The sequence below is a fragment of the Mixophyes fleayi genome, chromosome 8 (genome assembly GCF_038048845.1).
Source record: "Mixophyes fleayi isolate aMixFle1 chromosome 8, aMixFle1.hap1, whole genome shotgun sequence".
In the NCBI taxonomy this organism is placed as follows: domain Eukaryota; kingdom Metazoa; phylum Chordata; class Amphibia; order Anura; family Limnodynastidae; genus Mixophyes; species Mixophyes fleayi.
Genome location: NC_134409.1, coordinates 109,128,319 through 109,245,780, shown reverse-complemented (window position 1 = coordinate 109,245,780; position 117,462 = coordinate 109,128,319). Strand labels below are relative to the sequence as shown.

General features: G+C 41.4%; 1 protein-coding gene and 1 long non-coding RNA gene across 8 annotated transcripts; both read right to left on the bottom strand.

Moving 5' to 3' along the window:
* Window positions 1-13,940: 13,940 nt before the first annotated feature.
* Window positions 13,941-76,321, bottom strand: RAF1 (Raf-1 proto-oncogene, serine/threonine kinase). 7 transcript variants are annotated; one of them, XM_075183150.1, is made up of 18 exons: window positions 76,077-76,321; window positions 46,739-46,962; window positions 41,517-41,629; window positions 37,692-37,791; window positions 35,247-35,404; window positions 33,247-33,345; window positions 32,612-32,765; window positions 31,266-31,325; window positions 30,136-30,163; window positions 29,478-29,584; window positions 29,150-29,267; window positions 23,421-23,505; window positions 22,525-22,701; window positions 21,464-21,510; window positions 20,279-20,397; window positions 18,330-18,461; window positions 17,443-17,577; window positions 13,941-14,891 (listed from the first exon to the last, which is right to left on the bottom strand). In XM_075183150.1, exons 2-18 carry the CDS (start codon window positions 46,946-46,948, stop codon window positions 14,751-14,753), a joined length of 1,983 nt encoding a protein of 660 aa, XP_075039251.1. In that variant the 5' UTR covers window positions 46,949-46,962; window positions 76,077-76,321; the 3' UTR covers window positions 13,941-14,750. The 7 variants fall into 7 exon arrangements, with proteins under 7 accessions (XP_075039251.1, XP_075039248.1, XP_075039250.1 ...); XM_075183147.1 differs by having other exon boundaries at window positions 37,692-37,794; window positions 76,077-76,320; XM_075183149.1 differs by having other exon boundaries at window positions 33,247-33,342; window positions 37,692-37,794; window positions 76,077-76,320.
* A 37,561-nt stretch (window positions 76,322-113,882) lies between these two features.
* On the bottom strand, window positions 113,883-115,487 carry LOC142100160 (uncharacterized). Its single transcript, XR_012678745.1, has 3 exons — window positions 115,405-115,487; window positions 115,057-115,119; window positions 113,883-114,220 (listed from the first exon to the last, which is right to left on the bottom strand). It is a non-coding gene; the product is annotated as an uncharacterized LOC142100160 (long non-coding RNA).
* Window positions 115,488-117,462: the final 1,975 nt, after the last annotated feature.

The following is a 117,462-nucleotide window of genomic DNA, read 5'->3' as shown; positions in this document are numbered from 1 at the left end:
TTGTGGTATATGTCAAGCCACAGTCAGTCGAGGGAGGGACCTTAACCATCTTGGAACCTCATCCATGTTACGCCATTTGACGCAAGTTCATGGCAAGGTGTTGGGAAAAGCTGAAAGTTATGGTAAAAAAAAATAACAAAGCAGTCTATCATCAGCTAGGACCCTTCTCTCACCTACATCCAGACACCTGCAATCTACACCCACAACACCGTCCTCATCAATATCCTCAGTAGCTATCGGAGTTAGCCCTGCATCCAATTTGGTAAGGCTCGATGACTCCTGCACTATCCTTGATTCCTCTGAAGAATTCTTGAGCGTTAGTCAGGCTGCTGCTGCTGGGGGTGAATCTTCCTCCCATAAGCAGCCCAAGAAGACAACCACTAGTACTTTACAACAATTAACTGAAACAATCTTTTGCTAGAGGAAGCAAGCATGATAGCAGTCATCCAGTCGCAAAACGGATCACAGATGCCATGGCGACTATGCTAGTGTTATATCTCCGTCCAATAGCCACTATAAACGCAGCTGGTTTTTCACAGTTAATTGATGTTGTGTGTCCCTGTTACAAAATTCCATCGCAACACCATTTTTCAAGAAAAGCTATTCCTCAACTGTACCAAAAAGTTCATAAAAATGTACTAATTGGGCTCAAAAATGCCATTCTACCCACTTAACAACAGATATGTGGACAAGTGGAAGTGGCCAAACCAAAAATTATAACTGACAGCCCACTGGGTTGGTCATTCGCCTTCACAAGCAGGAACAGCAGCAGCATGTACACCACTACGTAACATTTCTCACAAGCAGGCTACTCTTTGTATCACCGGCTTCACTAACAGGCATACAGCTGATAATTTGTTACGAAAACTAAGGGATGTGATTGATACATGGCTTATACCACTTGGACTCTCCCCAGGATATGCTATTTCTGATAACACCAACAATATTGTGCAAGCATTACAACTGGGTGAATTCTATCACATTCCCTGTTTTGCTCACACAAACTTGGTAGTGCAGAGCTTCTTGAAAAATAACCGTGAGGTGCAGGAGATGCTTTCGGTGGCCCGTAAAATTTTGGGACATTTCTAACATTCTGCCACAGCATGTAGGAGATTGCCGCAGCTCTAAGAACAATTTAATTTGCCCTGCCACCAACTTAAGCAAGAAGTGTTAACAAGGTGCAATTCTACCCTGTACATGCTTCAGAGGATGGAGGAACAGCGCAAAGCCATACAAGCGTATTGCAGAAGCCATGACATTGGGAAAGGAGGAGGAATGTATTTCAGTTTTGCACAGTGGAGAATCCTTTCTGTTGTGCAAGGTGCTGAAACCATTTGAAGTTGTGACATGTGAAGTGAGTTCAGACTCTGCTAGCTTGAGCCAAGTCATTCCCTTAATTTGACTTTTGGAAAAGCAGCTTGACAAACTGAAGGAGGAGATGAAAGAAAGCAATTCGGCAAAGTATGTTGGCCTTGTAGATCAAGTACTTAATTTGCTTCGCAATGATTCAAGAGTTATTAAAATCTTGAAGTCGGATCATTATGTTTTGGCGACTGTGCTTAATCCTAGGTTTAAGACCTACATTGCTTCTTTGCTTCCAAATGACCGAGATTTAAACAGATGCAAGGAGCTCTTGGTCAGCAAGTTGACTGTTGAACTGGTCCTTGGCTTGACGTCTCCTTCAGTTTCTCAGGCAGCTGCTGCTCGTAAGAAATTGCACTTTCCAAAAAGAAGTAGGGATGACGCAGGTGGCAGACCACAACAGTTTAACATCTGGGCTGCTTTGAAAGATTTTACCAAAAATGTGTGACCTCGCCCATAACTCCATCCGATCCTACTCTTAACATGCAAAGGATGGTGAGGATTATTTTCAAGAGGTAATTGATATGGAAATGTCAGACAGTCCCTTTCCATACTGGGAGAAAAAACAAGCCATTTGGAAACGCATGTACAAACTTACTTTGCAATAACTAAGCTGCCCACCCTCCAGTGTGTACTCAAAAAGAGTTTTCAGCACAGCCAGGAACCTTTGTCAGTGATTAACATAGGAGGTTACTTCCTAAAAATGTGGATAATATGATGTTCATAAAAATTAACTACATCTTAGACTAGGAAGGCCTTTACCGGCAAATACATCCAAGTACTGACACTTCTCTAATGGTGGATTCCAGCGGAGATGAATAGTCTGTGATGACGATGTACACACTGATGAGGGCGAGGATGATGCCGAAGATAACATCATCTTGACATTGTAGAATTTATTTCACAGCACTGTTGGTCTAACATGCTTTTAGGACATTGATAGGTGTTTTAGTGGGGGCCCAAACAAACCAAGCACTTCAGCCACAAAAGTGGCAGCCCTTGTCACTGAAGTGCTTGGTTTGTTAAAGTGTGCATGTCTTTTGTAGCCAACATATGGGTGGGAGGGCCCAAGGACAATTCCATCTTGCACCATTAATCTTTCCTGGCACTGATGTGTGTTTCTGCCATTACTCTAAGAAGCCCATTGTTAGCTTGTTTAGGGAGGGCTCTTCCTCATGTTGTCAGCACCTCAAAGAGGTGAAGTTATAGGCCAGGGAGACAAACATGGCAAAATGTTCCTTACAGAAGGGAGGATAAATCAGAGGACTCCACAATAACTATCGCCAGGATCAGTCCCCATTAACACCAGTAGGGGACGGACTTACACAGTATGCAGACATATGGATCGATTGATCGATGGGTGTTGGACCCTAGAAGAAATGCATACAAGATAGATTAATCTATGTTCTTGGGGGAACATCTTTATTAGGGGTGACAGAGTTGTGGACTGAACAGAAGTGATAAACTTGCAAAACCATCTGCATCCCTTAAGAAAGGGTCATGCAATTTATCTTATTCCAGCATACAAAGAAGGCACATTCTAGACGTTTCCTTGTCATAAGCTCATCAGGAGGCTTTTGCATGGTTCTGGATTTGAAGAGGCTTAACCGATTTGTCCATACCAGACACTTTTGCCTGGCATCTATTAATTTTATCCTAACAGATACTGGTGAAGGAGATTGTGACAGAATAGACCTACTATGCTAACCCTGTCATGGTGCTGGGGTCCAGTTGGGCTTGCCTTGCCCCTGTTCCATTATCTCAATTGTGCCCCTCTAAACACAGGAGGAGGTGCTTTGCTGCCACCACTAGCACCTAGAACCGCTTCCTTCCGGGTATCTCTTACTGCTAGTGTATGCTCTTGCGGCCACCTGGGCTGCTACCCCTGACCCCTTCCTCTAGATCAGGGTTGCTGTGGATGGCTCTCCTTGGCCTATAAACACTGGCCAGAGCTTCAGGGTAGCAGCAGACAGTATTGATAGAGGCTGGGTCCCAACCTCAGAACAGTTGGACAACGGATTAGATTTGTCTAATATGTAGGTCACAGGAATTACAGCAGGTAAGTTGGCATCAAAGCAGGATCTTGAAGCAGTGATGTTTTATTAGCTCAAGTAGTCCTTACAAGGACAGTTACACACTAGTTTGAGTGAGGTAGCGCAATCTTCCAGAAGTTACAGATGGAATAATACAATCCATAGTCAAACAGGGCTCTTTTTATACACAGCCTGCCAGGAGGTAATCCAGCCTCTTTCCTACCACAAGTCTAAGATATTACATCAGATGTTTAGCATCAGAATGTAATATTCTCTACCCTAGAGATAATGCAATTTTAAACCAACAAAGTTTACATCAATCTGATTTCCCAAATCTTTTGCTGTCTACATTGTTCATGTTTCCTATCTTTTTAACAAGACAGGATAGCAGATAATGACACCCCCCCTCATGCATTCAGTTTCAAAGAGGTCTTGGTCACTCAACATGAAAGACTTAATTAACAAGAGATTAGCCTGCCTTTAGAAGTTACAAAACAGATTTCCTCCAACATATGGCTACTGCATCAAAAAAATCAATACATTTGCAATATAGAAATACAACTAATATCAAAATGAGAAAAAAATCTTAAAAATTGAGATCAATGTGGAAGGCAGTTCAGCACTTTCATCTTCAACTAGAAGGGGAATCTCAATATTCTCAGGCTACAAGACAGTGGCAGCCTTCATAAACAATCAAGGATGTAACAAAAGCAGAACCATGATGGTGGAAGAAGCAAGAATCTGAATTCTCTATCTCAGGCTGCATGGTGCAGGCAAGCAGAGCATATAGCAGATTACCTCAGTTAACAACAGTGGACATGATGGTAACGAGCAGGTTCTGTTCTTCTCACAGTACAAAGCTCCAGGGACAGAGGGAATTAAACGGACTGACAGTTCCAGACATTTAGCCTGGGTTATGTCTTCACTCCGTTTCCACTCTTTGCTCACATGCTAAAAATAAAAGATAAGAAAAGAGAAGGCAAAAGTAATAGTGATCCTTGCGATTTGGCCACTCCATCCGTGGTTTCCTGTAGCCTAGGAGATGCTCCAGTAGCCCTACATCTTTGGCCAGAGCTCCTGTGCCAAGGCCTGGTTCTTATCCAAATACGCTGGCTTTAACTAGATGGAGATTGAGCAGAAACCACATGATAAATACCTTTGCAAGCAAGAAAGATCTCTTCAACAAACCATTACATAATGCAAAGAAATTTCTCACATGGTGTAATCCTAAATTCAGTCTAACTGCAGCAACTATTCAACAGGTCCTTGGCTTCTTTCAGGATGGTCTTAGCAAAGGTCTTGCCTCATCTACAGTGATGGTACCATTTTCCATAGCAAGAGCCGATTCACGTTCGGCCATACGTCCATTTGCGTACGGTATCTTGTGTGAAAAACCTCTACGCATGACCAGAAACTGCCATTACACCAATGAACGCAAATGACACAACTCCCTACAACTTGAGAGGTAAAACGGGTCAGAGAATGGGCAGACTTAGATGGTTATGTGCAGTAAGGGGTTTCCAACGAGATGTGGCAGATTCAAGTCCAAAGTACGCTTGTTTTCACCTGTATCTTCTGCACCCACTACTGGGCAGATGTAAATACCGATCGATAGTGATGTTGAAGTCGTATAATTGGATGAAAGAAAGTATATTGGTTTAATATTGGTTTGCCGTGCGTATTGCGAAGCGTACGCCACGTGTTACGTGGCGTGGTGCGTTCGCACGGTAAAATACGCACGCACACACTCGCATTACAACAGTTAGTTATTTATATAATTTCATATTGGTTCTGTTACACTGTAATTCAGGAGCAGATAGTATTTGGTTTATTATTAGTATATGTATATATATATATATATATATATATATTGATTATATGTACATTGTAGTGTTATTGAAGGTTTAAGTAATAGGAAAGGTGTCATGCCTGATATCATATTGAAGCCCTAATCATCAGCAGCTGTCCGGTGCAGTCGGCGAAGAGATCGCACATTGCATACTTTAGTTATTGATATTAGAGAGTAAACCTTTGTATGATACTGGCTATGAAAAGGAGAAGACCCCCACCTTTGGATTCCTTAGATTGAATCAACCTATTACCTGTCTGGCCTGGACCCACCCAACGTCTGGACCTATAGAAACAATCTACGTCATCTCTATTGTTCACAATGAAACACTGATTGTATATATATTAGCTGCATCTCACTGGGGCCTCAGTCAACTCTGACACAATATTCTATACAGAATATTGTCCATCGGGTCCGGTGGGTGCGCAGCGTGCGCAAGCGATTGCATTGGTATGTACTTATCTTTTGGTATTGGCTGTGCTGTACTGTACCATAATATAATAATGTATTGAATTGTTGACTATTTACATCTGTTAAAATAAACCACCATGTGCTTTGAATACACATACAATTGATTGGGCAATGCTTATTTTAAAACGATAGAATTACTTTAATAGTGATGACCAACATGACAGACTTTGATAGCTAGTGGAATTCATGTGTGTAATTCACAGAACTGAATACAGCTAAGATATACTATTAAAACACATTGTATGGACAGTACACACTGAAATCATAATCAATGTAAAAAATTATTTTAATATATTGATAGAACTTTGTGGTTATTTTAATTTACAATCACATAAAAGTTTTATGCGCTCTGATGTGAACTTTTCTTGTATTTGCACATGTGCGTATACGAGTCTGTTCTGTGTGTCTACATATGGCAAGTACTGTTTAGACAGAGCTCCTTCCACCCAGATTCAAATCGAAACATCTTGAGATAAACTTGGATTTGAATACAGTCGGAACTACAAACAAGTTCAGTGCTTGTTTTAAACACTAAACTTATGTGTAAGTTGCATTTGGACACGAATCAGGCCCCAAGTGTCTTCTTATTTTCCAAATTAGCTTCCGAGGAATTGATAATTGGCTTCCCCCCCCAAGCAGAGACGATGATCTGTCGCTCCATTATCTTCTTTTGTGGCTCAATGGGACCTCAATTTAGTGCTCCACACTTTGATAACGGACCCCTTTGAACCACTACAAAAAGGTTTCTCCGAGATGGATGACGCTAATGTTACTATTCTTGGTGGAAGTCACTTCTACTCACAGAGTTGGAGAATTATATGCGCTGTAGCGCAGGGAGCCTTTTTGAACATGTACGCAGACAAAGTAGTATTTGGAACTACGTTTCTGACAAAAGTAGGGTCTACAATCAACATTAACCAGAAGGTCATACGGTCATCATTTTGTACACAAACTGCTGATGAAAAGGAAAGAAAACGGCACTCAGACTTGATAAGGGCAATTTCTATATATTTATCCAGGACAGCAAGATTTAGAAGCACAGAACAACTCTGTGGTTCTAACAGGGCCTCTGAAAGACTGTGCCCCTTCTAAGCAAGCTGCTTCCAGGTGGATCAGAAAAGTAACTGTACAGACATAAGAGGAGTAGGAGTAATGTACCAGGCATACTGAGAGCCCATTCCACACAGGTAGTAGCAAAAACGTGGGCAAGAAGGACTCGGGCTTCAGCAACAGTTTTGCAAAGCAGCATGATGGACATCTACTCACACCTTCACTAATCTTTTCTCCTATTGACGCTCACACAGCCACTGAACAGAATTCATGATGTGGCCAATTTGTTTATTCCACGCTCCTACTAAAGTATTGCTCTGGTTCATCATATTGTAATAGCTGCCAAGGAGGATTGAAGAGTTAAAATAAGAGAATTTTTACTCACCTTAAAATCAATTTCTCTTACTCCACTGGGGGACACTGCGATACATTGGGGTATAGTAGTGGGTGTGGGAGTTCAGGCACTAAAAAAAAAACTTCTATGATTTTCCCTCCCCTCCTCCACTATGCCCCTCCTCTCCTGGACACCTCAGTTTTGACTAACCAAGTGTACGCTAAGGAGCTGCCCTAAAGGGCAAAGAATAGAGGCATAAACATTCACATAAACTATTTACAGAGCAAGGGAGGGTGCGCAGTGTCCCCCAGTGGAGTAAGAGAAATTGATTTTAAGGGGAGTAAAAATCCTCTTTTCTCTTTCCTACCACTGGGGGACACTGATACATTGGGGACATACCAAAGCTGCCCCTAAGGGAGGGAACGCTCTGGAACGGCTGCGTGCAACACTTATCGGCCAAAACTCGCATCTGACAATGCAAACGCTTGCAATCTATAGAACTTGGCAAAGGTATGAACAGATGACCAAGTTGCCGCTTTGCAAAGCTGTTCTGCCGAAGCACCATGATGCGCCGCCTAAGATGCACCAACCGCCCTGGTAGAGTGCGGGCCTTCAGCAAATGAGGAATTGGCTTAGATGCTCGGACTTATGCCAGACTAATGGTGGAAGTGATCCACCGAGCAATAGCCTGTTTAGACGCTGGCCATCCGCGCTTTCTTGCACTATACAAAACAAAGAGACCCTTCGTCTTGTGAACGGAGGCTGTACGGTCTACATAGTACCGGAGAGCCCGGACTACATCCAGCATCTGCAAGTCATAATCCAAGGGATCAGAAGACGTGGCAGGGGAAGGCGAACCTGGCTGAAACACCGGAACCACAATTTCCCGATTCAAATGGAACCTAGGGACGACTTTCGGGACAAAGGAGGGGTTTGTGCGAAGCACCGCCCTATCCTCGTGAAAAACAAGAAAAGGAGAAGAGCAGCAGAGAGCTGCCAGCTCCGACTCTCTCCTAGCAGATGATATGGCTAAGAGAAAAAACAGTCTTCCAAGTGAGATGGTGTAATTCTGCCATCTGAAGGGGTTCAAATGGCGGAAGACAGTGCCCTGAGCACCAAATTTAGGTGCCAGGGTTCCACCGGATGAGTAAATGGAGGCTGAATATGAAGAACCCCCTGCAAAAAGTTCTGGTCCTCGCTGAGAGACGCCAGCTTTCTCTGAAAATCGAGAGCGATGACACCTGAACTTTAAGAGATCCATAACGGAGTCCTTTATCAAGGCCCTCCTTCAAGAAGGCCAACAACCTGGGCAGGCTAAACCTGGAAGAATGAACACCCTGAGACTCACACCAGAGAATGTATGTTTTCCAGACTCTAATATATAGCAGAGGAAGATGGTTTCCTAGCCTTGATCATGGTGTTAACAATCCGAGACGAGAACCCCTTCACCTTAAGGACTAAGGATTCAAATCGCCACGCCGTCAAAGCTAGACGATATAAATCGTGGCAAAGAAGGGGGCCCTGAACAAAAAGGTCTGGACGCATGGGCAGACGAAACGCTGGTCCCGTGGACAATTTTAGAATGTCTGAGAACAACGCCCTGCGAGGCCAATGAGGGGCTACTAAAATGGCGGGAACCTGCTCCTTCTTTAGAACGCGTGACAGCAGGGGAATTGGTGGAAACAGATACACGAGTCTGAACCGCCATGGAATGGCCATGGCGACAGATGCGTAAGCCAGAGGGCTGCGGGATCTGGTGCAGTACAGGGGAACCTGGTGATTGTCTGGAGGCCATGAGGTCGATCTCCGGCATTCCCCAGCGTTGAACACAGAGACCATTTGCCTGGGTGAACCCTGTCTGCTGAGAAATTCGGCTTCCCAATTGTCTACGCCTGGGATGTATACTGCCGAAATCTGTGGCACATGGCGCTCCGCCCATAACATGATCTTGGCTGTCTCCTGCATGGCCCCTTGATGGTTTATGTATGCCACGACCTTAAGAATCCGTGACCCCCCCCCCCCAGCCTGACAGACTTGCGTAACTAAGGTCCAGAGGCCCGACTGGAGGGTCTGACTCATGTCCAGATTTTTGGTGGTCAACCAACACGTCAGAGAAAGTCGAGTCGGTCTCGACAGGCGGATGATCTGCCTGTCTAGCTGTTCGTGAGACCCCGACCACTTCCGAAGGATCTCTAGCTGGAGAGAACGGAGCGAACGGGACCGCCTCGTACACAGATACCATAGTCACCAGCAGCTTCATGCAGCTGAGCATGGATACATGAGGACGAGCCAACAGATTCTTGGTTTTGCGCTGGAGGGCGCTGATCTTGTCCCGAGGCAAAAAGACTCTCTGTGACACTGTGTTGTAACCCCAGAAAAGCGCATGCGCCGAGTTGGGACGAGGGAGGACTTTGGAACATTTAGGATCCACCCATGGGCTTCAAAAAACTCCATCGTGGTGTGCACATGGCGAGATAAGATTTCTGCCAACAGAGCTTTCAACAGAAGATAGTCTAGATAAGGGACTATCGTGATTCCCTTCTGTCTCAGAATACTCGCCATAGTAGCCATGATTTTGGTGAATACCCGCGGAGCTGACGCAAGGCCAAAGGAAAGGGGCCTGAACTGAAAATGGGCGCGAAGCTCCCTTTCTGGAAACGCCCCTGCCTCTGCTGCTCCCTCCTCTAGGGGCAGGCGGCTGACCACTGGGAGTACCACTCCGGGCTCGGGAGAAGGAGCGAAAGGAACGAAACCGAGCCTGACGAGGTCTACGGGATCCCATGGGGAGAACATTACTTTTTCCCCTTGTGGCTGCTTCAATTACCTTCTCCAGCTCTGCTCGAACAGTCACTCCATCAAGAGGCAAAACCTCCAGAGACCTTTTGGACTCAGCGTCCGTGGTCCCCTAACGTACCCATAAGGAACGCCGTGATGCAATGATCAGGCCACCAATTCTGGCATTTACAGCCACCGCATCCATGGTTGCCTGTCCCACATAATCTGAACTCTCCTTAATATGCCGAGCCAGGGAGAGGAGATCTGTACGCGGAGTGTTTTGGATAGCTGCAACTAACTGCTCTGCCCACATCTGTACCGATTTATTTGCCCAAGCAATGGACATCGTGGGTCTGAACATGCTACCCGAAGCTATATAAGCTGAACGGAGAGGATGATCACACTTTTTGCCTGTGGGATCTCCTCTCAGGGACACCCACTCGTGTGTAGGGATGACTGAGGATGAGGATAAACGGGCGACCGGTGTGTCCACCCTAGGAGACGCCTCCCATTTAACAGAGTCTTCTGCTGGAAGAGGATAAAGACTCTTGAATCTGGCTGGCATCACAAACTGTTTACCTGGTCTAACCCAGGCGTCCGTTACCATCTCCACCATCTGCGGGGACGGAGGAAAAGTTGCCAACTGAGACTTAGTCCTTTTTAAAAATGGAAAAACCAGAAGGAACCGAAAGCTCAGGCTCTGGAAACCCTAAGGTATGTCCAATACCTAGGATAAGACTGTCTACATTATTGGCCGATGCCGAGGACATACTAAGTCTTCCTCCTGCGCATCCAGCTCTAAATCCCACTCCTCATCTGAGGAATGATCTGCGTCTAGATAACGCACCCGGATATCATCCTGTATGACCCACTTGGTCCTGTGGGAGACTGAAAGCAGATGTTCCCCACTCTGAGTTGCAGAACCCTGGGATGATGTGCCTGCACTTTCTATAGGGTTGCCCTGTAAGGCCTCTATATGTGCGGGCCACTGCTCTGCTGAGTGAGCTACGCTGGCTACCTGAGTGTTCGCTGTAGGGTGTTCATGTACCTCTGCAGCTCTTAACATCACCTCGGTGAACTTTTCAATGGTAGAGGCTAAGGATTTAAACCAGAGCGGCTCTTCCATGGCTGCCGGTGTCTGTGCCGGGACACTCCTGAGCTCCGGACTTACATGCTGCACAAAGAGCACTTTTATCATGCTGCCCAGTCGGAAGCTTTGCTCTACATTTGGCACAAGCAAAATACAACACATACACTCCAGAGGGTCCCTTGTCAGAGGTCCCCTTGTTAGACATTATTGAACAATACAAAATGTAAAAAAAAATTTTTTGTATATATGTTAAAAATACAAATCATAAATAAACTGTCTAACAGAAAGACCCCAGACAGTACTACAAGACTTGTACACCAGATCTATATACCAGGCTACAACTTGTAACAGTACTAAATTAACCACTTTGCAATTTTAAATAATGTGCCAGAGAATGTTTAATAGGCATCAGTGGCAATCAAAACAAAGTATTTTTTGTCACCACACAACTATACCCAACAGCAGAGGAGAGAAACAGCCTGCAGCCCCGATGTGTGCCTAAAATGTCGCCTCCGCGCTGCAGGGACCTGAACATGGAGGCGGGAGTTCCTCCATCGGATCCGCCCCCTTTCAAAAATGTCTGCTCCTCGCTGCAACTCCGATCAACGCATACCAAGTATGGCTGTCGGAGACTACCGCACACACACACAGATTTAAGTGCCCAGACAGCATGTGTGCACTCCCCTCAGATCAGCGTCGCTCTCTATGGGGGGGGGGGGGGGGGGGGAACTTGCCGGCATGTCAAGTTCTCCGGTGTCCTTCTTGCAATGAGGTGCCCCAAACTATACTCCATATTAAAGCAGCGGTATAACTAGTACCTTATACATTGCTATCCCGAACTACACCACTAATCACTTTTAGATCTGTGTGATTAAAGTTCATAACTGCCCTTTAACTAGTTCTCTACACATGTACATACATTTTCCCCCTAGATCTGGTACTCATTGGATTGGCAGAACAGTATGGAACATTTTTGCAAAATCTAAATAGTTCACAACATTTGCATTACAAAGATCCAGTCTGCAACTTACCTACTTATAAAAACTGCTCATAGTTGTTGGCAGGACTATATTTTCAGAATGAAGCGTAATTCAATTTACTTTTTTAAGGATTGGTACCGCATCTACTTTGTCAATCCTGTTGCACTGACCCAGTTTTGAAGGAGCCTTTTAAGCATGTGTGGGGCAGGTGCGTACTCGTCTTAATCTTGCTTAAGAATGACTGTTCTAGTAAAAATTGGAACAGGAGAGTAGTGAAGGCCAGACAGGTAATGGTGGTACAGGATTTAGATACCAGGAGGACCGATCTGTCACTAGATTTGTAAATGCTGAACAATTTTCGGTCTTCTGTGTGCATGGCTTATTTTGGATCGATTTACAGATTGTTGAGAGGGGCTGGTGAGGACTCAGCGGTATAGTACCAATGACAAAGTTAGAGGTACGTGGAAGGTTCTCAGATATGATTTCAGGCAATTAGGCTTAAACACTTAAAGCAATGACCTCCAAGCTAGTATTGTATTCTACCAATAAGGGCTAAAATATTGAAAATATATAGTGTATATTATATAACAAGTTTACCATCATACCAAAAGGTCCAAACCCCCCCCCCCCCCCCCCCCTCCAAAAAAAAAAACCTTATCGAAAGTTACTTACATTTATATTCTTGCTTTAACCATCACATGGCAAAACTGCGTAATATGGTTATGTCAAAAAGGTATATCTACAGTCAAGGGCTATTTTGGACAATCCCAGCATTTTTAGTGACATTTCTGCATGACTCCCATTCCCAGATTGCGTTCATGCAGTAACAGCGGGAAAAGAAAAGAATTGTCAGCTTCAGAGAGCAAGGCATCATGGAAATCTTTGGCGATACAACAGAGACTGCACAGTTTACTAACCATGTGGCGGTTATATAGCCGTAGGACTTCCATTAAAGGGAGCAGACGCATCATCCCATTAGACCAGAAGCAGGGTGGGCAATGGAAACTAATGTGAGCTTGCATAGCTGATGAGGTGACCGTCATAGACAAAGTGGAGAAGCTTTCTCTGGCAGGTTGAATGTAGGGAGACAGACTGAAAACAGTACAAGGTTCCATCCTGCACTACCTAGATAATCCATGTGATTGTAGCATAAGCCATGTGGACCAAACCAAGCACAAACAGGTGGTTAAGACGACCCAGTGTCCCTCCCCCTTTGGAGGAATTTCAATTCAGCACAAGGCGTCTCCCAAACATTCGGACACACCTCACGCCGATGTTATGGCTGGAATCTCCGCTCATATTTGGGGTGCAAGGAAAAAGGAGTGGAGATTCCTACCGTAGTTGCCAGAAAATATGGTCGTAGTGATGTCCGCCGTTCAATCTTCCCCTGTGCGTGAAAGAGCCCGAGTTTATTCTCTCAGATGCAGAAGTACAGGGGGGGGGGGGGGGGGGCATCAAGAGCTGGGAATCAAGGCGCATTTTAAAAATGCAAAGTCTAATAAACGCAAGGCAACGAGTTCCATTGGAGAAGCAGGGGGCAGGGAACACGTTGGAAGCACAAATTAGTAGAGGAGATCAGTCTTGGAGTGCAGTGGACATTGCGAGTGTACTTCGGTCAAGTCAGAGAGGTAAGATGGAATGGAGGAGAGCAATGCAAGAATAAAACGGGAGGCGCTGTTAGTGGTCACAAAAGTTTCAAGAATGGGTCAATGAATTTGGGTGGAAGAACACAAGCTATTAAATTTGTGAAGTCAATTTTCTAATACCAAACTAGCATTTTAAATACAGTCTAGATGGAGTGCAGCGGCATATAGATATTTCTGACTTTAATAAGCAGCATGAAATATAATGTACCATTTGTAGTTTACCCTATTAGAGAGAATTCTTAACTTTTTTTTTTTTTAAGAAAAAATTGGCCACGCACATTCAATACGTGTTGTGCACTCCTTCTGCAGAACATACTGAAGCTAAAGACACCATGAAAACACCACACCGCTAAAATGAGAAACACTTAATTTATTAAAACTGGATAATCAGGACAGCTGTAGTTTACATTAAATGCAATAGGAGAACAAATTAAAACCCAAATCAAAAAAATAAACAAACAGTCTGTGTACACACAGATTCCCCTTCCTAGTGCAGATTTCAACGTGTGCATATAAACACACAAACCGTATATATACGCACGCAGGTAATGCTCTGCGGACACACCTCCATTGTATAAAGCTGTTCTGGTGCATTACCAGAGTACCAGAGTGAAGCAGATTGTGCTGCGTCAGGGTATTCGAGGTCCGCTCACAGGAAAGCTCAGGCAAACTATTCACTCTCCTCCTATGTCCATAATTGTGCAAAATAGTCTAAAGAATCTCCTTCCATTTAAAAGCATGAAAATTCTATCCGTCAGCAGAAGACAAGCGCTTTCCTTGTTCTTCTTTCCCAGCCTCTAAAATAAAGTCTTTACACTTGACTGTTCCAGACTCATTAGTGACCCGTTGGCACCCATGTAACACGTACTGTATTGTAACAAATAACATGAGATAACAATACAGAGGCCGCAGAAGTTCAGGCAGATGCCGTTAGCTCTTGGCTCAAGAGGTGCAGTTCATACAAACAGGAAATTGGTAATTCCTCTCCATGTAATTTGCCTTAGAATCTGTAAGGATGGCCTCAGAAATGCAATCATAGCAGCATTTTCTTAAGAAAAAATAATATCAAAGTGAACGGGTGGAGACAAAACTCTTTCAGCTTATAGAAAAATGTTATCTTTCTCGGAAGACCAAATGCAAGGGAGAAGGCAACAGTCTCTTCAAAAAACGGGTAATCGTGTGGATGTCAACGTACACGAATTAATGTCTTCTGTGTGGGCGGCACGGTGCAGGGAGGGTTCTGAAGCCCATCGGGTGATTTTGGGGAGAGAGTGTTGTAACAGCTCGATGGAGGAGAGGATCTAGAAACAAACGGCAAAAGCATTAAAACCCAAAAAAGCAAAAATACTCCTATAAATCAAACGTGTCTAAAACATAAATCGATAATTTTCTATAGATGACCCTACATCACCATAAAACAGGCGAAAACCCATCCTGAAAATATTCTCTAAATTTTTACATTTGAATACCTGGATGAAATGAAGATTCTTGTAGATCAAAAGAAGATTTTTCATGATTATCCAAAGCTATATAATATAGGTATAGGATGAACCAGACAAAAGGAGTACACCTGGGAACAGAGGACACTACAAAATAGGTATGAGGGCTTGTGGACATGAAGTAGGTTAATGTGCTTTCTCTATGCCACGTCCAGTATCACAAAACACACCTCGGATAGCTGGGCATAACAGGCAAGAAAAAGTCTGGTGAGTGGAATGTTCAGTAGTTATTTGACCTATGTCTGCCCAACTCTTTTTAAATAAGAGTACAATGCTTTTTGTTTTTTTGTAAAAAAGGTATCGCATTAGGCAATGTTAATCGTGCTGTACATAAAATAAATGTAATATAACTGGGGGAGATGAGAGCGAGAGACTAATAAACAGTACACAGAGTAACACTGCCCAGCATCAGGCAGCTGCTGCAAAAGCCAATACTATTGTGGGATACCTAAAAACACACAGAACCAAATATAAATCCCTCAACAGACCACATCTTGAATACAGGGTACAGTGTTGGGTACCTGTGTAAAGACAGACAAGAGAACTAAAGGTTCCGAGATGTGCGGCTACTTCATTAATAAAGGAATGGAGGGGTTAAATAATAAATACAGACTTGATGAACTGGAGAATTTAACCTTAGAAAAAAAAAAGGCATCTAAATAGTGATCTAATGTCAACCATTATATTCAAAGACGATACAAAATTGTGTGACAAGCCTTGTACACCCAGCACTGTACAGGTGATAAGAGGCCTTCCATTGCCACTGGAGAAACAACATTTTCACTACTAATACAAAGACTGTGGAGTCCACTACAGAGGGAGGTAGTTATCACTGCAAGGAATGCCATTAATAGTTATAATGAACAAATTGGTGTAATTCATAGAATTAGCCATACTTTTATGTATTAGGTCAGGAAGGTTTAATGGGTTTCAATTTGCCTTAATATGGATAGATTCATGCAGGTTTTATAACAGGCGGAAATATAAGATAAGTCTTTGACAAATGTAACATTTGGTGTTTTTAGCTATATAGGAATTTGCGATGTGAGTCAGTGACGTTTTCTCTATATGGTGAACTGGTTTCTGCAATGTGGAATGATCAGGTGAATGTGATTGAATTAATTAGGCCTATATATAAGATGTGAATGTCGTAGTGAACACCATCACTGAGGAAGTTGTATCATACAACGAAAGGCGTCAGATGGGTGTTATTAACACTTGGAACTACATACTCTTATGCTATTTTCCTATTCTGAGCTCTACCAACACTTAAGCCAAGGCCATACGGAAATACTCCAACAGGTCTCATTCTTGGAGACTATAAGTTCTATTTTGTTCGGCAGAGGAATTAATCTCCACAGCACTGGCCGCTCATCTGATTATATGGAAGATCCTGACTTACCCACCTGTATAGGAACTAAGATCCCAACATCCCTGTCTCGGGGGAGGATTGACACCGTCACTCCGAGCATGCATGCGTAAGACGGAGGAATCCGGATCGGGCGTTCCACCAGAGACTTTCATCTCGGGTAAGCAAGTGCCTCAATACGGACTGTATTTAATTCTATGAATATCTGCCTTACAAATATACAGAGGGAGTTCTCCGATTCTAGATTGTACTATCTATGAGACGATTCTTTTCCACTCCATTCTATTTTGGCTATGTCCAATTGAGACATTATAACCAACGGACCGTCTCTCCACCCTGGCTATTTATATAATATCGCACATATATTATGTGATTGTACGGAGTCTAACTAAGTGAGCTCCAATCAAGTTATAGGATCATTTCAACCTAAACCATCATATTTGGAGACATCATTCAATCAGATCTAAATCATTATAGGTGCACCTAATATTGACACTCCCTTTGGATGGATATTGGTTGGTTGTATATGCATACAGAGCAATACTTATGTTTTAATATGTATTTGTTTTAATAAATGTTTTTTAAAATTCATCCACATTGCATTTCCAGTTTGTTGGAAGATTTGGAATTCCACTGCTATTTTGCTTTGGTTTTATAACAGGCTGAACTTTTGTCTTATTCAACCTCATTAACGAACTATGCAAAGTCATAGATTTCTCTACCAATAAGGTTCCAGTTACTGTAAAATCATCTGTCCTGCAGGGGGCAGCAGCTACACATCACTATTCATAGACCAGCTGTGATATATCATTTGTTAGTGGTTTTCTCCAGACATGTGATCACTTAGGAGTCAACAGGTTTACACAATGTTTTAGGAAATTAAGCATTTACAATCGGAGTTATAATGTCCATTAAGTTCAATCTTTCATCCTCCCTCCCCCAGGACACGACAAACCTGCATGACGACATTATAAATTCACTTACTTGAGGAAAAAGCGGTCTGTCTTCCTTAAGTTTCTGTATACTGTCTGCAACCAGCCTCTTCATTGCCTTGGGGCAGTTCTTGTATAACTTGCTAAGATCAGGCACCAAACATCCTCGGCCAACCAAGAATATGATCTAAACAAAAAGGCAGAAAATAAAATCGCACACATTGGTAGGGACAGAATTGTGTTCGTGTAACATGATTGTAGAGAGGTTAGAGCGGTGTTTAAATCGCTGGACAGTAATCAGGCCTGCTTGACACTATGAAAATACATTTCTGCCATTGGATAACCAACCCAAGCACAACTAAATGAGCATATATCCAATGCTTATCACACCAGTATTCACAGAAGCACTGAAACAGGATTACTTTATCAGGTGACTAAACAGTATCGGCTGTGTTCCAGAAGAGATGTCAATACGGCCAATAAGTGGTTTCCTGAAGACTGGTTTGTAAACCACTGTTCCATATCACAACCATTGCAGAAGTAATTGTGAGGTTTAACCATACGTGACCCATTCCACAGTGTCATCTCGTGGCTCTGACTCACTCATTTTGGAATGCAACACACTACAGTAATCAGTGACTGTATCCAGAAGTCTGACACAGACACTCATTTTGGCAAAATGATGACTTCACCCAGGGGAGGAGAGATGGGCTATGGGGACAAAGGTACTCCCTTAGGGTTGTTTTCTATAAGTCCACATGGTCATTGCTGCCTGAGAGTAGGAGCCATCGGAACATTGCTGGGCTGTTATAATCATCAGTGGATTTGACAGGGAAGCTGGACCCCAGCTAAGTAGCACAGATTCCTTAATTAAACTCTACACACAGACAACACTTTGTAGTGCCACACTACAGTAAACTCTCCATGGGCAGCACTTACCTGGTCTCTGTCCCTGATGTGAGAGTAAGGCAATTCCCCAGTCATCAGCTCATACAGGACAATTCCGTATGAGTATACGTCAGACTGGAAACTGAACGGGTTATTATCTTGCATTCGGATTACTTCCGGAGCCTAAGGAGACAAATTATACATTGCAGTGAAAGCGTAAATCGCACAGCCATGTGGAGATTTTAGGCTAATTCACAACTATCTGCTGTTGGCAGCCGCCAACTCCTGAAAACCGCATTAAAAATAGAATGAATGGTTGCTGAGGAGCAAAGTGGTGTAAAACTGTAGAACCTAACTCATGCGTTAACATGCGCTACCACTACAACAGACTGTTGTAGTGGTTACCAGTACAGTCTGTTGTAGTGGTTACCAGTACAGTCTGTTGTAGTGGTTACCAGTACAGACTGTACTGGTAAACACCGCATATGGAAAACCTGTTAAGTAATCTAAACTAAACATTTTTCCAGCAAATGTGTATGAGCCCTAAAGAGTGAATCCTCCTACTAGTATGCCTCAATGTCTATTAAAGATTGTGTATTACAGAGCTATACAATATACTTGGGGGCATATTCAATTAAGACGGCAGACGGCGGTGATGTTTGGCTGCACACTCCAAATTTCTGCAACACTGCGGATTTCCCTTTGCACCCCATAGGGTTGTGGGGGGGAAATACGCGATGTTACGGTACCGTATTGACACTTTATGAGCACAGCTGCGCATAACCACGATCTACCATCTTAATTGAATATGCCCCTTGAAGTTATAGTTTCTTTTTAATTCAGGACCATTTTTAGTTCAACACAGTGTAGACATCCATGGTGTGCTTTCTCGCCTCAGTGATGTGGTTAGTTCCTGTAACCGGTATACTGATACACTGTGCAGATTATACAGTCTACCATCAGTAGCTGTTGCTACAAGTCACATGACCCTCTCTGTCAGGGGATGATGTAAAGCCATTATCTCAGAAGTCAGCAGTTGTTAAAGTATTATGTGACAGTCTTCACATATCTCCCTGTCTAACAGCTCTGGGATGAGCAAGATGTGTGCATGCTGCCGGGGCTAGTTTTTGCTTTCCTTTCCTTAATGACTCAGACCCAAAGACTGCAGAGTTTTCCCCTTCATGACCAGACCACAATTCTACATTTTGCAATATATCTATTCAAATGGGCAAATTTGTTTTATTATTTCTTAGTCACACAAGTGACGTTTATCTCCCCTACACTCATAACTTTCTATTTTATGGGTATTTTATAGGGACAAAGGACCCTGAAATAAGTAAAATATGCTTTTAATGATTCTAGTAATTCTAGTACAGGGATAACAAATATGTGTACTTTATACAAGTATATAGACCCCAATTCCTACGTGTAGTTTTTGTTATTACATAACCCCACTTATGGTATAATGCTTCACATTGGTACAATATATTCATGCACACAAAGTCTGTCATCTATAAGCCGCTATTAGATCTAGAGCCATAAGTACATAAAGTGCACTGGTGATAAACGTTGAAGGAACCAAGTCGTTTGGTTCCTGCTCAATCAGGTGATCCTGGGGCTGTAAACAGCAGCCCAGGTCCAACAATGGAGATACGCAAAGGAGCGTGTGACCACCATTGCCGGATACAGTCAATAGACCATGTGTTAGAGCCTCTAGCCAGACTTAAATGTACTACAGCTGGACGGAAGCAGCAAAATGACAAATTCCTTATAATTATAATGTGTCACATGATTTTTAACCAGAGATTAGATTACTATTTTCATTGAATAAACATGGTTAGCAAGTTACACATCAGATGACAAGGTGATTGTGAACTTTAGACCTGAAGCGTCCTCTAACATATGGTCAGTAAACAAGGACAGAGTTTATAGAACAATATAACAGACTGTATGTAGTTCACGAATACCAGTCTCAAGATGCAAACTTTTCATTATCTTACCATCCATAGAATGGATCCACTTGGCTGCTCTACTTGCTGAGAACCGCTCCACCGGGACTTCACCGTGGCCAGGCCAAAATCCCCAATTTTCACTGTTAGTCCTTCATGCAGAAAGATATCTACATTACAGTATAGGAATTGCAAGCCAAAAAAACTGTTTTACTCTCTGTAAATACTAGGAGTATTGGTAAAAAGTTTCAATACCAGTGCTGTCTATGCCCTATGCATCACATCAAGTCATTACTCATTATTCATAACCACATTTGCAGCTGGAATAGTAAATTTAATGGAGTATGAAGGTCAAAAAATATTTAGAAATGTTGCAGTGTAGAACAGACCGGATGAAAGTACAGAGCCTTCATGACCCGTGTCTCTCAGTTAGCATTTGTAAATACTATCTGTGTACCTCTTCCAAAATGTGCAGCAGTACACAATGCAGAGCTTCCTAAACGCTGTATACTATAAATAATGTAGAATTGAGGAGCCAGGAAAGTTGTGCATCCTGCAGTACAATATGTGCACATATCTGTATAGCCATTCAATCAGAGGGGACATGGTGAATGCAATTTATGTGGCACCTAAGTGCTGCTGCAGAACCAGGTGCTACATACATTATAAAACATACAGTGCCAAGAGACTTAGGACTACGCATTAAACTCGGTGACAGCACTCTCCCCTCTAGGTTGTTAATGCGACTGGACAAGGCAACATTACCTGTAGCATTGGGTGTCACAGAGTGTGTACGGCTATCAATGGGGGTTTCCAGACCTCAGATGTGGTTGTCCACTGTCCAGCCAAACACTCAGTTCTTTTCTGGCATCACAATGTTTGTGGAGGAGGAGAGGGCATGCAAGACTGCAGGTAAGTAGAACTACGTACTGTAGCTGATTAAACTCTACCCAAGACTGAAAATTTAGTTTTGGGTAAAATTAACCCTTATGCCTGTCCTAAAACACCAGATAAGACAATGGAAGATTTCAGAGACTGGTGAAGAGAGATGAATTTAAAATGTGTGTTGAACATTAAGGTCTTATTGAATGGGTGATGCAATAGAATAATAAATCCAAGCTGATCCAGAAAACAATACATTACACTTGGCCTTATAGTTGCATTTGAAATCACCCTCATCTACTACCAAGACTGAGATGAGATTATATTTGCTCTACAATCACCCAGAAAGGATACTGTTTGACTTCATATCTCTGTGGATGATGTTCTTTGCATGCAAATAGCTGCAAGGGAACAAAGAGCTGTTAAACATCAAAGTAAAAAAGAAAAAGAGAAAAAAAGACTACAAACAAAAGTAATAACTTGGCTAGAACTGGTTAAAGGTAGTTCAAGTTATTGCATAGACTGGATTGTGTTCTTATACTTCATGTTGTTAGTCATTGTGCTGTAAGGACACAAGCTACAACAAGTCCCCAGCCTGCTGTGACACAAACAGCAGAGCTGACATTTAGCTCGTCATCGGTAAATATCCTGCTTGGCAGTACACACCATGAGCCGCCAAGCAATGTGTCTACTGAGAACTGGGAGATCCTGGCACCTCAATCATAATAAGAACTTGGGCCTTCAAAATTATGTCTCAGAGAAGTACAGTGATACATCTGCTTTATCGCCACATGTAATACACTGCATATACTACCCAGGTTTATTCTGCTCACCTAAAAGAACAGAATCTGAAATAAAAATTAATTTCAAGAAGTGTGATGCTGGCAGTCTATGATGGTAGGTTGAAGGGGCTCTACAGAACCAGTAAAAGGGTTATGGAGAGTTTTAAGCTACTAATATGTAGATTATGGAGAATCGATATCTAGCAGATCTTTGATTATGGCTTAATCAAGTGGACTACTAGGCATGCTCTGAATGGGGATATTCAGTGTATGCTAGGGGGGCGCTAGAGTATGAGTATAGCTAGGGAGATTTATGAGACACGACCACCTATGGGCATTTGCATATTGCCTCCAGGGAACAATTTAAGACTTTCCCTAGACATTTTCTTTGTTTTACGAAGGCTGCATCTACAAGACTTCACATGCTGAGCAGAAAATCTTGCACGGACAAATCCCATAAGTCAGTCTGTAGGTGAGAATTGTGCCCCAGCACTTGGCTACACTATGCCCAAAATACCCAGTGGGTTAAGCACAGACTCAAAGAGCTGCCATGTAAATGGCATTTTCCAGACGTCTGTCCTGTCACTTTCTTCAGGGTGACTGCGGGCATTACCCAGTTTTGAGAACACTTACTCCATGCCTTGTGCGGTCTGCCTGGCAATGTCTATCAGCTGGAACATCTGGAACTTGGTCTCCTGCACATGCAGATGTTTATAGAGACTGCTGCCCTCACACCACTGCGTGACAATAGCCAGGTTATCTTTAGTCATGTAGCCCATGAAAAGCAAAATGTTCACGTGCCGCGTCTTTCTGTGGGAGAAAAGCCAAAGAAACATTTTATCGTTTTAGCCCTTCGATGTAATGCACCAACAACGCTGTAAGGTTCTCAAACATGAGACATGGTAAATATTTCGTACACAGTCCTGTGAATAAGACCGTACACCATCCTTCAATTCTGGACGTAATGAACCATCTTCTATTCCTCACCAAGTCCTCCAATTTCTCAGAACTCATTTACTCAACATAAAAAGAAGCAGACTAAAGAAATAGTGTGTAGCTAAAATGAAGAGCACCCCATGATTCAGCAGCTTGTATCTCGGGCTGGGACGCCCACTCCTGAGAAGATGGACAATTGCCTTCAGAGGCACCCATTTAAAAATCTCGATCACTGCAGAATGACTGACTTCAACTTGTTGGGAAATGGCCTTATAACCATTTCTAGAGTAATGAGCCCCAACAATTGCCTTGGAGAGGATTGCAAATGTCTATTCTCTATACAATGGTGGTAACGCAAACCTGAATGTGTCAACCAAATTGCCAAACTTCTGCTTTTATAGGGAGGTGGTCTCACTCTGATGTACAATGATGAAGTGCACTTGATTGGCAGCAACTCGCCCAAACTCCTTTCTTTATCGATATGGTAGCAGTTAGGGAGTTCTTAATTTTTCACACATGGTTTCTTCATGTTGGCTTAGTTTGTGTTGAATAAATAATGACCATGCAAAATCCATTGTGGTTAAAATACTCACCTGAGAACAGCAACTTCATTTCTAAAGGCTTGGAACTGCTCTGGGGTCGGGTCTGTCACTTTAAGGATTTTCACAGCTACGTCGCCTGCAAGAGACAAGAACAAGTTGTCAGAACACGGGTCAATGCTTGACAAGCACTTACAGTATGTTAAACGGCTTTTGTTAAAAACTGGGACCCGCTAAGTTCTCCCAACCACAGACTGTACCTCATTGTGCCACCATGTGTAATGTGGAGTGATGTCGGCCAGTAAAGGGAGCTAAACTGACACTTTTTTGGTACTCTGGGATGACCAAGGCTCCATATTTTTTGTGCATTTATATTGAAGGTGGAGATGGATATTGGCCCAGAAACCGACCAATACATTCACTGGTGTGAGTAGTAGATGGTGTCGAAGTCGTATAATTGGATGAGCGAAAGTATATTAGTTAATATTATTTTATCGTGCAATTGCACTCAGTATGCCACGCTACACGTGGCATGGCGCGATCACGCGGTAAAATACGCACGCACTCGCACTACAACATTTATTTATATATTTCATATTTATATTGATTCCATTCCACAGTGATTTATGAGCAGATAGTATTTAGTTTATTATTAGCGTATATATTATGATTATATGTACACTTTAGTGTTATTTAAGGTCCAGGTTATAGGAAGTGTCATGTCTGGTATAATTTTAATCCCCTATTAATCAGCAGTTGTCCGGATCTTTCGCCGAAGAGATCGCACATTGCATACTCTAGTTAGTGATGTTAGGGAATAAATACTTAAAGTGATACTGACTGTAATGTGTAAATAGACTAGATTAAACTGGTTTCTGGAGAATCATCTGGAATGTTGACCCTCAGCCTTGGAGGGGGTTGTTTGAACTAGCCTATGACCTGTTTACACTGGACCCACCTGAAGTCTGGACCTATAGAAGCAAGCCACGTCATCTGCATTGTTTTCTCCATAACACTGAGTGTATATAATATAGCTGTGCTGGCACTGGCCTCAGTCTTCTCTGACCACAGTATTCTGGAGTGAAGTACTGTTCGCAGGTACCAGCTAACGCAAGCGAGCGCAGCGGTATGTATTTATCTTTTGGTATTGGCTGTACTGTATTATAATTATGTATTGAACTGCTAAATTTTACATCTGCTAAAATAAATTACTTTGTGCTTTGGAAACACAATACAATCGCTTGGGCAATGCTTATTTGAAAACGATAGAATTACTTTAATAATGGCTAGATTCTAGAGGACAAAACTTGGAAGCAGACAGGTGAATGCCAGTTTACAAGGTAAAGTCACAGTTTCAGAAATGGACTGTTTAGCATAGGGAACCTGATGAATTCATAATGCCAAAATATATTGATGAGCATACACAATGTTAACCAACATGTGTGCAATACCCCCCACTAATACTATACTATGTTAACACACATGGGTAAGGATTACTAAAAATAATAGAACCAACTGGCCTGGCTTCACTATGCAATAACTTTAGACTAAGACCCTGTTGTATCCATCAAGGAGGCTATATTACAATTCTGCATTTTCTATCAATATAAAATCCAATCTTCCCCCAGCAGAAATAGTTAACTGAAGATTGAACAACTCTTTAGCCCATTATCCAGAAAACCTGTTTACTGCCAGCATTTTATGCAAATTATAGAGTAAACCCAAGACAGTATCACTGCCTTCAGGTTTAGATATAAAACACAAATCAAATTTGCTGATGTCACAAGTCTTATCCCCTGAACACATCCCTCCTTTCAGAACAGCATACTTTGGCCGGACTTCTGCCAACCACATTATGAATTAACTTGTAAGTATTTGCCAATTTGTTGGTTACCTCTTTCCCCACTGCGTAGTGAAGAGAAAGAAGCAGTGTATTTAGAAGCGTTTAATGCATTTTTGTTGCATACGCAGAACAGGGAACCTGCAGTGTGTGACTCAACAAAGCCAACCTTTTAAAGAACCCAACCCCCGTCCCAAGAGTGCACACTATACTTGTGCGTTATTAAAAGAAATACAAAACAAAGTAGGTTATGTGAACATAGAGGTGCATTTAAACATTAGAATCTTCCTGCACTAGTTTGAAGAGAGCATCACATCACTTTTCTGTACTATTGCCTCAAATCCCCTCCGCACATCAATACACTGCTCCGGGCCTCAACTGCTCAAGTGGACAAGTCACTGCACCCCCAAAGATTAGCACCCCTCATTTCACTAAATACTAGATGCTGCACTGAGCATTCCAATGAGTCGATTGGCTACTTGTTGTTCTATCCCCACCCACGTTAAAAACAGGATGCACACTAACAGGAGATGAAGATACATAAAAAAACAAAAAAATACAAAAACTACCCAACCTCCCAAAAAAGGACCAACTCTCAAGATTCGTCAAAACGCTCCTACAGTTCACACCGTTGAAAAAAATTGAATAGTAAGTCTATTAGTCAGAGACCCTATGATACTCAAGCCCTTGAGAAAAGTATACATCCCTTAACGCTGTACTGAAAAGATGTGGTATATGGGGGAGTATTTTCCTGGGGTTGTACATACTGTATAAGAGTAGCTGTCGGCAAAATAATACGTGTTACAATTAAAAATCCTAATTGTCCTTGGGGAAGCGGGGAGGAAGAGAGTGAGAGTTTTATGGGAAGTCTGTAGAATCACGGAACACTGAAGATCACGAAGTCAATTTTGGAATACAACTCCGGGAAACCTCTATGATGAGACGCATCAGCTAAGGATCTAGCACAGTTACATCTCATGCACACAGATAAAACATTCTTCCAGGTTTCTCCTGTAGTGTAATAGAAGTATAATTAACATTTCTTTCCTAACACTACATGTGTGTGTAAATAGCTTTAAAACAGTTTGAATATTCCCCATAATCTTCAGTTGCAAAGCAATGAAGTAAAATTCCTTTATCTCACAGGTAAGAAACCGCTATTTTGTTTAATAAAAAAAAAAAAAGTGAAGTTCACTTTAAAACACAAGACTTTCTAATCCATAATTATTGGAGACAATAGATAAAATTTGCAGTTTGTCTACTGATAGGGTTAACGTGGACGCTGGAATGGATCGCAGGTTCTCCATTTCCTTGTCAAGGCAGAATATGTATGATGTAATTCCCACTTCAAGGGCAACACCCAAACTTACAGTCATCAGCCAGAAACTTTTTTGCTTCTCTCAGTTTCGAAAGAAACATTAATACAGACTTACTGGATGGTGTAAAAAAAAAAAAAAAATGAATTACTGTTCGCTAAAACTACAAATTATCCAGGAGGTCAAAATACCTACAGTAAATGTTATAATCTGAGCAAAGGAAAATGTATTTGGAGGCAAAGTGTAATTAAAGTACCACAGCTTTCACCTGAAATAATAAACGGGGTGGTGTGCTAACCCCAGATTGTTATATCCTATAAAGAGGGAAGAGGAATTAAAATGCATCAAAATACGATACAATCATGCTAAGGAGGTGAAAAAGTTGCACGTTTCATACAAAACAGCAGCACAGTTAGACTCGGTACAATCAAGCTAGGATGATTATAAACCAAAATATCAAACACCCTGCAGTAAAAGAAGTATATAATCCATATCCCAAAACACAGGTCTGTTATGCTGTGTAAACACACACAGACCAGTTTATATAGATAGGATGAGTCCCTAAGGCTGCTCAGGATGACAAATGGTTTAGGACAGGCAGAAAGAGCACATCTAGGAGGAGGTCATCACTCGGATCCCCAGGAGATGTGGTGTGAAGGTGGGAGACATTCCCACACTGCACCCTCTGATACATACCCAGTGCAAGGTTCATGTCTCAAAGCATATGCAGCTCTTAATCTAGACAACCACATCTGGATGTGCACTGCATCCACTATACAATGTAATCTGCATCCACACACACGCATGAGCAGGATTCAGACGTTGGGCAGCCACATCCCACGGTCACTGTGCGGGGGACCCGGACTACCCGCTAACTAGCACAGTGGTGACAGCCCCCTGGACGGACTCAGCTGAGCGCTTTCTACGGTTTGGTAACGGTGAGCAGCTTTGGGGACGTTCCCTATTTACATGAACAGATGTGAGTGCATCGTACACTGCTCACATTCTTACACAGGGCTGTGCTTCACGCAAGGATACAAACTTCACATCCAATGACAATAGTCTTCACCGGACCGGGGGCTTTGAGAAGTAGGAATAATATATAGGAAAAAGCCCAAAAACTAGTGCTTTTCCCAGATTGAAAGATCCTAAAATTAGCCCTAGGCTAATTTTAATTCCCAGTCTAATAAGTGCCCTACTGCAACTTTTATTAAATGTATTTCTTTCTAGAGCAGCGTTTCTTCAACCTGGTCCTCAGGACCCCAAACAGTGCATGTTTTTCAGATCTCCTTGCTTTAGCACAGGTGTATTTATTAGACTGACTGACACAGATCCACAGGTGGTATAATGATTTCCCTTGTCACCTGGAAAACCTGCACTGTTAGGGCTTCCTGAGGACTGGATGAGAAACACTGTTCTAGAGTTAAGTATGTGTACCAGAAGGCAAAGCTTTGTTTTAAATGCCCTAGGATAGAACACTCTATATTCAGTTTTACCCAATAGAAAAGTGAGTAGAAAGATGTCTGCCTGATTATGTAACCACATGGCTGAAAATCACAGAAGACGACGAAAACAGACAAAAGTTGCAAGATGGCGCTTACAAGACAATATCAAAGAGTGAGTCATAATAGGACAATGAACTAGATCTATATACAGATGTCACAGCAGACTCCGTTGACTGGTAACATCTGTTATACTTCTGCTTGAGGAAAGCATTGTAAAGTCTGTTTGAGCTGCGAGATGACGTTCAGTACAATGAACAGTTTATCTCAGCTGACGAGTTTGGACACGCGTGAATACACCACCTGTAATACAATGCAGCTTTTACAATCCTCTTGCAGGCATGATTAAAAGAATGCGGGCTCTCTCGTCACGCTTGAGCTAATGTACATTAAACACATTTAATCACTTTTAAAGACTGATCTCCAGTGATATTATTCAGCTGTAACATATTCCATCATAAGAACTGGATTTGATAAATGCATGGATCGGGATGTGCACAAAAAGAAATTGTGTAAATATCAAATGCTTAATTTTATAAAACACAGAGATGACCCATAGGAGTGAATGGTGGTGAGATGAAAGCAGTGTATTGTGAATGGAGGCGGTATGCGAGGAACACGGACAAAAAGTGGACTCTGTCGTTTTATAGGAGAAATTCTTAACATGTCACTTTGGAATTATTTAAAAAATTTTTTATTGTAAAACAGAATAAAAAAAAATGTGAATATTCCAAAAGGGTTTTTTTCTGGTTTACATTAACATTAGTATTACAGTTAATACTCGTACCAGCTGCCTGTAATTGTATTCTCTCTGGCTGGGTTTAACATAAGACACAAACTGGCAAATCCAGACCTCATTAAACATTGTAATGTTCTAAGGAGACCAAGCAGCAGGGAAACCGAATCGCTCACAATCTCTAGTGGGCTTGGCAATTGCTCTAGAGAATATTAATAATAAGCACATTTGGAACATCATTTCATTCTAGGTGTGCTACTGGTGTCCTTCCATTACTTATACATACCGAGGACAAAGCATAATGTCGTAAAGACATTTATCCCACATACATCCCGATGTATGGTACATTGGTAGCAGACACACAACATACCAGCTGGTTCGGTACTTACCATGCCATTTGCCTTTGTACACTGTCCCAAATGATCCTGATCCTATTCTGGTAGACAGCATCACCTCGGTGGCTTCTATTTCCCAGTAGTAACTGGAATCTCTCTGCCCACGGGAACGCTGTAAAACAAATACTTCATTTCTGCCACATTCCCACTCCATTCTGCAAGATCTCATTTCCCAGTTCAGTGTCTCCACCTCAGATGCTCGACCTTCACACCCGGCCCAGTCCCCAACAGCAACAGCCTGTGCCCAACCCACTTATTCTCTACCCATAAATATTCCAGATAAGCGACATCATATAGAACATAACCCAACTGCGGCACTCACAATCTTATTCTTCTCCTGGCTGCTGGACACAGCAGACTTCTCTCTGTGGGTGGGAGCTGGAGTTTTGGACTGAGAACATCCTGTAGGACTTATATTATTGGGACTCCCTAACAAGGAGACAGAAGAAAGTTTAGTACAAACATATTTTCGAGACCCACAATTGTCCCTACACTTTCCTTCTTCTATCAAATTGAAGATTTCATAGGGATTCCCAGGGGGCAGAGGGAGAGCTGCAGCAAAGTAACTTTTTTGGTACAGAGGACCCAATTCAAGTCCAAATGCATGTTCTGTGATAGCTAGTGGCATGCATACGTTTAGTTTTTAAAACCACCACCACTATCAGTCGGCACTGACACCTGCCATGAAGCTGGTGCAAATAATACGACAGAAATCAAGCGAAGTTACGAGAAACCCAGGACTTAAATCGGCCACATCTGTGTCTGAATGCCCTCAGCGCCCCCTTACGGTACACAGCCTATGGTAGTCCGCCCCTCCCTCCCGCCTGCATTGGCGTAATGTCCCTTACGGAGCATGTGCAGAGCTACTTCACGCACGATACGCTTCACAAATAGATATGCGTCCACACAAAAATCTGGCCCAGAATGTACAGTAAGAAACACAAGGCAAACCGCTAACAAAGCAGATTACATTAATTTACCTGATTCACTGTGAATTCGAACAGCATCCTGTAACACAAACCATAGGATTTCATTAAGGCCAATCAAGTACATAACATTACATTACCACTGAGACTGTCCCATAGCAAAAAGTCACAGTTCACACAATAACCACATGGGGAGTTATTTCGCTAGTTATAAATAAAGCAATAGGATAGAATCCATTGAACACCTAGACGCACAGCATCTGCATTCATAGTGGTCCAGTGCCAGTCAATAGTTCATATTAAATCACTACAACTTTCAAGAACATTGTTAGATGTAGATATGGGACAACAAGAACATAAATTCAGACAAAAAAAATAAATAAAAAATATACACATTATAAACCAGCTATTCACCAGAACTCCCTCAGTGGCATGCCAATTACATTTTATTACTAGATAAGGTATGGGCGTTTCACAGGCTCATTAATGGTTCTGTAACTTAGGCCTTATAAAAACACTCTCCTAATTACGTTACAATATGAATGGCTGACGCACGTTCATTAAATTATATATTTTTTGTTAAAGCCTTTTTACTCCCACATTATATACGTTACACACATGCAATACCCTCACATGCTGTATTAAAGTGTTTGTTCACTTTGGGACAACCCCCCTCTTTCGTAACTAAACTCATATGCCCCCAGTCCAGTGTCCCAGAAGGTACCCATGCGGTTACTCTGTTTCAGAACAGGCAGAATTCTGCACCGGAGTACTGACGCTATCCTAAGATCAGACTGCTAGGATGGGAGGTGTATAAATGTATTAGGTGATTGGATAAGAGCCATGTCCACCCAATCAGATGCTATAGTGACTACACTCCTCCCATCCCAGCAGAATAGATGGCCCAATCATTCTCCAATGCTGAGAGTTCCCTGATCTGGTTGCTGCAGAGCAGTGTGATCTGCAAGCACAGACAAAGATGGAGGACCACCCGCTAAAGTACTACACTGGGGAAACCGTTAAAAGGTACATTGTCCCAGAGTGAACAGGACCCCTAAAGGCAATCAAATGAATACAGGTCAGACATGGATATGACACACTATTAGTAATGCCACAGTGGCCCAGACAGACACAGGAGATAGAGCAATCTCATCCCACACTACAAGGCGAAAAGAAATACCTACTCTGCCCCAAAAACAAAAACGCCTGCAGCGGGACTTGGGAGAAGTATTGAGCCAGTTATTCTAGTGAGAGAGCAAGTCAGACAAGAATAAATAAAGAAAGAAACAATTATAAAAAAAAGACAGAGGAACTAAAATTGAGAGAAGTAGAATGAAAGAGTGCAGGAAAAGGTGACTATTGTCCAATACAGCATATTTAACATGTTGGATAAAGCCGGTTACTGTAGTCTATTAAGAGGGTTTAGTTTGCGAGTTCCCTCCAAATACAGCAAAAGCAACAGTGTCAACTTGATGTTGGTAATGGGGTAAGGGGGGGAAGTATAATAAAGCTTGTTCAAAACTGTGTCAAGTTATTTTTAAATGGTCACTTTTGCTCAGTGATTGGCAACAGGCAGCTCCTAGCTGCTTTGTCAGGTTTGTTATAACTCCAAACACTTGTTTAAAATCCCTGTCTAACATATCAGCAGGCGTCTTCTCCTTTAACTAAATGTTTTTTTTAATCATCTTATCGTGATTAAGGGCAAGGTGCGCCCCCTTCTAAGGTAAGAGGGCTACATGCGGCCCCTAGAGTATAACAGGGTACTTATTGCTAACTGACCATCAGGAAACACATTTAAAACCACACAGCCTTTTCTAAACCACCATTCCTGACTAATACTCTAGCTCCAACACTAGTAGGAGTAGTAGACACTAGGGTACTAGAGCGGTTTCCAGATAGAAATCAGAGTCTGCGACACGACATTTTCAGAGAATCATCCATTAAGAGACCTCCTCCACAGACCTGTAGTAAAACTTATAATTAAAAAAAACCAAACAAACACTCATCTGACATAAGCCTGAGAAAGATGGGAGAGGAAGGGGGAGAATGCGTGATCACCTTCTGTACGATGCTTTACCAGTATCTGTAGCACCGTTACTGGAGGGTACAGCATTTACTCCCCTTGCTGTCAACTACAACAACTATGAACTGCAGGCGGTAATGTACACATCCCTCACACATTAGACAAGCAAAGAGCAATGTGCAATCTAATCATCACTAGTATATAAATCCGCCAAGATAATACAATTTTCTAATATGTATTCCAGTAACATTATCCTGTTGCTCCAAAAGCAATTCTGATATTACAATGTAATAGTAAACAGGGATGTCCCTGCTTGTATGTTTTCTCTACAGAAGTAGCAACACAAAAACAAAGCAATTCTAGTTTAATGCTTTCTAGTTTTAACGTTTAATGCTGCTAAGCGGACATATGTCCCAGCCATTCCCCTACACACCTGGGCAGTACAAATATTGATACATTTTGTGAAAAACACCACAAAATTGTAATTACTGAGAAATTAGTGGTTACCTCGATCATTCCCTTATCCACAGGCATTGTTGTGCTGACCATGTGGACATTGGGTGTGGACGTGGACCGCTGTCTCTGAGAAAGGGATCCCTCGGAAGACGGGTTTGGCGTTGTGAAGGTGAAGGCATGAGGTGTAGAATATCTGTGTTGGGAGCTACACAATAAGAAATACAAAGATATATAAATGCACACACAGAGTGATATTTAATGTATATAGCGGTAAGAGAGACAGACGTTGGGCCATTTCACATATTGTTTGGGTAATGTAGCTTTAAAAAAAAAAAAAAAAAAAAAAAAAAAAAAGAGTGATGGATAACCACAGCTGAACTGCATTATTAAACGCAACTGTCCGAGAGCAGTGGGGTATACAGGGCACAGCAGGGAGTCACATGACTGAATGTGTGCCAATCACGTCAGTCATATAATAGCCAGGTACACCATGGAGAGTATCCTGGCGATATTAAATAATGCCGTTCAACAGGAAGTATCCATGCCATTTAGCCACACAATACATATAGTAGGGGGTGCAGTTACGTTCTGTAAATATCAACCTGTTTCAGAACCAAAAGATACAGTGGATATGTAGCTGTCTGTCTATTTAAAAGACATGGTGTAAACCAATCAAACTAAGTTACCTAGCTGGGCCACGGGCCGATTCTCGCATCCGTCGCATCGTAAGCGATGATAATGCAGGCATGCCACCTTCCACGTTATTTGGGTTTGGAAACAATCTGCTAAGAGAGGAAGAATGCAGAAATTGGCATCAATATATTTCTCAGTGATACGATACGAGTAAGGTTAAAAGTTCCACAAAGTAGACGACAGTACAAGAAGGCTGATACTCATAAGGACAGGCGATACAAATCAGCCAGCATATAATACACAGAGAACCATGGCATTGCTAGACGGTATAAGACATACACTCAGTGACATCACACTGGACAGGCCAACAAGACAGGTAACATATCTGATAACATATACAGCAGCGATTCCCAAACAGTTTGTGACACTATATCAGACTGTGTGCGTCTTAATCTCAGGGGCAACAGGAGCAAACTATTGAAAGATGATGGGAGAGCAAATATGAACTTTATTTTAATTCTATATTGAAAACTAACAAATTACAGCTAAATCTGTGAAAACACAAAGTATATCTATTCATAATTCTGTATTTAATGATTCTAATATTTTGACATATTGGTGTCATGTAAAAAAAAAATAAACGTGGCATTTGTCAGAACAGCAGAAAAGTTAGGGACCACCGATATATGGGATCAGCAGGAAATATAAACCAAGGACATCAAGCAAGTACCCAGCACCACTATATAGTACAAACCAGCTTATAACATAGTAACATCACATTGCACAGGCAATCTAAGCCAGCGGAAAATTAGAGATATTATGCAGGGCAGATAGTACAAGTCACCCCGGGAACACACCAGGCTTTAATGATAATCTTTCAGTATTCATGAGTTTATAAGTTTTAGGGGAACAAAAATACGATCAGATCATTGTGTATGTGAATGGGTCATCACATGTCCTTCTTCAAGTCAATACATACACACGCTCATGATATATATATTCATGCACAATCACACACTGCCTTACTGTAAATCCAGTGAACTATGACAAAAACTAAAATGACTAACAATTGGGCATAGTTAATTAAGCCGGCAAATCTTGGCCGTGTATTTAAAGTGTCAATACAGCACCGCAACGTCACCAATTTCCCTTTGCAACTCTATGGGATGTAAATGGAAGTCCGTGGTGTTGCGGTAACAGGTTGACACTAGTCGCGATGTACCGGCTTAATTGAATATGCCCCCATGTGTCATTAACCCCCCTTCCCCCCACAAAACAAAAAAAAAGATACACTAAACCAATAGACAACTGTCCCCCCAGAACCCAGCTCCATACAAGATCACAACTATGTAGTTATCATTTACGGATACGCAATAGCCAATTACATAAACTAATTTATAGATGAATTGTAGTATTTATACATTATCGGTTCCCTATACAGAATGTACACAGTATATTTGCATTCTGTGGCCCCTATGGATACATATATGTTGTGAACACTTAATCTCTGGTTTCGTAGGGAAGCTCCATGTCAGGGCGTTTTGTATGGTATCTAAGTCCTAACACGTGGCACGCTACACCTGGGTGGTCTTCCAAAAGTCCTTGACGAGAAGACAGGATTTAGAAAAAGATAAATAGTAACTGATGATAGAATTACTCAAATCCTTTTAAGATTTGTTGAAATCCTGAACATGTGCTACAAATTAATCAGATAATTATTTACGTTCTACATACATGTGTGCTGGCGTGGTAACACAGCCCCACGCAAGAGAACTCCCTGTGTGTACTGTCTATTCCAGCATGATGAAAGCCTGTGGTTATTAGCTGGATGAGGGCCGTTTTTATACACTTTGCTCATCCCACTGTCGTTTCATTTACAACAATAAGTTTGTTTAAAAATAGAACAAACTGGTTCATTCAGTTGTTTCCCCAAGAGCTGGAATCTCTACTTGTCCAATTAGCAGGCAATTTTCCAAGCTGCACTGTGTCTACGCGGACATAAATGAAGCAGCCCGCTGGGCTCACTGGGCCTGCCCGCCCCCCAGTCACTCACAGCAGCTGCCGGATATTGCTCCAGTCCACACACATGGTCGGAACCTTGGTACTGCAGTGTTCATGAAACTTGTACCCGCACGTCTGACACCGGAAACCGTTCAAAAGGAACTTCTGGCAGATGTCACAGAAGGCCAACTTCAGGAAAGTCTTTCGTACCTGCAATAAAGATGGCGGAGGCCATTTAGCTAAAGGTTACGTCTAGAAAGGATGATAAATACACATGAAAAGTATGAATGCAATATTTCACACATTACCCCATATAAGTCAATAAACCTACAAAAACCTGTAAAAGCCTCAGAGGTGCTTATTCATAATTCTCCGTCACGGTTGTCCCATATACACACACACACATATATATATATATATATATATATATATATATATATATATATATATATATATGAATGATCAATGCCAAATCATCTCATTAGTTTATTGCCAATAAACCAAAAAGTACACATTTTACACAATGATTGGTGGAGCTAAAATTATGTTCGTACTCAGTACCCACTGTCCAGTTTTTCATTAATGTACAAGTGTATTTTAATCCATTCAAGACCAAAGGAGCAGTACACCTTCAGCATCAAACTTATTTTAACTTTGCATCCGTTTTGTTCCAGGACAAATAGGATTATATTTGGGTAGCATAGTAAAGTTGATTATTTTATGGCATTCAATAAGAAAAAAACAAAACCACTCATAATTTATCCCATCGTTCCTTTTACACACTTAAAACACAGGAAAATGATACAGACATGCATTCATCTAGTTATTGATACCTAAATGTGTCGCTTAGTCAAAGCCTCATGGACTTGGAAGGGCAGGAAAACCAGCGATCAGATTCTAACACTGTTTGCACAGATCACAGGGAGAGGAACTAAACGGAATGATTACAGGTCTCCATGGAATCAATGGCTTTAACTAAAAGGTGGGGTGCAAGAAAGCAACCCCCCATCTCCTTTATGACATGCCGTGTGCCAAAGCTAGATAGAACATTTATAATAGTGGTATAATGTTAAAAGGAGTCAAATGTAAAAAAAAATAAACACAAAAAAGACAACAACAGTGTATACCATATCGCTTCCACCCCATCTGGAGTTTTATGGTAGTGTTTATAGTATGACAAATATCTCAGTATCATGCCAGATCTACACTAGAGGCCATAACAATTCCAGCTCTGGGATTTCCAATAGAAGCTGCCAAAGAACAATGGAGGATTTCATAACACCCACATTTGGCACATAGTGAAATTGTAACTACATTTGTGATGTTCATTTTAAAATAGGTGCCAGCACCGTTTTCGATCATCTAAAATAAAAATTTGGGGGGGGAGGGGGGACATTTAATCTGCTGCGCATGCAACGGCACAAAGCGGCCCATTATTAATGGCAGCCAATTATTTTCTAAACCATACTAAAAAGAACGTTAGAGCCTGAATGCTTGCTTTGGTCCACAGCACCTTTTTCAAAAAGTTACTGGTTCAGCCATTGTCATACAAATCCCCCATTAGGTTTAGGAGTAGGGTTTAATTTGAATTTCATTTTGAACATATAATCAGATAATCCACTATAAGGGAGGAGATTCAAAGCACTGTAATTTATTTGTGTTAATACACGGTGCTCTGAGATTTAAGAGCATGATACTGTCTTGTGCTGCCCACAACACACCAACCTAACACAGATCTCAGTTCAAGATAAGTTCTGGATCAGTATGTGAAATGTCTCACTGAAGCATTAAGGAAATTTAAGGAGATTCCAAAGCTACAGGACCCTCAGAGATCCGAGAAGAACAGACTTCTGGGTTATGACATTTTCGTGCCACTGCGATTTTCGAACATGACACCGATACACGTTCACTACTCCACCCACTAGGTTAGTGGAACATGAATGTATAAGACTGCTATGTAGATTGCATTTTCCAGGAATGATTTTTCCATACTCTGCAGATGGAGTGTAGCTTGGAAATCTGCCTAACCTCTTCTCATACATGTATTCACTAAAGCACATTGATCCAAGTTGCAGTAGTCTTTATTGTAAAGGCCACGTTTACAAGAAAGGTTATCCGTGGCCCCCAGACCAGCTGTCCAGCTAGAAACCAACAGATCAAGAAAAGGGTTAAACAGTTGCTTAACTTTGCCAAGGAATAATTTTTGAACACAGCATCTCTCAGACATTGCTGGTATCTTGATTTACTACCAATTAATATTATAGTAGATTTGTAAGGCGCCAAAGTGCTCTGCAGAGCCATACGCTTTATACAGCACAATGTGAGCCACATTTTAGTGTAATGTCCCTTTGTTTACCTTTAGTCATAATTAATGACAAAGTGATTTATAGAGAAATGCAGCCCATAGACATTGTACCCATCAGACCCATAGAGAAAGAGAAATAGTTATATAGAACAGATCACTAATGTCACAGTGAGCAAAAACCAACAAACTTACAAAATTATGGGTTGTGAGTGGAACGTGATCCAAGAAATCCACTTGTAGCTCTGCCCCAATCAACGACATGGCATCCGTGCTCCAGTCCAGCCTCTGTTTCCTGCTAGAGGATACAACAGAAACATAGCTCAGAGCGTGTATAACAAAACGTTGTGCATCTTAGGAGAGCGAGAAACTAAATTTAACTACTGAAATTAAATGGAGCAAAACATCACAGGAAAACAGTTCTGGAGTTTCTTCATGTAGGTGTTGTGGTTTTGAGTCATCAGATTTAAATCTGTAACAAAGTTGTCAATAGGAGACATAACCTCTAACACCAGCCTCATCTCATGCCATCAAAGAAACTGGGAAAGTAACACATGAGGTGCATATGCAACATCCATCTCTCTCTATATCCATCATTGGAATGTTACAGCCAATAAGGAGGCAGCTAAGGTACAAGAAATGCATTGTATTACAGGCACCCCAGCCAGACAATGATCAAGGTGGACAGGGAGCCACAATTTCCTACTTTAAGAGGTTTGTACTCTACCCAAGCAGACATCCAAGTTGATACAATATGTATAGACCTCATGCCTGACACAAAGCAGTTTTTTGGTTTTTTTTTAAACAAACTCTTCTGCCCCCTGTCAGAAAATGGGGTCCCTCAACACCCACTGAAGAAATACATTTCAATGAATGTCACAATCTCCTGGCATCATTGTCTGGGAAATTTTCAAATTATGCAGGAACGCTGCACATGATTGGACAGGTGCCAGGAGATCCAAAGAGATCCTGCCAATCCACTGACATAGCTCTGCCACCTGCAGAATGAACTAATCAGCTGTACCCGAGTAGAAGCATAGGGGCTCTTAAGTATACAAGCCCCCTCTAATGAAGATATAAGAGTCATGTAGTAAATTTGATTCATTGAATAAATGAGGAAGGTCAGAATAAAGGGCAAGAGGTGGGAATTCAATGATTCTCCTTTAGTATTCTTGACATCTATGTTAGCTAGAAGACTGCAAGCGGATGTTAGGATAATATCCACAAAACAACTTCTAGGCCGACTCCAAGTGGCTGGATCATATACATGGTAATATTTAATAGAGATCAGATAGGCAAAGCAACTGGAGTGAACCATGTGTATTTAAGGGTTTTCAGGTTGTTTTCTGCAATTTAGAGCATCATCTCTAATACATAAAACAAAATCATTACTTAGTACATATTCTGGGACAATGGTCCGTAAAGCATTATTTTTTATTTATTTACAGGATACTAAACCACATAAACAAAGTAGACATGAATATTACTAAGCAAGGAGATCAAGTGGGGAGTATGCGAGTCACTGACCCTCTATTTCTCCCATCCGCTGCAAAGTTAGATGACCCTTAACTCAAGTACTATGTAATTCAGCACAGATATATCAGGAGCCGCCCTACCAAAAACCATGGACATCGCCAATTAATGTACTCAAAGAAAAAAAGATTTAGAACAACGATTTAATATTCTTAACACCATGTACACACAAAGTGGCTTTGGTTAGAGCTACACCTTGTGCTTTGGGCGTAAAACTTCTGCCCACTGTATCTAAATAAAGTAAATATAAAAGTAGAATAAATGGAGGGGGTGGATGTGTGCGTTATATTGATGATGTAGTGAGAAGCCAGAAATAGATTCAGATGGCAGCCTCAGGCAATGTACTAGACCCAGCTGGTACACTCTGACTATGTGCTGGGTACACACCTCAAGTTCTTGTGAATGTCAATGGAATATTTGGAAAGGCACAGCTAGAAAGTCATTGTATCTGTTGGCTGACAAACACAGCAGTTTCACAAATCCCACAGGAATAAGTTGCGTGACTTGTCCCCACCTACAGAAACTTAGTATCTGATTACCTCAACCAAAACAAAACTCGCTCTGGGAAATGTCCCAGCACTTCCAACTGTAGCCAGACTCTAGCCAAGTGTACGTGGGGGGGGGGAAGAGGAGGGAGAAGGAGGCCACAACTTCAACCAGAGTCTCACAGTTCTACGCCAGAGCACAATGTCATCTCATTGCACAACACTGCACGCAAAGCTAAGAGGCTGCGAGACAAATACTATCTGGTACATACAACGTACAATAATCTAGCTGGAGTTTACAGCGGAGCTCTTCAGTGGGGTCCAAGATGTTGCATTTTACATATGTTCTGTGGCTTTGTTCAGTTTTATAAACAGTCAATACTATATGTTTGTATTTGTATTATGCAGTTTTTCATTTGAAAAATTGCCCCGTTTAAAAATCCATGAACAAAAATTTGCATATTAAACTGCGGTTTGGAGAAAAACGCAATTTTGATACGTTTCCCGGGTCCCTTTAGACTCGCTCATTACCAAAGTGACACAATCAATTACAGTATACAATTCTGCAGAGCAGCTGTATGCCATTTTGGTCTTGAGCAGATCCAACAATACAACAGTTAGTCAGCCAACAGATACAATAACACAATATAAACCTAATAAAATTAGCCAATTTATAACATTAGTTACAGAACAATCTGTGCAGAATTACTGAAACTTTTCGACACAGTTTGAAAAGCAAAGTTCAGTAAAGGACAACCAAGTCAAATTGTATTACAAAACACAACTTGTATAACCAAGTAACAGATTTGTAATACATGTCTAACCTGTATTAGAGCTGTATTACAAATTTAGATATTCATTTAAATACAGTTTAGACCTGTATTTTATAATACAGGTCTAAACTCTCAATTTAGTCATTGATAAAGATTGACTTATTCATCCATTAATCCCCGTGCTTCCTAACCTCATTTCAGTACATTACATTGAGAGCTTTCAATTGAGTGGAAGCTTGAGATGTCTCAATGGCAACCCGCGGAGAGGCCAAGGCAACGGGCAACCCGCGGAGAGGCCAAGGCAACGGGCCACCCGCGGAGAGGCCAAGGCAACGGGCCACCCGCGGAGAGGCCAAGGCAACGGGCAACCCGCGGAGAGGCCAAGGCAACGGGCAACCCGCGGAGAGGCCAAGGCAACGGGCCACCCGCGGAGAGGCCAAGGCAACGGGCCACCCGCGGAGAGGCCAAGGCAACGGGCCACCCGCGGAGAGGCCAAGGCAACGGGCAACCCGCGGAGAGGATTGGTGTGAAGAAAGCCTAAAGTTACTACAGCCACCTCAGCAATCACATTTAACTCCTGTATCTCGCCTTGATTGGAAAGGTTACAGAGACAATATGAAGCGGTTACAATATTATATAGAATATATATTTTCAATGTTTGCCCTTCGCATTCATCAATGGAGTGGAAATTCGCAATTCATGATTAACACCAATAAAAAAAACAAAAAATAAACAGCAAACTAGAGCCATCCCCTTGTTATATGATTAATGGGGTCCAGCCATGCGCTGATCTGCCTAGGGCTGGTTTTTCCTATAGTAGGGGATCCTACACTTGTGGTTTCAGCAACATACTGAAAATCAGCACAGACTATCTAACCCTAGGACGTGTAAGGGGGGCATACTGCCTGTTTGTTACACTTCATTTTACAGGGGACCAGTCCTGTAAAATAAGGACCATTACTAGGAGTCTATGGCCAGTTGTTGAAAGAACAGTCTGGCAGGATCATCGCTCAAAGATGTCAAAAGCAAGAACTCCAAAAAAAATTAGGTGTCAGCAGTCATATTTTAGACAGACTCGCTCCCTGGCTTCTGAGATTTTCCCCGTCTCTAATTTACAGAATAAATCTTATACAATTTAGTGAGGAAAAAATATAAAGTAAATGAAAACAAAAAACTAATAACAAAAAATAACCCCCCCCCCCAAAAAAAAGAAGAAGTGTAATTCTTACCCTTTGGCATCTTGGATTAGGCGAAAAACTGCACAACATTCTGGCTGGAGCCCTCGCACCTTTAATGCTTTCATAAGACAATCATGTAAACTCATGTCATTTCGCACATTTACCTATGAAGGATGGAGAAGAAAAAAAGTAGTTATTCCTTATGGAGTATTAACATAGTCCACAGTCTTTACCAAATAGCACCATATTCTACGGAGCTTCTTTCTCCAGGCTGCACCCTTCTCCAATAACCCAGTCCTGCTATAACATTCTCTTCTTGTGTCCTCCGCTATATCTGCACCCGGCGATACTCCCTGCATTTTGCTGCCCGTTATACCCTTGCAATCCCCCCCTTTTTGGATTACTACACGTTAGAAACGCTCATTTTTGTCCGCATTAACGTGTTTGTCACAGGACAAGCCGCAAAGCACAGAAAAGAGAGTTTCTTTTAAATAAGAGTGCTGGTTGGTGGGTTGTGTTATTTTGTGCATGGCCAGTGATGTGGGGACAAAGACATGGGGGACCGAAGTGACAATAAGCAGATAATATGTTGTCATTAAGGAATTTTTTTACCCCACCTTTCTGAGAGAAGGCAAGGAGGCCCAAAATGTTAATTTGTGGCAGGCAAAAATGTAATCATTGTCCAAATAAAAAAATCGGGGTTCAGAGGAGGGAAACAAAGCAGTAGTGTGTTATTATTATTATTATTATTATTATCATCGTTTATTTGTTAGGCGCCACAAGGTATCCGCAGCGCCGTACATGGTACAAACAGTAGACTATACAGGGTAAAACAATACAGAACAGTAAACACAAAGTACCAGAACTTCAGAAACTCCAGGCAGGCAAATACTGTAAAGACGGAGCGGAAGAACAGGTCTGGAGACAGGAGGTGAGAGGGGCCCTGCTCATACGAGCTTACATCCTAAGGGAGGGTAGACAAAATCAGACACAAAAGGGAGCCAGTGAAGCAAGGGGGAGAGAAAAAGGAGCCAGTGAGAAACAGAAGAGGTGAAAGGTTAAGTGGATGGTTGGTAGGCCTTAAGGAACAGGTGAGTTTTAAGTGCCCGCTTGAAGGAGCACAGATTGGGTGATAGACGGATGGAGCGAGGGAGGTCGTTCCAGTGAAGGGGGGCAGCTCGGGTGAAGTCTTGTATTCTAGAGTGGGAAGAAGTAATCAGAGTGTTTAGACTAAATGACTACAACTTACATTCTATGTTTGTCACCCCAGAATAAGGCAGCATCTGTAAGTGTGGTTACACTAACACAGGTTAGGGTGCTGCAAGTCATACCAACCAATCAGCGATGTGCTAGGGCGCTGAAAGTCATATCAACCAATCAGCGATGTGCTTCCATATTCTAAACTGCACTAAATGCACAGAATTGACTTCTATCTTCTGCACCAGTTTCAATAAATGTCCCTATATCTGACCGATTACACTATTAGGGCAATGCTATTAAGAGTGAGAAATTTCATTCTCACTAACTTTAAATATTAAGGATCATGTACCAAAGTTGTTACAACAGTTACCAATATCTGACCAACAAATAGAAAGTTGCAGACATTTGTGCAAGTTGAAAAATATAGTAATATATTGGTGTTCAAAGTGTAATTGTGTATGTAGCTTATTTCGGGGGCCAAAAGTCTCAGTAATAGGGCCTCCGCTGTTAAGGCACTTTGGCTGAAAAGTGCATTATAAAACCGGCAGAATTGTGTCCTATGGACTCATTATCATGGTGGACTAAAATTTTAATGTCACGTTTACAATTTCAGAATGCAGGAGGACTTAGAACAGGTGTTAACGTGCACTACCTGTACAATCGTTATTAGTTGGTATTCTAATAAGCACAATGCATTAAAAAACACATTACTTAAGTGCCGTTTGGTTTTTATCCCCCCATTTCACCAATACATTCCTCAAGTAGAAAGGCGAGAGTAAAATAACGCTTATTTTACTTACTGCTTCACTTAATAAATAATACTTTAATTTTTTGTCTAGTAGGTCTTGAAATTCTGAAAAAAATGCATATTATAGCAGCTATATGCTTATAGGTTGGGGGGAATCACTCAGAAGTGTTTGTTATCTTTAATGGTGTTAGATGTGAGTTATGTAGACTAGTGTATTTTTCTTATTTGGATCCCAGCTATGCTCTCACTAATATTTATCTTGGATGAGATGTCTGGAAAGTCAGTGAACTGCCGGCATGGAGCACACTACAAGCCATTGACAGCGATTCCTCCATATTTCTGTCATCGCTCGCTATTGGGAAAGATCCAAGGCTGGGGGGGTTGGGGGCTGCAAAACACACATCATATAGATAAAAAAAAAGTAAGTTTCTTATATACAGACACCGTAATGGTGCAGAATGCCCTAAAACTACAGGGAATGTCCAACTGGGGGCACAACTTGCAAGTATCTGGATTGTATTAGAAATGGACAGCCATGAAAAAAAATAAATAAATACATTTTAGTTCTGCAAATAGATAAAAATGTACAAAACCAGAAAATCTATTGTATTCATTAAATCAATTTTCATTACAATCCTAACTAGATTACACAACACTCTGCCATCTTGGATGTGCCAATCCCCTGTGACCACAGAGCTGTAAGATCTACAGACTCACTCCAATCTGTTCCTTTCACCACAAGACTCGCACCTTCCACATAGAGGCACAACTCATCCAAACACAATTTAACCTCAATCTACACACCCAGCCAGTGAGATCATTTCGCCACAATCCAAAACACCCCCTGCAACCCAAATATTTCCACGGAATCCAATTCTTAACTGTTTCTATACCCTCAATCAGCACACCCCTAAATAGTCCTTTAATCTCCAAAATATTGATATCATGCTCTACATTACCCACATACTCTATTCTTATCTAAGTTCCCCCTCAAATCTCTTACTTTCCAAAAAATCCACTCACCCACTCAAAGTGTTGCCTACCTTAAACTACTCTCAATCAGTCACAACCGACATCCTATCATTGACACCCACACTCCCTACAATGCTTCTGTTCCCACCTTATTCACACCAAGAATTTTGGAATCAAAATCATGTTGCCAAGTCAAGACATGGCACCCCCCCTTCACAGAGATTGAATTCGCTGCATATCTTCTAAATACAACTGCCTACTACAAAGGATTCACTGAAATTATAATCCCCCGGTACCACCTTGCTTAAAATAGCTCAAGCTCCGGAAAATGAAGATGTACAACCACCTACATATTCCTACCAGGGATTTACAGAGATGAAGTCCCCGAAATATAATCCCAATGAATTCAGTGTAATATGCCAGGAACTAGATTTCACTGAAGCGTTAAAGGGTCGCCTTCATTAGAATGTGTTTTAGGATGGGAATCCATAACACACACACACACACTATAATGTGTGTGTTATGGTACAAGTGCTTCCATTCACTGGGTCACTTCTTGAGCAGAGAACGTGTGTTGTGCTGATCAGACATCAAACTCAGGGACTACATAAATGTCAGTCTTTGAAGTCCTATCCTATGTACTATTTCCACGATAAAATCCAAAACTGTAGGAAAAACTGATTAGCACTTAAGCTGGGTGTGACCACGTCTACATTCCAGCAGTCACTTCATCATGTACACAATGGCGTTAATTAGGGAAGAAATATTTTCAGCATCATAAAAACACAATAAAGCAATATATAATTTTAGATCCGTATTGACAGGAATCTGCACAGCAATGTGGTGTAACAAGTGTATCAAGTAGATGTGCCAGTCTGATCGCTGTTATTAGGGATTTCACACCCTTCATAAGGCTCATCCATGACGCGTGTACAAATGCCATAAAACAAACGGTCATAAATGCCAGGAGCCAACTGTACGATAATGTAATACAGGGCAACAGGAAGGGTAAACAAGAGACTTTAGTGCTCTTTTGTCTGTTCTCCAAAACGGACCCGAGTAGTAAATGTAGATCGGGTCTTCTACAGAAGAAAGCTTTAATTTTCCACTTTCAACTAATTTAACCATGAATGCATCCATAACACAAGCTGCACGGCGTCCTACCTTCCCTTGTATCGCTAGTTTACTAGTCTGCAACGCAGCTTTGCTGGGAGGTTTTTAATTTGACTTGTTCTACTCTGATCTGTTCCAACCTCTCATAAGACAGAATCGCACTACTAACAAATCAGTTCAGTTTGTATGAAGTAGGCTCGACAAAATGCCGAAATGTGATTAACTGTGCTAAACTACACCATCTCCTGCCCATTCTTACATATTCACCTAAACATGGAGCAGTCTTCAGTCAAAAAAATTAATTATACACACACCTCTCTCTATCTCCAGTCATGGGGTCAGTAGAAATGTGAAATAAGAGCATGCATGACTGTTTTAGGGTCCTACAATCACATCTGGGGGTAAATGTATCAAGCTGAGCGTTTTCTGGCGGGTTTGAAAAGTGGAGATGTTGCCTACAGCAACCAATCAGATTCTAGCTATCATTTTGTAGACTGTAATAAATAATTGATAGCTAGAATCTGATTGGTTTTTCAAACCCACCGGAAACCGCTCAGCTTGATACATTTGCCCCCTGATCTTGTGTAAACATATTTGGCAAATGTTGGCGCTATATGAAGAGGATAATAATCTCTAGACAAAAAGAAATTCTATCGGGGGGGGGGGGTATTCATGGAAAAGTGTGTTATTGTTTGATTATATGTAGGTATGTTTTTACTTTTATAATACATTCAAATAAAACAAATATTCCAGCACAATTTGCTTTGGAGACAAATGAAATGCAATCTTCAAAAGATGTACAAATGAAGAAATGAAACCATATCGGTCATGAAGTGAGTGGTCATATGAGACCAGCACACAGAATATAGTCTGCTAAAGAGACTTTGTTGACCTAATAACATCATTTGTCATTTCACTTGTACTTTAGCCTAGATTGCAATTCAGGATACAAACAAAAAAAAAAAAAAAAAAAAAGTTGCAGGCCCCTTGTTTTTTGCTAATTATTATTTAAGATAAAATGAACAATAACCGTTTGGGAAAAAAACAAAATCAGAAATCATACATGTCCTGGCCAAAAGATAATGTAAATTTAGGTTGTCACAATATATACACATACAAAATATATATATTATATATGTATATCTATTAAACATTGGGAACTCTGGCAATCATTACTGGAAGAAACAAAAAAGGACAGAACCAATGTACAAAACTTTTTTTTTTTTTTTTTTAAACTTACCACTGTCCTTTGCTTGTTGGGTAGGTAGACACGGATTGTACTACTCGCTTTTACGGTGTCTGCAAGTTTGCCATCGTCGGATTCTCGCCGCTGCTGGTAGCCGAACTGTTGTACAATGGTAGGGGACATGCAACTAGAACCATCGAATACAGAGTCCTTTAAACCAATTCCATTACTGAACCTCACCCACGCTCCTTGAAGCTGGTCCATTGGGAATTAATGGCCTGCAAAGAAAACAAAGAAAATAGGTTAATAAACTACACAAAATATTCCATAGATTTTTGACGCTTTTTAACATTCAAATTACTCTGACGGCTTATGGCCTACTGAATCCTTCCCATCCCCTTTAGAATAGAAAACAAAAAAACAGGAATTCTACTGGAGGCAGAACAGTGAATTGGCAAAATCATATTGATTAAGCACAGTAAACTGGGCAGCACAGTGGCTTATAGTAACTTTTGGCTCACAGCACTGGGGTCATGAGTTCAATTCCCCACCATGGCCTTATCTGTGTGGAGTTTGTATATTCTCCCCGTGTTTGTGTGGGTTTCCATCGGTTTCCTCCCACACTCCAAAAACATACTGGTAGGTTAACTGACTGCTATTAAATTGCCCTTAGTGTCTGTCGGTCTGTGTGTTTGTATGTTAGGGGATTTAGACTGTAAGCTCCAATGGGGCAGGGACTGATGTGAATGAGTTTTCTGTGCAGCGCTGCAGAATTAGTGGCGCTAAATAAATAGATGATGATAAAATGTAGATGGTAGGCTACTGGTCTAGGGTAGTAGAGAGCCCATATTAAATGTATGCACATTCAAAATTACTTCTATAGATTAAAAAAAAAAAAATAGCAAAAAAACAAAACCCATTGGCACAGTTCACAATCTCTCATTTATCATCAATATGTTTTTGGCTAAGTAACTTCTTCTAAGAAGGCAGGCCCAGATTAAACTTCTCACCATCTTTAATCTACTGCTCATGTAGTGCTCTAGCAAGCTGAGGAGAACATCGAGATCTTGTCAGGTAGACAGTCAAATATCGCATAAGCAAAGTTATTACATGAAACAATTCACTATCAAACTGCTCTATTGCGATGACAAGGAGATCTACACCTTCTATTTGAAAAGTGTTCCAAGGAACATTTAGCCGACAGGGGACCAAAAAAATAATCTGCAGAAAGACCTTCTTCTAAAGTGAGGGGTGGAGGAACTCCAAAAATGTAAAATTTACATAGCACTGGCATAATCCATAAGGCTTCACAGCTAGGATATACTTTATAGGATACAAGCATATCTTTCTGAGAAACGCTCACTCTTTAAACAACGCTCACTCCCAATTTGTCTTCTCACTTTCCTGCTGATATTTGTTGCCCAATGCCAGTGGCTCAGGTATGCAAATGAGCTTAAAAAAAAAAATAAAAAAAAATCTGCTTGCATATTTAATTGAATAAAAGAAAATAACAGCACCCCATCAATGTTTCTTTAGGAAGCAGGGAAAATAAAATGACAAACATTTAAGCAAATAAAGCTGCCCAGAAAATCTAAGTAGTTCAACTTTACACTGGGTTTAATATGGCAGAAAAGTTAGTAAGTTTTAGTAAACTCCTAGCCCAAAATTTTATTGCAACACTTAAACCTACAGTTTCAGCTTTGTTAATGGTTTCAACAATTTAACAGTCGTTCGATCTGTAATAATGAATGAGCCAGAGACAGACAGTAACTGTGCGATTACCCAAGTTCCTGCATCCAAAGGGCTCCTTCCTCAGAACACCAACATGCTGTATATACTCCCCGAGCAGTAATACACTTTTGAAACAGTTAACTATTAGTGCTACAGAGAAGCAGATATGTTTAAAAATAAATACCTGCACATTAAACATCTATCCTAACAAAGTACATGTTACGTTATGTGCTCTCTTTGCTCCAGAAAACCCTTCTGTACAAGCGTTCAGTACATTGACTCTCAATCACAAGATAAGCGGCACAGGAAATTGTGCCCAAAGTTGTGATACGTGATCTACGTTTGTATAACGTGTAAGATGGTCTACCACGCTCAAAGTTCCCAAATCAGGACCGTCCTGGTATACATGTCTACAGCTAACTAATGGATACCCACTGACCCAAAGTATGATATACAATCTTACGCCATTCTTTTATCCAACAAATCGTTCATTGTCACATACATTTAAGGCCCATGGATAAAATTGCCAACCACATATTGCAGAGGAATATCCCCCATATTGCAAAGCACATTACAGATATAGTTCCCAATTGTCAGCCATCTTTGTCACAGAAATCCCCCATGTCCAAGCCATCTGTAGCATATACAACCCCCTACTGCTAGCCACCAGTCACACAGAAACCTCCTCCAACTCCCAAACGTACAGAAACCTCCCCTCCCTCAAACTGCAGCAAATGCTGCCACCCAACTGCAAGGCACCAGGTGCATAGAACCTTCCCCCCAACCCAAGGCACTCTGCATACAGTACCCCTCCACCCCCCAAGTCTCAACCACCAGGACCGCTGCTGGGGTTTTACAGGATTAGAGACACTTGGCGCTCACAGGCCCAGTTGACAGATCCGCCCATTACCAGTGACGACACATCCACGCGGCGCTACGGCCTGTCAGTCACTACCCCATTGGCATCAATGACCTAAACCATGAATGTAGGGGCACAGTTTTGAAGCCCCCCCACCACCTCAACAATTGCATTTATGGTATTAAATCTATACCTTCAATTAGTATTTTATTATTCTATTGGTTAGGTGCCAGGGGAAATATAGGTTTTGCAAAAATATCAGTCCTAGCAATCTGACAAAGGTAAAGCATACAGTATCAAAATGAAAATCAACCAATGAATCTATTTTTGGTTGCATCAGATAATATCCTAAGAGCCAAAACAAAATTTATGAGGTTCTTGCGGGTAAACCAAATATTAAATTTGTCACCTTTGTGGATAATGGATTATTTTTTCCATTGCTATTATAAACCATATTCTATTTTTAACTGAAATCATGGGAGGTGGTAAGGTAAGGCTGCCAATAATTATGTATCATGCTTTTAGCTGCTTGAATAGCATGAAAAGCAGGTTTGTTAGAATGTTTACAAGACCAATAATAGATAACCCCAGCAGTACGGTCCATGGGCTCATGGGAACGCTGGTTTGAAATGTGTTATTTAATAGTTTTCGGATAGCCAGCAGATCGGTAGAAATCTTTGGACATGTCCACCATATGCAATGGAGGTCTCCTCTCTGATCACATCTTCTCCTGCAAAACGCAGAGGAGGATAAAAAAAAAAATCTTATATAATTTAATTGGTACCATCTTGTAAAAACTCAACAAATAACATTTTTAAAGCCAATGCAAGTCATGTAAGTGGGGAGACATTGGAACCCATTGCTTTCGATGTTAATATACCAAAGCGCATTCAAACATAGGTTCGGGGGGGGGGGGGGGGGGGGTGTTACCTTTGGTTTTCAGCTTCTTCTGCTCTATTTTTTGTTTTCATCTCAAGTCACTCTCCTCAAAAAACTTGGATATCGGTTATGGGCTTGTTGCTGAATTTTTGTTTTAAAGGAAAGTAGTTTAGCTACTATTCAAACCCAAAAGTGGACATTAAAGCTGCATACTAACCAATAGTATTTTTAGCCTTTTCTCAAAGGTCGGCTGGTATGGTAACTTTGGGGTCAATTGGCCGCGGTCCTGTGCACTATTACCGCTCAAATGGCAAATTTAACACAGATTTATGCTCAGCGTTAAAAATTACCCTACCAACGGTAATAATGCACACCATAAACATAGTACCGGTAATAATGCACACCATAAACATAGTACCGGTAATAATGCACACCATAAACGTAGTAACGGTAATAATGCACACCATAAACATAGTACCGGTAATAATGCACACCATAAACGTAGTACCGGTAATAATGCACACCATAAACGTAGTACCGGTAATAATGCACACCATAAACGTAGTACCGGTAATAATGCACACCATAAACGTAGTACCGGTAATAATGCACACCATAAACGTAGTACCGGTAATAATGCACACCATAAACATAGTACCGGTAATAATGCACACCATAAACGTAGTACCGGTAATAATGCACACCATAAACGTAGTACCGGTAATAATGCACACCATAAACGTAGTAACAGTAATAATGCACACCATAAACGTAGTACCGGTAATAATGCACACCATAAACATAGTACCGGTAATAATGCACACCATAAACATAGTACCGGTAATAATGCACACCATAAACATAGTACCGGTAATAATGCACACCATAAACGTAGTAACGGTAATAATGCACACCATAAACATAGTACCGGTAATAATGCACACCATAAACGTAGTACCGGTAATAATGCACACCATAAACGTAGTAACGGTAATAATAAACACCATAAACGTAGTAACGGTAATAATTCACACCATAAACATAGTACCGGTAATAATGCACACCATAAACATAGTACCGGTAATAATGCACACCATAAACATAGTACCGGTAATAATGCACACCATAAACGTAGTAACAGTAATAATGCACACCATAAACGTAGTAACGGTAATAATGCACACCATAAACGTAGTAACGGTAATAATGCACAAGCCACATTACTTTTGAGAGTAACGCGACCAACTGAATTCGTCCCATAGTGTCTGTCTATACACCCAGTGTCAATTGACTCCAATTATGACACCTCTATAGATGAGCCATCGGGCTATTAAGTTTATAAATTCAGATGAAATCAGCTCAACTGTAGAATAGAATATAATCTCTTTGCCCCCCAAATGTCTTCCTGGAGGAGGCAGCCTTGGACTCCGCAATGACTAAGGCCAGCATCGACATCATTCACAAACCAGGAGGAGACTTCTGCACCAGTCACAGACCAGAGACCAATCTCACTGCTGAATATTGATGTAACAATCTAAATGTCAAATTTTACCCACCTGTCTAAATTCAATTTTTCCCCATCCGATTCATCCAGGCCAGGTTTATCCCAACCCGGCAGGTGTCAGGCCGCACAAAGGGGCATATCCAATTAGCCTCAGAGTGCCTCCAGAACGGTCATGAAAGCCTCCGCGGCAATGCCGAGGTAACTTAGTACCCGCAAATGTCCTCCGAACATCGTGGCTAATTGAATATGCCCCAAAGTGCAGTAGCGATCGGATTTCATGGTCATTTATGTTCCACTCACTATCTTCAAAGGGATTTTTGGAGGTGAATTTCTAGCAGGAAGAAACTTTCACATATTGTAATGCAGTTTAAAAAAAAAAAAAAAAAAAAAGAAAAAAAGAAAAGGAAATCCCATTAATATAGTTTATAAACAACAAAAGGCACCACTGAAAATCAAATGATGTTCAAAAGCAAATAAAAATACAAAAATTTTAGCGTGGAATGAAAAAATTGCAAGAACATTTCTACCAGAACAGAAAATAATGACACCATGTAGGAATATAACATGAATCACTCTGCACAAACATATGTGTGTAGGATTGACTCCCTGGTAGGAGCAATAGATAATACATATCACGAATGCGCAAAAGTTTCAATAAAAAAATAAATGCAATAAGCTTGGTTCATTCCATTATAAGGCTGGAGTTCACAGAACGAGTGGCAGACATTAGCAGAGCATCACTGCATCATTGGAGAGGAATCTTAACACTATTCCAAAACCAGGAAGTTAACAATTTCATGGCACCGATGCTCTTGTCTGAATGGATGCAAATCCCCATAAAAGTTTTCCAAAATCTAGTGGAAAAACATCCTACAAGAGTGAAGGCTTTAATAGCAGGAAAAACAAAAACAAAAACAAAAAAAAAAAAAAAAAAAAAGGTTGTAAGTATCTAATCCATGGTTATGGAATGAGATACACAACAAGTACATATGGATGCGATGTCCAGGTATGCACATACTTTTGGAGATATATATATATATATATATATATATATATATATATATATTATATATATATATATATATATATATATATATATATATATATATATATATATATATATATATATATATATATATATATATATATATATATATATATATATATATACACACACACACATACACACACAATCGCTTGCTGCACAGACAGACCGGAATCACACTTCCTCTTTATGCAAGACACACACTGTGCCGTCAGGCCAGGGAGTGCTCTCCGATTAGGCCACTGACAAAGAGTTTCATTTTTCTGTGCAGATATCTTCAGGACATATAACCACAGTGGGATCGCGGGTTAAGTAATTATATTCACTACTGTCAATAGACTTCATTCAAATAGAATTACTCCCTCATTAACAAACATTAGCCTAGAGAGAGTATACATTTAAATAAAAAATAAAAAAAAAATTTCATTCTAGTCTAATTATAACTTTCTCTCTCTTAATCATCAGCTATTTATATATCACCACTAATTCCATAGCGCTGTACTCGCATCAATCCCTGCCCCATTGAAGCTTACAGTCTAGATTCCCTAACATGCACACTGAGTTGGTCAATTTGATAGAAGCCAGTAAACTTACTAATGTTTTTTTGGAGTGTGGGAGGAAACCCACGCAAACACAGGGAGAACATACACACTCCACACAGATAAGGCCATGGTCGGGAATCGAACTCATGACCCCAGTGCTGTGAGGCAGAAGTGCTAACCACCGTGCTTCCCCTCCTAAACGCTTTCTTACAAAAAGAGAAACAAATACAGCTAATGGATGTAAAGGAAGCCATTGCCTGGAATTTTGATTTAAAATGAGTGGCAATATATATATATATATATATATATATATATATATATATATATATATATATATATATATATATATATATATATATATATATATATATATATATATATGCACGCACCATGGCCATGGTATGGAGTGTGTTATTCTACATGATCTCTAACCATGCTTCCAGATTACACAACTTCATCTTATTTATCCATAATTTATTGTCAGAGTTCAACTGCTTTTATGGAGCAGACCATAACACACCAACAGCAACAGCCCTTTGATTGAAACTGGATTGACTGAAAACAGAATTTAAAAATAAAGGTTATGTTATTCTGCACACATCACTATGTACAGTACACATCACTATGTACAGTACACTAAGGCTGGGTAAACACTACAGAAAAAGTCTCCCGATACGATATCGCTAATGAATTTACCACAATTGAAAGTCCTGATCAGCATGCAGATTCATGTGTACATATTATATATGTTTTACAAGCTTTATCTTCAGATCTTATTCTGTCATAACCATCAGCTGAAAAAAAGATTGTGACTGCCCACTTCATAGAGATCTATGGACACTGCCCGTCATGTGCATACACACTGCAGAATTGGAACGACTTTAGTCCATCGTTGAACGATCCTGCAGTGTGTACCTAGCCTAAGCCAAAACAACTTGTCAGAGTTCCTTAAACCATTTATTAGAGCGCAGTTTTCTTAGCCACTCACAGTCTGCACTTCTTTCTGATTTCATAAAACTACAGAGCCCTGCATGCTATGAAGTCTGTAGGGGCTTGAATTGAATAGTGCACATAAGAAAGGTTCCGTTACCCAGAGCCAACAATCAGATCTTGTCATTTTCCTTGGCCTTTAGGACACAGGACAAACACTTGTGCAGTCTATAAAATTTACTTTTACGTTTTACAAGGATTTTGACTCTACCCGCAACTCCTAAAGAGGAAAAGTGGATCCAAGTAATGGCTTTGGAAATGTCACAGGTCTCCTTTAACCCATTCACCTCTCGGGCTTTTCACACTCCTATGCAGAATGTTGACACTTTTGTTGGCTGGTCACATTCCAACATCAATATCAGTACTTGTCTTATATATTTCAGAACACTTTGAATGGTCAGAAAATACAATTAATTTGCTTATAGCTCCTCACACAGCAAAGACAATTTAACCCAAATGGCAAAAAAAAAAAAAAAAAAAAAAAATGAAGTGTCCCCCCCCCCCCCCCCCCATTGAAACTGCAAGAAAGTGAACTAGAAGCAAAAGGTGTGTAGAAATAATATGGTAGCCTAACAAGAGCTATCATATTAACCATATCAAATGAGGTTACACCTGAGTTTATTGAAGCCAGGACAGGGAAGATCCTGGCATTAGAACACCCCCCCTTTTTCTCTGGACTTCCTAATGCTTTCTGTAGTGTAGGGTGTTATTGCCAGTGAGAACCAGACAACTACCAAAGGGTGCACATTTGAAAGAGGGGTCCCCATAGCTTCTTCGAGCCAGACTGGGTGTTAATACTTCCACATCCTGGGATCCTTAATATCCTCTGTAGTGTCGGTGGTTATATTGTGGCAATTGCCATAGAATAGCCAATAGTCGTTTGAAAGTAAAGTCCCTCACCCCAGACAAAATTATGTCATCAAGCTCCGCCTCTTTCTTGACTCCCACTGGTAGTAACTAGCGGAGGGGACTACTGGTTAACATATCTCTCCCCCCCCCCCCCCCCCCCCCCCCACGTGTTGAACTTCTGCAGTGCCAACTAGCGGGAACTGTTCTTTGCAATTTTGAGTTATATGCCAAGGACACGGAAGGGGTAAAGAAGACCTTTATAGCCAGAGTGGTGGGTTTTAGGGCTCCTTCCAGCTTGCCATAAATGAACTGCAAAAGTTTCAAGAACACTAAACATTTGATATAGAGGTTGTGTTGGTGCAGCATTAACAGCAAACTTCCTGCCTGTAAGTCCATGGAAACTTGGACTGCTGAGGAAAACAGCCAACATTCAGCTTCATAACAAATACACATACTATCAAGTATCTTAAAAAAGGGCCCATCTATTGTATTATGCACTCCCTCCATCTGAGAGCGCACAGAGAAACAGCACGCGCTATATATACAAGTCGCCAGACCTCTGCCTTACAACATCTAAACCAATACATTTATAGTAACTTGTGTCAATAACAAAACTGAAGACCTTGTAACCAATAAGCCCCGATCAAGTTATGAGATACCCCACATGTGTTTACCATGTAACAAAAGGCAAAGCCACAGAACTCATAAATATTTATTTTGGCACTGTCATCCCTCACCGTGGGTCTCCAGGGACAGGTCGAAAGGACAACATTATAAATAGGCCCAGCCAGTGGTCTGTCTTGTCCAAAGTAAACAGGTTAGAGAGAAAAGTCAAACATAAGCAGGTTTTGTGCTGCTCACTCGAGAAAAGCAGATAGCCAAACAGAAAATTAGAAGCAATCACTGGCAGTCTATGTTTAGGATGCTGTGCTTATACGCTGGGGGTTCACATGTCATAATTAAATTAAACCTATTGCCTTACGAGCAAAGTGTGCTAGATCCTTAGTCATTATAAAATAGCATATCTTTCTTGCGGTAAAACACAAGATATTCCTACGAGTCCCGAGAGATACTTCTGTCAACGCTTATTACCTCTTCCAATTATAATCTGTCAACTCTTTAGCAGCAAAAATTATATGATGTGCGACTCAAAATGACAGACTATTTTAGAACACAATTAATGAGCAATAAACAGTATATGCAGATTATCAGATGCAGACCATCATGCTCAAAATCATATGCAGTTGGCTCTGCTATCAATGGACAGCAATGCAGGATACAAAAAGGTCCCTATATCAGAGCAGGAGATTAACACAGTCAGCAGTTGTGCTACAGCGGAATGTCACAGTGTGCTTATCGGCAGTATAATAAAGTCCAGAGAATCCAAAGTATTCTGAGACAGACCCAGAGTCCCTCATAACAGTCATCCACAATAGCATTTGAAGCTATACAAAAAAGTCAATGCAAGTTTTTACTACTCCAATTGAATGGAGCGGAGCTGCACAACGGACGTTCAGGATGCAGGCCAGAATGGACGTGGACTAGCTGAACACGTAAACTAACAGAACAGCTTATATAAACGATAATGGTACCACTGTTGCAGTGCCCTTAGAACAGCACAACCTCAGCCAAGAATAGTGCAGATAACACTTGCAATGCAGCTCAGCCTAATGAAAAGCAAAGCAGAGAGCTCTCATACACAGAGAAACAACAACAGAAAACAAAATCTTAGCAGTGTTCTATTCAAATCAATCAATGCTTAGGAAACACATGCGTAAACATTTATGTGCCCGTCTGATTAGCATGAAACGTACCGAAAGAAAATATGGAAGCATAACCGCAAAGCTAAAATGTTTGGGTCTGTAAACCGGCTATGAAAACTACTAAAGCATAGAATAAAACCCTTGTACTTGGTCATCACTTTAACAGAGTGAAAAAAAGCTTGTTAATTAACACATTGTAAAGCTTAAAAAGAGTGTTCTCTTAGAACTCCATTCAATTTTACTAAGCATTAAGATTTCTAAATGCTGCAGGGGATTTCGTAATTGATGTGAAGTACATGCTTCACGGATTCTGTGTGTATACAGGTCCATTTACTTACATTAGATTTTGCCCTATCAGATTCCAAGCATGTTTAATAAGCTTTTAGAATGCACATAAAGTCTGTACTAGGCCTTAGAGTTGGAAAACTTTGGCCCAGAGGGCAGTTTGAGGATCAAAGAATGAAGTCGAGTATTTTCTTAACCCCCTGTTGTAGATGTCCCATGCATATACTTCCCAAAACTGAATGAGATTTGAAAAAAAAAAAAAAAAACAGAGCCAGTTACAACCCAGCAGAAATATTTTATCACCATTAAACCACATTTTCATCTACACATTTGCCCCCCCCCCCCCCCTGCTTTTTAAAACACCATAGACACCCCCCTCCTCCCCAAACTTCACTTCCAGGGGCTTGGAAATAAAGCAATCCCTATTTTTCAAGCCTGCTTATAAGCATGTGCGAATAATTTTCTGTAACTTTAGTTATTAGGGTTTGTTTTTGTTTGTTTTTTTATTATTGGTTTGTTTTGGAATCTCACACAAGTGAATGGATAAGTGTTTTAACCAACCACTTTAAATATGCTTCTATATAAAACATACAAAGTGCACGGAATTTACATTATACCTATGTTTGCAGTGCAAACACTATTGAAAAGAGTCATCTAACAGACTGTTTTTGGGGTGTCCCCTCCCCCTTCAGGAAATCTAGGGGTCAAATCAATCCCGTGAACCACCAGATGGACAGAAAAATACAGTACAGTCCTAAAACAGGTTAGTAATATTAAAGACTCAATTATAACCAAATGGTGATTAGGACAAATCAATTTACTGCTTATTATAGCTACTTAAACAGTCAGCACAGGAGTGTAGAATAAAACAACGAACAGTTAATGTGCTCTCCACTGACTGCAGGTAAACTTGTAGTGGAGATGAACTGTTTATATAGTGATGACTGTACACACTCATTTGTAGTTTTTACCCCAATGCCACAAACTGTCTATAGACACCGTTCCTTTGTACGGTTAGAAGGACCAGGAGCATGTGACATCACAGTGACTAATGTCTCCTGGAAAATTAAAGTCATTATTAATGACAATTGCAGAAAGAATCATACAACCGTTATACCCCTTGGCGTCTTGAGAGGTAACTTAGGTTAATGTGCTTGTTTTCAGCAAGTTGGGAACATAGAAATACTTTGTGTGTCAGGCATAGTTATAGGACCACTAAACCAAAAATAAAGTATATATAAAAATTTGCTTATGCTTGCATTTTGAAGATCACCGGTATGTTTAAATATGGTAAACACAGAGTGGAACAAGATACACTCTGAAAAACACGTCTAACAGCATAACGCAGGAAAAAATAGCAATGGGTATAAGACTAGAGATAATGATTTCTCATTTATGTACCCTAAAATATATAAAAGGGTTTCTTAAAAAAACACCATTAGGCACAAGCCTTTAGTTTGGCTGGCTGCATTATCCTTCAGTGGATTTACCAATAGGAACCCTGCTGTGTGCAGAAAAATATCTCCCCTCTCCTGTCTCAACTGTATCTTAGATATTGCCAGTTCTGATAGCCTCTCACATAAATATATTTATTAACATTACTAATAGTTTTTAGATAAATGCACCCTGCTCACCAGGCCTGTTCAGCAGACCTACCCTTACACATGAACTGCCAAACTTCTTACCTAGGCTGGAATGAAACCCCATTTTTCAGCTCAGGAAAAGCAGAAATTGGAAGCAATCAGACTACACATCATACAACGCACTTAGATTCCACAAGCGCAATTCACATAATGCAGGTTTATCTCAGTTCAAGCACTCATGTGACAATAATTCAGTTTCCCCCATTGCATATTAACAAACTCAACTTCTGAATGACACGTTTCACTGGCTAGAACACCACTGTGGCACCAGCACGAATAACACTTTACTTTTCACTCTTTTTTTTTTTTTACCAGTCAGTCATTTTACGCTAGTAACCACTTGGAAAGTGTTAAAAAGTAATTCTATTTTTCAGCAATTGTAATGTGAAGTTATAGTTTGCATTTACAACCCAACTTCCTTGCTTGGCTACTTCTGTCATTTGTTACACATTTAGAGAAAGGATTCTCTAACATTCTTCACCTCCAGCTCAAGTATTAATTTCCAGCAAGAGTCAAAATCACTGCATTTACTGAGAGGTAGGTACAAACACCATCGTTTTCTCCTAAGGCAGACGGATGAGCCTACAAATGTGGCAAAAAGTACCAAGATCATTTTACAATGTAATACACTGCACCCACACAGTTATTTTAGAATAACTTTAAAAAGGGATGTTTGCAAATACTTGGCTGTGAAGAATGTTGTCCTACTTGCTCGATAAGGCAATGGAAATATGGTCAGTTTACTATTTCAGTAAAGGATTGAAGTGACAGTGATGTAGAGGGAGGCTGATGAACCGTCCTGTTGCAGCATGTACTGGTGCCCTGTGGAGGGAGAGCCTGTCCAGGTGTGTACGGAACTGACTGCAAGGTCTCACAAGTCCAGTTGCCATTGTAGTTAGTCATATGCAAGGACGGCAACTATAACAAAGGTAAACATTAAGCCATACACCCACAGATAAATTAATTGGACTAGGTTTACAAATAGTACCTGTAACTAGGTTTACAAATAGTACCTGTAATTTGCTATTTTTCAGGCTGTGTGTCACAGTGACACTGTTGGAATGACTGGTACAAATATATATACTGCACAGTTGGTAAGTGGAGATGTATCTCCTGGGTTGCGCTGTCTTTAATACATCTTCGTGTAGCCGTACTTGTAGCGGAAAAAAAAAAAAAAAAAGTTGTACAGCACAGGCCAGTTAAAAAGCTAGGAGACAGTTAATAACCTTGTGTTTCACAATGAAAGTAAAAGGGATACAGTTTTTGTGGCCAATTTAAAAACCAAACCGAAAGACTGCACTGCCAATGTTCAGGGCAATTAGGTCCCTTCTTCAGGCACAAGTTATGTATTCATTAGTAGTTGCAAAGATAATCTTCTTTAGATATTAATTTCTCACAGGAACTCCATTCCTGCCTTGTTCCACAACGCAACGTGGGACAATTTTATTTTTTTTGTTAAATGTAATTGATAAATTACTTTCCGCTGACACAGCCATCATCGAATGCCTCCAAGAGAAGTGTATGCAGTATCTCACAAGGCATTGCATTGGCTGAAAGTGGTACTTGCTCTGTGCGGCTGCACCCAATTCAATTTTAGAGGATATTACTATTCTCCAAAATGAAGCCCTGGGTCTAAGAAGTCTTTCAGGCTGTATTCTGCCAATTGATTTTAGTTGCAAAGGTGGTCTTTCCAAATCTTTATTATTAGCATTTGCCCAATGAGTTTGAGGATTTATCTCCTTGTCATTGTGTAGCCCTTTGTTTTCACACTTTTAGTCCCTGGCTATAAATTAATTACAGTAGCTTACCTTATTTTAAAGCATGTATTATTAATTGACGTTACCTTACTCTACTTGTTATCTCTTGAGCAGGAGGTGGGAAACCAAAAAGAGACTCATTTTGGACACTATTGTGTTAATCATCTACCCTGACAATACTGTAAGTAAAATAAACACACAAACATTTATATTGTTAATAAGTCCCAAATTACCCTATACAAATGAGTTCCACAGTGCTTTGCTAGTCCTCTTTACAGTCCACACAGACAGAAAGTATCAGATCATAGACTGCACACACAGTCACATTTCATGAACTAACATTAGCTACGGCTCCAGGAATAGTATACGTAACATTTATTTACGGAGGAGGGGGCTTGTATCTGAGGTCATATCTAGCGTTATACAACAACAGTTGTGGTATTTGGAGTCTATTTAGGTCACTGTACTTTGGAGGGGGTGTGGGGGACAGGACCAAGAAGTTTAAAAACAGATATCATCACTTTACACTAGGTGAAATGTGGAGTCTTAAAGTATGTGAAGTTGCAAATAGCCCTACTTGCATTCTCTACCTCCTGGACTATGGAACTGAAACATTTACCATACAAATTAGCCATATGCTAAATAAGTAAAAGCTAAGGCCTCTGGATAGAGAATATATTACACACAGATCAGTCACAACATTCAAACCACTAACAAGTGATTGAATAACATTGATTATCTCGTTAGAATGTCGCCTGTCAAGGGGTGGGCTATATTAGTATATTGGGCAGCAAGTGAACAGTCAGTTCTTGAAGTTAAGGTGTTGGAAGCAGGAACATTTTTAAAGCATAAGGATGAGTAATTTTGACAAGGGCCTTGGATGTGTGGACAACTGGGTCAGAGCATCTCCAAAACAGCAGGTGTTGAATGGAGTTCTGCTGGAATCTGGCATGCATGTAGATGTTACTTTGACAAGCACAAACTACCTAAACATTGTTGCAGACACCATTTCATGGCAACGGTATGTCCCGATAGCAGTGGCCATTTTCAGCAGGATAATGTGCCCTGCCACACCCCATAAATTGTTCAGCAATGGTTTGAGAAACATGACAAAGACTTAAAAGGTGTTGACTGGGCCTCCAAATTCCCCAGATCCCATTCTGGGCGAGCATTTGTGGTGGAAAAACAAGTCAGACCCATGGAGGCCCCACCTCACAAGTTACAGGACTTAAAGATTCTGCTGCCAAAGTCTTTGTGCTACAGGACACCTACAGAGGTCGTGTGGAGTCCATTCCTCGACAGGTCAGAGCCCTTTTGGTGGGACGAGGGGGATCTACACAATATTAGACATGTAGTTTTAATATTGTAGCATTATATGTATATATGATCTTTATAAGTTGGGTAGGCACTGCAGTACAGTAGTCCAAAGATCATCTTGATCCCTCCACTGGGACTTTTGTCCAGTCATATCAATTTTTTGTGTTTAGATTTTAAACCCCTATCCATCAGAAGTAGCCACCAAGGAGTCAGCAGTAAATATTTCAGGCATTATGGCTATGTGGTCTGGGCATGATTAAGCTGTCCATATCCAGGGTTCACATATGTCTCAAACAATATTAAACAGTACAATTGCTCTGTTCTTGTATATTCGTTTCAAATTATTGGACTTTCACAAAGAACCAAATAAAGAAAGAAATAAGATACTAGCGATTTTAAATAAGAGTTTCCCTGGGACAATTTGTTTCTTCCAAAATGTGGATATTGCAATAAGACACCCTCCCATACCAGACATGGAAAAATGAAAACCTCGCTAACTAGATGCAAAGGTAAAGTTTGTCACACACTACAATCAAATTGTTTATTGACTCGCTAAAGTGTCAAGGACCATCGGGGACAGTCTACTCAATAATAATCAAATGAAGACGACCAAACTGATCGATAATCTGAACGATTTTATACAAAAAAAAAAAAAAAAAAATCAAACTGAAGGAGTATTTATTGTAAATGTATGATTGGCATTTAATGATCCTACAATCCACATTAACTGAAAAGAAACAAAGTGATTGCTTCACCAACACTATACTTTTAACCTGACCAAGCAGAAAGACATTTTAACTTAAAAATGATCATTTAAAACCATTTATAATGGGTCAGGCTCAGCGGCATAGTGAGGCGACTGTACAGATTAAAAACAAAACAGGTTGCCCCTCTTAGATTTCAGACATTTCGCTTAAATGGTTGGTTGTGAACAGATGCAAACACATTAATGCCTATAGTTTGCTCAACTCTCAAGCCCTCACCACTGCTAAGTAAGAATCTATATCCTAGGAGCTTACTTGGTCAAAACAACTAAAATAAGGGCTAAGAATGAGAACAGGTCAATGTCTGGCATTGATCTACTATGACAGACAAAACACAAACTGGAGCTAAACCAAGTAGCTGATGTATCAACCAGGCTGGTCGGAATTTAGTGTTTACTGGAAATGTTAATTCTTAATATGCCTAAAATAAACTAAGTTAACACTTGCTCCTCCTCACAGTGAGTGAAGAAAAACCATTTGTGGGACTATTACTTAAAAGCAGCAAATTTTTTTTTGGGGCCTTTTTTCCCCCCAGACCATTCTGAAAAACATTGCTGGATAAATGATACAGTGGCCTGTATGGCATTAGATAGTTTATACAAAGTTAATTGGGAGTCATGATAATCTCTCGCAAAGTTACAATTCTATGCTGTATATACTAAAGCCGCACTCCCAGATAGCTGTGGGAGTTATTGATGTTCTGCAATTCAAATGGTTGTAGAGGATTGCAATGACAAGACTCGACTAAACCCTTGTGAAGGGTGGGAGTGAGAAGGTTCATCAAAACAGAACCAGCTGGTCTCTCTGAAAATGATTAAACTCTCCCAAAAAAACATCTTACACAATATTAAACTACCCAGTTCTGCCACTACAGGGATTTGGTTCCAAAGCAGACACTCTGTGAAAGTCTTTACTTGTTCCTCAAATGATCTCAAAATACAATTGAATTTAAATCAGTTCTTGTAAACCAAACAATTATCTGTCCTAAATGACATGTTAATTCTTTAACACCACAAAGACAGAACATTACTAAATGAAGTTTAATATGACAAAAAGTCAATGTTTCTTGTATTTAAAAGAGAAAAAAAAAAAAATCTAACAAAATAACATACAGAAAAACAATTGCAAACAAGTTTGCAAAGGAAAACAAACAAAAAACATGTATTTTTCATGGAATCTGCTCCAGGAAGGCTGGAATATGGACAGAACCTCAATGACATGAGTTCCCCCAGAACTACATACAATACAGGAAATAAGATCTGGAGAATATACTTTATATTTTTAAGTCTGGTATCTAAAGTTGACAGTTTATGCCGCTAGTAACCCCAATAATAAACCTATAAAGTGACCCTCTCAAATATGGATTTATGGAAAGGTAGTACTTTGATGTAGAATACAGTTTCCCAGTATGAATATAAATGCCCCTGGGATGACCACATTATTCCCTGCAAGTACAGCATCTGGACGGTGCCGTGAAACCTTATCGAACATGCTGATCTTATCTGGAGCGGAGACACCCAGGATTCTCTGTTTAAAACATTCCTACGTCCTTTTAGAGTCCGGATTAACCTCTGTTACACCACAGGCACTCAAATAAGCAATTGTTATATTTTATTTTTTAACACCTGATTACACCACCGTCACAACAAGGATGGATAAGATCTAGTAAGATCGGTGATTGCGGCATCTTTACTTGTCCATAGGGTCATATTCCCTCTCTACAGCGACAAACAGCAGTCGAACCCCCCCGTCTTCGGCCTGGGCTGCGAGACGAGGAGCCCCCTGTGCTCTAATGAGGGGTGCCCTCAGTAGGGAGATTTTTCCCACATTCTGGGAGGGCAGCTTTAAAATAAAGAAATGTCCTTAGCAACGGAAAGGTTTGGTTTAATTGTGTTAATAGACAAATTAGGTAGTAGAAAGAAAATTAAATGAAATATTTATGTGACTAACTCATACTAACAACACCATTTATGTATTGCTCAAAGCCAGTGACTAGCCATATGGGACTGTCTCAAAGAAAGTAGTTCTGACAAGTAGGAACGTCAAATAAGTACAATTTGCTCTTCTTTGCAACATCAACATTATAACTCCCTTAAAAAAAGGTTTTTAAGATTGGTTTTCCACAATATACAAATTTGTGCATGTTTTTAATATTACTGAAGATAGAGAATGGATGCTAATGCTCATTTATACATTAAACTTGACGGCTGGACAGCAAGCACAAGAAGGCTATCCCGTCAGTGCACTTTTCCCAACATGAAACCTTTATCTCAAGCACAAAAAGTAATTAAGTCTTCTGATAATAGTGAAGAAATCTAATTGTTAACAAGCCAAAACAAATATTGAGGAAGCAAAGTAAAGAGTGGATCAAACGTAACAAAAGGGACCATAAGTACATTTTGCTCTAATGCCAAAGTCACAGACGTTTCCCACAAACCAAGACAGCTAATCTGTCGCACTGAAAAGCACGAGATGACGTACGTGTGTGTGTGTGTGTGTGTGTGTGTGTGTGTGTGTGTGTGTGTGTGTGTGTGTGTGTGTGTGTGTGTGTGTGTGTGTGTGTCTAGAAAAAACAAGCAATTAGCGAGTTGGGGAAAAGATGGTTCAGAAACTTTGAAATTTTCACCGTTTCATCCAGAGTAGGCAGCGCCACAATTAATTCTGAAAATAGTTTCAATGCAACTCTTGTTCTCCAGTCTAAATAAATATATCAACTTTCAAGCAACAAAACAGCAATGCCCATAAAAAAAATCCCACATAACTTAATACAAATAAAAGAAATTGTGAGCTGCTCTACATAAACACAAATCACCAAGATCCCGAATAATAAGGCAGAACAAAACTTTTTTTTTTTTTTTAAATGTGCTCAGCAGTGAGAGGTTTAACCTTTGAAGCAGTCAACGTTTCAGTGACGGATCTCTTGAGACAGGGCGGGATAGCTAAAAACAGCAGCGAGAGGCCTAGCAGTCACACAAAGGGGTGTTTTGTGCGTCTGCAGTAGTTTCAGGATTTTCACATTGAAGTTTTGTACCTGTAAGTGATTTCTACAGAGAGCTAAATTTGGGTGCCTGAGAAACATCTCTACAACGTCCAGCTTGTCACTTAGATCTCTGTGATCTTATCAATTCAGCAGAACCGCTTCTCAAGTCATGAAGACAGTTGGAAGGAGTTTAGGGAGCAGATGTCCTGATTTTCTGAATAACATAGATCTAGCAGATCTCCCATCTGTCCAGTAAGTGTTCATTCCCACCTTGAACCCACCTATTGCCGTCAGTGGGTCCAGTGGATTACTTCACTACACAATTGTATGCATGCTAAAGGTTTCATTTTTTCAGAACATCCTTTCCTCCTCTGAAAAGCTGTGCATAGCCCAAGGAGAAAGTAACATTTACCAGTTTTGGTAAAGACACTTGTGGCTGGTCTTCGGGACCAATTATGATGTTCTGACCTACCATAAAATGTATTTTTTTATTTTTCAGAAGTAGATTTATGTTAGGGTCACTCATTTTTTTTTTTTTATTTACTAATCATGATAAGTAGAGGTTCCAGAAGTTTATTAAACTTGAAGAGGTTTTGAGATTAAGCTGCAATTGTGGAGGTAATTTAGTTTTCCTACAGTCAGCAGGCTTGTCAGTAAACACGCAAGGACACTGCAGTCAGCACCTGTAGCGCTTGGACAGGAGATTGCCTTTCAAATGACGAACGCAAACCTAGATCTAATGATCCCTACGCCATGCTGCATAGGTTGTCCACATGTATGGCTGTGAAACACGCAACGCATAAGTGACCACAATAAAATGACATACTATACAAAGCATCCAATTTATTATAGAAAGTGAAAACAAAATTAAGTCTTGCTATCAGGGCTAAATCAACAAAAAATACTTCCATTAATACTATTCTTACACGGTCCTTTCTGGTCACTGTAAATTAGAAAGGAAGAAGTATTAAACAGACCAGGGACTAGATTTACTAAACGGTGGGTTTGAAAAAGTGGAAATGTTGCCTACAGCAACCAGATTCTAGTTATTTATTTAGTACATTCTACAAAATGACAGCTAGAATCTGATTGGTTGCTATAGGCAACACCTCCACTTTTTCAAACCCGCAGTTTAGTAAATATGGCCCCAGATGTGTGTCTTTAAAGAGCAACTGTCACCTATATACAGCGGTGGCAGCCATTTTGTGGGCTGAACCATTACCTAGGAGAACAAAGTATATCAAGTTACTAAGACTCCGATATCACTGAATTTAAATTAAACTGTATGGACATATTTAGAGTTGGGAGGTAATGCACATCCTAACTCACCTCTAAAATCATAGTGTTACACGAAAAACAGGCAGTGTTCTCCCAGCATGCAATAAATTAAAAAAGCATTTGCACCCCCTGCACCGGAACATGGTTTGTCCAGGTGAAGATTTCTAACCAGCCTCTAAAAGCCCTCGGAGTCCACAGCACCAGCATGAAGCATTCACGTGGCATAAACAAAAGGTTAACTTGAGGCTATCTAGTCAAGCTAGTTATGAGACACCACACGCAATCATGGACTAACCTGATACATAGATGAAATTCAAGGTGGTCGGCTCTATAAACAAAAACACTACGAAGACCACTGAAAGGTCAGCACAACCGCCTGTTCCACACGGCAGCGACGAATGGCCTAGACCAGTGGTTCCCAAACTGGGTGCCGCGGCTAGGGCCGATGGTAAGCAAGGCGGGGGGCTACTTGGTAATTATTTTGGCTTAGGGATGCCTCCGGAAAAAATTATGGAGACCCTAAGTGTCTCAAACTGAAAACGTTTGGAATCCACTGGCATCGATGTTCTTCAGTCCCGCGCTTTGCTACCCATAAGCGGTCACAATGATTTGAAATAGTAAACCAAAATTTATCAGAATGTCCCCATTCAAGTGGGTCACTTACTCTGCAGTGCGTTTGGAAAGCATAAATGTTTGTAAGATTATGGAAATTCTTCCCTATGGTTAATATAACAATAGCATACACAAGCTGTTGACAAGAGACTATATGTATGCATTTATGGTCTATACTCTTTCAGATGTATAACACCTAGAAAGAAATAAGGTTAACCAAAATCATTTCAAAAGTGTAAATATTTTCTCCAATACAATGACATTTTTAGCTGTACCTCCTTTGTCCTTCTTACATTATGCCTGGTAATGGGGCAACAGATACAATCACTGGGAAAGGAGACCTGGCTCTGCATTAAACACAGGTCAGATTGTGCAATTACTGACATCATTTCAGTTGACAGAATCGGTAGTACAAACAGAATGTAAAGAGGAACTGTGTGGGTTCTATTTCTAAAGAAATTATCCTAAAAACATTACTACCAAGGCTGAAAGCTAAACAATGAGCACTGTTTACTGTTGGCATCTAGAGGGAAATTCGATTCTGAAATCAATCTAGGCCATTGCAGGGTTTTGTATATTGTAAATAAAGAGACTTTTCACCATGAATTAATATTTGTGATTCAATGTGAAATTGAAATATTATGAGGTTTGCGCTAAATTGGTTTTTAACATGCAGTTTTTAAAACATGTTGGGTATATATGTGTGTGTACATTTAGATCAATTGTAATTCTGCAGCACTGTACATTCCCTGCCCCATTGGCGCTTACAGTCTAAATTCCCTAACACACACACACCTGAGAGACACTAAGGTCCATTTTTAATAGCAAAGGTTGGCTGTGAGCTTAACCCCAATATAGCTATATTGTGCACAAAATTCTCCTGTATGTATATGCTGACAATGATTGTTATATATTGTGTCAGAGCGCTGGACAACATTTTTCTTTTATTTGCAATTTTTAATAGCAACCAATTAACCTACTAATAAGTTTTTGGAGTGTGGGAGGAAACGGGAGCACACAGGGAGAATATACAAGCTCCACACAGATAAGGCCATGGTTGGGAATCAAACTCATGACCCCAGCGCTGTGAAGCACCCAGTGCTCTGAGGCTAATGACTAAGCCACCGTGCTGCCCTAACATTCCTCCTCTTTTTGAAGGACTTGCCACGTGCTCCCTAGCATGCAGACCTTACTTTTTGGACAGATGGCAGCGATCTTGTTCATGCCGACCTGCTGTCCGAAGACATAGCGCACTGTGCCCACACAGGATCCTCCTCTGACTCTACTGTACAAATGAAGACTCCTAAGAAATCTTACAGGTGATTAGTGGAGGGAACAGGAGTATATTATAACAGGCAAGGCTGCATTTTAAAATATTAACGGCTTGGTTAAAATTTAATAACGCAATAGTGGGTACAGCACCATCGACTCCTGTTTGTCCTATTTTTAAAATGCGCTTCTCATGCACCATACAATAAAAGCTCTACTTTCAGAGGGTTTTAAGTTTCTTTAAATCCACGGAAGACAGGAATTAAATACAATTTCTGGGAATTAGTGACTTGTAACAAGGTCAAGTTATAATCACACTTTGTTACAGTATAAACACAGGCCAGCAGCTGACAAAATCAGTCCTTAAGGATCACCTTGTGGCAGAATAATGTTTAGCACATTGAGGCTGCCTAACAACAAACATTACATCTGTAGAATTGTGCCAGCTTAATGGGTTTATTATTCTATAGGAAGAATTTTTGGCTAAAATACAGGACGACAAGATCAAATGAGGCATGCAAAGTACAGGATTCTTTCCAATTCAAAGTACATAGAATTTAGCAGAATGTCCCCATATTTTACATTACGATATTAAAATAGTTTATAATTCTAATATATATATTTTCCCCCTAAAGACAGTAGGATGTCAGCATGCCTTAAAAAAACGCACAAACCATAATCTTACATCGAAACAGTGGTGGGGACTTAATAATGTAGCATTCAGGAGCCAACTAACATAAAAGCCAACAGAATCTTTTTTGGAGTCATGGAAGGTGTGTATTGAACTCAGTAGAATTGAATCCCAAAAATTAGGCACCAGTAGTGGTTTTATTTTATTAAGACATCTTGGCTGCGGTGTTCTTGGGATTTACAGAGCCCAGTGTTAAGAGATACAAACCAAACGGACATGGATGCTTTTGTTTCCATAAATATTTAACAAGGATCATTAAGATAATAAAATAGATAGACCCATTATAAAACATATGCAGTTATTGTTTAATAGTGCTATAATTTGCCAGTAAGGGAAACAGCCGTAGCACTAACAGCCAATGACAGCACAGATTTCTAGCAATTGGTGACTACACCCAGCTCCAGAGATATTTTTCTGTCCCAGTGACGTACTTTGCTGTGTAATTAACTCCGTTCATCATCAAATTGCCTGTCATACTATGGAACTGTGGTTAAAACACGCAATTATAACAGAACAAGATGTCATATGTATAATTAGTAGTAGTCGTCATTATATATTAAAAAAGGGGGGAGGGGCAAAAATTACAAAAATGTGAGTATTCTAAATGACAGTGTTCATTATGGGAACAATTACAACTGCTGACCTTATCTTCCGGGTCTGACATTAATCAAAGTGCTACTGCAGAGGTTTGCCTGCCTGGGGAGGTTGACAAAAGCTGCTGCGAGGTCTTATTAGTGCCCTGGGTATAGGGACATGTCCAGGCACCAAGCAGCTTCCCCCTCCAACTCTACAAAACAGATAGCGGGGATGAGGCAGTTTAAGAGAAACCCTCGATGAACAGTTAAACAAATGTGAAATGTTCATTGTATACCCTATGCAGTCTCTTCTGCACAAGAAGGCCAAGCTCATAATGTTTACTTAGGACAACATCCAAAGCACGTGTCCCGTGGAAAGTACATGAGTTTTAATCAGCTGTTGCTCCTAAGAAATGGAAACATCCACATCTGGCTTGTAGTCTCCTGCCATAAAGTCCACTGTAACAATTACCAAGACTTCTAAGCTATGTAAACCAGAACTTAACGGGAACAGAAAAAAAAATAAAAATAAAAAAATGAAATGCATTGTGCCACTAGATGAAGTGTGAAGTGCGTGTTAATATGACAATGAAGACAATGTATAATACACAGCACCATATAGTCTATCTAGGCGGTGGGACACTCATAACTACAGCACAACGTCGTGGAGGATACACTGATTGCCCACATTTCACAAGTTGCTGGTATAATGCCTGTGCAGCTGGTAGTAAAACATCCCTGGTATTACCAAGCAGTATCTTGAACAATGCATCCATAAAAACAAGGTGACGACCCTCATTTTATCAACAAAACTATTTTTCAAAAGAGCTTGTTTTCCCAGTATATCATCATATTGCAACAGCTATTATTTATGGTCACCTAGTCTTATGAAATATACACACGCGCAACAGAAGGACAAAAGTGTGGTAATATAACAATAAACAAAGTTGTTCTTACTATACCACACCATGTATCGGACAATGTGGAAACTAGTAATCAGAAGAGCTTGTAGCAAAAATTAACAATTCTAAGAGACTTCACGTTAGTATACCAACGGGTACTGAAAGCCTTACTGTGGTGCCCAGCTGTATACACCTTCATAGCGGCACAGTTTACACAGAATTCCGCTAGCATTACAAGTAATTTTCATCAAAACCACCAATTACACAAAGTGATAATCACAAACATAATGGCAGAAACTGCTCACTGGGACAAGATCAGACTGTGCTTGCAGCTGAACAGGGTAGCGCTGTGTGTGTGTGTTAAGTAAGGGTTAAGCATTAAGCTAGGTACACACTACAGGATTTTCATCCAACTATCGTGCCAGTCACACGATAAACGACAGATCTGATATTGCATTACTGTGTACGCTCCCACAATCATGTTTTATCGTACCAAAAAGGACATTGTATCGTTTGATTTTATTTTATAAGCCAACTAAAAATCAGTATCAACGATGGAAAGATGTTGGGAAAATTCGGAAGTGTGCATGTCCTAATGACCAGCAGTGTAGGCAGATCTTCATAGAGTTTACGATCTTTTCGGCAGATGGTTGTGAGAGATGAGGAGCACAGATCTGAAGGTAAATTGTGTATGTATAAATCGGCATGCTGATCGGGACTTTCAGTCGTTGGTAAATTCATTAACGAGATCGCATCCAGAGACATTTTCTGCAGAGTGTACCCAGCTTTAGACCGTTATAGTATTATCACTGAAAAAAAACAAACAAACAACTACATCCATTAGACCAGTGGTTCCCAAACTGTGCGCCTAGGCTCCCTGGGGCGCCTCAGCGATCTCACAGGGGTGCCTCGGCCAGGACCAGTGGTAAGCAAGGTGGGGGGATACTTGGTAATTATTTTGGCTTAGGGGTGCCTTGAAAAAAAATTATGGAGACCCTAAGGGTGCCTTGAACTGAAAAAGTTTGGAATCCACTGTATTAGATGAATCCCAGCTTTAGAGCACTCACAAGACATGTGACTCCTTCTGTCCAACGCATCATACTATATACCCCATTAATCTACACGTAATCATATTTGTAGAATGATTCGAGCTCATACCAGTTCCCCACTCCTGTACATATTTAAAAGCACACAATTGCCTAATCTGTTATCACTGGAAACAATTTGCAAGTGATAAATGGTGTAAACACTATGTGGTAAACCAGCGTAACTAAACATTGGTTCTCATTTTTTGCTATGCGATACTATCAGCACTTGTTTGCAGTTATCTGGCTACAAGTTTTCACAGACTATGTTCTTATAGCAATACCAGGCACTTTTTAAGAAATATTTATATGGCTGGTATAGAAGATACATATACCATGCCTGAAGTACATATGACAAATGCTGCTAGCAAGTCACCGAAACCAGGCAAGAGAAGGGGATTACAACAAATACAAAATTGTAAAATCGTTTCACATTCCTGTCTGGTGTATAACCATGAGATAAATTGTGGGCTAGGTACATGTCCAGGCATAGAACACTGCAAAACAGCATGCACAAAAAATATATATATATATATATATATATTTTTTTTTTTGTGCATGCTGTTTTGCAGTGTTCTATGCCTGGACATGTATATATATTTTCTGAGAACATACATGACAAAGCAGTTGCATGGCTTACAATCATTTTAACGTAATTACCAACATACAGTGTATGAGGACTATCCTGAGATTACCAGAATAATGTACAGCATCCACTGTCCTAATATAGCCTATCGGGGCATAATCAGGCCAAGGAAGCTAGCAGTTGTGAAGGTACAAAAGAAACAGGATGTAATGCTGAAGGAGTTGGGAGAGAATGTATACTTTGCTACAAAATGTTCTTTCCTATAGGAGTATCTTCTAGTATACATATATAATTTCCTGTGCAAGAAGAATGCACTAATTGTAACTTATCAGCAGTCGGTTGTACAGGGTCTTCAACACAACGCTCAATAGCCGAAACTCACGGTGCCCCATTCTGTAGAACATGTCATACTATTTCCTGGGTACAATATGCTGCTTTGCATGGGAAAATGGACTATAAAAATGTATATTGTCAAATAGATGTCAAGATTCGGAAATAGTTATATTTAAGGTGGGGTGGGGGGGGGGGGGGGGGGGGGGGGGGAGGTCCACCTTCCCAAAATTCTACTGTCCAGGACATTTTGTTTGTTTTTGCTTATATAAAAATAGATAAGTTCAGTTCTGTGCATTTAATACAAGGAGCCAACTCAAATATTATGCTAGCCATAGATTGCCTCTATAATGTAGTATTCACATGGAAGAGACTGAGCGGTCACACAAAAAAAAACAAATATCTTGGAAATAATCGGAAAATTCAGATACTACTCAGACACAGTTGTATAATGTCAAATAAGAAACAAAGGTTCAAATTTGAGCAGTTTTCACGCAACAGGTAAATTCAATAAATACTTGACATTCAACACAATTATACCCTAAAATATATAGTATTTAAGTAAGTGACATGAACACGGTCTCTTTGGTGACTGTATTCTACTTTTCAGTCTCTCCAAAATCCATACTGTACTGTCTCACCAACACACAAAAACATAACACAAAAAAACATAACACAAAAAAAATAAAAAATAAAACGACAACTTTCCAAATATACACCAGATACAGAATTGGTAACAACCCAGGTCACTTACACAGGATTTCGTCAGTTCTCTACAGAACATTAGGACCCCTCCCCCTATCTATGACACTTGTCTGTGCCATACTAGGAGCCCAGCAAAAGATACTGTTACAGCAAAATGAAGTCTCTCCTTTGCATGAGTACACCCTGATAAAGGTTGCCTAGTAGTACCAATTTGACATTTCAAAGACTAAAGGAATTTGATCACTTCCGAGAGATTTACTGGTATTAAATTCAATAGGGAAAACACTACATTTCTATAAACTTAAACAAAGTAAAAAAGGGACTGCATATATAAAAAAAAAAGTTATATAAAAGTTGGCAAAACGGACAAATTAGAATAAAGAGATTGACTATAGCATACAAAATAGCTGGGATAATACATTCCAAGCAGCACAGAACATGTTTTAAAGGGACACTCTTTGAAACAATGGTTACTAAGCTGTATTATATGCAAAGCAAATCTGTACATAGTGATTTGCCAAACAGAAATGTACTCTGTCTTAATGAGCACACAAGCCATTATGCATTTGACATGCTACCTACTGACTACATAGTGGCTCATAGTACAGAACTAGCGATTGCTTCTATACATACATATGACCAAACATAATTTTGTAGAGATACCTGTATATGTGTGTAATTATATATCATCCGTGTTCTTTCTTCTATTAGGAAATTGTGACACTATTTAAACATGATGACTTAGAGCTTGTACAAAAGATCTCAGCAAGAAATATCATCCATTTAAGATTGTGTCCCAGCTGCAGCTTGTTTATAGATAAATCCCAACAAGTTCTAAAGCAGGACTGTTGTACATAGAGGGAGGAGGGGGGGAGAAGCATATGCAAATTAAATCCAGGAAGTACCAATGCTAGCCAGAAAAACAGGCAGCTTGGCAAAGAGTAATGAATATTCGACCGAGAGTGAAATCAGCTCAACTGACAGGGCATGGATTACATAGCAGGGCAGAGAACATCAGCAATTGATAAAGGGGGCACCACTTTACCCATACAGGCTGCCCACCGACAACTCAGCAAGCATAGTGTTAAAAACTGAAAGGCCCTGTGGGAAGGGGGGGGGGAACAAAAAAAAAAAACAAAAAAAAAACACAAACACATTTTCTGTTAAAAAAAAAAAAAAAAAGGCAATCATTCCAACTGACTCTTCTTCCACCCAGTAGATTTAAATATGTTTACACACTGGGTTAGATCTTGGCACATAAATGCTGTGCTTGAAAAATAACATTTGGACGCTGCAAATTCTTTGGAGTTGTGCAACTTTCACTGAGAAGCACACAGCACAAATGGAAATTAGGATCAGGTTTTCTTGTGTTTTTTTTTTTTTCTTCATTGGTAATTTAAATAGAGTCAGAATCTGACCAGGAGAAATCTGTTTTTTTCTTATTTTAACATGAATATACACTATCACTATTGTTTAATGCAAGACAGTCAGAAACACAGAAAGGGAAAATAAGCTCATGCAACAATAAAATGTAATGGCTAGAAAGTCTGCAAGAGCAAAGGCTGGACCTTAATCTACCCAATGAATGTATTGATCTTCTCTTAATTAAATCAACCCCCAGTTAGCTACAGAAAATATCAGTGACAACTGCATTACTCCCTGAACAAGTTGTTCCTCTATTGACTTTTGTTTTTCTTTCTGAGTGAGGTGTTCCAAATATAAACCAAACAACTAAGAAAAAAATATATACACAAATGCTCCCCCAAGTGGAAGTGTTCCACATACCCAAAATCTTTCATCTCCAAGTCTATTCCCTCATCAACCACCCCACTTCCAAACCCCAGCGCAACACCAACCCCCTTTTTCAACCCCTGCATAACCCCACTTTTCAACCCCTGCATAACCCCAACCCCACTTTTCAACCCCTGCATAACCCCACTTTTCAACCCCTGCATAACCCCACTTTTCAACCCCTGCATAACCCCACTTTTCAACCCCTGCATAACCCCACTTTTCAACCCCTGCATAACCCCACTTTTCAACCCCTGCATAACCCCACTTTTCAACCCCTGCATAACCCCACTTTTCAACCCCTGCATAACCCCACTTTTCAACCCCTGCATAACCCCAACCCCACTTTTGAACCCCTGCATAACCCCAACCCCACTTTTCAACCCTGCATAACCCCAACCCCACTTTTGAACCCCTGCATAACCCCAACACTCCCCCCTTGAACCCCAACACCAAGCCCCTTTGAACCCCAAAACCACCCAACCTTGAACCCCAGCGCAACACCAACCCCCCTTAACCCCGCACTATACTAGACCTCCAGACACCAAGATTGTTTCCTGCGATATCCCAAGAACACTCCTATGAACTCCAAGAGCTCACAAGAACCAGGAGAAGTATGAGCAGCTCCGACACAACCTTCCCGCTGTCAGTGACATTTACCTAAACCGCGGCTCTGAAGTTCTGGAGAAAAGTGTCCGGAAGAATCAGCACATATCCCGAGTGCGGACTGGAGAGCGGTGATTGCAGCAGAGGATCCCGAGACTCAGTCACTCCCGAGCTTCACCGTCCCAGGAGCTCAGAGTGGCGCATGGAGGGGGTGGACGCGTCCATTGGTAAACATCACTACAAGAACGGGGATGTTCGGGACACAACGACTGAAGAGTTAACCTGCTGCCCAGCCCCCTGCCCAAGACCTCTCCCCGTGTAGCTATTGATGGCTCACCCCGCCTTCGTCATTAGATCCGCCCCATTGCCAACTGCGAGAGACAGTAAGAAAGCCCCGCCCTCGTTCGCTGATAGGTGGATCTCGAATTGTGAACAAGTACTATTATTTGACATAAACCACGCCCACCCACTGTCCCCTCCTCCGATACTTTAAGTGCCGCCCACAGTGGCCAAGAAATCATTTCAATAGAAATGTCCACTCAGTGACAGGGAGGAAAGATATAAATGTGACGTACAAAGTTGTTATCTTTTGGAAGGTTTTAGTGTAAAGAGGAATACATATATAACAGTAATTAGAAAACAATTTCAAGTTTATTTTTCCCATAGTAGTAATTAAACAGCTTGATGTGTGAGGAAGATTGATGCTTTGTAACATGGTGATGAGTTAGTAATATGTAAGTTATAAAAGAGCACAGGTCCATAGTTTGTGGGTTGACTTGTAGGTTATGTGGAAGCATTGAGCAGATTCAGCATGGTGTAGAGCAGTGCTTCTTAAACTTGGTCCCCAGGACCGCTAACAGTGCATATTTTCCATGTCTCCTTGATTTAGCACAGGTGTATTCATTATTGACACAGATCCACTGTTGGTATAATTATTTTCTTTGTCACCTGGAAAACATGAACTTGAACTGTTAGGGGTCCTGAGGACGGGGTTTGAGAAACACTGGTGTAGTGTGTTAGTATTGTGTAGGTAGTAGCAGAGCCGTAATTTAGAATTCTAGCGCCTGGGGTGGGAAAGACAAATGCTGCCCCCTAGCCCTCAATCTCAATATTAACCAAATTAACCTGAAATATTCTTAAATTGTGCCCCCCTTCAGCGTTGCGCCCTGGGCGGTCTCTACTGTCGTACAGCCCTAGCTACGGCCCTGGGTAGTAGCATATTGTAGGTGTCAGTATAGTTTGAGTATCAGTATTGTGTATGGCTATTTTGTAGTGTAGGTTGTGTATGTTGTGGCAGATTATTGTAGGTTATACATAGTTGCCTACTTTTCCGGACTGTCTAGTAGACCCCCAAATTAGTGGGAAGACCTCTCAGACTTCTGAGAGATCAGGCAATTATCCTGCAAAAGCATTTGACTGCCTGCAAGGTGGGTGGGGATATGATGTGATCACCAGGACACACAAACCTGGCTTGTAGATTAGACAGCCGGCGGGTCCTCTCATTGCCTCCTTAATGCCGCCAATGTAACTGTCGCCGTTTTAAGTGTTGTCAGTCATACTGCCTGCATTTACTGCTGTCGCTATTTATCCCAGGGATGTCAGCAATCATGGCTGTCACTTTTTAGGTCTGCATTTTGTATATGTCGCTATAATCGTTGTTTTATTGCCACTTCAACTGTTGTCGGAATTATGAGCATCGTAAATCTGACGACCACAATGAAATTAATATTATTTTTGGACATGAAGAGTTACATTGTAATATGCATCACATAGTCATCTAATTGTATAGTGCAGTGGTTCCCAAACTTTTGCAGTTCGCGGCACCCTTAGAGTCTCCAAATTTTTTCAAGGCACCCCTCCAAAATAATTACTGAGCAGTCCTGTTTTAGAAGTAGTTGGGTCAAAAAATTGTAATAAGTATTTAGGTCACGACAGAAATACTTATTTAGTTGTATGCAAAAATGCCCCTCTGCATCCAGGCACACTGCCCCCTCTGCATCCAGGCACACTGCCCCCTCTGCAACCAGGCACACTGCCCCCTCTGCAACCAGGCACACTGCCCCCTCTGCATCCAGGCACACTGCCCTCTCTCACATTGTCCCCTCTGCCCTCTGTCCCCTTCTCTGCCCTCTGTCCCCCTCCTCTGCCCTCTGTCCCCCTCCGCTGCCATCTGTCCCCCTCCTCTGCCATCTGCCCTCCTCCTCTGCCATTTGTCCCCCTCCTCTGCCATCTGCCCCCCTCCTCTGCCATCTGCCCTCCTCTGCCATCTGTCCCCCTCCTCTGCCATCTGCCCCCCTCCTCTGCCATCTGCCCTCCTCCTCTGCTCTCTGTCCCCCTCCTCTGCCATCTGTCCCCCTCCTCTGCCATCTGTCCCCCTCCTCTGCCATCTGTCTCTCTCCTCTGCTCTCTGTCCCCCTCCTCTGCCCTCTGTCCCCCTCCTTTGCCATCTGTCCCCCTCCTCTGCTATCGGCCCCCCTCCTCTGCCCTCTGTCCCCCTCCTCTGCCATCTGTCCCTCCTCCTCTGCCATCTGCCCTCCTCCTCTGCCCTCTGTCCCCCTCCTCTGCCATCTGCCCTCCTCCTCTGCTCTCTGTCCCCCTCCTCTGCCCTTTGTCCCCCTCCTCTGCCCTCCTCCTCTGCCCCGCGCCAGGCGCCAGCTATAGAAAGAAAGAAAGCAAACAGAAACTTACCAATCCGCGCGGCACTAGGACCTTGCAGCCTCCTTTCTCGCGCAGCTGTCACCGACGTCGATATTCAGTGACAGCTGCGGGAGAGAGGAGGCTGCAAGGTCCTAGCGCCGCGCGGATTGGTAAGTTTCTGTTTGCTTTCTTTTTTCTAGGGCTGGCCCGCGGCACCCCAGTGACAGCGCCGCGGCACCCCTGGGCGCACACTTTGGGAACCGCCGGTATAGTGTCTTTTCTTACCTTTAAAATATTCCTAATAGGCTGCTAAGCAGAGTCTTCCCACCAAGCTAAAATTTGCTAGCCAGCCTCTACCAGTGGCATATATGTGCTTCGGAAAAATATATTGATGACTGGTGTCATGCTAGAGTTCTTAATGCTTTTTTCAGCCAGAAACCTTGTCCTCTTGTTACACATGGGGCACTTCAGAGCTTTTTACATGCACCACTCTCACAGGTGAAGCTCTTTACTGTATTCATGTGTTACAAGCAAACAGAATTTCCCACTGGAAACTTTGTGCCAGTAAATGAGAGACTGAACACTGTATATTTTGGAAGTAAAAAGTGAAAGTAAGAAATACTGTGATAATATCTGCCTTACATTCCTTACTCATGGAAATTACTATTTTAGAAAAAGAACTCCATTCTGAATAATATTTATATGTTCACTCTCTTTTTCCCTCTGAGAAGCGAAACGGCAGGCATCCAGTATCCAGACCCCCGCGATTCAGGAGATATACCCAACACACAGATATTAGACCATTTTCCTACTGTTGTTATTATTATTATTATTATTTATTTATAAGGCGCCACAAGGTTTCCGCAGCGCCGAACACAGTACACACAATGGACAGTACAGGGAATAACAGTACAGAACAATAAACGAGTAATACCAAGACTTCAGAGACTCCAGGCAAAGCAAATATAATGGAGTTGGAGCAGAAGAGAAGGTAGAGAGACAGGAGGGAGAAGGGCCCTGCTCATAAGAGCTTACATCCTAAAGGGAGGGGAAACAGACAGCCGGCACAAAGGGAGTCAGAGGAGGGGAGCAAGCGCTCAACTCTACAGAGGAGGAGCCAGGAGATGAGATCGAGCATAGAGAGAGAGTTAGGTGGAAGGCTGGTAGGCTTTAAGGAAGAGATGGGTTTTGAGTGCCTGTTTGAAGGAGCACAGGTTAGGGGACAACTTCCCCTAACCTGAATCTATCACTCTAACCTTGTACGCTACTACCTACCTCTACAAAAGTGCACCAAGTTTAAAAAAATCCCCTGATTGCAGAAAAATGGATTGTTCCCGAGATGTCAGGGGATAGGGGTGAGTTGCTACCAAATAGCATGTCCCCCATATCAGACTGCCACCACCATTCTGCTGCATGGGCAGGGATATCTAGGTTTAAAAGTACCTTGAATATAAGGTATTACATTTATTGGGATATCAGCCTATGCTTCAATAAACACTCTGGCATATTTATTAAAGAGAGCATTTTTAACACAATCCCTTTCAATCCTTATAGCAAAGATAAGGATTGAAAGATTGTGTGTATTTATTAAAAAAAACTTCAACAGGAACAGCAATCACGAAAAACTGCTGTTCCTGCAAGGACCCCTCTACTAAATTTTCTATGTATGGGCAGCACGGTGGCTTAGTGGTTAGCACTTCTGCCTCACAGCACTGGGCTCATGAGTTCAATTCCAAACCATGGCCTTATCTGTATGGAGTTTGTATGTTCTCCCCGTGTTTGCGTGGGTTTCCTCCGGGTGCTCCGGTTTCCTCCCACACTCCAAAAGCATACTAGTAGATTAATTGGCTGCTATCAAAATTGACCCTAGTGTCTCTCTCTATCTGTCTGTGTGTGTGTTAGGGAATTTAGACTGTAAGCTCCAACGAGACAGGGACTGATGTGAATGAGTTCTCTGTACAACGCTGCGTAATCAATGGCGCTATATAAGTAAATGGTGATGATGATGATGGTCACTATCGCGAAGTGACCACCATTGCGATAGTGACCAGAGGGGAGAGCAGTAAGATGCGGTGAAGGATCCGTAGATCCCTCTACTGCAATGCTCTCCCCGTACAGCAGACCTGAGCTGTATGTGAGTGACCTGAGCTTGCACATACGGTAATGTACGCCAGTACATTATCGTATGTGCAAATGGCTTTTCATTACTTCTTAAATAGCAGTCCCCATAGACATCTGTGGGGACTGCTCTGTATTTAAAAAAAAAAAATTGCAAAGCAGCAGATATCTATGTAATCCGCTGGTGATGCACTGTTAATAAATGTGCATATTACTTAAATATGCGTCGGTCCCCCCAAAACGGAAGTTTAATGCTAAAAATATTATTCTAATTAAGGGGAACCTATAGCAAAAAACAGCAAATATCTTCAGCAATCTGGGAGTGTCATTTACAGAAGGATCTTGCATGAATGTGAATACAAAACGCATGTATGGTTTTTTTATGTTAGCTTTAATATTTAAAAATGTTAGAAATGAATTAGTGTGTATAATAGACAGTTTGAAATGTGATATGAAACACGTTGCGCTCCATTGCACACAATAAGTAAATATGTCTGATATGTAGTTTATAGTCTAGTCTTGTTGATATAGTGTTTGGGAATGACAAGTGTATACTCATTTCTTAGAATAATGAGCCGTACATGTTGCTTTCAGTGTAGTATCATATTTACTGCACACTTCTGCTTCCTAAACCAACATTCGGTTGCTTACGTATGTTAAATGGTGTGAAAGTTATCTTACTCTGTACCTCTTAAAAACAACAATAATGCACTGTTTGTGTAAAGAAAAAATACCGGTACATGCATACCGGTACATGCATATTTTATATGGTAAGTTCCAAAATGTGCATTGTTTAGTTATCTGAATCATTGCAATATATTACTAGTAAAAGTGAACCATTCATTGCTCAGTGTGTAATTATTGTTTAAACTAAGATATAAAACAAATGTGACAAAACGAGCTTGATATCCCCTCAACCAGCCTGTCCCTCGTTTCCCACAAAACGTGGAGTTTTGTAACATGTACTTTTTAGAGTCCTGTTTTTGTTCCCCAACTCACCAGAATACAACTGCAGTGTCTATTACGTGTGGATAAGGGGACATTGTAAATATGTATATTGTTTATTGTATATTGTTGATAGTCAGGGAAAGACTGGCAAATTTTAGCCTGGGGAGGAGGGGGGGGCAAGACTTCACCCAGCAGCCTATTTTAAAGGGAAAAAATGCAGGTGGCCCAGTGAACCAGCCCAAGGTAGCCCACTATGGGACCAGTTCGGCAGCCCAGCTAACCCCTGTTGATATTACAGTGAAGCTGCTGTTTGTTGTTCTTAAAGTGAAGTCAGGTGGGTTATGGGAAAGGATCAGGTGATTCTGGGATTTTGCTGGAAGGTGCAGAGAGCTGGTGTTGAGTTGCTGTTCTCTACAAGTGGATTACATCTGCAGCAGAGAGAAATTCATGGGTTTTGTATTCTGCAATTAAGGACAGCCAGGTGACTAATTTCTTAAGCTAGTGGGGTAAGGGACAGATGATGTGGTAAACCTGCCTGGCATTTGTTTACCGTTTGTATATAATATTCTAGTGTTGTTTTATTACAATAAATGTACTGTTGTACTTTTATAACTGGATTTGCCTGAGTGACTATGAGAATCCTAGAAGGTAAGGGGTATGCTTCCGTGGCATAGTAAGGCACTATGGGTGGCCAGTCAACATGAAGTGAATAGAATTGGGCCAGATAAACCTGGTATCTTCACAACCAAACTCAAGGACTGTGTGCAAGCATGTGTTTCCCACTGCTTTGTATGTACATGTCCTCAAGTCTGTGTGCAGGTTTCTTGGTATGTATAGAGTATGAAATATGTGTATAATAGTTCCAACTATCCTTCATTTCCAGGGACAATCCCCAGTTTTAACGATTCCCTTAAAAAAATTTTTTTTTTTTTTTAAATATTGGCCAATTATACAGTACTATTGCTATTATTCTGTATGTGTGGTTTCAGAAACATTCTAATTCCTTGTACAAGGGTGGAGGGGGGACAATTTCATCCCCCCAGACCCCAAAAAAGCATTCCTGTAGATGGTATCTTTTACCCTCATCCCTTTGGTGTTGTCTCAATTCTTTCTCAGAGCAACAAAGCAAGGATGAATCATATTTGAGCATTGTTGTTTTTTTATTTTTATTTTTGTTTTAAATACATTTTCCCCTATTGGAAAAAAAAATTGATTTCCTCCCACCCTACTTCCTGTTTTCTTGCTTTCTGTCTCTTCTTTCTGACCCTTGCCTCTCCTTCCCCCCCCCCAACGTTTCTCCCTTTCCAACTGATAATTGTTAAATTTGTATATCTCAATTTCATTATATGTGCTGTTTCTTTTGTATGATTTGTTGGTTACAACCTTTCAACTTAATTTGATTGTAAATTGCTGTTAGTGTCTTCATTGTCACCATCACCTGTTCTGCTTGCGGTGTTATCAAGACATAGAATTTACAGCAAAAAAATGTATTGGAGACGGGCAAACTTCTGGCTTGGAAGAGTAGAGGCATATTTGAGATGGAAACTTTAATCAACCTACTATTTAAAAAAGAGAAAAAAGCATATTCTATCTTACAACATGTACATAAATACACAGCAAGCTTGTTGGGCATTGTTCGTTTACCAATGGAATATAACTCCCAACTTTGGTCCAGGATCCAAAAATCCTCCTGATGCCTTCTCTTGTCTTTTCCACCATGTACATAAAAAATACTCAGAGAACCTTCTCATATTTCCATGGTTTTGGAGAAGTTTTTGGAAAAAATACTAAACTAAAATTTTCTTCTGCACATGTCCCACATCCCAATAGACGCATCAAATTCTGGAACAATACCTCAGAACCTATGTTTCTGCACACTCATGTGATTGGGTGGATGTGCTTTCTTGGGAAGAATTTGCAGATAAAAACAATATTAATGAATCAAATAATAGAGAAAAATTACTTTTTTTCTATCATTTTCAGGACACATCCTAAACTTCCTGAGTCTGTAGTAAGGGCTGTAACTAGGGCTGTGCAAGAGGGTCGACCGCCCAGGGTGCAATGCTGAAGAAGGGCACAGTTTATGAAAATTTTAAGTTAATTTGGTCCAGTAATTTTAATTTACGGCTCTGCCTGTAGATTTTGTGGGGCAATGCATTAGATGTTCTTCTCTAAGCCTATGCTCATCAAAAACAGATGCAGACAGACATCAAAGACATGTACCTCTCTTACATCCTAGAAAGAAAGTTTCACTTTTTACCAAGAACATCAGACTCCATGTAGTCCATACAAAATCCACAAAACAAATCTGTCACACTTCTATGCTGGGAGCTGGAAATGACAGCTATGGAGCCCAGAATATGGTGAAAGCATATAATATTTATTGAGCAGATATGATCCAGATAGTGCAGACAATGGTGCAACCAAATATTGCAGACACTGAATAATGGATCTCTGGGTGAGGCTGAAAGCAGGTAACAACAAATAATACGGCTGCTGCAGGTGAACAGGCTGAGTGGAAATAAACCAGGATGTCGGCTAGCACCTTGCAGCAGTCCCAGGGGAAAGGAGAAGTAACAGGAGTAACAAATGAGAACAACAATATCAGGAACAGCAACATCAATGACCAGCAAATGTGAAATGAGGGAGGCAGGCATAAAAAAGGAGAGCGCAGGTGCAGCAGGTTAATTAATCCCTGTTACAGAGGGAAGAGACAAGGGTTCAGTAGTAGCACCTCTGGCGAGTCAGAGGTACTGCAAGGCACCTGTAATGCAGGAGACAGGAGCTGCCGAGACAAAGCAGCATGCTGATGCGATGCTGCAATAGAAGTGAAAGCAGATCCTGACAAAATCAGTCTAGTCTCTTTCTGGCATAACTTGTCCTATTGTCTTTGCATAGCAAACAATTTCCACATCTTCCACCTCAAACCTTGAGTGATCAATTATTCTCTCTTCAAAGAAATTCTTTAACACTTCTGGTTGACAATGAATAAATAATTAAAGTAAAACATCCTTGATTCTCTAATTGCGCATGGAAAATTATTCTATAAAGGGGATTGAAAAGGGTACAGTCCTAAAGAAATATCCTGGATCAAAACCTCAGATGTACATGCTTGCTAAGAAAGTCCACCTACGTTATCTACATGCTTACAAACCATTCAAGAAGAGCCCAGAGTGAAGACTGTCACATATCATATTTTGTCTTTGCCGTACCTATGCTGTAGAGGCGTCTCTTCCCATGTCAAATAGGCACACATGCAAGTGTATGCCTGCTGACATCTCCCATCTTGTCTATTTAAGCCAGTCCGTTCATTGCCTAAAGCTGGGTACATACAGTGTTTTCAACCAATTATCGTGCCAATCACCCGATAAATGAGTGTTCGGCCCGATATCGCATTAGTGTGTACGCTCCAACGATGAACAAGGATTGTTCCAAAGCACATAATATAATTTAATTTTATTTGTAAACTGGACTAAAAAAATAACATTCATCGATGGAACAACATTATTCCAATCCTGCAGTGTGTATGCACTCGTGATCAGGATCTCCATAGTCTTTACACAGTCATGCGCTTTTCAGTCGATGGTTATGACCGATTAAGTGCACAGATCTAAAGGTAAATCATGTAAAATGTGTATAGTGTGCACACATGAATCGGAATGCTGATCGGGACTTTTTTTTTTTTTTTAATCAGTCGTTGGTAAAATCCTTATAGACAACACAGTGGGAAAGAATTTCGCTATTGTTATTAATGTCTACCTGTTATTGACCAAACTTGCATTTTGACTAGAGATGGGCGGGTCCGGTTCTCCGAGAACCGAACCCACCCGAACTTTGGGTATCCGAGTACCGAGCTGAGCAGCTCGGTACTCTCCCGCCCATTCCGAATCCAAATCGAGGCCGAACGTCATTGTGACGTCGTCGGATCTCGGGACTCGGTTCTCACGATACTTCAACTTTATAAATACACGCCTCCACAGCAATCCATCGCCATTTGACAGAGGGAGAGAGCAGGGTGTAGTCATAGGCTAATTAGAGCAGGGACAGAGAATACCATATTGTTCTTGTAATTGCTCTAACCAAAATCGCTAGTGCAGAGAGGAGGATAGAGGTTTATTATTTTTTCTTCATATTTGGCACTCCCCAGCGCTTTTGGGGTGTCCCCCATAATTGTGCATTAATATTTCTGGCTGTCAAAAGTCATATCTGTCAGCAGTATCTACTAAATAATTTGTAGCACACCTCAGTGTTTTTGGGGTGTCCTCCCTAATTGTGCATTAATATTTCTGGCTGTCAAAAGTCATATCTGTCAGCAGTATCTACTCAATAATTTTTAGCACTCCTCAGTGTTTTTGGGGTGTCCTCCCTAATTGTGCATTAATATTTCTGGCTGTCAAAAGTCATATCTGTCAGCAGTATCTACTCAATAATTTTTAGCACTCCTCAGTGTTTTTGGGGTGTCCTCCCTAATTGTGCATTAATATTTCTGGCTGTCAAAAGTCATATCTGTCAGCAGTATCTACTCAATAATTTTTAGCACTCCTCAGTGTTTTTGGGGTGTCCTCCCTAATTGTGCATTAATATTTCTGGCTGTCAAAAGTCATATCTGTCAGCAGTATCTACTCAATAATTTTTAGCACTCCTCAGTGTTTTTGGGGTGTCCTCCCTAATTGTGCATTAATATTTCTGGCTGTCAAAAGTCATATCTGTCAGCAGTATCTACTCAATAATTTTTAGCACTCCTCAGTGTTTTTGGGGTGTCCTCCCTAATTGTGCATTAATATTTCTGGCTGTCAAAAGTCATATCTGTCAGCAGTATCTACTCAATAATTTTTAGCACTCCTCAGTGTTTTTGGGGTGTCCTCCCTAATTGTGCATTAATATTTCTGGCTGTCAAAAGTCATATCTGTCAGCAGTATCTACTCAATAATTTTTAGCACTCCTCAGTGTTTTTGGGGTGTCCTCCCTAATTGTGCATTAATATTTCTGGCTGTCAAAAGTCATATCTGTCAGCAGTATCTACTCAATAATTTTTAGCACTCCTCAGTGTTTTTGGGGTGTCCTCCCTAATTGTGCATTAATATTTCTGGCTGTCAAAAGTCATATCTGTCAGCAGTATCTACTCAATAATTTTTAGCACTCCTCAGTGTTTTTGGGGTGTCCTCCCTAATTGTGCATTAATATTTCTGGCTGTCAAAAGTCATATCTGTCAGCAGTATCTACTAAATAATTTGTAGCACACCTCAGTGTTTTTGGGGTGTCCTCCCTAATTGTGCATTAATATTTCTGGCTGTCAAAAGTCATATCTGTCAGCAGTATCTACTCAATAATTTTTAGCACTCCTCAGTGTTTTTGGGGTGTCCTCCCTAATTGTGCATTAATATTTCTGGCTGTCAAAAGTCATATCTGTCAGCAGTATCTACTCAATAATTTTTAGCACTCCTCAGTGTTTTTGGGGTGTCCTCCCTAATTGTGCATTAATATTTCTGGCTGTCAAAAGTCATATCTGTCAGCAGTATCTACTCAATAATTTTTAGCACTCCTCAGTGTTTTTGGGGTGTCCTCCCTAATTGTGCATTAATATTTCTGGCTGTCAAAAGTCATATCTGTCAGCAGTATCTACTCAATAATTTTTAGCACTCCTCAGTGTTTTTGGGGTGTCCTCCCTAATTGTGCATTAATATTTCTGGCTGTCAAAAGTCATATCTGTCAGCAGTATCTACTCAATAATTTTTAGCACTCCTCAGTGTTTTTGGGGTGTCCTCCCTAATTGTGCATTAATATTTCTGGCTGTCAAAAGTCATATCTGTCAGCAGTATCTACTCAATAATTTTTAGCACTCCTCAGTGTTTTTGGGGTGTCCTCCCTAATTGTGCATTAATATTTCTGGCTGTCAAAAGTCATATCTGTCAGCAGTATCTACTCAATAATTTTTAGCACTCCTCAGTGTTTTTGGGGTGTCCTCCCTAATTGTGCATTAATATTTCTGGCTGTCAAAAGTCATATCTGTCAGCAGTATCTACTCAATAATTTTTAGCACTCCTCAGTGTTTTTGGGGTGTCCTCCCTAATTGTGCATTAATATTTCTGGCTGTCAAAAGTCATATCTGTCAGCAGTATCTACTCAATAATTTTTAGCACTCCTCAGTGTTTTTGGGGTGTCCTCCCTAATTGTGCATTAATATTTCTGGCTGTCAAAAGTCATATCTGTCAGCAGTATCTACTCAATAATTTTTAGCACTCCTCAGTGTTTTTGGGGTGTCCTCCCTAATTGTGCATTAATATTTCTGGCTGTCAAAAGTCATATCTGTCAGCAGTATCTACTCAATAATTTTTAGCACTCCTCAGTGTTTTTGGGGTGTCCTCCCTAATTGTGCATTAATATTTCTGGCTGTCAAAAGTCATATCTGTCAGCAGTATCTACTCAATAATTTTTAGCACTCCTCAGTGTTTTTGGGGTGTCCTCCCTAATTGTGCATTAATATTTCTGGCTGTCAAAAGTCATATCTGTCAGCAGTATCTACTCAATAATTTTTAGCACTCCTCAGTGTTTTTGGGGTGTCCTCCCTAATTGTGCATTAATATTTCTGGCTGTCAAAAGTCATATCTGTCAGCAGTATCTACTCAATAATTTTTAGCACTCCTCAGTGTTTTTGGGGTGTCCTCCCTAATTGTGCATTAATATTTCTGGCTGTCAAAAGTCATATCTGTCAGCAGTATCTACTCAATAATTTTTAGCACTCCTCAGTGTTTTTGGGGTGTCCTCCCTAATTGTGCATTAATATTTCTGGCTGTCAAAAGTCATATCTGTCAGCAGTATCTACTCAATAATTTGTAGCACACCTCAGTGTTTTTGGGGTGTCCTCCCTAATTGTGCATTAATATTTCTGGCTGTCAAAAGTCATATCTGTCAGCAGTATCTACTCAATAATTTTTAGCACTCCTCAGTGTTTTTGGGGTGTCCTCCCTAATTGTGCATTAATATTTCTGGCTGTCAAAAGTCATATCTGTCAGCAGTATCTACTCAATAATTTTTAGCACTCCTCAGTGTTTTTGGGGTGTCCTCCCTAATTGTGCATTAATATTTCTGGCTGTCAAAAGTCATATCTGTCAGCAGTATCTACTCAATAATTTTTAGCACTCCTCAGTGTTTTTGGGGTGTCCTCCCTAATTGTGCATTAATATTTCTGGCTGTCAAAAGTCATATCTGTCAGCAGTATCTACTCAATAATTTTTAGCACTCCTCAGTGTTTTTGGGGTGTCCTCCCTAATTGTGCATTAATATTTCTGGCTGTCAAAAGTCATATCTGTCAGCAGTATCTACTCAATAATTTTTAGCACTCCTCAGTGTTTTTGGGGTGTCCTCCCTAATTGTGCATTAATATTTCTGGCTGTCAAAAGTCATATCTGTCAGCAGTATCTACTAAATAATTTGTAGCACACCTCAGTGTTTTTGGGGTGTCCTCCCTAATTGTGCATTAATATTTCTGGCTGTCAAAAGTCATATCTGTCAGCAGTATCTACTCAATAATTTTTAGCACTCCTCAGTGTTTTTGGGGTGTCCTCCCTAATTGTGCATTAATATTTCTGGCTGTCAAAAGTCATATCTGTCAGCAGTATCTACTCAATAATTTTTAGCACTCCTCAGTGTTTTTGGGGTGTCCTCCCTAATTGTGCATTAATATTTCTGGCTGTCAAAAGTCATAACTGTCAGCAGAATCTACTAAATAATTTTTAGCACTCCCCAGTGGTTTGCGCTCAGAATGGATTCAAAGCAGTCCACATATGATCTAAATGAGCAACCAGGTTCTGTCACCAGTCCTGATGTTAGTGTTCCCAGTACGTCATCTTGCCAAGGCGATGTCAAACAACAGAGTGTTTTCAAATTAGTGCAAAAAACAAAAACCCAAAAAAATTTTACTGTATTGAAGCGAAAAAGAAGTGTAACTGAGCAAAAGTTAAGTGACGATAAAAAAAAAATTGCAAGCATGCCATTCTACACACGCAGTGGCAAAGAGAGAATGAGGCCTTCACCTTTGGCTATTAGTGGCAGATCCCAAAAAGTTACCCAGCCTACAATTGGTGCACAACTACTGTTACGCGTCAAAGCCGAGCTGCAAGATAACAGTGAGGCATTACAGGAGAATATTTGCTCTGATTCACAAATGACAACAATCCCTGTGGAGAGTCCATCCAACAGTGGGATGTCTAATCGTGACCATTCTGTTAGTCTACCCATAAAGAAGGGCCCTTTCAGCAGTTCTGCTGATGTGTGCCTGAACAGCCCGAGTGTAGCCGGTGATACACCAAGTGAGGATGACACTTTGTCTTTAGAAGAGGATGTGGGGGAGATTTGGGTATCCGACGATGAGGATGCGGTTGATTGTGTAAGTCCTGCAGCAGTGTGGCACCAGTGGGAGCAGTTCTGGCATGTGAGGTTCTGGCACCAATATGCACTTTCCAAACACAAGCAGGGATGACGCAGGGGGCAGACCACAACAGTTTGACATCTGGGCTGGTTTGAAGGATTTGTCAAAAAAATGTGTGACCTTGACCATAATTCCAACCAATCCTACTATTAACATGCAAAGGATGGTGGAGGGCCTATCAGGGATTAAACTGTATTTTTCATAATTTTCACTAATAATGTTTGGGTGTAATATACACCCAAAGACGAGTGCTCAATTGCTAAGAGTCATTGATGGAGAGGAAGACAAGCAGGCTTGTCTGTAGAATTTGCAGGCAAATTGTGCTGCGTTATATAGGTAACACCCAAAGAGAAGAGCTCCATTGCTCCATTGCTAATTGTAATTGCTGAAATAGAAATAATAGGGCTGACAGTCTTGGTCTAAATCTGCAGTTACATTTTATTGTACCATAGCTCATTGCGAAACTGGAGAGGTGGCAGGGTTTAGTGATAATCTTCCTCCAACAATACTAATTCATCCCAATATCCCAATATCATAGAAGTCTGTGTAGTATGATGTAATTGCTGATAATGGCCTTCCAAAGGGAATGACTAGTTGATTTTAGGGCAGAGCTGTCACGGTTTTTGGGCAATTCTTTTACAGCACAGCAAATATCAAAATGTTTAGCGGACTCATCTGCATCACCACTGGGTGTCTTGGGAAAGCAATTTCTTTTATTACAAGCAGTTGCCAGAGAAACTGAAGGAGAAGACGTCCCAACAAGATGTTGATAAGTCTGGGATCCTTGCAAAGAAAATTAAGTATTTCATCTACAATTAAAATATAGTTAGCACATTTACTTTGTTTTATTGCACACTATAATTTTATGTAGCACCTTTTCAAAATCTATTATTAAGGCAATCACTTGACTCAAGCTAACTGTGTCTGCACTTTCTTCACAGGTAACTACTTCGCTGGACTAAAGTATATTCCCCTCAAATGCTAGTCTTCTTGCAGCTGCTGTATTCTCCTACATGCTGTTGCAGAAACCACAAATTGACCCTAAATGTTTATGGACACAAACAGCATCTCCTGCATGTCATTTTTCAAAAGTTCTGTAACACCAAGTTGATAGTGTGTGCAAAACAGGAAATGTGATGGAATTCAGCCCCGCTGTAATGCTGGACCAATATTGGGGTCGTAATCAGAAATGACATATCCTCAGGAGACTCCAAGCAGGATTAGCCATCTTTCAATGACATCCGTTAGTTTTTGGAACAGTTTGTCAGCTGTATGCCTCTTAGTGAAGCTGCTGATACACAGAGTAGCCTACTTCTCAAAAATGTGATGCACCTGGGTACATGCTGCTGCTGTCCATGCTGGGGAAGGCGAAAGACCAACCCAGTGGGCTTTCACAGTCATATAATCTTTTGTTTGCCCAGTTCCGCTTGTACACATATCTGTGGTTAAGTGTACAGTGGGTAGAATACCATTTTGTCACCCAATAATGACATTTTTAGGAACTTTCCGGTACAGGAGAGAATAAGCTTTTCTAGTAAAATGGTATAGTGATGACATTTGCTAACAGGGACATAACACCTCAATTAAATGTCTTAAACCAACTGTATTAATAGTGGACATTGGACACAGATCTAACGCTAGCATAGTACCCAGGGCGTCTGTGATCCGCTTTGCGACTGGGTGACAGGTTTCATTCTTGCTTCCTCTTGCAGAGGATTGTTTACTTGCCAATTGTTGGGGGGGAAGATTGCAGGTGCTGGGATGTAGATGAGAGAAGGGAGGTAGATTATGCTGGAATGCTTGTTGTTAATTTTTTTTTAACCAAAGTTTCTGATTTTCCCAACAGTTTGCCAATAACTCGCTGAAAAATGACGAAACATGGATGAGGATCCCAGATGGTTAAGGTCCCTACCTCTACTGAGTGTGGCTTTCAAAATGTTACAAATGGATAGACAACTCTTGCCAGGATTCGTGTAAAAATAATTCCACACTTAAGAGGTGGATTTTTGGTCTTATGCCCAGGCATGACAATGGCCTTTTTGTTATCACTGGCAAGAACTGCAGCAATTTTTCTTTTCAAGTGTATGAAAATCATATTGTGACATAGGAGGTGTTCAAAATTGAATAAAAAATGACTGGAAATTAGTGTTACTGAGGTTAATAATAATGTAGCTACAAAATAATACCTAAATTATGTTATTTTAGCACCAATAAATGTAATTTTTATAACAAATTGCAAAACAAAACCAAACAAAACCAAAACCAAAACCAAAACACGCAATGGCGGTTTTGCAAAACCAAAACCAAAACCAAAACACGACGGTAATCCAGATCCAAAACCGAATCCAAAACCAAAACACGGGGGTCAGTGACCATCTCTAATTTTGACATCATTTGACTGCCCATCACCCTGACTTTTACTTCTTCTCTAACTTTCATCCTTAGCTACCTATCATCATCCTGACTATATCCACTGGATAAACATCACTGCACAGGTGCTCAAAGAAATATACTGCGATAAAGTTTATTATACAATAAAATGTAGATAAGAACAACTGTGCTTACGCTGGTGAGGAATTTTAAGGCATTTAAATACCTGTTTTTCATATTATGCATTTTGCTAAATATTGCTTAATGGCAATTTCCCTGGTGGAACTATAGGTTGCTCTTTAAACTGGGAGGGTAATAAAACTGGTTGGAAGCTTGCCCCAGTCCATGCTTGTTAGTGACACCATGGTCACGTGATCAGTGCATTCATTTATGTGTCGGAAAACCCCTCACTTCTATGAGTATAATTTTTCTTATCTATCTTTTATTGTATAATAAACATTATTGCACTATATTCCTCTTCTTTATGTTTGACCGCCTGTGCTTTGATACTTACCCATATTATCTGAACCTACTGGCTGCTAAGCTTCTGCACAGGGCAACACAAATCTACTGAGAACTTTGGTTCTTAAAGACTGCTAATTAATACCTTAATTGTATAAGTCAAAGCAGTGGACAGATGTACTATTGTAGCTTTCAATACTATGATTATTGCAATATTTGAAAGATTTAAATATCAAACACCATTCCAGCAGTGGAGTGCCAAAGAGTGTTTTGTTTTATTTTTGACTACTACCTTTATATTGTCTTTGTCAGCAACCTCCTAGTAGGGATAGTTTAGGAGCCTTGGCCTATGTGCATCCTGTGACAAAGTCTAATATATCCCTGCAGGAGGCCCTGGTGACAACTGGTGGTCCTAAGATTCTGCCCCAGGTTAGTCAGGGAAGGCCGGGGCTGGTAATGTCAGTGCAAGTCTCTATCCTTGTGTATCCATATGTGCATATTATTATGAATCCATTGCATGTTAAAAATGTTATTCCATATGTTTATCATGGTTTGTATATGCTGTGTTTGTGTATACAATCGAGAGTGTACTCTATGTACAGACACCAGCGTACTATATGGGCTGTTTCTTAAAACACGAGATAGCATTATGTCATAAGTTCTTAGAATGTTCAGTAAAGCACTGTTGTACTTGCTCTAATTGCAGAGGAAGAAGCGATTTTGTGTTATATTAAATCTATAGTTTAAACCTGTGGTTTATGGTAAAAGTACCTCTGATACACCCACCACCTTCTCTCAACTAGCAGAAGAACAGGGTCGATTAGTTAACCATTCCCTTTGTTAACTATCCGTTAACTATTTTAAATTTAATATTGTGTGTCACTCTCAGCTGCAAAGATTAAAGTAGATGCAGTATTTCAGTGCCGGTGGAAGTTCTGTGGGCACCTTAGGTGACACCACCCTCAGAGACAGCTCCGCCACACAATTGGCCTTTCCTGTTCCTCAGAGTAGGAGTGTGGCGCTGGGCTGGCAATGCAGTCTTCTCACTGCGCATGCGCACCAAACAAACATACGCATAGATTTGTGTGTAGAATTTGGCATATCTTACACTTACGACTCCTAATGCTTGGAGATGTGGAAGGGGGGGAGGAAAAGGACGGGCAATAGTAGGCAGAGTACAGTAAAAATATGTCCACCTAATTGCAAATCAAGTATACTTGGATACAGACGCACATACAGATACACCTGTCAGTCGGCTGGTGCAAAGAGACTTCTGATTGCAGATTGACCTGTCTAGCTGATAGTATTGTTGAAATTAAATAATTGGATGAAGGTGGTAATCAATAATTTCTGTACACTACAATCAGTTGCGATGCGATTAATACGCAATGTAATTATTATTATCGTAGCGACAATTAAATAAGTTTAATGTATTTTCTGTCTTTTAATACAAAATATAAAGTGGAGAGGCTAATTAATGTTTCCAACATTTAAATTCTGTTCACAATTGCATAAGAACGTTTCCGGTATTATTTATGTAGCCTTCTCTCATTGCGAGCGCTAGTTATAAATAAAATCACTTTTCATAAACCAAATACCAAGTCCAGAGATGTCATAAAAAAACTAGTTTATACAGGTCTAGAGGAGGGAGCCTGAAGAAGGACATCTGGCCACCTCAATGGAACAATGACCAGAGGAATCAACCAATCAGACGTCGAGTTCTTGAGAAGTCATGACCCATGGACCTATGAATGTGGACCATAATACTGTAACTGTGTATCTTTGTGATGTCAGATTTTTACAACTGCAAGGGGTGCAAATGAGTGTTCTGTTTTGCACATAAGTTAAATACTGCTTGTTTTTTCATGTAGCACACAAATACTTGATAGCTTATTTGTACACTAAAATTTAAAGTTGATATGTGTGTGCTACATGAAAAACAGGCAGTATTTAACTTATGTGCAAAACAGAACACTCATTTGCACCCCTTGCAATGTAACATGGTTTTGTCCAGGAGACTGAAATGAGAATCCTCTTCATTTAAGATCCTTAATGAATCAGGCCCCACAAGAGAGCACAGATAAAGCACGTAACTTAAATCTTCATTGTTAACAAGAGGACAGGAGCAATTGCTAAAGGGAAGGGTGTTTTCAGAATGTTTTGTGATAAGGTGCACTAGATGATTTTGACAACACTGTATTATACTTCAATAAGGGTCACAGAATGGAACTTTTTATTGATATCAGCAAATACCATCAGCAAATACCAATCTGCAGAAAAAGGTGCTCTGAGCAGAATCAATTAAGCTTATATTTTGCTAATTATGGTAATACATTTTCCCTGCATATGGAATACATTTCATTAAATTTGAAACACTTAACCAAATGTAACATGTAATTGATTTATAAAGCTTGTGACACTTATCTTTTTCCTGTAAATAGGCAGTGGAATCTTTTAATGCTAGGCCAATGAACCCTACTCATCAACCCACCTAAAACATGGCTGGAAACAATCTCCAATTAGTGGTTTAAGTACAGTCCACAATCTTTATGCCAGAATAGGCAAGATGACAGAAACAGCTGGTGGTCTCTGTGATGATTAAATGTCAGTTTAAAACTCTTATACATTCTTACAAGTAAGGGGAAATTTTTACTATCCATTTATATTTGATCTTTTGATCTGTAAATTCAGACAGCATGAAAAGGCTCATTCTGTGCATATGATATATTCTACTGTCAACTAAGCATGTAGAATTATGGCTTTTAGAAGTGATTCTATCAGACATATGGTCAGTATAAATAAAGAGATAGCTGTTTACTATCAAACTATCAAAACATTGAAACGTGAATGCCCTTCTATGCGACAGTCACCTTATTCAGATCGGTACCTACACTTCTCCACGCAAAACAAGGACAGCGGTGGTACAAAGCAGCTGCTGTCCTCCAATCCATATTGCTATCCCAGGATGGCGATAGAAGAGGCTCCTCACCAGAAAAAATGCTTTATTATTATTTTTAAATAAAGCATTTTTTCTGCAGTAAAACTAATATTTATTTTTCTATTTTTGTACTTTAATTTTAGTGCAAGTGGAAACTGTACCGGGCTTCCAGGTCCACTGGGCATGTGTGAACTGGCAATGCCAGGTGACGCCCAGAGAAAACTGAAAACCAATGTAAGAGATTTAGTCCAGTGAACACTAACAGATGTGTGAAATTTAACTTTTATATATTTTCAGTATTACAATAGAATAAAGGTTTATCAGCCATATCTTTATTCCTCACTATGCATTAACATTGATTACAATGTAACACAGTATTATATAGATCACCTATGTGCTTTGTAGGGTGCTCTACAGACACAGTACTCTTCCACCATAATCCTGAAAAGGATACATGCATTCAATGGGCCTGATTCATTAAGGAAAGTAAAGCAAAAAAATGAGTAACTTTGCACCATGGCAAAACCATGTTACAATGCAAGGGTTGCACATTAGTTTATTATTTTGCACATAAGATAAATACTGGCTGTTTTTTCATGTAGCACACAAATACTTGATAGCTTTATTTGTACTCTGAAATGTAAAGTTGATAGGACACGTCCTATCCGAAATATAAATCTGCCATCACATTTTAAATTTACCTCCCCCTCCAATGCAACATGGTTGTCACTCACCGGATCGCTGGTTCAAGATCTAGGTCTCTATCTGCTCTGCCAGCGCGTGTGTTGCGCCGCGGCCGTCCGCCATCTTGACCAGGGGTCTGCGCATGTGCAGTCCTAAGGACTGATAAAACCTTGTCCCTCTCCTCATTGGATGATTAATCACTTCTCACTATTTAAGACACTTGCTGCCCTAATACCTTTGCCTGTTCTTGGTCCTCATTCCTCTGAGGTAACCAAGGAGCTCATTGCTCCTGTTCGTGGTTCATGCCTGCCGTGGAAACTTTCCTGCGCACCAGTGGTAATACTTGTCAGCTGCAGATCATTTCACGCTACCTTGTATCTTACCTGCAATCTGGACAAGTCTCTACTCTACGCCAGTGGTAATACCTGTCAGCCACAGATCATTCCACGCAACCATGTATCGTACCTGCAATCTGGACAATTCTCTACTCCATGCCAGTAGTAATACCTGTCAGCCACAGATCGTTCCACGCTACCTTGTATCTTACCTGCAATCTGGACAAGTCTCTATTCCACGTCAGTGGTAATACCTGTCAGCCGCAGATCATTCCTCGCTACCTCGTATTATACCTGCCTTCTGGACTAAGTCTCTACTCCGCATCAGTGGTAATGCCTGTCAGCCGCAGACGACTCCGCTACCTTGAATTGCATTGGCAGCCTGAACAAGTCTTACTCCACTTTAGTGATGTATCTATCGGCCACAGTTCACCCGCATACTATTTACCCTTGAACTACTTATTCTCCGCTACTACTGGTCATTACATTCAATACACGCTGTGCCAGTACAGCTCCTTCTACCCAGAGACTTCCTACTCTTCTAGCGTTCCTGCTTCTACCCATCTCAAGGAGGTCCCTGCTCCCATCGTGTATAGCTGTATCCGTTAGTTTACCATACTCTCCAGAGGGCCGCAACCTGCACAGTGGAAGCCGCTAAACCCATACTTCCTTGCGGGAGTTCTTGGAGAAGTCCAGCCGCTGTGTTAGACTCCGCGCTTCTGGTGAGTAGAAGTCTATTCTGGTAAATTCTGGGTCGAGACTCCTAATGATGGTTTTGCCAAGGTGCAAAGTTACTAATTTTTTTGCTTTCCTTTCCATAATGAATCAGGCACAATATGTTTAAGGTTAGTTTGGCATCTACCCTACAGCTCCCTTTCTTTATGAAGTAACTCCCTTACTACCTGGGAAAGCTCTATGGGCCTGATTCATGAAGGAACATAAATGGCGATTTTGTGTGTATAATCTGCAAATTAGATCTGTGCTTGCCCAGAAATGAACCATACGCAACTATAGACAGCAGCATTCAATTCATATTCGTACGCAGAAAACACTTACTGCAGCTTACATTTTCAGGCAGGGGAAGAGGTGTTTGCCAGTAGTCAGTGTACAGCAAGGGTGTGCTAAACCGGTGCGCACACAGCTACGTATAATTCAAGCTTTGGGCATCTCAAAGGTACTTGCTATTCTGTCATATCTCTTGCTCCAGTAACAGGGCTAGTCTAAGTCCTCAGTACTAGTGACGACAGTTGCGTATGCATGCTATAACATGTGTTTGCAATTGGGACCAACTGTAAAAATGTATTTTATGCTCAGCAGACATTAAGAACATCTTAATAAATGTACTTGATGGAAAAAATATATTAAAAAAAACAACACTTTTTTTAACTGTTTTATCACTGATGCCTATATTAGTAACAGGTGACGTCAATTGTTTTATTTTTTTCAATGCGTTGTTATACTAATTTATATTCCACATAGGTATTGGACGTATCCTGCAGTGTGTCTTGTGTAGTGGAGCTGAGCTGACCTTCACCCGAATTCATCAGTGCACGTCTCTTCAGATCCGCTCCGTGTTGAATTCGGGCGTGCGTATGCCCAAATACTGTGCATTTTAAAACAAACGCAGGTTGCACTCACTATGCGTGCTGTGATGAATCAGGCCCTATATCTTTTACTGCGATCTTCAAAGAGGAAATCTTGAAGCGAGGAAGCAGCTGGCATTACATTAATACCCACGGAAAAATATCCACATTATCCAGGTTAAGCAATCTGCAATCTTCTTTAATTTCCGCAGATTCACTGCTAAAAGACTAGTTCTGGTTGACACCCATTCAGACAGACCTGGGCTGATCTATACTTGACTGTAACCTAGCTCTCTTTAAATGTGGCATGTCAAGTAAATCCTACTTAGTAACAAACGTGTCCTGCATTGACTTCATCATCCAAGACATTCATTCTCTATATTGTTCAGGGGTCTTCGTACTGTTTTAGGTTGGGGACTACAGACTGCACAGAAAGCCCCTTCACTGTTCTCCGGTAACTGTTGCTCACAAGCTCCACAGATACAATGTTGTTGAACTTTGTTATCCTTTTCCCTTCAACTGGCTGAAAGAGTACTGAGAAGGAAGAATATTTCACTAATAAGTAAAACAAACTAGGGCATTGCCTGGAACGGGTTCTATTAAGCTTTATGTGGGTGGTCTCGAGCTCCATGATGCTGACAATCCTACAGTGTTGCTCTCCCTGCAGTGTTCATCAGTTTCAGCAGTGTTCCGTGGTTATATAAGACCCAGAGTACAGTGGTGATCAGTGTCCAGACAGAGTTCAATAGTAGTCAGCGGTACTGTCATGGAGTACAGGGAACGTTGCGGCAGCTCCAAGGCCCCTCACGTGCAGTGCATGAGCTCTTTAAATTCAAATAACCTGCATGTAAAGGTTGCAACTAGCAATCCCAGGGAAACTACAGCTTGTCCTATCTAGGAGACTACACTACAGAATAAACACTATACCTGCACTGCATAAGTTTGCCCAAACATTTCTAACTTTTCTATTTGTTTTTGTAGAACTTGTCAGAGCAACAAGTGTACTTAGTGTCTGGCTGCTCCTGATCCCTGTGCTTTCCCTGTGAATACTGACTGACTTTCTGTGTACCGACCCGGCTTGTCTATTTAACTCTGCATCTGCTGGATCCCTGGCAACACACACTGGCTGACTTTCTGTGTGTCGACCCGGCTTGTCTATTTAACCCTGCATCTGCTGAATCCCTGGCAACACGAACTGGCTGACCTTCTGTGTACCGATCCGGCTACAGTTCCTGACTCCTCTCATGTTTGTCTCCTCGTGCCTCTCTAGTAGACAGCAAGGTACGTCTGGCTTCCTACTTCTTACAGTTAAATTGTTTAATATCCAGCTAGATGAGGCCTTTTACTGTGTTCCCAGAACCTTTCACCCTACTACTATCTCTCTACCACGCCGGTGGGCTAATCTAGGGGCCGCGACCTGCGGGCCTCCGGCAGCTAAAACCATCCCGCCCTGCGGCGGTTCTTGGAGAAGACCGGGGGGTCCGTTAGACTCCGCGCCCTGGGAAGGCCAGTGCCGATACCGGTTGGTAGTTGTCTCCAGTGAGACGTAACACATTGGCTAAAAAGATTGTGACTTTGCACACTCCACAGAGATCTATAGACGCTGCTGGTAATGAGTGCATACCCACTGCAGAATTGGAACGATATCATTTCATCGTTGAACGAGACGATGTGCTCTGGAACGATAATCGTTCATCGTTGCAGTGTACACACTAATGCTTTATCGGGCCGAACACTCGTTTATCGTGTGATTGGCCCGACAATTTGCTGAAAATCCTGTAGTGTGTACCCAGCCTTACACTACCCGCAACCAGACACCATCCCAGGGGCGGGCTGGACCGGGGGGCAGGGGGCCGCTCTGTCTAACGGCTGTTCGGGCCGCCCCCTCCCCCCCCCCCGGATGCAATTCTGGCCGAATACTACCGTTGGCCGCATCACTTGTCACGCGATGCGGCCGCATCAGCGCACAGGCGGTCGCGCGGCTGCATCGCGTGTCATGTGATGCGGCCGCCTGTGCGCCCCCTGGGCTGCAACCTGTCAGCCCGCACCTGCACCATCCCAACTGGCTAGCAAACATACCCACAGGACAATTTTAAACGCCTTAGTCGCAATTGTTCAGATACAAAAGACTAGGAAATGCAAGGTGAAGAACTTAAGAACCAATTTGTAGAGAAGCTGTATGATAATAAACTAGTGGACAAAGCATTTATGGACATTAAGCATACAAGGTGAGATACACTTCTGACACATGAAGACAAAGCAGAGGCAACCAAGATTTATTATAGAAGTTATAATTCGTTATAGACAATAACTAGGCAGATTCCTTATAGATAAGTTATACACTGGCTAGGGGGTCATTATCAGTTGCTCTCCATAAGAGGTATGGCTTGTAGCAGAGGTTTTTACACTATAAACAATTTCTATTTGAGGGTTGTACACCCACTGACCCTAGCTGCTTATAATAGACACCAATACAGAACTCAGCAAAGATTTGGAGTGCAGATATAAGTACTGTGTAGACCTGTCCACACTGGATAATTCTGAAAGTTGACTATCGTTGCATTTGCACATTTCAAAATGTGATCACATGACTTTTCTCTGACTTTCAATTGGTTATTTTAGTACAACACTTAGAACAATAGAGAAATCTGCAAATTTGTCAGGGGCCCCTTTACCAAATATATGTCAAAGATCAGGCAAAGAGGTAGGAGACACAAACCCCTGAGTTTTCTCATAGCCTTTGCAGAGAGATAGCATAAAACTATATGTAGCCTATATATTACCCTGTGTTAAGCAAAGATAATTGTGAGGTTACAATCCCTTTATTAAGATTGCACAAATGAGCAGTAACCATAGCAACTAGTTAGATATTATTATCTAATTGGTTACTGTGGGTTAATGTACATTTGTGGTACAGTACTCCATGCCAACATTTAATGACACAGGTGATTAAAGTAATTATTTTAATGTATTTGTCTAAATCACTTAGATACAACTATATCTATTTATTATAATTAGTAAAATGTTACATTATTTTTCTACAATTTATTGGATCACTATAAAGCTTTTACATGTATTTCGTTAACAGTTTGAGGAAACTATTTGTTTCGATTTCATACATACACCTAATTGGGATTTTATGCTGTGAAAAAAATATGCCTGTACATGGGAAGTAACGGATTTCAGAAATAATTGTGCAGCGGATATACTACCTATTGGGTAAAATCGGAAATCCTGTGCAGAAATTTGATATATTTTCATTTGTAATTACTATTTCATGTGGTAAATGGCTTAAAAACCTCATAAAAGAAAATTCCTTTTTGCTGATTTTTTTTTGTTCATAAAAAACTATTGTTTTGTGTGTGTGTGTGGTTTTTTTTTTTGTTTTTTTGGGGGGAAACATTGCTTTGTGACAGATGTGGAATTAATCACCCAAACCATTAAGCTGTATTAAGCATAGAACACATCTAACCCACTTACATGCACTGGCTTTGCAAGAATTTTCTTTATTGCAAGCTATCAAACCCAGTTCAGAATTCTGGTCTTTGCATAAAATATTCTTCACTATGGAATTGCAAAACACATTGATCCAGACACTGAACTTACCCAAACTACATTAAACTGGCAGCCAGATTTTTTGGTAACAGTGTATCATATTGCCTGTGGTATGTTGTGAGTGTGTAAGCAGGCACACAGATATCTATCTTTCTAATGGTTTACAAGATCTTTCTCGGTATTCACACTTAACAGCTATCTCAGAGATAATGAAGAATTAAAATAGCACTTTTCTTAGAAATTGATAATAGATCTGTTAGAGATATATATTATTTGATTTAATGTATAATATATAATGCTACCAAATTAGTAGTGAGATGGCTATATTTAGGTATCTGTTTTTATCAATTTAATGTGCATGGCATTTATTAATATACCATGTGTGGTTTAAAAAAAAAGAAAGTTTGTCCCTGACTGTAATTTTAGAAAGCGGAGTTTAGGAAGCACAACTTTAGGAAGTTGTGCTTATAAATCTTTTATAAATCATGTAACTATTCTGAAACTAATATTCACAGTTAAAGGGGGTTTCATGAAAATTATACTAAATGCATTGCATTGCATTATGTTTTTTTCTTCACTCTGTGCTTTTATCTGTCTGTTCACCAAAGTGTTCATATTGTCATCTTGGTAGAGCTGTCTATTTTTGTTGCTCCCTTGGATGTGACACAAACTGCTCTGTGGATGCACAGAAGGAAACTCTAAATATAAATGAATGTATTTAGCAAAAGATCCAGGAGGGCATGTACAAATGTAGTTAATTAAATTAATCTGGGGCGTGGCATGGACTGGTATGGAATAGGGTGGTTTTCTCCTACTCTCCTGTAATGTCCATTTCTATCGTCACCAATAAAGATTGTTCTATGCGATTAATGTGGTTCCAACACACAAGAAATTTAATAGCAAAATATTGGAAAGTATAACAAAATATAATGAAGTATAACCAATACATTACGCAGGTGCCCTGGATCCAGGAACAGTCATCATTCCTAAAGCCTGTGTTGGTAAAGAGAGACTGTTGCTAGATCAGTGTCTGTTTATATGCAGTTTGGATTGAAAAAAACAGTAATAATGTCACAATGTATACAAAGATAAAACTAAGATCTTTCGTCATTGGTCCAGGGTTAAGTCAGTCCAGTGCAATGCAGGTCATAGGTCAGTTCAAACGATGCCTTTGAAAAGGTGGGGGCAACTCACTCCAACAGCTGCATAGGTGTCTTGCCTGAGGGAACCGCTGAAACCCTGGTTTGAACTAACCCTTTACCAAAGTATTTTTGAGTATGAATATTATACTAATCATAACTAACGACCACTATGTGCAATCGCTTCTCCAATAATACCAGATTCATGCTGGTAAAATGTGGATTAATATAAGACTAAACAACATACATTTCTTAAGATATGAATCATAAATACCTTTTAATGTAGGTTTATTTTTGTGTAAATAATCTCTAATTCTTAATAATAAAAGAATGTGAATTGGAACTTTATTAAAATTGAACTATTTACAAATGTAGAAGTGAGTGTAAATGTATTTGCTCTATTGGCCTGTGCGATTGCGTAATTAAGTCTGTTATTAAGTAGCGTACTAATCGCATTCGCACGTGAAACTATTACAATCAATGCTTTATTAAATTACAACTTCATCCAATTATGCGACTTCGACACTCCCCACATCTCTGAGTAAAATATCCATGGTTCGTGAGACTCTGCTGACTGACCTATTCACCAAGTGGTCTATGACACACTACACAGATGGGTGCTTTGATCGATGAGGAGTCTGAGCTGCTCGGTGCAGGCTATTTGTCATCCTCCATTTCTGGGCCTGCTGCTGCGGCTGGACTGCGACCAGACTGCGCTCTCCTCTATGCTGATCTTCAGAGCAATCACCACAGAAAACTAACAAAGTGCCCGCTGAGGCTGCTGGAGAGCTCTCTTACCCCACTGCTAGTGGCTACCCTGCTTGACACAGAGTTCAGTGTCCGTCAGTGCCCCCCCCCCACTCCTCCCTCCATCCCATCTTCTCCGGCCTGCCCGGCGATTTGCGGTCATCATCATCTGCAGCCTTTTCTCTTACCTGTCTGTCTCTGCGGGGGTAGCGAGTGACGACATCTGGAATCTCAGCAGAGAACAGACTTTGGAAGCATTCAGTATGTAGCCTTAGGTTGGCTTTTTTCCTCCTTGGCAGCGACCATTTTGTATGCGCACTGACAGACCTGGGTTCTAGTTTATCTGAAAGCAGGCACCTTCACAAACAACTGCCTCTCCTGCTAGACAACATAGACACAGCTGCACTGTACTCCATCACCCCAGTGCACTGTGAGTATAGGCTTCTCTCCTGACTGTCATTTTTCCACGGGGAACTTTATCCATGTCTTTGCCTGTGAAAGCCATAGCAGCCTGTCTCTGAGGCTACCTGGGACCTGTAATAACTGTTAACAGCCCGTAATCATCTGCGCGGTACACTTACTAACATCCGGCTCATTCATCATTGACTTTTGTGTGCACACACTGAGAGAGTGGGCTCTTCTACCATCAGTTACCCCTGCCACCTTCCAGCACTGGCAAGACTGAAGAGATTTACAACTTCCTTATATTCATTCGGGTGTGCCGTCTCTGCTGGATAGATACTTGCACTAAGGATATGTGTCTCTGCCTACTGTGAATACTGTTGTTGATCAATATGTACCTTGTTAGTGTTTGTGGGGCACACTGACCCATGCTTTGTACTCATGCCAGTGACTCCTGCAGACATTTACTCAGACGCCAGGTTGCTAGTGCACCATATAATGATAGACTTTTGTGCTCTATTGTGAGGCTTAAACATTCACTACTGCATTTCCACGCTGCAAAAATTTGGGACATACTGGCAACTCTTTCTGGTGGGACTGTGTAAGTATTTCCTGGTCTGATAGCACGGCCGGAAACGCAGCAGCTGGGCTGCGGTAGACAGCGCTGTTTTGCTTCCTGCCCTCTATTCTGTCAAAATGGGGAAAAAGCAGACAGGCCACAGTGGTCAAGCTGGAATACTATGCTCAACAACCGTCTACCACCGATGGGTAGACGGTTGAGGGGCAGCAGGGGATGGGTAGACATTGATGGGGGGCAGCAAAGGATGGACCCCCCACTGCCCCACCTCTAACCTGTCAAGATATATAAAAAGCTGCTTAAAGGAACTGATAGTGAAACAGAAAAATTATCTCATTGTATTTCTTCAAAAATCTGTCTGATATGTGTAGTACATACCATACAGATTTTAGAAGAAATACATTAATCTACTGGAGTACCCATGTGGTCTTCAGCTTGTGGGCTGCACTAAAGAAGACTTAAAGTCACAACTTCAGAACACATCAATAATATAAAAAAAGTAGTGACCACTCACAGTGGGTCCAATCATTTTCTCACCACTCACAATAAAAAACCCTAAAGGAATAAAATTTTGTGGGATTCAAGAAATAAAGAAAAACTGGAGAGGGAGGACATTACATTCATTTTGCATTTCTTGATGAATGAGGCCCTAGATCTCCAGTTGGCAACATCTATGGGAGTATTAAGCGTACGACACCTAAAATGTAATGTTATGTGCAACAATCCAAGCAAACAATGTTCTTTATTTCATGAGCTTTATTTATCCAACCAACATTTATTTAGAGGAAATGTGATGTAACAGCAGAAATGTATCCGATATATTCGATCACTATGGCCTTTATACTATGATTTTCTTACTATTTTACTTAATTTTATCTGCCCTCCACTTTTAGAATTGTTCCTAATTTTCTATTTTGTTTTAGCATCATTTTGTGTGATATCTGTAACCTTCTGAGTTACAGTGAAAATAGTTGAACAATACCCCTGTCACTTAAACAAATGTTACAAACAAATGTTTCAGCTATTTGAGTACAAGTTAAGTAATGTGGCACACAGAAGTCTGATTATTATAAATGTAATAAATATAACTATTAAACTGTTAAATAATGAACTTTAATGAGGGATGCAGCAGCAGCATCTCTTTAGTGCCCGAACCATACTGCGTAGTCTTCTAGCAAGCTAGCTTTTAGGCATACAGGTTACACTCTCCCCTTCCTCATCATATTCTCCTTTTTCCACTTATTTTCTTCCTTCTTCCTCCACTCTTTCATCCTCATCTACTTCCAACTCTCCATCATCATCTCCTTCCGCCTCTTCTTCATCCTCACTTTCTTCCTCCTCTTCTGCATAACTGCCAGATTCCTAAAAGAAAGTAAATTACATTGATATTAATAGCTGAATTGCTATTACATTACATATTTTATGCTGTGTATTTAGAGAAATATTCACCCTAATTACCTTAGATGCAAATTGTACAATTGCATACACAGCAAAAGGTTGTATTGTGCATTTCCCCTTTTCATTGATGTAAACAGGAGACATGAATAAAACCAGAGGCGGACACATCGACTGTAGTAGACTTGTCTGTTTGCCTAGTACGTGTTGTAGTGGACACACCTACTGATTGTCCCAATATGTCTATAGTACAGTGTCACGGGCACTAGGAGTCTTTACCCAGGGATCACCAGATGGTAGGCTTACCAGAGCAATGTAGATGGTAATAGGGTACTCTGGTAGCTGGGTGATCACGGAACATGAAATGATGGCCGATGAGATGCTCAGGAAAGTCTATGACTAGCAACACTGGTAATAATGAGATAATAATACACAAGGAACTGTATGGACAAGGACACGTGAAGATAGTCAGTGGTCTGCGATAGCAAGTTGTACCACTGCTATAGTGAGGAGGAATGTCCAACAGAAACAAGGAGGTGATGAGAGTCAGCGGTCTGCGGGTAGCAAGTTGTACCGCTGTCTGAGTGAAGGAATGGAATCCAAGTGGAGGTATCCAGGTAGTCAGTGGTCTGCGGTAGCAAGTTGTACCACTGCTATGTGAGAGGAGGATGGAACAGGTGATACCGGAAACAGGGATCAGTGGTCTGACATCAGCAAGTTGTACCACTGAATATATATGTGAGGAGGTGCACGGGGGAAGACTGCAACACAGGATATACACCGGCACCTTATACACGATCCACAGTAATATGCACAATATAGATATATATATATATAAATGACTGAGCAGGTCTGCAATCTAGAAAGTCTCTTGAAGTAGTCCAGCACAATGATAACACAGTCAATGATGGCAATAGACTCAGCGGATAGCAGACTCCAGAGAGAACCAAACACAGTCCAGCAAGATATGCAATACACAGCACAGTCAATGAGAAGTATGCATACCGTGGTTCAGCAGTAGCAGTCAGATGGGATAGTAGCGGTACCTGAGCGGCTAGAGGTCGACTGGATAGAAAGTCCCTGGACAGGTGAGGCAGAGGTCTAGCAGGTGCAGCGCACAGGTGAATAGACCAACAGGGACACGAATCCACAGGAGTCAGCAACACGTGGAACTGGACTCATAGGAGACCCAGGAGAATGGAGATGATCCAGCAGAGGGTAGTAGATGAGATACAAATCCAATGCTGACAGGAGGGCAGAGACCAGAGGAACACGTGAAGGCGTGGAGAGTGGATCAGCAGGAGATGGACGATAGCGCTGACCACAGCGGCAGGACTCAGCGGCACACGGAGGTAACCAGTAGCAACCACAGGAACCGACAGCGATGGGAGACAGGAGTGCAGCGCAGGGCAGGAGCTGTAGATCACGAAGTGTAGCAGATGGTAATGAAAGTGGCAGTCTCGAGGAAGGCACAGCAAAGATGAGATGAGACTGTAGTGCACGGAGGCAGCGGATAGTAATCAGCTGGCAGTCACGATGTTAAACACAGGCGAGTTGCAAGCAGGAGACTGTAGTGCACGGAGGCAGCGGATAGTAGCCAGCTGGCAGTCACGATGATGAACACAGGCGAGTTGCAAGCAGGAGACTGTAGTGCACGGAGGCAGCGGATAGTAGCCAGCTGGCAGTCACGATGATGAACACAGGCGAGTTGCAAGCAGGAGACTGTAGTGCACGGAGGCAGCGGATAGGAATCAGCAAACAGCCTTGATGAGAAGCAGGTGAGTGAAGTAAAAGCTGGAGTGCACGGAGGCAGCGGATAGCAATGAGCAAACAGTCACATTGATATAAAATAACGTTGAAGTGGTTTAGAAGACTGTAGTGCACGGAGGCAGCGGATAGGAATCAGCAAACAGTCCTGATGATACAGTTGATGGTAGAAGTGGTTTAGAAGACTGTAGTGCACGGAGGCAGCGGATAGGAATCAGCAAACAGTCCTGATGATACAGTTGATGGTAGAAGTGGTTTAGAAGACTGTAGTGCACGGAGGCAGCGGATAGGAATCAGCAAACAGTCCTGATGATACAGTTGATGGTAGAAGTGGTTTAGAAGACTGTAGTGCACGGAGGCAGCGGATAGGAATCAGCAAACAGTCCTGATGGTACAGTTGATGGTAGAAGTGGTATGGAAACCACAGGAATAGAAGTGGTTTGGAAACCACAGGAATCAGCAGCGCTGAATACACGAGGAATACAGGAACACCTTCAGAGACTCATGAGGAATGAGACTCCAAGATCAGGCCACGTGGTGTTGACCACAGGTGCTTAATATAGGGAGGTTGCCTGATCTGCCAATTGAGTTAAAGGGGTATACACTGAAGTATAGAAAAGGGCTGCGCATGCGCAGACCCTCAGGATGGTGGACGACCACGGTTCCTAAATGTCCGGGAAGAGGCACTCACAGTACGGTGAGTGACAGTACCCCCCCTTTTAAAGGTGGGCGCAGAACGCCTGGAACCGGGCTTGTCCGGATTTTTGGAGTAGAACTTCTTCAAAAGAGCAGGAGCCTTAAGATCTTCAGCTTTGATCCAAGAGCGCTCCTCAGGACCAAAGCCCTTCCAATGAACGAGGAAACGGAGGACTCCTCGCGAAATTTTTGCGTCTAGTACCTCAGTAATCTCAAAATCCTCCTCCTGATGAACTTGAACTGGCTGCGGAGCTGAGGGAGGATTTGAGAAACGGTTGATAATAAGAGGTTTGAGTAAAGACACATGGAAGGCATTAGAAATCCGAAGATTCTTAGGAAGAAGAAGTTTCACACATACTGGATTGATTACTTGAATGATCCTATATGGACCAATAAAACGAGGGGCGAATTTCATAGATGGAACCTTCAAACGAATATTTTTGGTAGATAACCAAACACGATCTCCAATTTTTAGTGGTGGAATAGCCCGCCTCTTCTTATCTGCAAAAGACTTATATTTGTTAGATGTCTTCTTTAAACAGGTTTTGACCTGAGACCAGATATTTTTGAAGGTCTGACAAACAGTCACTACAGCAGGAACTTGGGTGGGCGGGAGGGCAGGAAATTCCGGAAAAGATGGATGGTGACCGTGAACCACCAGCCCTTGACTTTTTGAAGATGACTCCTGAGATCCATCTTCAACGTCCGATGACGTCACGAACGCCCGATGAGGAGGAAGGCGTTCAGACTGAACCTTATCGCACAGATCCGTAGATAAAGGATCCTGTGGAGGAGGATCTGGTGGAATAGACGAATGCTGTCTTTTGAATGAAACCACTTGAGAGAGACAACGATGATGACATTCAGCTCCCCACGATGTCATTTGAGAAGTGCGCCAGTCAATCTGGGGAGAATGACATTGAAGCCATGGAAGGCCTAAGACAATCGGACTTGTCGTAACAGGAAGAATTAAAAACGAAATCTCTTCATGGTGTAGCCCACCAATCTGAAGCGTTACTGGAGACGTACTCTGGGTGATGAGACCATTGATGAGACGTGCTCCATCCATAGCAGTCACAGTAATCGGTGTTTTCAAGGTAATCACTGGTAGGGACCATTGATTCACTAATGATTTGGAAATGAAATTTCCTGCTGCTCCGGAATCAATCAGTGCTTGAGCCTCAAAGGATTTGGTAGCAAAGGAAATCGTAACCTCAAAAGCACAGGCTTTTAATTTCGTAGAAGATGGAGAGGACTCCAGGAACCCTAACCTTATCTCCCCAGTATTGGTTAGAGCCCGGCATTTCCTGGGACAAGAATTGAGCATATGCGTGGAATCGGCACAATAGATACAAAGTCTATTCTTTATTCTTCGGTCCCTCTCCTCTAAAGTTAATTTGGAGCGACCTATCTCCATGGGTATCACCGGAGATGAAGCTGGGTGAAATTGAGGACTTGAGAGAAGAGGTGTTTTAACCGAAGTTGTTTTCTCAGGTTCTCTTTCACGAAACCTCAGGTCTACACGATGGCAAAGAGAGATCAAATCTTCTAAAGAGGAGGGTAGTTCTTGTGAAGTCAGTGCGTTTTTAATTTTATCGGAAAGCCCCTGCCAGAAGGCGGCGATCAGTGCCTCAGCGTTCCACTGAAGTTCAGAGGCTAATATCCGAAATCTAATGACGTACTGAGCCACAGTGCGAGATCCTTGGCGAAGACGGAGAATGCTGGATGCAGCGGAAATAACACGACCTGGTTCATCGAATACACTTCGGAACGTGGAAATAAATTCGGCACTATCCTGTAACAATGGATCGTTTCTTTCCCACAGAGGGGAAGCCCATGCGAGAGCTTGTCCAGAAAACAATGAAATAAGATAGGCCACTCTGGAACGATGGGTAGAAAAATTTTGAGGTTGGAGCTCAAAATGAACTGAGCATTGAGTAAGAAAACCCCTACAAGTTTTGGGGTCTCCATCGTATTTTGACGGAGTAGGCAGGTGAAGCGTGGAAGCTGTAAACACCTGGGATGGCACTGGGGAAACGGAGGAAGGCACAGGAGCATCAACAGTAGTTGTGGCATCTTGCACAGACGGTCTTTGGGAGGCTAACGCCTGGTAACACCGCAGTAAATGCCGTTGGCGAACTTCCTGTTGCTCAATACGGGTAACCAGATGCCGCAGCATCTCTTTGGCTGTAGGTTCCGTATCTGGGTTTGTCATGGCCTGATCTTACTGTCACGGGCACTAGGAGTCTTTACCCAGGGATCACCAGATGGTAGGCTTACCAGAGCAATGTAGATGGTAATAGGGTACTCTGGTAGCTGGGTGATCACGGAACATGAAATGATGGCCGATGAGATGCTCAGGAAAGTCTATGACTAGCAACACTGGTAATAATGAGATAATAATACACAAGGAACTGTATGGACAAGGACACGTGAAGATAGTCAGTGGTCTGCGATAGCAAGTTGTACCACTGCTATAGTGAGGAGGAATGTCCAACAGAAACAAGGAGGTGATGAGAGTCAGCGGTCTGCGGGTAGCAAGTTGTACCGCTGTCTGAGTGAAGGAATGGAATCCAAGTGGAGGTATCCAGGTAGTCAGTGGTCTGCGGTAGCAAGTTGTACCACTGCTATGTGAGAGGAGGATGGAACAGGTGATACCGGAAACAGGGATCAGTGGTCTGACATCAGCAAGTTGTACCACTGAATATATATGTGAGGAGGTGCACGGGGGAAGACTGCAACACAGGATATACACCGGCACCTTATACACGATCCACAGTAATATGCACAATATAGATATATATATATATAAATGACTGAGCAGGTCTGCAATCTAGAAAGTCTCTTGAAGTAGTCCAGCACAATGATAACACAGTCAATGATGGCAATAGACTCAGCGGATAGCAGACTCCAGAGAGAACCAAACACAGTCCAGCAAGATATGCAATACACAGCACAGTCAATGAGAAGTATGCATACCGTGGTTCAGCAGTAGCAGTCAGATGGGATAGTAGCGGTACCTGAGCGGCTAGAGGTCGACTGGATAGAAAGTCCCTGGACAGGTGAGGCAGAGGTCTAGCAGGTGCAGCGCACAGGTGAATAGACCAACAGGGACACGAATCCACAGGAGTCAGCAACACGTGGAACTGGACTCATAGGAGACCCAGGAGAATGGAGATGATCCAGCAGAGGGTAGTAGATGAGATACAAATCCAATGCTGACAGGAGGGCAGAGACCAGAGGAACACGTGAAGGCGTGGAGAGTGGATCAGCAGGAGATGGACGATAGCGCTGACCACAGCGGCAGGACTCAGCGGCACACGGAGGTAACCAGTAGCAACCACAGGAACCGACAGCGATGGGAGACAGGAGTGCAGCGCAGGGCAGGAGCTGTAGATCACGAAGTGTAGCAGATGGTAATGAAAGTGGCAGTCTCGAGGAAGGCACAGCAAAGATGAGATGAGACTGTAGTGCACGGAGGCAGCGGATAGTAATCAGCTGGCAGTCACGATGTTAAACACAGGCGAGTTGCAAGCAGGAGACTGTAGTGCACGGAGGCAGCGGATAGTAGCCAGCTGGCAGTCACGATGATGAACACAGGCGAGTTGCAAGCAGGAGACTGTAGTGCACGGAGGCAGCGGATAGTAGCCAGCTGGCAGTCACGATGATGAACACAGGCGAGTTGCAAGCAGGAGACTGTAGTGCACGGAGGCAGCGGATAGGAATCAGCAAACAGCCTTGATGAGAAGCAGGTGAGTGAAGTAAAAGCTGGAGTGCACGGAGGCAGCGGATAGCAATGAGCAAACAGTCACATTGATATAAAATAACGTTGAAGTGGTTTAGAAGACTGTAGTGCACGGAGGCAGCGGATAGGAATCAGCAAACAGTCCTGATGATACAGTTGATGGTAGAAGTGGTTTAGAAGACTGTAGTGCACGGAGGCAGCGGATAGGAATCAGCAAACAGTCCTGATGATACAGTTGATGGTAGAAGTGGTTTAGAAGACTGTAGTGCACGGAGGCAGCGGATAGGAATCAGCAAACAGTCCTGATGATACAGTTGATGGTAGAAGTGGTTTAGAAGACTGTAGTGCACGGAGGCAGCGGATAGGAATCAGCAAACAGTCCTGATGGTACAGTTGATGGTAGAAGTGGTATGGAAACCACAGGAATAGAAGTGGTTTGGAAACCACAGGAATCAGCAGCGCTGAATACACGAGGAATACAGGAACACCTTCAGAGACTCATGAGGAATGAGACTCCAAGATCAGGCCACGTGGTGTTGACCACAGGTGCTTAATATAGGGAGGTTGCCTGATCTGCCAATTGAGTTAAAGGGGTATACACTGAAGTATAGAAAAGGGCTGCGCATGCGCAGACCCTCAGGATGGTGGACGACCACGGTTCCTAAATGTCCGGGAAGAGGCACTCACAGTACGGTGAGTGACATACAGTCTATTTCTTGATGTAACTAAGGTTATGGAACATGCACATACATTACAGGTCATTTCTGAACCAAAAAATCTCCAAAGGGGGACAACGAAAGATCTTTGAAAGATCTTTGAATCAAGGGGACTTCCTGGGACAACAAGGGGCTCCAATAGAAGTCCTTAGGGTCTCTCCAGTTTAAACTCAGTTGCTAGGAAGTGTAGTGGTGGCCCCTGTCTTGTGCGCACAGGACAACTTGTTATTAAACTAGACCTGACCTAGTCCCTAATGATCAACTATGATGAAGTTCTTAATGTTTGAGTTCTAACAGAGGTATGAAAGAAACTGTCACACAGCATAATGATAAAACTATAAGGAAAATAGTCCTACATACACACATACTTTCTGACAATAGCCTGATTTGTGTGACATTGTTTGCACCGGGTGACCAGCGTTAATGCTGGGTGCCATATAGTGGAGTTCTAAGAGGCTGGTCATTAAGTATGTCGCACACAACTTTAGGGAAACTTTGAGAACACGCTTAGTACACTCTCAAACACTTTGTTAACAGTAAGGTTTTGTCAACGGTTTTATGCGTTAACGTTGTTAGCCTGACAATAATGGGTCTGTACACACAAACATTCTGACAAGCGTTCACTTTGCGTCAGTTTCAAGGTTGTATTACACTAGCTACAATAACGGGTAGTTCTATGGTAAAACTCATTCAGTACATAATACTCAATGCCGTAGGGAAGCATATAACAGGCGTGACATTTTACATTGTCCATACATGTTCAGTGAGCATATATGCGATGTCAGTGTGCTTCATTTTTTATTTTCTTATAGATGTAAAGAGGCCACCAGCTGGAGGGTCCTATCCCCCAATAAAGAGATTTATATTATTTGTTAGAAAGTTGTAAAGAATTCCTCTGCATGGAATTCCATATAGTAGAGTTCCATCCGTGCTTCAGTTATCATGGTGACTTGTCCCTAAACAACAGGAAGCAAAAGAAAGAGATGTCATTACACACATACTATACGGGGTGGGGGTTTGGGAAATAAAAATAAGCAACCTGCAATATAAAGGAAAACAAATACATTTTTATAACAGAGACGCTACGAGTACCTGGCAGACCGTGCCAACTTTGACACATACACAACTGACAGCTGATTTATAGCACCAGCTCTTGGGAAGTATTAAGTACTATTGGACAACTTCTTGGTCAGGGCTATAATATGGCAAAGTTAAGAATCTAGATGAGGAGACTCATAGTAAAACAAACATCCTCAAAGCATAGAAAAGCATGTGTTAAGATAGTTACCATTTAATCTTTCATATATACATGACTTTATCTGTGTAAGTGCTCATAGACATGTGGCGTTAGTGTTAGGCAGTCACAGAGGAGGGCTGGCAGACTTAAGCCCGGGGGGCAAGCACACAGCACTGGCCCATAAGTAGCGGCACATCCTTAAAGGGTGGTTTTTGGTACAATATATATTTATCTATATACAAAGAGTCTGTTTGTGTTGCTTAATCCATATATATATATATTTATGCCCAGGCCCAGAGCTGGATTAAGGCTCTGGGGGGCCTAGGCACTTTAGACAGGGTAACCCCCTATGATGTAGCATGGTTATCATTTTAGAGAAAAATACACAGACAATACTGTGAGCACTACTGTTAGGTGCACACAGCTCTGCCTTCACGAGCAGTACACGGTGAAGTGGGACATACCTCCCAACTGTCCAAAGCGAAATGGTCACCCAAATTCGGGACTGTCCCACCAGATTCAGGACAGTTGGCAGACTGTCCTGGTCTCTCCTACCTGTTCTTGTCACTGTCACCACTTGTGGCTGCTGGTTACTTTAGCTCTGGATCCTTGGAGGCCCTATTTGGTAAAAAAAAAATAATGGGTACATTAAATTTAGAAAACGTCAACAATCCCTGGCATTAAATCAATATATCACCCACATTTTATAATTAGGCCCCCCTTCTGCCCACATGCTTTAGTCACACATGCCCCCTCTGCCCCCAGCACCTTTAGCCATACATGCCCCCCTCTGCCCCAGCACCTTTAGTCACACATGTCCCCCTCTGCCCCGAGCACCCTTAGCCACACATGCCCCCCTCTGGCCCAGCACCTTTACACACACTAACTCCCCCTTCCTCTTACCTTTTTCTACACTAGTGGCTCCAGGGACAGAGAGAACTGCTGCAGCTCCTGCACACTGACCATAGAGATCCATCAGCCCCGCCTACACTTCCTACCATGTGACCACTGCGGTCACATGACCTGGTGATGTAGCTGCTACTGAGATGCGATGGAGACAGCCTTTGCGGTCTGTGCAGGGGCTGTCACATCGCAGAGTACTCACTGCGGGGGCATCATACATTCACAGAATACTAGAAGTTGTAGTACAATATTCTGTGAATGAATGATGCGGCTGCAGTGAGTACTACACGATGTGACAGCCCCTGCACAGACCATAAAGGCTGTCTCCATCGCATTACCACTGGACCACCAGGCGGCCCAAAATAGAATTCTATCGTCCGGATGCTCCCCGGCCCATCCCGCCCCTGGGCAGTCAGCATGTGCTCTTGAAGCCAAGTAACCACATTGTAATGTTCTTAGCCCAAAAATAATGTAAGTAACTGGAACTGTACACCAAACATTCTGACAGTCGTGCACTTTGCATCAGTTTCAACGTTACATTACACTAGCTACAATAACGTTTACTCCTATGCAGGGGCGGATCTAGAGAATACTGCTACCCGGGGCGATGTAGGGGGGGGGGGGGGGGGATTTAGGCCCCGCCCCTTTTTGACATCTGAGGCTACCGGCGGCTGCATACTATGTGCAGTTCCGTTCAGCAGTGACAGGCAGGGACAGTGTGCTGCCCGGATGCTCTGACAGTGGCGGATCCAGGGGGGGGGGGGATCCGCCACTGCTCCTATGGGAAAGCTCATTCAGTACCTAGTACCAGAGCCGGATTTACACCTCATGGGGCCCTAGGCAAGATATCGGTTTGGGCCCCCCCCTTCACACACACAGTGGCCCCTCACACACACACAGTGGCCCCTCACACACACATAATATACGCACGCAGTGGCCCCTCACACACACATAATATACGCACGCAGTGGCTCCTCACACACATACACACAATACACGCACGCAGTGGCCCCTCACACACACACAATACACGGACGCAGTGGACACACACACACACAATACACGCACTCAGTGGCCCCTCACACACACACATAATACACGGACGCAGTGGGGGCACACACACATAATACACGGACGCAGTAGGGACACACACACATAATACATGGACGCAGTGGGGACACACACAATACACGCACGCAGTGGCCCCTCACACACACATAATACACGGACGCAGTGGGGACACACACACATAATACACGGACGCAGTGGGGACACACACACATAATACACGGACGCAGTGGGGACACACACATAATACACGGATGCAGTGGGGACACACACACACATAATACACGGATGCAGTGGGGGCACACACACATAATACACGGACGCAGTGGGGACACATACACATAATACACGGATGCAGTGGGGACACATAATACACGGATGCAGTGGGGACACACACACATAATACACGGACGCAGTGGGGACACACACACATAATACATGGACGCAGTGGGGACACACACACAATACATGGACACAGTGGGGACACACACACACACACAATACCAGGACGCAGTGGGGGGACACACGCACTTAATATACTACCCCACCCCTCCCCCAATTTACCTTTTTCTTTGTAGGAGCTGTGGAGTATTCATCCCCTTCACACATGGGACGGCACTTGTGATGTAGTGCATGTCCCATGTGAGACACTGCAGGCCACACAGAGGAGGGAGGGAGGAGACCAGCCACCACACTAGCCCCATGTGGCCCCTCCCCCGACTCGCGGCACCCAACCCCCCCTCCCCCAATTCGCGGTACCCCCCCTCCCCCCCGCACGAGTCCTGCGGGGGGGAGGGGGGGTGCCACCCGAGAGCCGCTAGGCCCTAGGCAGGTGCCTAGGTTGCCTAGCGGTAAATCCGGCCCTGCCTAGTACTCTTTGCCATAGGGAAGAATATAATAATCATGACATTTTACATTGTCCATACATGTACATTGAGCATATATGTGATGTCATAATGTCAGTATACTTAATTATTTACTTTCTGATAG

Excerpts from the sequence above, each read along its gene's own strand:
- RAF1 (XM_075183147.1), bottom strand. The coding sequence starts at position 46,948 with ATGGACCAGCTTCAAGGAGCGTGGGTGAGGTTCAGTAATGGAATTGGT. Across the intron at positions 35,405-37,691 it reads CACTCACAACCCATAATTTT|GTACGAAAGACTTTCCTGAA; the intron begins GTAAGTTTGTTG and ends TCTTTATTGCAG. Across the intron at positions 30,164-31,265 it reads GTTTTTGTTTTTGGGGCAGA|GATGCTGTTCGAATTCACAG; the intron begins GTAGGTATTTCT and ends TTTGTGTTACAG.